Here is a 144,179-nt window from a genome sequence, read left to right as displayed (position 1 = left end):
AGAAAGGCCCTTCGCAGAGGGAAGCAGGGATTAAATCATGTGCTAGAGCTTTTCAAGTTTTGAAATCATATAGAGAGCATAAAGATAAAGTTTTGAGAGGTGTTTGTTGTTGTCAACGAATGGTAGTGGGCACTCTAACCCCCTTGTCAAACAGACTTTCAAAGAGCGGCTCCCATGAAGGACGTTATCTGTACCAACAAGGTAGATCATCCCTCTTCTCTTTTGTTTACACATGTACTTTAGTTTTATTTATGGATGACACTCCACCCAACCTTTTTCTTTCACAAGCCATGGCTAACCGAATCCTCGGGTGCCTTCCAACATTTCACATACCATGGAGGAGTGTCTATTTGCAAAATTAAGTTGCTTACTGATGAATCAGGGCAAAACATGTGAAGAGAATTATTAGTGAAGGTTAATTAATTGGGGCTGGGAACCCCGTTGCCAGCTCTTTTTGCAAAATTATTGGATAAGCGGATGTGCCACTGGTCCATTGGTGAAAGTCTGCCCAACAAGATTGAAAGATAAAACACCACATACTTCCTCATGAGCTATAAAACATTGACACAAATAAGAGATAATAACTTTTGAATTGTTTAAAGGTAGCACATAAAGTATTTACTTGGAATGGCAGAAAAAGACCACATAGTAGTTAGTTATGGTGGACACAAATGGCATAGGTTTTGGCTCAAGGTTTTGGATGCACGAGAAGCATTCCCTCTCAGTACAAGGCTTTGGCTAGCAAGGTTGTTTGAAGCAAACACAAGTATAAACCGGTACAACAAAACTTACATAAGAACATATTGCAAGCATTATAAGACTCTACACTGTCTTCCTTGTTGCTCAAACACTTTTACCAGAAAATATCTAGACCTTAGAGAGACCAATCATGCAACCAAATTCCAACAAGCTCTACGGTAGTTCTCCATTAATAGGTTTAAACTACATGATGCAAGAGCTTAAACATGATCTACTTGAAAGCTCAAAACAATTTCCAAGTATCAAATTATTCAAGACAATATGAAGCATTTTCGGTTTCCTACCAAATATCAATAAGTGCTGCGTCTTTCAGCTTTCGCTATGAACATGAAAGTAAAACGAAGAACACAAGTGTTCTAATGAAAAAGCGGAGCGTGTCTCTCTCCCACACAAGGATTGCTAGGATCCGAATTAATTCAAACACAAACAAAAATAAAAACACAGACGCTCCAAGTAAAGCACATAAGATGTGAAGAATTAAAATATAGCTTCACTAGAGATGACCTGATAAGTTGCTGATGAAGAAGGGGATGCCTTGGGCATCTCCAAGCTTAGACGCTTGAGTCTTCTTGAAATATGCTTGGGTGACCCACGGGGGCATCCCCAAGCTTAGGCTCTTCACTCTACTAGATCACATTATATCACCCTTCTCTCTTGACCCTTGAAAACTTATGCCACACCAAACTTCTCATAAACTTCATTAGAGGGGTTAGTACTCAAAAAAATTAATCCACTTTAGTTATGTAGTGACACATTGCAATAACTCAATAAAACATTAGCTACAGCTCTCCACGTCTAGAAAGTCTTACTTAAAGTCCACAAGAGACAATGCAAAAAAACAGAGACATAATCTGTCAAAACAGAACAGTCCGTAAAGATGAATTTTTTTAGAGGCACTTAACTTGCTCAGATGGAAAAACTCAAAACTAATGAAAGTTGCGTACATATCTGAGTATCACGCATGAATTTTCGCAGATTTTTTTGATTCTTCTACAGAGAGAAAAACGCGAATTCGTGACAGCTAAGAAATATGTTTCTGCGCAGAAATCTAAATCTAGTATCAACTTCATATTAGAGACTTTACTTGGCACAAAAACAAAATAAACATGATAAGGAGAGGTTGCTATAGTAGTAACAACTTCCAAGACACAAAAAAATAGTATCAAAATAAAAACATGGGTTATCTCCCAAGAAGTGCTTTCTTTATAGCCATTCAGATGGGCTCAGTAATTTTAATGATGTTCTCGCAAGAAATAAGAGTTGAAGCAAAAGAGAGCATCAAGAAGCAAATTCAAAACACATTTAAGTCTAACCCGCTTCCTATGCATAGGAATCTTGTACACAAATAAATTCATGAAGAACAAAGTGACAAGCATAGGAAGATGAAACACGAGTAACTTCAAAATTTTCAGCATATAGAGAGGTGTTTTAGTACCATGAAAATTTCTACAACCATATTTTCCTCTCTCATAATAATTTCCAGTAGCATCATGAACAAACTCAACAATATAACTATCACATACAACATGCTTTTCATGATCTACGAACACATAATTTTTATCAAGCTCAAAAATAGTGGGATCAAAACTTTCAAACCCACTTTTTAAAAATCTATAACAAGATGATTGATTATTCTCAAGAGATATGGGATTCCTAGATAAAGTCAAGACCTCTCCAATCCCATTTTCATTAGTAGTACAATTAATATTATCAAGTAACATAGGACCATCATTTAGAGCTTTATCATAAACATTTGCTAAGCAAAACTCTTTAGTACCATGCATTTCGATATCAGGAACAAACAAAGCATTATCATAAGATTTATCAAAATAGCATGGATTATCATAGATAACAGTAGCATAATTATTCTCACAAGTTTTACTCATAGGGAATATTTCAAGAGAATCCACAGGAACATAACATTCATCCTCCTTTGGTAAGCATGGAGGACAATCAAATAGTGTAAGAGATAAAGAGTTACTCTCATTAGAAGGTTGGCATGGGTAGCTAATCCATTCTTCCTCCTTTTGTTCATCACTCTCCTCCTCTTTTTCATCCAATGAGCTTTCAGGTTCATCAATTTCTTCTTTCACAGGTTCCTGCAAATTGTGAGTGCATTCTTGTGCATGAATGAGTCTCTCATTATAATCAATGATATAAGGATTATTGTTGTAATGTTCTATGCAACAATCAAGGATAGAAGAGACATAATCTTTAAGGTCCTTACAAGCAACACAGGTTTCATAATTTTTTAGACATGAAGGATTCTATTTCAGAAGCTCCCATAAATAAAACAAATTGTTCTACTTCTTCGAACCCAAGATGAATATAGTTATTCCAATGATAGTTCACAATTAAAACTTCTTCACTAAAACCACATTGGAATTTGAGATGTTTAGTATCCTGTTTAGAGCAACAGTTTATATCATGGCGTTTAAGCAAGATTTTAGCAATTGTATTCAATTTTTCTAACACGGCACTCATGACTTTACCCTTTCTTGATTCTCTATAATTCATATATAATTCTATAAGCTCCATACAGGTAGTAGGTTCTTCCATAACAATAGTTTTTAATTTATCGATTTTCAAATTTTTATAGATTTTCGGGTAAATAAGAAAAATAAAACAAGACAAAAACAAACTAGACAAAAGTAAACTAAGCAAAATAATACTAGACAGAAATAAACTAAGCACAAATAAACTAGACAAAAGTAAACTGAGCAAAACAAAATAAAATAAAAACAGAGAGAGAGAGGTAGAGTGTACTCCCCAGGTGAACTTATGAGTAGAGCTATGCTCCCCGGCAACGGCGCCAGAAAATAGTCTTGATAACCCACAAGTATAGGGGATCGCAACAGTCTTCGAGGGAAGAAAAACCCAAATTTATTGATTCGACACAAGGGGAAACAAAGAATACTTATAAGCCTTAACAACTGAGTTGTCAATTCAGCTGCACCTGGAAAAGCACTAGTAACAGGGGTGATGTGAAAGCAGCAGTAATATGAGAGCAATAGTAACAGTAACACAGCAACAGTAGCAGTAACACAGAGGCAATGGCACCAAAAAATAGTTGATACTACTTCTAATGGCATATAGGAACGAGTGAGTATTTGATGATGAAAGATGGACCGGGGTTCCCAGCTAGCTACACTAGTGGTAACTCTCCAATAACAAGTGTTGGGTGAACAAATTACAGTTGGGCAATTGATAGGATTGAAATAGCATTAAGACAGAACATCAAGTCTATTAATCATGTAGGCATGTTTTCCATATATAGTCATACGTGCTCGCAATGAGAAACTTGCATAACATCTTTTGTCCTACCAGCCGTTGGCAGCCGGGCCTCAAGGGAAACTACTGGTAATTAAGGTACTCCTTTTAATAGAGCACCGGAGCAAAGCATTAACACTTGGTGAAAACATGTGATCCTCATATCTAAGCCATCCCCTCCAGTTATCCCCGTTGCTGTCACTCTGGGGCCTCGGGTTCCGGACATAGACATGTGCAAACAACTTGTAGATACAATCTAAGCAATAATTATAGAGCTTAAATCTAAGATCATGCCACTCGTGCACTAGTGACAAGCATTAAACACAACAAGATTGCAGCAACAATAACTTCACAAACTTTATAGATAGACTGATCATAATGTAACAATTCATCGGATCCCAACAAACACAACACCGATTACATCAGATGGATCTCAATCATGTAAGGCAGCTCATGAGATCATTGTATTGAAGTACATGGGAGAGAGAGTACCAACTAGCTACTTCTAGAACCTGTATTCCATAGGGGAACTACTCACGGAGCATCATGGAGGCGGTGGCGTCGATGGAGAAGGCTCCGGGGGTCGATCCCCGTCCCGGCAGGGTGCCGAAACAGGAAGTTCTGACCCCCGAAACTAGGTTTCGCGATGGCGGCGGCGCCCCGGGAGTCTTTCTGGAGTATGATTGATTGATGTAGGGTTTTCGCGTCGCGAGGGAATATATAGGCGAAAGGACGGCGCGAGGGGGTGCCAGGGGGCCCACCCCATAGGGCGGTGCACCCCCCTCCTTGGTCGCGCCCCAGTGTGGTCTGGAGGCCGTGGGCCTCCGCCAGGCTTCCCCTTCTGGCTCCATGTGTCCCTCGGAAAAATAAGATGTTTGGCTTTTGTTTCGTCGAATTCCGAGAATATTGCCCGAACAGGTTTTCTGGAACCAAAAACGGCAGAAAACAGGAACTGGCACTGTGGCATCTTGTTAATAAGTTAGTCCCGGAAAATGCATAAAAACATTATAAAGTGTGAGCAAAACATGTAGGTATTGTCATAAAACTAGCATGGAACATCAGAAATTATAGATACGTTGGAGACGTATCATGTCACAAAGGGGTACCTCTATGCCACCTGTACAAAGGTCCAAGGAGATAGATCGCATTTGATTTCTATGTTTTGATAGATCTCAACTTGAGGACATCCATACCGGGACAACATAGAAAACAGATAATGGACTCCTCTTTAATGCTTAAGCATTCAACAACAAATAATATTCTCATAAGAGATTGAGGATTAATGTCCAAACTGAAAACTTCCACCATGATACATGGCTTTGGTTGGCGGCCCAATGTTCTTCTCTAACAATATGCATACTCAAACCATTTAATCATGATAAATCACCCTTACTTCAGACAAGACGAACATGCATAGCAACTCACATGATATTCAACAAAGGTGTAAAAAGTTGATGGCGTCCCCAGAAACATGGTTACCGCTCAACAAGCAACTTATAAGAACTTAGATACATAGCAACATATTCATCACCACAATAGTTTTTAAGATATTTTCCCATTATCTATGTATTGTAAAGACAAAGGAATGAAATTTTTAAAGGTAGCAAGCAAGCAATTTACTTTGGAATGGCAGAAAATACCACATATAGGTAGTTATGGTGGACACAAATGGCATGAGTTTTGGCTCAAGGTATTTGGATGCACGAGAAGCATTCCCTCTCAGTACAAGGCTTTGGCTAGCAAGGTTGTTTGAAGCAAACACAAGTATGAACCGGTACAGCAAAACTTACACAAGAACTACACTGTCTTCCTTGTTGTTCAAACACTTTTACCAGAAAATATCTAGACCTTAGAGAGACCAATCATGCAAACCAAATTTCAACAAGCTCTAGGTAGTTCTCCACTAATAGATTTAAACTACATGATGCAAGAGCTTAAAGATGATCTATGAGAGCTCAAAACAATTGCCAAGTACCAAATTATTCAAGATAGTATACCATTTACCACATGAAGCATTTTCTGTTTCCAAACAAATAGCAATCAACGAAGCGGTTTTCAGCCTTCGCCATGAACATTAAAGTAAAGCTAAGAACACCAGTGTTCAATATGAAAAAGCGGAGCGTGTCTCTCTCCAATACAAGGATTGTTGGGATCCGATTTTATTCAAACATAAACAAAAATAAAAACAAACAGACGCTCCAAGTAAAGAACATAAGATGTGACGGAATAAAAATATAGTTTCACTAGAGGTGACCTGATAAGTTGTCGATGAAGAAGGGGATGCCTTGGGCATCCCCAAGCTTAGATGCTTGAGTCTTCTTGAAATATGCAGGGATGAACCACGGGGGCATCCCCAAGCTTAGACTTTTCACTCTTCTTGATCATATTATATCATCCTCCTCTCTTGACCCTTGAAAACTTCCTCCGCACCAAACTTAAAGCAAACTCATTAGAGGGTTAGTGCATAATTAAAAATTCACATGTTCAGAAAGGACACGATCATTCTTAACACTTCTGGACATTACCCGAGGCTACTGAAAGTTAATGGAACAAAGAAATCCACTCAACACAGTAAAAGAGGCAATGCAAAATAAAAAGGCAGAATCTGTCAAAATAGAACAGTCCGTAAAGACGAATTTTTCTGAGGAACTTAACTTGCTCAGATGGAAAAACTCAAAACTAATGAAAGTTGCGTACATATCTGAGAATTATGCATGAATTTTCGCTGATTTTTTTGATTCTTCTACAAAGAGAAAAACGTGAATTCGTGACAGACAGCAAATCTGTTTCTGCGCAGAAATCCAAATCTAGTATCAACCTTCTATTAGAGACTTTACTTGGCACAACAACATGATAAGTAGAGGTTGCGACAGTAGTAACAACTTCCAAGACTCAACAAAACAGTATTAAAAATAAAAACAACATGGGTTATCTCCCAAGAAGTGCTTTTCTTTAACGCCTTTCAGCTAGGCGCAGAAAGTGCAAATCAAGTAACATCAAGAGAAGAAGCATCAACATCATAATTTGTTCTAATAATAGAATCAAAAGGCAACTTCATTCTCTTTCTAGGGAAGTGTTCCATACCTTTCTTAAGAGGCAATTGATATTTAATATTTCATTCTTTCATATCAATAATAGCACCAACAGTTCGAAGAAAGGGTCTTCCCAAGACAATAGGACAAGATGCATTGCATTCAATATCCAAGACAACAAAATCAACGGGGACAAGGTTATTGTTAACCGTAATGTGAACATTATCAATTCTCCCCAAAGGTCTCTTTATAGAATTATCAGCAAGATTAACATCCAAATAATAATTTTTCAATGGTGGCAAGTCAAGCATATCATAAAGTTTCTTAGGCATAACAGAAATACTTGCACCAAGATCACCTAAAGCATTACAATAAAAAATCATTAACTTTCATCTTAATGATGGGCTCCCAACCATCTTCCAACTTCCTAGGAATAGAAGCTTCAAATTTTAATTTCTCTTCCCTATCTTTAATGAGAGCATTTGTAATATGTTTTGTAAAGGCTAAATTTATAGCACTAGCATTAGGACTTGTAGCAAGTTTTTGTAAGAACTTAATAACTTCAGAAATATGACAACTATCAAAATCTAAACCATTATGATCTACTGCATTCTGAAAAATTTCAGCACTTTTATCACAAACAGTTTCAGCAGTTTCAGACAATTTTGCACGCTTTGTACTAGGAGTAGAAACATTGCCAACACTAATTATTTTACCATTGATAGTAGAAGGTTTAGCAACATGTGAAGCATCAACATTACTAGTGGTGGTAATAGTCCAAACTTTAGCTATATTATTCTCTTTAGCAAGTTTTTCTTTTTCTTCTCTTTCCCACCTAGCATGCAATTCAGCCATCATTCTAATATTATCATTAATTCGAACTTGGATAGCATTTGTTTTAGCAAACTTAGTATCTTTAACTTCATCAGGCATAACTTTCAGTTTCAAAAGATCAACATCAAGAGCAAGACTATCAACCTTAGAAGCAAGAACATCAATTTTACCAAGCTTTTCTTCAACAGATTTATTAAAAGCAGTTTGTGTACTAATAAATTCTTTAAGCATGACTTCAAGACCAGAGGGTACACTCTTATTATTGTTGTAAGAATTACCATAAGATTACGATAACCATTACCACTATTAGAAGGATATGGCCTATAGTTGTTGTTACCATAATTATTCCTATAAGCATTGTTGTTGAAATTATTATTCTTAATGAAATTCACATCAACATGCTCTTCTTGAGCAACCAATGAAGCTAAAGGAACATTATTAGGATCAACATGAGATCTACCATTAACAAGCATAGACATAATAACATCAATCTTATCACTCAAAGAAGAGGTTTCTTCAACATAATTTACCTTCTTACCTTGAGGAGTTCTTTCAGTATGCCATTCAGAGTAATTGATCATCATATCATCAAGAAGCTTTGTTGCAGCACCCAAAATGATGGACATAAAAGTACCTCCAGCAGCTGAATCCAATAGGTTCCTCGAAGAAAAATTCAATCCTGCATAAAAGGTTTGGATGATCATCCAAGTAGTTAGTCCATGGGTAGGGCAATTCTTTACCAAAGATTTTATTCTCTCCCATGCTTGGGCAACATGTTCATTATCCAATTGCTTAAAATTCATAATGCTACTTCTCAAAGATATAATCTTAGCAGGAGGATATATTTACCAATGAAAGCATCTTTACATTTAGTCCATGAATCAATACTATTTTTAGGCAAAGATAGCAACCAATCTTTAGCTCTTCCTCTTAAGGAGAAAGGAAACAATTTCAGTTTTATAATATCACCATCTATATCCTTATACTTTTGCATTTCACAAAGTTCAACAAAATTATTAAGATGGGCAGCAGCATCATCAGTACTAACACCAGAAAATTGCTCTCTCATAACAAGATTTAGTAAAGCAGGTTTAATTTCATAAAATTCTGCTGTAGTAGCAGGTGGAGCAATAGGAGTACATATAAAATCATTATTATTTGTGCTAGTGAAATCACACAACTTAGTATTTTCAGGAGTATTAATTTTAGCAGTAATAAAAATAAACTAAGCAAATAGAATAAAATAAAGTAAAACAAGTAACTAATTTTTTTGTGTTTTTGATATAAGAAAGCAAACAAGACAGAAAATAAAATAAAGTAAAGCAAGACAATAAACAAAGTAAAGAGATTGGATGTGGGAGACTCCCCTTGCAGCGTGTCTTGATCTCCCCAGCAACGGCGCCAGAAAACAGTCTTGATGGCGCATGATGCACACGTCCGTTGGGAACCCCAAGAGGAAGGTGTGATGCGCACAGCAGTAAGTTTTTCCTCGGAAAAAAACCAAGGTTATCGAACCAGTAGGAGATGAAGGCCACGTGAAGGTTGTTGGTGGAGGAGTGTAGTGCGGCGCAACACCAGGGATTCTGGCGCCAACGTGGAACCTGCACAACACAATCAAAATACTTTGCCCCAACTTAACAGTGAGGTTGTCAATCTCACCGGCTTGCTGAAAACAAAGGATTAAACGTATGGTGTGGAGAATGATGTTTGTTTGCGAAGAGCAACAGAGAACAGAGATTGCAGTAGATTGTATTTCAGATGTAAAAGAAAGGACCGGGGTCCACAGTTCACTAGTGGTGTCTCTCCAATAAGATAAATAGCATGCTGGGTGAACAAATTACAGGTGGGCAATTTACAGAATAGAGATTCATATACATATCATGCTGACTACTATGAGATTTAATCAGGGCATTACGACAAAGAACATAGACCACCATCCAGCATGCATCTATGCCTAAAAAGTCCACCTTCAGGTTAGCATCCGCACCCCCTCCAGTATTAAGTTGCAAATAAGAGACAATTGCATTAAGTATGGTGCGTAATGTAGTCAACACAAATATCCTTAGACAAAGCATCGATGTTTTATTCCTAGTGGCAACAACACATCCACAACCTTAGAACTTTCTGTCACTGTCCCAGATTCAATGGAGGCATGAACCCACTATCGAGCATAAATACTCCCTCTTGGAGTTACAAGTATCAACTTGGCCAGAGCCTCTACTAGCAACGGAGAGCATGCAAGAACATAAACAACACATATATGATAGATCAATTAATCAACTTGATATAGTATTCAATATTCATCGGATCCCACCAAACACAACATGTAGCATTACAAATATATGATCTTGATCATGATAGGCAGCTCACAAGATCTAAACATGATAGCACAAGAGGAGAAGACAACCATCTAGCTACTGCTATGGACCCATAGTCCAAGGATGAACTACTCACGCATCATTCAGAAGGCGGGCATGGTGATGTAGAGCCCTCCGGTGATGATTCCCCTCTCCGGCAGGGTGCCGGAGGCGATCTCCTGAATCCCCTGAGATGGGATTGACGGCGGCGGCGTCTCTGGAACTTTTTCCGTATCGTGGCTCTCGGTACTAGGGTTTTCGCGACAGAGGGATTAAGTAGGCGAAGGGGCAGCGCAGGGGGCACCCGAGGGGCCCACCCCACATGGCGGCGCGACCAGAGGTGGGGCCGCGCCGCCCTATGGGGTGGCCGCCTCGTGGCCCCTCTCCGTCTCCTCTTCGGTGTTCTGGAAGGCTCCATGGAAAATAAGACCGTGGGCTTTTGTTTCGTCCAATTCCGAGAATATTTCCTGTGTAGGATTTCTGAAACCAAAAACAGCAGAAAACAGGAACTGGTGCTTCGGCATCTTGTTAATAGGTTAGTGCCGGAAAATGCATCAAAACATCATAAAGTGTGAACAAAACATGTAGGTATTGTCATAAAACTAGCATGGAACATAAGAAATTATAGATACGTTGGAGACGTATCAGTTTGTTTCACACTAGCCATAGCGTGCAACAAAGAGCGTCCAAAGTAAACGTCTAGGTTGACACGAATAACTAGCCAGGATATCATGGAATTGGGGAAAGTTAGCTGAGCACCAGGTGCGCCCAAGAAACTGGTGTAGCACACTCTAGAAAAATTTAGCGATAGGTTGCTCCCCAAAGGGCAGAATTATGAGCCATTTGACACCACCTGCTGCCTCGACAGAAGACGGCCCAGGCCCAAGTGCCACGAGACAATACATATTTTGAGCGGAACTTTTTGATGATGGAAAAATGGGCGACAAAATACCCATCGGCGTCATTGATAACCCACAAGTATAGGGGATCGCAACAGTCTTCGAGGGAAGTAAAACCCAAATTTATTGATTCGACACAAGGGGAGACAAAGAATACTTATAAGCCTTAACAACTGAGATGTCAATTCAGCTGCACCTGGAAAAGCACTAGTAACAGGGGTGATGTGAAAGCAGCAGTAGTATGAGAGCAATAATAACAGTAACACAGCAGCAGTATAGGACCGAGTGAGTATTTGATGATGAAAGATGGACCGGGGTTCCCAGCTATCTACACTAGTGGTAACTCTCCAATAACAAGTTGATGCGCGTAGATGTACACGTCCGTTGGGAACCCCAAGAGGAAGGTGTGATGCGCACAACAGCAAGTTTCCCCTCAGTAAGAAACCAAGGTTATCAAACCAGTAGGAGCCAAGAAGCACATGAAGGTTGTTGGTGGAGGAATGTAGTGCGGCGCAACACCAGTGAAACCGGCGCCAACGTGGAACCTGCACAACACAATCAAAGTATTTTGCCCCAACGTAACAGTGAGGTTGTCAATCTCTCCGGCTTGCTGAAAACAAAGGATTAAGCGTATCGAGTGGAAGATGGTGTTTGTTTGCAAAGAATATAAAAACAGTAGAATGTATTCAGATGTAAAAGAATGGACCGGGGTCCACAGTTCACTAGAGGTGTCTCTCCAATAAGATAACTAGCATGCTGGGTGAACAAATTACAGGCGGGCAATTGACAAATAAAGATTCAATACATATCAACGATGATTACTATGTGATTTAATCAGGGCATTACGACAAAGTACATAGACCGCTATCCAGCATGCATCTATGTCTAAATAATCCACCTTCAGGTTATCATCCGAACCCCTTCCGGTATTAAGTTGTAAACAACAGATAATTGCATTGAGTATGGTGTGTAATGTAATCAACACAAATATCCTTAGATAAAGCATCAATGTTTTATCCCTAGTAGCAACATCACATCCACAACCTTAGAACTTTCTGTCACTGTCCCAGATTAAATGGAGGCATGAACCCACTATCGAGCATAAATACTCCCTCTTGGAGTTACAAGTATCAACTTGGCCAGAGGCTCTACTAGCAACGGAGAGCATGCAAGAACATAAACAACACATATATGATAGATTGATAATCAACTTAACATAATATTCTATATTCATCGGATCCCGCCAAACACAACATGTAGCATTACAAATAGATGATCTTGATCATGTTAGGCAGCTCACAAGATCTAAACAATGATAGCACAAGCGGAGAAGACAACCATCTAGCTACTGCTATGGACCCATAGTCCAAGGATGAACTACTCACGCATCAATCCGTAGGCGGGCATGATGATGTAGAGCCCCTCCGGTGATGATTCCCCTCTCCGGCAGGGTGCCGGAGGCGATCTCCTGAATCCCCCGAGATGGGATTCGCGACAGCGGCGTCTCTGGAAGGTTTTCCGTATCGTGGCTCTCGGTACAGGGGGTTTCGCGACGAAGGCTATTTGTAGGCGGAAGGGTAGGTCAAGTGGCGGCACGAGGGCCCCACACACCAGGGCCGCGCGGCCAGGGGCCAGGCCGCGTCGCCCTGTTGTGTCGGTGCCTCGTGGCCCCACTTCGTACCTCCCTCGGTCTTCTGGAAGCTTCGTGTAAAAATAGGCCCCTGGGCGTTGATTTCGTCCAATTCCAAGAATATTTCCTTACTAGGATTTCTGAAACCAAAAACAGCAGAAAACAGCAACTGGCACTTCGGCATCTTGTTAATAGGTTAGTGCCGGAAAATGTATAATAATGATGTAAAGTATGTATAAAACATTCAAGTATTGTAATAAAAGTAGCATGGAACATAAGAAATTATAGATACGTTTGAGACGTATCAAGCATCCCCAAGCTTAGTTCCTACTCGTCCTCGAGTAGGTAAACGATAACACAAATAATTTCTGAAGTGACATGCTACCAACATAATCTTGATCAACATTATTGTAAAGTATATGAGATGAATGGAATGATCTGAACAAAAGATTGCTAACAAAGATAATGACTAAACAAATGAATCATATAGCAAAACTTTTCATGAATAGTACTTTCAAACAAGTATCAATAAGAGTTGCATAAGAGCTAACTCATAAGCAATAAATTCAAAGTAGAATGCCTTGAAGCAACACAAAGGATGATTAAGTTTCAGCAATTGCTTTCAACTTGTAACATGTATATCTCATGGATATTTGTCAACATAGAGTAATATAACAGGTGCAATAAGTAAACATGTAAGAATCAATGCACACAGTTAACACAAGTGTTTGCTTCTAAGATAGAAGGGAATGGGTAAACTGACTAAACATAAAGTAAAAGAATGGCCCTTCGCAGAGGGAAGCATGGATTACTATTTTTGTGCTAGAGCTTTTGTTTTGAAAACATAGAAACAATTTTGTCAACGGTAGTAATAATTCATATGTGCTATGCATAATACTTCCTACAAGTTGCATGTCTCATGCATAGAGTACTAATAGTGCTCGCACCTTGTCCTACTTAGCTCGGAAGACACGGATTATCATCGCATAACATATGTTTCAACCAAGTGTCACAAAGGGGTACCTCTATGCCGCCTGTACAAGTGTCTAAGGAAAATCACGCATTGGATTTCTCGCTTTTGATTATTCTCAACTTAGACATCCATACCGGGACAACATAGACAACAGATAATGGACTCCTCTTTTAATGCTTAAGCATTCAACAACAGTTAATATTCTCATAAGAGATTGAGGTTGTACGTCCAAACTGAAACTTCCACCATGATACATGGCTTTAGTTAGCGGCCCAATGTTCTTCTCTAACATATGCATACTCAAACCATTTGATCATGAAATCGCACTTACTTCAGACAAGACGAACATGCATAGCATCTCACATGATATCCAACAAAGATAAAGTTGATGGCGTCCCCAGAAACATGGTTACCGCTCAACAAGCAACTTATAAGAATTAAGACACATAACTACATATTCATCACCACAATAGTTTTTAAGCTATTTGTCCCATGAGCTATATATTGTAAAGGTAGAGGAATGAAATTTTAAAGGTAGCACTCAAGTAATTTACTTTGGAATGGCAGAAAAATACCACATAGTAGGTAGATATGGTGGACACAAATGGCATGGGTTTTGGCTCAAGGTGTTTGGATGCACGAGAAGCATTTCCTCTCAGTACAAGGTTTGGGCTAGCAAGGTTGTTTGAAGCAAACACAAGTATGAACAGGTATAGCAAAACTCACACAAGAACATATTGCAAGCATTATAAGGCTCTACACTGTCTTCCTTGTTGTTCAAACACTTTACCCGAAAATATCTAGACTTAGAGAGAACAATCATGCAAACCAAATTAAACAAGCTCTACAGTAGTTCTTCATTAATAGATTAAACTACATGATGCAAGAGCTTAAACATGATCTATGAGAGCTCAAACAATTGCCAAATTTACCAAACCATATGCACCATTTTCCGATTCCAACCAAATAGCAATTTAACGAAGCAATCAGACTTCGCCATGAACATTAAAGCACAAATAAGAACACAAGTGTTCCATATGAAAAAGCGGAGCTTAATATCTCCAATATAAGAATGGTGGGATCCAACTTTATTCAAACCAAAACAAAAATAAAAACAAACCGACGCTCTAAGTAAAGAACATAGGATGTGATGGAATAAAAATATAGTTTCACTAGAAGTGACCTGATAATGTTGTCGATGAAGAAGGGGATGCCTTGGGCATCCCCAAGCTTAGATGCTTGAGTCTTCTTAAAATATGCAGGGATGAACCACCGGGGCATCCCCAAGCTTAGACCTTTCACTCTTCTTGATCATAGTATATCATCCTCTTCTCTTGACCCTTGAAAACTTCCTTCACACAAACTTCAAGCAAACTCATTAGAGGGTTAGTGCATAACCAAAATTCACACATTCAGAGGTGACACAATCATTCTAAACACTTCTGGACATTGCACAAAGCTTCTGAAAGTTAATGGAACAAAGAAACTCATTCAACATAGCAAAAGCGGCAATGCGAAATAAAAGACAGAATCTGTCAAAAACAGAACAGTCCGTAAAGATGAATCTGGCAGGGGCACTTAACTTGCTCAAATGGAAAAACTAAAAACTAATGAAAGTTGCGTACATATCTGAGGATCACGCTCGTAAATTTGCAGATTTTTTCGATTTTTTTACAGAGACTTCTGCGAGAATTCGTGACAGACAGCAATGCTGTTTCTCGCAGCGATCCCAAATATAGCATCAACTTTAACATAAAAACTTTAATTGGCACAAAAACATGATAAGGAGAGGTTGCTACAGTAGTAAACAACTTCCAAGACTCAACAATACAGTAAATAAAATAAAACATGGGTTATCTCCCAAGAAGTGCTTTTCTTTAACGCCTTTCAGCTAGGCGCAGAAAGTGCAAATCAAGTAACATCAAAAGAAGAAGCATCAATATTATTATTTTTCTTGCAAACACAACTTGTTGCAGAGGGTACCTTAGATGCTCCATTATCTAAATTTCCTATGGTGGTGCTAGTGGTTTTATCAATTTTAGGCCTATAGTAATTCTTTTGTTTAGACACCTTAGAGGCATACATGAATTTTTGCTCTTTACCCACATAAGCTTTCTCCTTATACTTAAGAGAAGAAAAAAGTTGAACCCAAGGTTCCCATAGCTTTTTCAAGTTCATCAATCCTATTGGTTTGATTATCATGGACAACACAAGTTCCTAGGACACTAATTCTTTCGTTAATTCCTCCTAGGGATTTATCAAGTTCATCAGTTTTATCAAATAACATTTCCAATTTAGTTTCAACACTTGGAAATTTTTTCTCTATGGTTTCTTTTTTCATAACATCCTCAAGAGAGATTTCAATTTTAACTTCATTAACAGGTGGTATCCCAACTAGACTCTCAATGATGCAACTAGCTTCTAAAGCGGGAGTACCTAGGAAATTACCTCCCGAAAGAGTATCAAGAACATACCTATTCCAACTAGATAAGCCAACATAAAAGTTCCTAAGAAGGATAGTAGTGGAGTGTTTCTTAATGCACCTATGATGAGCATTACTAATTCTGTACCAAGCATCTTTAAAACTTTCTCCACCTTGTTGCTTAAAAGAACGAACTTCAACTTCAGGATTACTCATTATAGCAGTAAAGTAAACTAAGCAAATAAAGTAAAGACAAGTAACTAATTTTTGTGTGTTTTGATATAGAGAACAAGATAGTAAATAAAGTAAAGCTAGCAACTAATTTTTTTGTGTTTTGTTTAAGTGCAGCAAACAAAGTAGTAAATAAAATAAAGCAAGACAAAAACAAAGTAAAGAGATTGGAAGTGGAGACTCCCCTTGCAGCGTGTCTTGATCTCCCCGGCAACGGCGCCAGAAAATAGCCTTGATGCGCGTAGATGTACACGTCCGTTGGGAACCCCAAGAGGAAGGTGTGATGCGCACAGCAGCAAGTTTTCCCTCAGTAAGAAACCAAGGTTATCGAACCAGTAGGAGCCAAGAAGCACGTGAAGGTTGTTGGTGGAGGAATGTAGTGCGGCGCAACACCAGTGAAACCGGCGCCAACGTGGAACCTGCACAACACAATCAAAGTACTTTGCCCCAACGTAACAGTGAGGTTGTCAATCTCACCGGCTTGCTGAAAACAAAGGATTAAGCGTATCGAGTGGAAGATGGTGTTTGTTTGCAAAGAACAGTAAAAACAGTAGAATGTATTCAGCTGTAAAAGAATGGACCGGGGTCTACAGTTCACTAGAGGTGTCTCTCCAATAAGATAACTAGCATGCTGGGTGAACAAATTACAGGCGGGCAATTGACAAATAAAGATTCAATACATATAAACGATGATTACTATGTGATTTAATCAGGGCATTACGACAAAGTACATAGACCGCTATCCAGCATGCATCTATGCCTAAATAATCCACCTTCAGGTTATCATCCGAACCCCTTCCGGTATTAAGTTGTAAACAACAGATAATTGCATTAAGTATGGTGCGTAATGTAATCAACACAAATATCCTTAGATAAAGCATCAATGTTTTATCCCTAGTAGCAACAGCACATCCACAACCTTAGAACTTTCTGTCACTGTCCCAGATTAAATGGAGGCATGAACCCACTATCGAGCATAAATACTCCCTCTTGGAGTTACAAGTATCAACTTGGCCAGAGCCTCTACTAGCAACGGAGAGCATGCAAGAACATAAACAACACATATATGATAGATTGATAATCAACTTAACATAATATTCTATATTCATCGGATCCCGCCAAACACAACATGTAGCATTACAAATAGATGATCTTGATCATGTTAGGCAGCTCACAAGATCTAAACAATGATAGCACAAGCGGAGAAGACAACCATCTAGCTACTGCTATGGACCCATAGTCCAAGGATGAACTACTCACGCATCAATCCGGAGGCGGGCATGATGATGTAGAGCCCCTCCGGTGATGATTCCCCTCTCCGGCAGGGAGCCGGAGGCGATCTCCTGAATCCCCCGAGATGGGATTCGCGACGGCGGCGTCTCTGGAAGGTTTTCCGTATCGTGGCTCTCAGTACAGGGGGTTTCGCGACGAAGGCTATTTGTAGGCGGAAGGGTAGGTCAAGTGGCGGCACGAGGGCCCCACTCACCAGGGCCGCGCGGCCAGGGGCCAGGCCGCGCTGCCCTGTTGTGTCGGCGCCTCGTGGCCCCACTTCGTACCTCCCTCGGTCTTCTGGAAGCTTCGTGTAAAAATAGGCCCCTGGGCGTTGATTTCGTCCAATTCCGAGAATATTTCCTTACTAGGATTTCTGAAACCAAAAACAGCAGAAAAGAGCAACTGGCACTTCGGCATCTTGTTAATAGGTTAGTGCCGGAAAATGTATAATAATGCTGTAAAGTATGTATAAAACATTCAAGTATTGTAATAAAAGTAGCATGGAACATAAGAAATTATAGATACGTTTGAGACGTATCACAAGTGTTGGGTGAACAAATTACAGTTGGGCAATTGATAGGATTGAAATAACATTAAGACAGAACATCAAGTCTATTAATCATGTAGGCATGTTTTCCATATATAGTCATACGTGCTCGCAATGAGAAACTTGCATAACATCTTTTGTCCTACCAGCCGGTGGCAGCCAGGCCTCAAGGGAATCTACTGGTAATTAAGGTACTCCTTTTAATAGAGCACCGGAGCAAAGCATTAACACTTGGTGAAAACATGTGATCCTCATATCTAAGCCATCCCCTCCAGTTATCCCAGTTGCTGTCACTCTGGGGCCTCGGGTTCCGGACATAGACATGTGCAAACAACTTGTAGATACAATCTAAGCAATAATTATAGAGCTTAAATCTAAGATCATGCCACTCGGGCCCTAGTGACAAGCATTAAACACAACAAGATTACAACAACAATAACTTCACAAACTTTATAGATAGACTAATCATAATGTAACAATTCATCGGATCCCAACAAACACAACACCGATTACATCAGATGGATCTCAATCATGTAAGGCAGCTCATGAGATCATTGTATTGAAGTACATGGGAGAGAGAGTACCAACTAGCTACTGCTAGAACCCGTAGTCCATGGGGGAACTACTCACGGAGCATGATGGAGGCGGTGGCGTCGATGGAGAAGGCTTCAGGGGGTCAATCCCCGTCCCGGCAGGGTGCCGAAACAGGAACTTCTGACCCCCGAAACTATGTTTCGCGATGGCGGCGGCGCCCCTGGAGTCTTTCTGGAATATGATTGATTGATTCAGGGTTTTCGCGTCGTGGGGGAATAAATAGGCAAAGGGGCGATGTCGGTGGAGTCCCGAGGTGGGCTCCCCACACCCCGGCGCGGCCAGGGGTCCACCCGCCCAGGCCTATGGTCTGGAGGCCGTGAGCTTCCCCCAGGCTTGCCCTTCTGGCTCCGTGTGTCCCTCGGAAAAATAAGATGTTTGGCTTTTGTTTCGTCGAATTCCGAGAATATTGGCCGAACAGCTTTTCTGGAACCAAAAATAGCAGAAAACAGGAACTGACACTTCGGCATCTTGTTAATAGGTTAGTCCCGGAAAATGCATAAAAACATTATAAAGTGTGAGCAAAACATGTAGGTATTGTCATAAAACTAGCATGGAACATCAGAAATTATAGATACGTTGGAGACGTATCAAGCATCCCCAAGCTTAGTTCCTACTCGCCCTCGAGTAGGTAAACGATAAAAAAAAAATTCTGAAGTGACATGGTACCAACATAATCTTAATCATACTATTGTAAAGCATATGAGATGAATGAAGTGACTCAAGGCAATGATCTATAGTTTGCTAACAAATAGATAATGACTAAACATATAGCAAAAACTTTTCATGAATAGTACTTTCAAGACAAGCATCAAAAAGTCTTGCATAAGAGTTAACTCATAAAGGAATAAATTCTTAATAAGAGGTTTGAAGCAACACAAAGGAAGATTTAAGTTTCAGCAATTGCTTTCCACTTCAACATGCATATCTCATGGATAATTGTCAACACAAAGTAAAATAATAAGTGCAATAAGCAAGCATGTAAGAATCAATGCACAGTTGACACAAGTGTTTGCTTCTAAGATAGAAAGAAGTAGGTAAACTGACTCAACATAAAGTAAAAGAAAGGCCCTTCGCAGAGGGAAGCAAGGATTAAATCATGTGCTGGAGCTTTTTAAGTTTTGAAGTCATATAGAGAGCATAAAAGTAAAGTTTTGAGCGGTGTTTGTTGTTGTCAACGAATGGTAGTGGGTACTCTAACTACCTCATCAACCAGACTTTCAAGAGCGGCTCCCATGAAGGAAGTTATCCCTACCAGCAAGGTAGATCATCCCTCTTCTCTTTTGTTTACACATGTATTTTAGTTTCATTATTTATAGATGACACTCCTCCCAACCTTTTGCTTTCACAAGTCATGGCTAACCGAATCCTTGGTTGCCTTCCAACATTCACATACCATGGAGGAGTGTCTATTTGCAAAATTAAGTTGCTTACTGATAGATCAGGGCAAAACATGTGAAGAGAATTATTAATGAAAGTTAATTAATTGGGGCTGGGAACCCCGTTGCCAGCTCTTTTTGCAAAATTATTGGATAAGCGGACGTGCCACTAGTCCATTGGTGAAAGTCTGTCAGAAGTAAATGACAAGGTTGAAAGATAAACACCACATACTTCCTCATGAGCTATAAAACATTGACACAAATAAGAGATAATAGCTTTTGAATTGTTTAAAGGTAGCACATGAAGTATTTACTTGGAATGACAGAAAGATACCACATAGTAGGTAGATATGGTGGACACAAATGGCATAGGTTTTGGCTCAAGGTTTTGGATGCACGAGAAGCATTCCCTCTCAGTACAAGGCTTTGGCTAGCAAGGTTGTTTGAAGCAAACACAAGTATGAACCGGTACAACAAAACTTACATAAGAACATATTGCAAGCATTATAAGACTCTACACTGTCTTCCTTGTTGCTCAAACACTTTTACCAGAAAATATCTAGACCTTAGAGAGACCAACCATGCAAACCAACTTTCAACAAGCTCTACGGTAGTTCTCCACTAATAGGTTTAAACCACATGATGCAAGAGCTTAAACATGATCTACTCGAGAGCTCAAAACAATTGCCAAGTATCAAATTATTCAAGACAATATGAAGCATTTTCTGTAACCAAATAACCATAAGTGTTGCGGCTTTCAGCTTCCGCCATGAACATGAATAATAAAACGAAGAACACCGGTGTTCATATGAAAAGGCGGAGCGTGTCTCTCTCCCACACAAGGATTGCTAGGATCCGAATTTATTCAAACACAAACAAAAATAAAAGCACACAGACGCTCCAAGTAAAGAAAATATGATGTGGAAGAATAAAAATATAGTTTCACTAGAGATGACCTGATTAGTTGATGAAGAAGGGGATGCCTTGGGCATCCCCAACGAGGGCATCCCCAAGCTTAGGCTCTTCACTCTTCTTGATCACATTATATCACCCTTCTCTCTTGACCCTTGAAAACTTCCGCCACACCAAACTTCTCATAAACTTCATTAGAGGGGTTAGTACTCAAAAAACTTTAATCCACTTTAGTCCTGTAGTGACACATTGCAAGAACTCAATAAAACATTAGCTACAGCTCTCCATGTCTAGAAAGCCTTACTTAAAGTCCACAAGAGACAATGCAAAAAAACAGAGACAAAATCTGTCAAAACAGAACAGCCAGTAAACACGAATTTTTTCGACGTACTTCCGTTGCTCAAATCAGAAAACTCAAAACTAATGAACTTGCGTACATATCTGAGGATCATGCATGAATTTTCGCTGATTTTTTTGATTCTTCTACAGAGAGAAAAACGCGAATTCGTGACAGACAGCAAATCTGTTTCTGCGCAGAAATCCAAATCTAGCATCAACTTTCTATTAGAGACTTTACTTGGTGATACGTCTCCAACGTATCTATAATTTCTTATGTTCCATGCTAGTTTTATGACAATACCTACATGTTTTGTTCAGACTTTATGATGTTTTGATGCATTTTCCGGCACTAACCTATTAACAAGATGCCGAAGCGCTAGTTGCTGTTTTCTGCTGTTTTTGGTTTCAGAAATCCTACAAAGGAAATATTCTCGGAATTGGACGAAATCAACGCCCAGGGTCTTATTTTTCCACGGAGCTTCCACAAGACCGAAGAGCATACGAGGTGGGGCGACGAGGCGCCCACACCACAGGGCCGCGCGGCCAGGGTGGGGCCCGCGCCGCCCTATGGTGTGGGGCCCTCGTGCCTCCACCGACCCTGCCCTTTCGCCTACTTAAACTCTCCGTCGCGAAAACCCTATTACCGAGAGCCACGATACGGAAAAATTTCCTGAGCCGCCGCCGCCGCCAATCCCATCTCGAGGGATTCAGGAGATCGCCTCCGGCACCCTGCCGGAGAGGGGAATCATCACCGGAGGGCTCTACATCACCATGCCCTCCTCCGGATTGATGCGTGAGTAGTTCATCCTTGGACTATGGGTCCATAGCAGTAGCTAGATGGTTGTCTTCTCCTCTTGTGCTATCATGTTTAGATCTTGTGAGCTGCCTAACATGATCAAGATCATCTATTTGTAATGCTACATGTTGTGTTTGGTGGGATCCGATGAATATAGAATACTATGTCAAGTTGATTATTGATCTATCATATATGTGTTGTTTATGTTCTTGCATGCTCTCCGTTGCTAGTAGAGGCTCTGGCCAAGTTGATACTTATAACTCCAAGAGTGAGTATTTATGCTCGATAGTGGGTTCATGCCTCCATTGTATCTGGGACAGTGACAGAAAGTTCTAAGGTTGTGGATGTGCTGTTGCCACTAGGGATAAAACATCGATGCTTTGTCTAAGGATATTTGTGTTGACTACATTACGCACCATACTTAATGCAATTGTCTGTTGTTTGCAACTTAATACTGGAAGGGGTGCGGATGCTAACCTGAAGGTGGACTTTTAAGGCATAGATGCATACTGGATGGAGGTCTATGTTCTTTGTCGTAATGCCCTGATTAAATCTCATAGTGATCATCATGATATGTATATGAATCTTTATTTGTCAATTGCCCACCTGTAATTTGTTCACCCAACATGTTATTTATCTTATTGGAGAGACACCACTAGTGAATCCATTCTTTTACATCTGAAATACAATCTACTGCAATCTCTGTTCTCTGTTGTTCTTCGCAAACAAACATCATTCTCCACACCATACGTTTAATCCTTTGTTTTCAGCAAGCCGGTGAGATTGACAACCTCACTGTTAAGTTGGGGCAGAAATCTTTGTGATTGTGTTGTGCAGGTTCCACGTTGGCGCCGGAATCACTGGTGTTGCGCCGCACTACACTCCTCCACCAACAACCTTCACGTGGCCTTCATCTCCTACTGGTTCGATAACCTTGGTTTCTTACTGAGGGAAAACTTGCTGCTGTATGCATCACACCTTCCTCTTGGGGTTCCCAACGGACGTGTGCTTCACGCGTTATCACTTGGCACAATAACATGATAAGGAGAGGTTGCTACAGTAGTAACAACTTCCAAGACTCAAATATAAAACAAAAATTGCAGAAATAAAATAATGGGTTGTCTCCCATAAGCGCTTTTATTTAACGCATTTTAGCTAGGCGCAAAAGAATTTAATGATGCTCACATGAAAATAGAAAATGAAGCAAAAGGAGCATCAAGAAGCAAATTCGAAACACTTTTAAGTCTAACCCACTTCCTATGCATAGGAATCTTGTACACAAATAAATTCATGAAGAACAAAGTGACAAGCATAGGAAGATAAAACACGAGTAACTTCAAAATTTTCAGCATGTAGAGAGGTGTTTTAGTACCATGAAAATTTCTACAACCATATTTTCCTCTCTCATAATAATTTCCAGTAGCATCATGAACAAACTCAACAATATAACTATCACATACAACATGCTTTTCATGATTCACAAACACATAATTTTATCAAGCTCAAAAATAATGGGATAAAAACTTTCAAACCCACTTTTATCAATAATATAACAAGATGATTGATCAATCTAAAGAGATATGGGACTCCTAGATAAAGTCAAGACCTCTCCAATCCCATTTTCATTAGTAGTACAATTAATATTATCAACTAACATAGAACCATCATCTAGTGCTTTATCATAAACATTTGCTAAGCAAAACTCTTTAGTACCATGCATTTCAATATCAGGCACAAACAAAGCATTATCATAAGATTTATCAAAATAGCATGGATTATCATAGATAACAGTAGCATAATTATTCTCACAAGTTTTACTCATTGGGAATATTTTAAGAGAATCCACAGAAACATAACATTCATCCTCATTCGGTAAGCATGGAGGACAATCAAATAGTGTAAGAGATAAAGAGTTACTCTCATTAGAAGGTTGGCATGGGTAGCTAATCCATTCTTCCTCCTTTTGTTCATCACTCTCCTCCTCTTTTTCATCCAATGAGCTTTCAGATTCATCAATTTCTTCTTCCACAGGCTCCTGCAAATTGTGAGTGCATTCTTGTGCATGAATGAGTATCTCTTTATAATCAATGATATAAGGATTATTGATGTAATGTTCTACGCAAAAATCAAGGATAGAAGAGACATAATCTTTAAGGTCCTTACAAGCAACACAGGTTTCATAGTTTTTAGACATGAAGGATTCTATTTCAGAATCTCCCATAAATAAAACAAATTGTTCTAGTTCTTCGAACCCTAGATGAATATAGTTATTCCAATGATAGTTCACAATTAAAACTTCTTCACTAAAGCCACATTGGAATTTAAGATGTTTAGTATCCTGTTTAGAGCAACAATTTATATCATGGCGTTTAAGCAAGATTTTAACAATTGTATTCAATTTTTCTATAACGGCGCTCATGACTTTACCCTTTCTTGATTCTCTATAATTCATATATAATTCTATAAGCTCCATACAGGTTATGGATTCTTCCATAACAACAATTTTTAATTTTTTGGTTTTTCAAAATTTTATGGATTTTCGGGTATATAAGAAAAATAAAACAAGACAAAAATAAACTAGACAAAAGTAAACTAAGCAAAATAATACTAGATAGAAATAAACTAAGCACAAATAAACTAGACAAAAGTAAACTAAGCAAAACAAAATAAAATAAAAACAGAGAGAGAGAGGTAGAGTGTACTCCCCAGGTGAACTTATGAGTAGAGCTATGCCTCCCCGGCAACGGCGCCAGAAAATAATCTTGATAGCCCACAAGTATAGGGGATCGCAACAGTCTTCGAGGGAAGTAAAACCCAAATTTATTGATTCGACACAAGGGGAGACAGAGAATACTTATAAGCCTTAACAACTGAGTTGTCAATTCAGCTGCACCTGGAAAAGCACTAGTAACAAGGGTGATGTGAAAGCAGCAATAGTATGAGAGCAATAATAACAATAACACATCAGCAGTACGAGTAACACAGAGGCAATGGCACCAGAAAATAGTTGATACTACTTCTAATGGCATATATGACCGAGTGAGTATTTGATGATGAAAGATGGACCGGGGTTCCCAGCTATCTACACTAGTGGTAACTCTCCAATAACAAGTGTTGGGTGAACAAATTACAGTTGGGCAATTGATAGGATTGAAATAGCATTAAGACAGAACATCAAGTCTATTAATCATGTAGGCATGTTTTCCATATATAGTCATACGTGCTCGCAATGAGAAACTTGCATAACATCTTTTGTCCTACCAGCCGGTGGCTGCCGGGCCTCAAGGGAAACTACTGGTAATTAAGGTACTCCTTTTAATAGAGCACCGGAGCAAAGCATTAACACTTGGTGAAAACATGTGATCCTCATATCTAAGCCATCCCCTCCAGTTATCCCAGTTGCTGTCACTCTGGGGCCTCGGGTTCCGGACATAGACATGTGCAAACAACTTGTAGATACAATCTAAGCAATAATTATAGAGCTTAAATCTAAGATCATGCCACTCGGGCCCTAGTGACAAGCATTAAACACAACTGTCGTCGTGGTGAACAAACAGATGCCATAGGATGGCTTATGTTGGGGCCGAATGGACGCTAGAGGATTCGAGGGAGGGTTTGTGATTAGACGGGATGAACTTCTGGATGGTTTCCTCAAGAACTTGGCCAGGGCCAGAGGTTGAAGAAGAAAGACACAAGGAAGAACTCGCTCTAGATCATCTTCTCTATTGATATCCACAGGTTACAAGTTTGTGCTTAGAAGATCTTTCTCTCTCTCTCTCTCTATCTTCCGCTATCCCGCGCCCGTGAAGGAGGCTGCCCCCTCTCCTTATATAGGGGAGAGGGTGGCTTACAGGGCAAGAAACCCTAATGGCATCTTTGACTAGACAAGCTACTTTACAAAGATACTTTATAAAGCTACTTTAATCATAGATGACGCCGGGGTCTTCTTTAAACAGAGAGGGTGACGTCTTCCGGCCTCTTTGATCGTCATCCTCCTCTTTATCGTCAGGCCTTCGTTTAAAGCCACTTTGCTTAGCTCATCCTTGTCCTCTAGCTCTGGAGAGAATCTTTGACCAGTCCTGCCGACATGCTCTTCCTTCCGGTGTCCCGGTATCTTTTCCATCCGGTCCCGGTATACCCCTCTTGGGGATACCGGCTTAGCTTTACTCAGCCAAACTCTTATCATTGTGCTCCGGTATGAACATTAAACCGGTATCTTGATGGACAAGACCATCCGGTTTGGCATGCCTTTGGCATACCGGGGGTCATCCCCCCAACATTAGTCCCCGAAGCTGGTATAGTCTGGCGGATTCTATCCAACAGACCATGCCAGGTTCTCACGTCCCTGGATACCGGTTTAATTTATCCGGCACTTAGCTTAGCTCCGGCATCTTTGCCCGGAGTCATGTTTTCTCTTTTTGCAAGGCATTTTTCGGTATCTTATCCTCCGGCATCTTACTCATTAAACACTTCCTCGGCGAAGTCGAGAATATATCGGGTCCCGCGCTTGTCAGTGACATGCACACTGTGACTGACGCGCCAGTGTCAGGGGTCACTTCCCTTCGACTGCCGCGCGCGTATTAACTGCTCCACAGCGGATCCCAACCACTCTGCTAGATCCGTGTGTACCTCCCTGTGGTTTTTTGATTTCTCGCGTGTATCGCCGCGCCATGTGGCGGCCCGTGGAGTGAACCGTCGCGGCCCAGCGGTTTTCGGCCCACTTCTCTCTCTTCCTTTATAAGGGAAAATCGCCCCTTCTTCTTCCTCTTCTCGCATTCCCCACTTCTTCGCGCACAGTGCCCTTTGCTCTCTGCGCCTCCGCCGCTCCGTTCGCCGCTCGAACTCCGCCGCCCGGCGAATCTCTGCTTCTGCTCCTCCGAACGTCGCCGAACTTCGCCGCGGGAAGAACCTCTGTCGTGCTTCTCTCGCGGTCGCGGCATTGGAATTTCTTCAAGCTCTTCTCCGCCTCGCCGTCGACGGACCTCCTCGCCAACTGCAGGCCCGCCAAACCACCGTCGAGCCACCTCCCGCGCCACTCCGCCGCCTCAGGTTAGGCTCAATCTGCGATTCCCCCTCTTTTGCTTGCTTTCCAGATCTTGAGTTGGTAGTGTATTTACTTCTCCTTTTCTTCTGCTTTTTCTTTCTCTCGTAGATCTTCGCGCGGGGGTAGATTGTGGGATTCTTGTTTCTCTGCACCAAAACTCATGTCTAGCGAGGAGTCTTCATCTGCTTCTTCTTCTATCTATTCCTCCGATAACCGGCATAGTCAATCCTCCGACGGGTTAACCGCAGATCTTGTTCAGATGGACGTTGACGTGGGCATAACCCTTCGGGTACTCGACATTGCCATACCCGGTGCAAACTATGAAGCTGGACCAGCACAAGGACTCGACAAGCTGGACCCGCAAGGAAAATCAACTTGGACAACAAGGAAAGAAGACCCCAATATGAATCCTACTAGGACTCTTGTAAACCCTCGCTTGGCTGATATATAAAGCCAGGCAGGGGCACCCCTTAGGGACACACAATCAGAAACATAATTTTAGAGGCAACACGCCTAGACACCGCAACCCGCGGATTAGAACTAGACTAGATCCAACAACTCCGGCTATGGCGGCCCCCTGTATACATATATTCATATAGTGGATTGCTAGCAGGACGTAGCGACCCTCCACCGCGGGGGCGTGAACCTGGGTACGTCGTGTACCGCCTCGCTCCCGGAACTTCCGTCGTCGCCTTTCTCTAAAACCCAAGCCCCTCATGGTGGGCATTGCTGAGGAACCGCCTCGTCAATTGGCGCCGTCTGTGGGAAGTGCGGCGATTGGATTTTTGTCATCCGGGCGGGATCCTTCATCGACATCTACGACAACAACAACAGTTTCAATCCGCTGCGGCTTGATCTTATGGTCGCAGGATCCGTGCATCATCAACAACGCGCAGATTGAGGTCATATCATATACTGGAGCCAGTTTAATTTCGCCAAGAAGCCGAAGCCATCGACGATGGTCAGATCAGTAGCTACGCTGACTTCATGAAGAAACGCATCGGGTTCTACGCCAACTCTACCCACGCGTACGCAGAAAATCAAATCGAGGATCACGTATTTATTATGACTGTCATGTATGCGGCCTCGGCCGATCAGGTCCGCGCGGCACATGTGATGGCCAAATAATCCTTTTGGAATCAATACGTTGGGAGATGCATGAGGTGCAGATGAGTAGCAGCAGCGAGAGAAAATATATTAATCAATCCACCATGCAACCTTGTCCCCTACAACGGAAAGAAAAGACTTCAAGATTATTTCAGTTCGATTGCTACTAGCTGGATTCTCTCGCACGCACCGGAAAGAGAAAAGGAGAGAAGAAGAACATATGAGGATTACTGTCGGCTGCGCACGTCTGGGAGTCATGGACTCGTCCTATTCGAAAATTCGCCGTCACAACTTCGACACCGGGATTATCAGCTTTGACTACTTCACCACGTACAATCCCTACGTTTGGGGGTTCTCCTGTCGTAGACCCGACATTACGGGCTTGTTATACTCGGGTGCTCAGCCATCGCGGATCCACCACATCGGCTGCGCCCTCTTCATCGACTGCAACTTCCCTGCATGGATCAAGTCAACCAAGTTGATCAGCGACAACCATCCGATACAAAAATATAAGATGGAAACAAAGCTTAGACTACTCCGCTCGGACGACCGCGCCCGCCATCGCGCACTCTTCTTACTCGGGGGCTCGCCTGCCGCGGACCCGACATTACGGACCCGATATATTCGGATGCTCACCCGCAGCGGATCGGCTATGTCGATCGCGTCCTCGTCATCCGCGTGGACTCTCTTGAATGGCGGAATTATTTCGGCTGCGCCTGCGGCATGGACTATCTTGGATGGCGGGATTATTTCGGCTGCGCCCGCCGGCATGAATTATCTTGGATGGCGCAATTATTTCGGCTGCGCCCGCCGCACGGACTATCTTTGGCCGTGCAACTATTTCGACTGTGCCTGCAGAACTAAGTGTTCCTCTTCCCTTCACCACACCCGGTGATCGGGGAGGCCATTACATCATTACCTCCGGTACTCTCGATTACTCGGTGGATTTATTTTCCCTGACTGAGTGGATTTATTTTCTCCATCATCTATGATTACTCGATGGACTTATCTTCTTCGGCTCTGGATATATCTCCTCCCGATGCACTCTCGGGTTGGTGGATTCATCATCTGGAATATTCAATGGATATCATCTTATTTAATATCGACCCGATGCGATCCCATCGGGAGCGCTGGAATTACTCGGGGGCTCCTGGAATATTTTCGAGCTATTTCGATTACTCCCATCGGGAGCGCCGGTGTGCTGGAATTATTACTCCCATCGGGAGCGCCGGTGTATTGGAATTCAAGAAGATATGAAGACTATTACTCCCATCGGGAGCGCCGGTGTGTTGGAATTATTACTCCCATCGGGAGCGCCGGTGTATTGGAATTCAAGAAGATATGAAGACTATTACTCCCATCGGGAACGCCGGTGTGTTGGAATTATTACTCCCATCGGGAGCGCCGGTGTATTGGAATTTAAGAAGATATGAAGACTATTACTCCCATCGGGAGCGCCGGTGTGCTGGAATTATTACTCCCATCGGGAGCGCCGGTGTATTGGAATTCAAGAAGATATGAAGACTCAAGTTTTGAAGAATTGCAGTAATTCGGGACACCCGAGCTACATCGTGCGGAACCTTGTTCGTATGTTTCAACGAACATCGGCGCGATGGAAAATACGCCTAGAGATTGTACTCTAAAAAAGCCTCTGAAACTACGAGTGCTATGATGCATAATCAACGGGGACATTGCTCTTTTCCTTTGCTATAGATGCCTCAAAGAGTGCCGCAGATAGCAAGGATAATAAAAAAGCCTCTGAAATTACGGGTGCTATGATGCAAAATCAACGAAGACCTTGTTCTTTTCCTTTGCTATAGATGCCTCAAAGAGTGCCGCAAATAGCAAGGATCATGAAACAACGGGGACCTTGCTCTTTTCCTTTGCTATAGATGCCTCAAAGAGTGCCGAAAATAGCAAGGATCATGAAGCAACGGGGACATTGCTCTTTTCCTTTGCTATAGATGCCTCAAAGAGTGCCGCAGATAGCAAGGATCATGAAACACGTACGAAAACGACCCACGGTCAAGACATGCATCGGTTGAAAGCAAAGTTGCACATACAACGGGTTTAGCAAGACCTGCATCACGAGCTGATCACTCAAACAATTTGCTGACCAACGAATACACATACGCTTAAACGGGCAATTAAGATTTGCTCCTTCAAAATTTGCCAACGGCATTGACACGGTAAAAGTGCATATACATGTATCTACCGAAAAACTTACAAACAATGGCATCAACAATGCTCAAGGTGCATTGACGATTGCCCCTTGAAATATACGACAATGTGTCAACGGCACCTGAAGAAAACTGTAAACATCGGGATTGCTCGACTTGAGTCTACTCACGGTTGCAAGCATCAGTGCCCAGACTCGGGGGCTAGTTCCATCGGGAGCGCTGGACGCGCACCCGATAAAATCATCGGCTCCCCTCAGGGCCATCATCTCAATCATCGGCTCCTCCTAGGTGTCATCCGAATCATCGGCTCCCCTCAGGGCCATCGTCTCAATCATCGGCTCCCCTCAGGGCCATCATCTTAATCATCGGCTCCCCTCAGGGCCATCATCCGAATCATCGGCTTCTCCTGGGTATCATCCGAATCATCGGCTCCCCTCAGGGCCGTCATCTCAATCATCGACTCCTCCTGGGTGTCATCTGAATCATCAACTCCTCTATCTATGGCATCATCAGAGTCATTGGCATCAAGTTCTCGGAACTTGAAAAAGTTTACGGTGTTTGACTTAGCATTTTTTACACCCTATACATAACTATTTCATATTTATCTACAGGCTCGGGCGCTACTCCCATCGGGAGCGCTAGTCGCGCACCTGATAAAAAAATATGGCAATCTCGCCAACAAAGAAGAATAAAGTTGAAGACATCGGCATCAACAATCAAGATCTTCGAGTAGTACAACTTGAGTCTATGCGTGGCTGCAAGCACCCGCCCATAGACTCGGGGGCTACTCCCATCGGGAGCGCTTCGCGCACCCGACAGAAAGCAACTTCGACTCTACATCAAGTACAAGATTCAACAGATGATCAAGACATTCAGCGAAGACAACTTTAGTCTCTGCCCGAAGCTTCACTTCGGCCAGACACTCGGGGGCTACTGACGTGGGCATAACCCTTCGGGTACTCGACATTGCCATACCCGGTGCAAACTATGAAGCTGGACCAGCACAAGGACTCGACAAGCTGGACCCGCAAGGAAAATCAACTTGGACAACAAGGAAAGAAGACTCCAATATGAATCCTACTAGGACTCTTGTAAACCCTCGCTTGGCTGATATATAAAGCCAGGCAGGGGCACCCCTTAGGGACACACAATCAGAAACATAATTTTAGAGGCAACACGCCTAGACACCGCAACCCGCGGATTAGAACTAGACTAGATCCAACATCTCCGCCTATGGCGGCCCCCTGTATACATATATTCATATAGTGGATTGCTAGCAGGACGTAGCGACCCTCCACCGCGGGGGCGTGAACCTGGGTACGTCGTGTACCGCCTCGCTCCCGGAACTTCCGTCGTCGCCTTTCTCTAAAACCCAAGCCCCTCATGGTGGGCATTGCCGAGGAACCGCCTCGTCAGACGTTGATTCCGGTAGCGACCAAGAAGCCGGTAGCTCTAGCCAAGCTTCCGGCTTAGATTCTGCCGGTATCACACGCGGGGCCTGGATGGGCTCCAACGTCAGCCAGTACGAAATCGACTGGCTTTACCGGTCCCGGAGGATTCCGGAGGGAGTAACCTGCCGGCTTCCTGGCGACGAGATTGAACCGGTGGTTAATCCGGGTGAACACGTTGTTTTTCTTGCTCACTTTGAGCGTGGCTTCGGCCTCCCTGCCTTGGCTTTCTTCCGGAGTTTTCTTGATTTTTACAAACTCCAACCTCATCATCTCCCCGGCAACGCCGTTTTCTACCTCTCGTGCTATGCCACCTTCATGGAGGCTTATATCGGCATTCGTCCCACCCGCGAGACGTTTGCCCGTTTCTTTGCTCTTCGGATCAATTCCGTTCAGGGCAAGGAAATTCCTAAACCCAAACCTCCCGTACAGTGCGGGTCCTGCATCATCCTATCCCGTCAAGGGAGCCCTTTTTTCAAGTTTTCTGGTCTGGAGTCTTGCCGGTTGTGGCAAGGGACCTTCTTCTATGTGAGGAACAACGGCGCCGCAGATCTCATTAATCTGCCACCCTTTAACCCGGCGCGGCCCACGAGGGCCAACTGGACCTACAATCTGAAGGAATCTCATAACGAGACCAACCGGATTATACGCTTCATGAAGCAACGGATGAAGGACACCAACATCTGCTCCGACGATATTATTCGCACCTTTATCTCGTGCCGGGTGCTTCCTCTTGCACGCCGCGCTCACAAGATGAGCGAGATGTACGGTCCCGGTGATCCTACTAAGATCACCGGACTCCCTCTCAGCAAGAAGGACGTTGTCCGCAAGGCTAGGCAGATCTGCCAGACTGCCATGCCGGAAGACTGGGAATGGGGCCTCCGGCCCTTTAGTTCCACTAACCCTCCGACCCAAGCAGTAAGAAATTACGCAAATCGGGTCGGCTTACCGGTAACCTTTATACCGTGACTAACACATTTTCCTCTTTTGTTTTTCAGGCCAAGGACCGCTTCCCCGGCATTGACTCTGACCGGCGAGGCCCTTGCCGGAAACGCGGTCTGGACAAGTTTGACCCGGACCCCGTCGTTCACTGGCAAGATTTGAAGATGGGCCGGACTCCTGCTTCACGCCTCGGCAAGGCTCCACCGGAACCATCCGGTTCGTCTGATGAATTGACCCTGCTAGAGGTAGCTCTTCTTTTATACCTCTCATATTTCTCTGTTACTGTTCCTCTGTAGATGTTCGCTCAGCCAACATCAACACACAGGTCCACGAGCATGTTGCCCCCTTGCAGGCCGAGGCAGGCCAAGAGTTTGTGGATAAACTCATGGCCCAGGGCAAGAAGAACAAAGCCCCGGCTTCTGACGCCGGCTCGAGCCAAGCCCCTGCATCCAAGCGCTTCCGGACCAAACCTTTCGCAGGTAAGGTCGCAGCTGTGAGGCGCTACAAGAGCAAGCAGATGCCGACCTCTTCTGGGTAAGGCCCCGTTTCTCTGCTTGTTTCGTTTTTACCAAGGTCCTTTCCGGTTGCTTTTTTCCAACTTGTTCTTTTTCTCTTTTTCAGCCCCGCGCTCAAGCTCGGCCCCAGGCCTGAGGGCTCCGCCGGATCCGCAAGGACCTCAACTCCTCCTCCTCACGCAAGCCCGGCACCTTCTGGTGCCGGCACTGCTTCTGCCTCCCCTCTGGGAGGCACCACAAGTTCGGGGTGCGCGGCCCCTACACCGCCAGATCACCGCGCAGAGGAGGACCATGTCTCCCCTCCTGAGACCCATGATGCCGGTGCCAGCAACATCGGTGCCGGAAAAGAAACTGCCGGGCGGGCGGAACCTCTGGTTCCTCCCGTCCTAGAAAAGAAGAAAAAGAAGAAGACCAAGATGTCTTCCCCCTCCAAAGCCGCGCCGGCAAGCTCCAACCCGGGTGACGCGCCTGACGCTCCCCCTTCTCCGAGGACCACGCCAACGCCACCACTGGAAGCTCCCCACGCCGAGCCAGCCGGTGCCACTCTCACGGCATCGCCGCCCAAGACCTTGACGCTTGTCAAGGGGAAGGAAACGGCCCCTAGCGCCTCCTCCGGCGGCCAGCAGCCCTTGGCGCTGCACGTCTCCCGCGCCGCTAGCGCAGCAGGCGAAAAGGCCACCGGCCTGCTTGGCCGGATCACCAAGTTCCAGCGCGAAGGCCGGGAGCTAGGGCATCTGCTTCCCTACGCGGAGAAGTGGAACACCGCGGACCTGTCCAAGGCGACCCGCGGCCTAGGCAAGGACCGGCTACCGGTGCCTGACCCTGCTGGCGAGCGGAGCTCCGAGGAGCACTTCATGCGGCTGCGCCGTGCCGTCAAGGAGCTGGACAGCGCATGGTTCGACGCCACGAACAATCTGATGGTAAGTTTCACAAAGCCTGTTCCATCTTTCGATTTATCTCGGCTTTTCTTCTTCCGGCTCTTTTCTATCTTTCCTTGAACATTCAACTTTATGCCGGTTTCTCTTTTTGCTGAGTGTTGTCTATTCTCCCAGTCCCCGAGTTTCGTGTTGAGAGCGTAGCTCTTAGCGCGAAACTTAACTAGAAACACGCGAAACCGGCATAGCCAGTCCCCGAGTTTCGGGTTAAGATCTTTGCTCTTAGCGCGAAACTTAGCTAGAAAACACGCAAAACCGGCATAGCCAGTCCCCGAGTTTCGGGTTAAGATCTTTGCTCTTAGCGCGAAACTTAACTAGAAACGCGCGAAACCGGCATAGCCAGTCCCCGAGTTTCGGGTTAAGATCTTTGCTCTTAGCGCGAAACTTAACTAGAAACGCGCGAAACCGGCATAGCCAGTCCCGAGTTTCGGGTTAAGATCTTTGCTCTTAACTAACATCATTTCTTTGAACAGAGCACGGCTGACGCTCCGAAGGTCCTCTTTGAGGAGCTTCTCTGGGAGCACCGGGACCTCGTTGAGGCACACAGCAAGTGCCAAGGTAAATCTTGCACCTCCGGCATCTTTTACCGGAATGTTTTCTTTCTCTCAATTCTTAACACTTGTGATCCTCTTGTTCAACAGCCATCCCGGAAGCTTCTCTTGAGGCCCTCAGGACGCAGCTTGCTGCCGCCAAAGGTACGACTATCTGTTTGCCAGTTAACTTGCTTTCTCTAGATTGTGTTAGTACAACTTTGCTAACGCTTTCTTTCCGGTTCTCGGAGGAGAAGGACAAACTTGTCCGGCAGCACCAGGAGGAGTTGGGCGCCCAGAAAACCAGCTACCAGAAGCTCAAGGAGCAGCTTATCCATCTTAGTCTTGACCATGCCAAGGCGCTGGAGACCGCTGAATCCGCTGCAGAGGCCAGGCTGAACGAGGCGCTGGAGGATGCCGGCAACGCCAACGTGGTGTTGCAGGCTGAGCTGGAAGAGGCCGCCAAGGCGCGGAAAGCAGCCGAGGACAAGGCCGCGCAGCTGGAGGCGGAACAGAAGGAGTACGACCTTCTGGTTACGCAAACTGACGCGCTTGCCCTCCGTAAGTTTCTCTTTTTTCTTTTTCGATTATTGCTTATAAGCTTATCTGTTCCGGTATCATATGCTTAGCTTCTTTTCTTTGTCTTGTAGGACTCTTTCCGGATTCCCAGACTTATGCTGTAAAGAAGGTCGGAGAGCGCCGGGTGCTGCAGGCACACAAGAACCTGGGTGCGCCCTGGGATCCCTATGACCACCTGGTTGCGCTGAACGCGCGTGTGTCCCACATGCGCTGCGTGGACCGGAACCTTTCTGATATCCCGGATGTGGCCAGCCAGCTCTACAGGACTCTTTGGCCTGGGGAACAAGTGCCAGACACCTTCTCCCTTATCAGCGACCGCCTCAAGGGTGCCGGCCGAAGAATCCGGGAGTGGCAGTGCTCTGCTGCCCGTGCCGGAGCAGACTCAGCGCTTCGCGTTGCCTGCTCCTGGTACCCGGAGCTGGACCTGGACGCTCTCACCGGTGTGCGCGAAGGGGCCGAAACCGATCTGGACCCGGTCCTCACCGCTAAGCGGCAGGATCGCGCGTACCACATTGCGGAGTACGCCGACATGCGCACCTTCATCCCTCCTCCTGAAGACGTCAAAGACTATCTGAGCGACGAGGAGGAAGGTGAAGGCGCTGATGACGCGCCTCCAGAAGGTCCTGATGCCCAAGACGCTCCTCCTGAAGCTCCTGTTGCTTGAACTTGGCCTGAATGGTGCCTATGACATGCTTGCCCTGTTAAACTTGGAAACATTGCCCGTTAAATTCTACCCCGGTATGCCGGGGTCTATGATGTAAGATAATACTTTAACCGCTATTTTGGTTGTGGTACAACAGTTTATGCCGGTACGCTATACCGGTAGCTAATTAACTTATGTTTGCCTTAGCATATCTGCTTGTTGATTTGCTTCCTCTTGCATTGCAATGATTCCGAAATTGTTTCCGCATCCAATTGATGCATACTTGGTTCTTTCGCCTTGGCTCTGCCTACCTTCTCTGGGCGTTTTTTGGCGTATGAGCACAAAGTTCTTTTACCAAGCAAGCACTTTCTTGAACTTAGAAATAACTCGAAATTTTTGCAAAAAACCGGTACAACCGGGGTTAGTTAAATTTTTCCGGATTGTTCTTTCCTGCTCTTCCTCTTCGCGATTCATGTGCTTATCCCCTACCGGTTTATCTTGCTTGCCATGAAGCCAAGTTATGGACAACAGCAAAGTCGAAGACTCCGGTAGGGTCTAGCACACTACTAAACCGGAAAGAAAAAACGTTCAATAAGCAACCGGTAAACTGAAAAAATAAACATGTTACATGCAACTTTAATAATGATAGTCCCCGAGATTCATTCGAGGTTCCGACATCTCTTATTCATAGCAAATAAGGTACAAAAAGGAACTTCTTACATCACAACTTTAAGAGTTGAAAGGACGCAACAAAGCTACATTCCATGGGCGTTTGGTCTCCTCTCCTGACTTGTCCGCCTTTCCTTTCTTCCATTCCTGTGCATCAATCATGTAATAGGCATCATTGTGGAGAGCTCTGCTCACAATGAAAGGTCCTTCCCACGGGGGGGGAGGGGGGGGGGGAAGCTTGTGCCGGCCTTCAGTGCGCTGCACCAGGCGTAGCACGAGGTCTCCTTCTCGGAATACCCTCGGGTTAACCTTCCGGCTGTGATAGCGTCTGAGGTTTTGCTGGTAAATGGCTGTTTTTGCCAAAGCTAACTCTCTTGCTTCTTCTAGCAAGTCCACATCGTTTTCTCGGGCCTCTTTTACCTCTTCTTCGCTATAGAGCTGCACCCTTGGTGAATCATGGAGAATGTCGGTTGGTATGACCGCTTCTGCTCCATAAACCATAAAGAATGGCGTGTATCCGGTAGACCGGTTCGGAGTTGTTCTTATACTCCACAGTACTGATGGTAGCTCATCGATCCAACACCCCGGCGATTTTTCCATCGCATCAATGAGTCTTGGCTTGATACCGGAAAGTACCAAAGCGTTTGTTCTTTCAACTTGGCCGTTGCCTTGTGGATGCGCCACTGAGCATAAATCCAGCCGGATGTTTTTGTCTTCGCAGAATCGCTTGAATTCTCCTTGAGCGAAGTTCGAGCCATTGTCAGTTATGATACTGTGTGGGTATCCATATCGCAGGATTACATATTTTAGGAACTTCACCGCTGTGTGGCCATCACACTTTGCGATAGGCTTCACTTTCAGCCACTTGGTGAATTTATCCACCATCACCAAGATGTGGGTCATGTTTCCCCTTGCGGTTTTGAACGGTCCAACCATGTCCAGGCACCAAACGGCAAATGGCCAAGTTAGCGGTATGGTCGTTAAACCGGATGCTGGGGTATGGTTTTGCTTGGCGTACCTCTGGCACCCATTGCATTTTCTTACCAGATCCTCCGCATTCTCCAAAGCCATTGGCCAATAGAACCCATGCCGGAACACTTTTGCCACCAGCGCCCTTGATGAAGCGTGGTGCCCGCATTCTCCTCGGTGAATTTCCTCAAGCATTTCTTTTCCCTCTTCCGGTTCCACACACCTTTGGAGGACACCGGTAACACTTCTCTTGTACACCTCGCCATTGATGATGGTGTAAGCTTTGGACCTCCTTTGTATCCTCCTGGATTCATTTTCGTCAACCGGCAAGGTGCCGTTGATCAGGAACTCCTTAATAGGTTTAACCCAAGATGGCGCTTCTCTAACCACAAACACCGGCATGTCTATGTCCATGCAGTCCACAAGCGTTACCTCTTCTGGTATGGGCGTCGCAGTCCCCGAGCTTACCGGTGGAGTCCCCGGGTTCGCTGGAGCAGTCCCCGAGTGTGCCAGAACAGTCCCCGGGTTTCCTTCGTCAATGCCCATTGGCACCACATGTGATTCCGGTACGAAAATTGATTCCGATTCCGGACTTGGTTTGATCGATGGAACTCTTAAGTGTGCCAAAGCTATTCCGGGAGGAATTTCCTGCCTTGATGAGCCTAGCTTAGATAAAGCATCTGCGGCTTCATTTTCAGCACGCGGCACATGGTGAAACTCACACCCTTCGAAGAAACCGGCAATCTTTTGCACATGAAACCGGTATGAGGCCATGTTGGCATCTTTTGCATCCCAATCTCCGGAACACTGCTGTACCACCAGATCTGAATCGCCGTAGCAAATGATCCGGAGCGCTCCGATTTCTTTTGCGACCTTAAGCCCATGTATCAGAGCTTCGTACTCAGCGACATTGTTTGATGCCCTGAAGTGCACTTGTAGAACATACCGGAGATGATCTCCCTTTGGTGAGGTGAGTACCACACCGTCACCCAGACCCTCCTTGAGCTTGGATCCGTCAAAGTGCATCTTCCAGTATTCTATCTTGTGTTCTGGCGGCTTGTATTGTATCTCCGCCCAATCGACCAAGAAATCAGCTAAAGCTTGCGATTTTATGGCATCTCTCCTCTCATACACCGGTACATATGGTGATAACTGAATTGCCCATTTTGCAATCCGGCCACTGGCGTCCTTGTTGCCCATGATATCGGAGATGGGTGCCTCACTCACCACCTTCATGGGGTGCTCCTCAAAGTAATGCTTGAGCTTCGTGGCGGCCATGAACACGCCATAAGTCATCTTCTGGAAGTGCGGGTAGTTCTGCTTTGAGGAGGAGAGCACTTCGCTCAGGTAGTATACCGGTCTCTGCACGGTTTTTCCTTCCTCTTCTTGTTCTACTACCACAACAACACTCACAACCCGGTTAGTTGCTGCTATGTAGAGCAGCATAGGTTCCCTTTTCAAAGGTGAGGCCAAGATTGGTGTTGTAGCTAGCATTGTTTTTAGCTCTTTAAACGCTGCGTCTGCCTGAGGGGTCCAGACGAAAGTATCGGATTTTTTCATTAAGGCATAAAGCGGCAAGGCCTTTTCTCCTAACCTGCTTATGAACCTGCTTAGCGATGCCAAGCTTCCGGTAAACTTTTGTACATCTTTGAGTTCTCGCGGTATTGTCATTCTTTCTATCGCCAGGATTTTTACCGGATTCACCTCAATGCCCCGGCTTGATACAAGGAAACCAAGCAGCTTACCGGCAGGGACACCAAAGGTGCATTTTGCCGGATTGAGTTTCATCCAGAACCGTCTTAGGTTATCAAATGTTTGCCGGATGTCATCGATTAAGGTGTCTTTTACCTTGGTCTTTATCACGATATCGTCCACATAGACTTGCACATTTTTCCGATTTGATCAAATAAACATTTTTGCATACAGCGCTGGTACGTTGCACCAGCGTTGCGCAAACCAAAAGGCATAGTAACATAGCAATAAGCCCCGTGCGGGGTAATGAACGCAATTTTTATTTGATCTTCCTTTTTCAGGGGGATTTGGTGGAAACCGGAATACGCATCCAGAAAAGACAACAACTCACACCCAGCTGTAGAATCAATCACTTGATCGATCCGAGGTAGAGGAAAAGGATCTCTTGGGCAAGCCTTGTTGAGGTTTGTGTAGTCGATGCACATGTGCCACACCTTTGGAGCTTTTGCCTCCAGGTTCTCATCTTTTTTCTTTTCGACCATCACCGGATTAGCCAGCCACTCTGTGTGCGTGACCTCCACGATGAAACCGGCAACCAATAGTTTTGTCACCTCCTCTCCAATGATTTTCCTCCTGTCTTCAGCGAACCGGCGCAAAGGTTGTCGCACCGGCTTGGCATCCTTCCGGACATTTAGAGAGTGCTCAGCCAGCTCCCTCGGAACTCCTACCAAGTCATCAGTTGACCAGGCAAAGATGTTCCGATTCTCACGGAGGAAGCTGACGAGCGCGCTTTCCTATGCTTGACTGAGGCCGGCACCGATACGGACGGTGCGCTCTGGGTAAGCCGGATCCAGCACAATATCCTTTGTTTCATTTGTCGGCTTGAATGCCGGTGAGGCCAAGTTTCCACTCATTGCCGCTAAGCTCAACTTTGAGGACTGAGCCAGCGCAACAGCAGTTTGCATTCTTTTCTTCTCCTCCGCGATCACCAGCGATTCAGCCAGGTTTGATCCGGCGGAAGCGGTTTCCATTGAGACTTTATAGTTCCCCACCACAGTTAAGGGTCCGCGAGGTGCCGGCCTCTTCATCTTGAGGTAAGCTGTATGGGTTGAGGCCATGAAAGCTGCCAATGCCGGCCTTCCCAGCAACGCATGGTAGGGACTGTCCAGGTCCACCACCTCAAACTCAATGTTTTCAACACGACAATTGTCACGTCCTCCAAACGATACGTCCACCCGAACTTTTCCTATCGGGGCGCAAGACAAACCCGGGACGATTCCGTGGAACGTCGTGCGAGTTGTTTGCAGCATATTCTCTGTTATGCCCAATGTACGCATGGTATGCTTGTACATGATGTTTATGCTGCTGCCGTTGTCTATCAGCACCTTGCTGAATTTTACTCGAGTTTCTGGCCCCTTCATGATCGGGTCCACAACAAGAGCGTATCCGCCCGGATTCGGCATGATTTTGGGGTGGTCCTTGAACGACCAGGTGATTTCCTGATCTGACCATAACATGTCACTACAAGAAAAGTTGCCATGGCCGACGAAGTTGAAGTCGCGCCGTGGTTGGTGGTGCACCAAGGCCGACGATTTTTGGTCCCTCCGTGGTTCATGTCAAAACTTTTTTTTTCTCGTTTTTGAGGCCACCTAGCCCGACGAAAGCGGCCAAAACGTCGCGTATGGTGGCCCGGGACGTGGTGCATCGCGAATTCTCGGGTTCGCCGGCCGAGTCAACGCAAATCCGCACCGCCCAGGGATGTAGGGCCCACATGGCAGCCTCTCTAGCATTATTTTTTTCTCGATCGCGCCATCTCGTTCAACGCTCTCCGATCGAGCCGTTTACGATGCAGGATCATGGGTCCCGCTTGTCATCCTCTATGAACCAAAATTCCTTCTTTTCTTGGATTTTTTTTGACCCCCTGATTTCTGGCTACTTCCTTTTTCTTGTGATCCCTTGCCGCCTTGGAACCGTTGAGACCGCTGCAGCTAAATGGGACCCGCATGTCATCCTCTATGAGCTATCAACTTTCTTTTCTTGGAGTTATTTTTGGCACCTCATATTTGGTCACTTGCCTTTTTCTTTCGATCCCCTGCCGCCTCTCAAACGGTGATACCGCTGATGCTAAATGGGACCCGCATGTCATCCTCTATGTACTATAAAACTTTCTTTTCCTGGATTATTTTTGGCACCTCATATTTGGTCACTTGCCTTTTTCTTTCGATCCCCTGCCGCCTCTCAAACGGTGATACCGCTGCTGCTAAATGGGACCCGCATGTCATCCTCTATGTACTATAAAATTTTCTTTTCTTGGATTTTTTTTGGCACCTCATATTTGGTCACTTGACTTTTTCTTTCGATCCCCTGCTGCCTCTCAAACAGTGATACCGCTGCTGCTAAATGGGACCCGCATGTCATCCTCTATGTACTATAAAACTTTCTTTTCTTGGATTTTTTTTTGGCACCTCATATTTGGTCACTTGACTTTTTCTTTCGATCCCCTGCTGCCTCTCAAACAGTGATACCGCTGCTGCTAAATGGGACCCGCATGTCATCCTCTATGTACTATAAAACTTTCTTTTCTTGGATTTTTTTGGCACCTCATATTTGGTCACTTGACTTTTTCTTTCGATCCTCTCTGCTGCCTCTCAAATGTTGATACCGCTTCTTGCTAAATGGGACCCGCATGTCATCCTCTATGTACTATAAAACTTTCTTTTCTTGGATTTTTTTTGGCACCTCATATTTGGTCACTTGACTTTTTCTTTCGATACCCGGCGGACTCTCAAACGGTGATACCGCTGATGCTAAATGGGACCCGCATGTCATCCTCTATGTACTATAAAACTTTCTTTTCTTGGATTATTTTTGGCACCTCATATTTGGTAACTTGACTTTTTCTTTCGATCCCCTGCTGCCTCTCAAACAGTGATACCGCTGCTGCTAAATGGGACCCGCATGTCATCCTCTATGTACTATAAAACTTTCTTTTCTTGGATTTTTTTGGCACCTCATATTTGGTCACTTGACTTTTTCTTTCGATCCCCTGCTGCCTCTCAAACAGTGATACCGCTGCTGCTAAATGGGACCCGCATGTCATCCTCTATGTACTATAAAACTTTCTTTTCTTGGATTATTTTTGGCACCTCATATTTGGTAACTTGACTTTTTCTTTCGATCCCCACGCCTCTCAAATGTTGATACCGCCGCTAAATGGGACCCGCATGTCATCCTCTATGTACTATAAAACTTTCTTTTTTTGGATTATTTTTGGCACCTCATATTTGGTCACTTGACTTTTTCTTTCGATCACCTGCTGCCTCAAACGGTGATACCGCTGCTGCTAAATGGGACCCGCATGTCATCCTCTATGTACTATAAAACTTTCTTTTCTTGGATTATTTTTGGCTCCTGATATTTGGTAACTTGCCTTTTTCTTTCGATCTCATGCCGCCTTTGAAACGTTGAGTAAGCTGCTGGCTCATGGGTCCCGCATGTCATCCTCTACGAACAATAAAAGTTTCCTTTATTGGAGTTATTTTTGACCCCTAATTTCTGGCTATTTGCCTTTTTCTTTTGATCCCCTGTCCCCTTTGAAACGATGAGGACGCTGTTGGCAGGTCGGTCCCACATGTCATCCTCTATGAACAATAAAAGTTTCCTTTGGTGGATTTATTTTTGACCCCTAAATAATTTCTGGCTATTTCCTTATTTTTTCTTTTGATCCCCTGCCGCCTTGGAAACGTTTGAGGATGCTGCTGCCTCATGGGTCCCGCATGTCATCCTCTCAGAACGATAAATGTTTTCTTTTCTTGGATTTTGTTACCAACTGACTTTTGGTTTTTTATTTTATTTTCGATCCCCTGCCGCCTTTGAAACGTTGACGACGCTGCTGGCTCATGGGTCCCCGATGTCAGCCTCCCCGTACAAGAAACATGTGATATCTTGATTATTTTGCAGAGCTATTGCAAACGGATAAATTAAATCTTTATTTTTACATAAACAAACTTATATGTTGAGTGTCCTTGTTTTTTGTTTTTGCGAAGCATAGGACTTTCCTGTTTTTTTTAGAAAAATCCGAACTTTCCTGTTTTGGAGTGGACTGAAATTGTACGAGACAAAAGGCCCAGCAGGATAGTTCGAAGGCCCAGATGTCCAGATACAACCCAATTGAAATCTTTCTTTTCTTGGATTTTTTTCACCCCCTGATTTCTGGCTACTTCATTTTTCTTTTGGTCCTGTGCCGCCTTGGAAACGTTGAGACCGCTGCTGCAAAATGGGACCCGCATGTCATCCTCTATGTACAATAAAGTTTCTTTTCTTGGATTATTTTTGGCTCTTGATATTTGGTCACTTTCCTTTTTCTTTCGATCTCATGCCACGTTTGAAACGTTGAGGAACCTGCTGGCTCATGGGACCCGCATGTCATCCTCTATGTACAATAAAGTTTCTTTTCTTGGATTATTTTTGGCTCTTGATATTTGGTCACTTTCCTTTTTCTTTCGATCTCATGCCACGTTTGAAACGTTGAGGAACCTGCTGGCTCATGGGACCCGCATGTCATCCTCTATGTACAATAAAGTTTCTTTTCTTGGATTATTTTTGGCTCTTGATATTTGGTCACTTTCCTTTTACTTTCGATCTCATGCCACGTTTGAAACGTTGAGGAACCTGCTGGCTCATGGGACCCGCATGTCATCCTCTATGTACAATAAAGTTTCTTTTCTTGGATTATTTTTGGCTCTTGATATTTGGTCACTTTCCTTTTTCTTTCGATCTCATGCCACGTTTGAAACGTTGAGGAACCTGCTGGCTCATGGGACCCGCATGTCATCCTCTATGTACAATAAAAGTTTCTTTTCTTGGATTTTTTTTCACCATCTGATTTTTGGCTATTTCCTTTTTCTTTTGATCCTCGCCGCCTGCCGCCTTTGAAACGCTGAGTAAGTCGCAGTGCTCATAGGTCCCACATGTCACCTGTATGAAGGATAAAGCTTTCCTTTCTTGGAGTTTTTTTACCCCTAATTTCTGGCTATTTTCTTTTTCTTTTGATCTCAAGCCACATTTGAAACGTTGAGACCGCCGCTAAATGGGACCCGCATGTCATCGTCTATGTACAATTAAGTTTCTCTTGTTGGATTATCTTTGGCTCCTGATATTTTGTCACTTGCGTTTTTCTTTCGATCTCATGCCGCCTTTGAAACGTTGAGTAAGCTGCTGAATCATGGGTCCCGCATGTCATCCTATACGAACAATAAAAGTTTCCTTTTTTGGAGTTATTTTGGACCCCTAATGTCTGACTATTTGCCTTTTTCTTTTGATCTCCTGCCCCCTTTGAAACGATGAGGATGCTGTTGGCACGTCGGTCCCACATGTCATCCTCTATGAACAATAAAAGTTTCTTTTGATGGATTTATTTTGAACCCCTAATTAATTTCTGGATATTTCCTTTTTTTTCTTTTGATCCCCTGCCGCCTTGGAATCGTTGAGGATGCTGCTGCCTCATGGGTCCCGCATGTCATCCTCTCAGAACGGTAAATGTTTCTTTTCTTGGATTTTGTTTACCAAATGATTTTTGGCTTATTTTATCTTTCGATCTCGTGCCGCCATTAAAACGTTGAGGACGCTGCTGGCTCAGAGGTCCCACATGTCAGCCTTTATGAACAATAAACCTTTCCTTTGTTTGATTTATTATTGACCCATAATTTCTGGCTATTTGCCTTTTTCTTTCGATCTCATGCCGCCTCTGAAACGTTGAGACGCTGCTGGCTCATGGGTCCCACATGTCAGCCTCTATGAACAGTCAAAGTTTCCTTTGTTTGATTTTTTTTACCCTAATTACTGGCTATTTGCCTTTTTTTATCCCCTGCCGCCTTTGAAACTAAGAGGACGCTGCTAGCCCATGGGTCCCACATCTCAGCCTCTCTGAACGATAAACCTTTCCTTTCTTTTTTTTGATCCCGTGCCGCCTTGGAAACGGTGAGACGGCTCCTGCAAAACGGGACCCATATGTCATCCTCTATGTACAATAAAATTTCTTTCCTTGGATTATTTTTGGCACCTGATATATGGTCACTTGCCTTTTTTTCGATCCCCTGCCGCCTTTGAAACGTTGAGGACGCTGCTCGCTCGTGGGTCCCATATGTCAGCCTCTAGGAACAATAAACATTTCGTTTCTTGGATTTATTTTTGACCGCTGATTTCTGGCAACTTTGCTTTTTCTTTCGATCCCCTGCCGCCTTTGTTAAAGTTGAGGACGCTGCTGCAAAATGCGTCCCACATGTCAGCTTCTCTGTACGATAATTGTTTCCTCTCTTTGATTTTTTTCCACTGCTGGCCAATGGGTCCCCGATGTCAGCCTCTATGTACAAGAAATATGTGATTTCTCGATATATTTTAACCCGAGATATGTAGGATGCTTTTTTTCGATCCTTCGTTTGTTTTTACCTTCAAATGTTGAGGGACGCTATCGGCAAATGGGTCCTGCTCTAGCATTCTCAATCAAGGAAAAACTGAAATATTGCCTATTCATTTGTTTTTCGTACTCCATGCATCTAATCCATACTAATTGTTGATCCGGGTTTTAGTTCAACTTAATTAGATCAAATTTGATCTACGAGGGAGTATGTAATATATTTTGGGTTCACAACACTGCACTTGTTAACAACAATCTGATGAAGAGGTTTGTCATTTTTTTTAAACTACAAATACACTCTAAGATCTTGCACACTAATAGAATAAATCTTGGAACTTTATATAATTAATGACAATTTTGAAATCGACTATATGAATATATCAAAATATAGAGCCCATGTAGATGCGCATACTGGCTATGCGCATTTAAAAAGAATCATAATCATAATTGATACGAAATAAAAATAACTTTATATGTAGAATCTCGGTTTCTAGAGGGCCAATCATAGGATCTCCGTGTTTAAATTAGGAAGGGCCCCAATGGCATGAGTCGGAGGCCCATTAAGTGTTTTTGGATTGTTATCAGCGAAGTAAGCAGGCTGACAGCAATCACCATGTACATGGCCGGCGGCAGCCCAAAAGTACAAACAATTGGCCCATGCAGGGAAGGTAGTACTTTTTTTTATTGGGAAGGTTGTCTGGCTAACCCAAAAAAAAAAGTGGTGCTACATGGGGTAATACTTGAACCCGGAATGAGATCGAGTGCCTTGATGAAGGCGAGGCACACATAAATAGTACTCCGTACCATGCCTTGCCCCTCCCTTTCAACCGTTGGATAAAAAATAATTAGACAGATGACTATTAACTAGTAACTGCTACAGTACCAACCAATGTACAGGACATGTGCTACAGTACGTCGTCCACAGTGCATGTGCTTTAGAACCATGAACAGTACATATGCTACATGCTACAGTACTTAGATCTTAGCTATCTATTTTCAATCCAACGGCCAAATCTACAAGTCACCGTACTGTTCATCTGTGCCTTGCTTATGTCAAGGCACTGGATCCTGGACACTTGAACCCATGATCGTTGCTGAGGGTTGCCTATTTGCGCATAATATGTTTTGTCAGCGGGCACTTCACTAGTTTGTGCAAAACATATCCAGCGCAGGATTCAAAAAAACATCACGTTTTTTCTTTACGTAAACAACAAAACATCTCATGTTCATCACAATCCAGCCAACATAAGCACATAATAATTAATAGTACAACTAGAGAGCTGTACACATAAATAAGGTTTGTCAAGCTTCATGCACTAGCCAACGCAACCAAAAGTCCGAACTAATGGAAAGGGCTAGGCAATCCAATTATACATTTCAACATCCCCCCTCACATGTGACCACAATCCAGTAATGGTACCATCATGTTCACCACAATGCATCATTAAAGAGAGCAGTATACTATTATAGACCAGCTCTCTCTACAGAACATTTGTAAGACAACTTAATACAGCTGTGATTCATATTGTTGCCCCAGCGATGGGTGATAACCTGAACACCATATAACCTTCTCACAGCAATTGTAACCAAATATGAGCACCTGCAATGATTTGGTGTCAAGCTTCTTGAAGGTCAGGAGGTATCCTACCTTCAAGTCATGTGCTTTGACAAACTCTGGCCATCCTTCGTCCATTAAAACATTGTCATCTTGTTGCTTCAGGTCCACAATCCAGGTGCATGCAGTGGACATCTTCAGGTTGATGGACTCTGGACACCCACCGTAAAACCAAGGTAGAACACGACTGGGGATGGAAATCACCTCTAACTCCGATGTACATAGTACCTTGCAGAAGCTGTCAGGGGTATTCTCCTCATCGATGCGCCCAAACACCTTGCACACTGGGGCTGGCTCTACAGATGTCTCCTTCCATGATAAGCTCTCTCCAAGCTTGAGCTTCTTGTTTGAACACTGCAAAAAAGAGGCCTCAATTAGATAATGCCTCTAGCTTCTGACCGTAATTCCAAGCAAATACATAATCAAAGGCACCTAGCAAACTCAGCGGATCATTGTTCTTATCAAACACACAGTTTGAACAATAAGCTTCTGAATCTAGCTAGGCTGATATGTACAACCTTGTATCATCAAATTATTCAGCATAGTGTATCATTGTATCGCAGAAGCCAAATCGATATAAATAGTAGCTATGAGAATAGAAATCAAGCTAGCATGAGCCATGCATGCTTGCTGGCTATGTCTAGCATCAGAGTAATGCATCTGCAGTTCATCATCCACCAGTACAGATTTACCAAGCAAACAAAAAAAAATCAGCGTCGGCCTAAAGAGTCCACAAGCCAGACATGCATGCTCGGTGTCCTCATATGTGATCATCGGCCGTGGATTGACCAATATCATATTTGAACGATTATTACTGCACACATTAGATCCAGTCCCAACATAGCTAGCATGCGTGCATGTGTAACCCGAGTCTTTACCAGAGGATTAATATATACACTGGCTGAGAGAAGTATTGTATATCAAACAATGCTAAGCAACCGGCAATACAGCTTAGATATAATAAAGATGTGACCGGCAACGCTAGTGATTCGGGGGAAACATACCGCCATTGCAGCCATGGACCGAGAGAATCGGGGATGCCGCGCCGCCTTAGTGGAGTTTTTAGATGCGACGTCGCCGCATCCGTAGAGGACGGAGTCCAAGCCGCGTAGTCCGAGCGGTGGTGGACGCCGGTGGTGTAGAGAGAGGACTCAGGGGAGATGGACGGCGAGGGATCTGGGGAGATCTGAAGTTCTGAACATGAGGGGGTTGTGAGAAACTTAGAATGATACATCAGCAATCAGCAAGGGAATAAATGCGCGTGTCCCCCGGTCAAAAAAAATGCGCGTGTCTAGGAGGAACGAAGCCAGGTACGCAGGAATCCACACACAAAACTTCACCCGGCGGGTCACTGGGCTTTATCAGTATCTGGTGGGGTCCGGACCTATAGACCAGTGAGACATGTCGTGTGGGTTATGATCCGTTCAGTGTGCACACAGAAATTGCATTCAGAGCTCAGGGCTTCAGGCTACGTTGTACTATACAGTAATATATCCATTTCTTTTGGTAAAATGAAAACAATACTCCATCTGATCCTCATTACATGATGATAAAAGGGATGTCTTTACAACTAATATGTGTCTAGATACATCTATATGAGAGCGTCTGTGTTTGTACTGTGTATCTAAAAAAAATATGGATCGGAGGGAGCAATAAGAGGTGTCAAAAAAAAAACTGCAAACAAACATGGATGTAAGCAGTTGAGTATTAAACCAGTGCGTGAAATACCTTTATATCTCGACCATGTAACAATGAATATGAGAAGTTTTTGGGGTTTGACCATCTGCACTTGTGTTTGCTACAATCAGATCAAAAAATTGGTCACTTTTACACTTTCTAAAATAAAATGTATTTTTCCCTGAGATTTTACAAGTTCGTACAAGATAGCATTGACTACATCTGGGATATATCACATTTACACTTACAAATCTATGAATATTTCAAAATATTGAGCTCCGTGTACCTACATATAATACAAATCATCAGACCGCACATTGAAACTACCGCAGCATATCACAGTAAATTAAAATAAAATAAAACAAGTCTAACATATACTATATTAGCTAATTAACAAAGTCTCATCACAGTGTATCTGATCCCCAGTTCAGCTTAATACAAAAACCAAGTTCAGCTTGAACATCAGCAGGGGAGTAACCCAGGTCCAAAAGCAGCATCTAGTTAATTCAATAAAATATTGAGGTTATTCTGATCCCCTCTTCCTAAAAACACTGCGGATCATGCATGCAACTAAGGGTGATCAGCACAAAATATTATCCTCTGGGTGGAGTTGTTACTGTCGTAGATCAACATATTCATCAAGGAAGTGTCTTTCACCTCGAAGACGAGAAGGTCATCAAGTTGCAGTTCATGCGCCTCTGCAAACCCGAACCAACCATCCTTCAAGACCAGTTCACCCTGGTACTCATCGATGTGCACATACCAGGCGCAGCCTACGCTGGTCTTGAGCTTGATAGGCCTGGGAAGAATCCCTTTCAGACATTGCTTGAATTCTCTTGGGATGACCAACATATACATGTCATCGTTGCGGTCCAGTTGCACATAGAAGCGCGAGGGCTGAGGAGGGTCCGCCGAGTGACCAACCCGTTTAGGGCGGCCTTTCCCTCGCCCTTTTAATATACAACGTTGAATTGCTGCATCACGCCTGCCCGTCACCTTTGGCTTTTTGGCTAGTGAATTTCTTTGAATTCTGAACTCGGGGCGGTGCAGAGGACATGTACAATCGACAGTCCTAAGACGTAGTTGCTCATTGACGTTGGAGCGAGTTTGCTTCTGCATCTAGTTAAGCACGGTATATATCAATCAACAGCATATAAATCAGAACGTAGCATACATGGAGAAAATGCATCTAGCTATCTCTTTAATTAGTTTGCACAAAATCTAGCAGCAGCAAGACAATTTGATTTTACAGGTACTGAGCAAGCTTTCAGACTTTCTGAAACAGGTAACATGGAGCATATATTTGTATGTTCAGACTGCGAAACCCTGCTCTGTGATGGATACTATTACTAAACATCTTTTTTTGCCAGAACTAGTACTTAACATCTACTGTTTCCCGTCATTAAAAAAAACATTTGCAGAAGAATACTACGGTTTCCCGTCATTAAATTTTAAAGAAAAAAGAACTTGTTTAAGATCCCAACTATCATTGACTACTTACACCTGCATCCTAGTGAGTTCAGGACAACTTACAGCCACTTTTGGTGGTGCCGCCACCGGAGAAGACCGTGCCGCGGGGGTTGGGGTCGGCGCAGCCGGAGAAGCTGGTGCCGCCGCCAGGGAAATCAGTGCCGAGCCAGATGGTGCTTCCAGCGGAGAAGAAAGTACCGCGAGAGATGGAACCGACGCTGCCAAAGGGTAAGAAACGGATGTACTCGTAGATCCTTCTCTAGTCACGATCTGGATAGAAGAGACTGGACGTCCATCAATCTGCTGGAGGATGCGGTGGATCAAATCGGCTGAGTTCAGGAAATATCGGTGATGTTCATCTGTGTCGGCGAAGCAGCTGCCGGTGGAAGGAGGAGGCAAGCCGTTCATGGCAGTCATTAGTGTAAAAGAGGTGAAGTGGGTGGGAGAGAGAGGGTTCGGGACTGAAGTAATTGTAGTCTGCTCTCTCTTTTTTACAAGCATGCGTCCTCAGGCTGATATTTTTTTTAGATACGTACTCAGGCTGCTTTGTCAAACCAGGGCCTCAATGAAGCTAATAGCGCGCTATAGCATATCTAGAGGGTCCACGCTTAGTAATTTTGCTCGCTGTGGCGCTATTTGCGAAACAGCATGCTATATCGCCCTAAAACTTCATAGCGTTAGCGTGCTATTTTTTTCAGGCAAGTTGCTTTCACTTTTTCGTGGTGATGAACTACAATCTGTTGGTTCCACTTCTAAATCAGAAGATAATATCGCTAATGCTAATATTTTTTAATAAATAATTTATACTATGTTGTTGCCTTGTGAAATGTTGATGTTAGCCTTCTAATATACTTGAGATCTATTTCTATATGTGGTTATGTATGTATGATTCAGTCACTTTTGGACTATATATATCTATTCGTTCTAGTAAAATTATTTATTTTTAGGCTATATTTAGTATTATTTTGAAAATGCTATTTAAAATATACCACACTATTACCACGATATAGCATTCATATCGTTTGAAGGTGGCTGCCGCTAATTCATTTAGCACGCTATTTTAAACCTTGGTTAAGACGCTTTTGGCGGCCTGCATCCAGGCTGGTGGGGAAATACCGTACCCAAGTGCTTAAAAGATTGCATCTTTTAGCTGGAAAACATTAGGGCATGTCCAACACAGGCGCTACTGCAAGGGCGCTAGGAATTATTTCCTCGTCGTTTGGCGGTTGGAGAGGCTAATCCCAGCGGTAGTCCTAGCGTCGACGCAAAAGAAAGCAGGGGCGTGAAACTCTTTTCACCTGTCCTAGCTAAAGCACCGGAACCAACAGAAGTCGATCATTATCGCAATTAGCGCTGCAAGGAGAGTACCTGGAGGATTTTACAATCTTTTGACATTCATTTGTTCTCTATTAGCGCCATATAGTATATAGCATTGTAATGCCCTTATACTCCTCTCAACATTAAAAAAAAGGTGTGCATATACAAATAACAGTTGCTGAAATGAAACTAAAAATAAACAGACATGCACGGTTTACGAAGGATGGAAATACAGAGTTCATCACCATCCGTTTTAAATTATAAGATTAGATTACTTCAATGTGGGCTTACATACGCACTAAAATGAGTAAACAGACACACTGAAATGGGTCCAGGTATATAAGATTCAGAAAAAAGGAAGAGCATCTTAAGATACAGAACAGGTTACTAAATTGTTCAAACATATCATACAAAAAAGATTATTTGCTCCAGAAAGATTCATGGCTCAGTTTAGGGTTGCATCAACATGCGGATATTTTTCAGACTAGGCTTAAACCACATTCTCGCCTGTCGGGGAAATCCCCAACCATCTTCTGGAAGGGTGATAACTCCCATGAGCTCATTTTCCCCTTGCTGCAGGTTACAACGACAAATACAACTAAATGCTGGTTCCCGAAATGCATAGTACGCGATGTACACACAATTTGACCTCATGAATGGAGTCAATGTTCCATCAGGAGCATTGCCATCATTTATCTTCAGGTTCAATGGATAATTCAGTCCAATGAACAGAGAGTGTGTGCCAAGGCTGTCAACTCGACTCCAATTGGGTCCAATCAGGGATAGATCTTTCTCAAAAACATGTATGACAGGGGCAGGACACTCCCGCAGGATAAGGCCATTACCATGATGCAGAACTTCTGCAGGCTCAAGGTGATCATTGCTACGTATATACCGATCTTCATGGATGATCATCAAGCGCTTGCCATCGGCTGATCGAGCAAAAAACCATCTGCCAGATGGTTCCTTCATCGGTGATGGGATCACGAATGGCGGGGCAAGGTGTGCATCTGCATTGTAAACGGAGACAACAAAAAATAGTGTTTGAATGGCTCGGGAAGACAATAATACCAGTAGCTGCAACTTCACATTTGTAGGATCAAATGGAGGATGCAGTCATTATACTTGTATAAAATCTCGAAGAAATAAAATTGTTCCCATTTGAGATGTATGTTAATTACACTCATATTCATTGATGGTAGATACATGTCTCAACCTTTTCTGATCCATGATTGTAATGCTTTGAGTACATCGAATATTGAAATAAATTGAAAGTTTGCATGCATCAATTGATGAAGAGGCCAGGGCTAAGCTCCTTATTCATATTCTGACAAGAGCATGCAGTAACTAATTCAGGAATGCATTCATATACTGCAATAATCTGGTTTGGGTTGACAGATTAGTGCACAGCATATACTACTGTAATTCGTTTGTAGCAATGGTTCAGTCAGGTTAGGATAATTTAATGGTGCACAGTCATTTGAAAGGTGAAAAAAAGTCTTAGTGAGCAATTAGTTATTTCAGTTACAATATATCATGAATGGGCTTGATATTAAAATTTATTGCGAAGTATATCATATGGATTGAAGAATTACCAGCCTGTGATTGATCCCAGCAATACGTGGTGCCGGTCCACCCATCCACCGCAACAATAAAGCCGTTGTGATCGATGGCGTCACTGTAATCTACACCCCAACTAGCAAGAGAGAATAACCTCCACTCCTGGCTACCATTAGCCAGGTAAGCGAGTCCAGAATTGAATAGAGCGATGAGCTTGTAATCTGAGTAATGTCCAGCTTTTGTGGGCACTTCGCAAATTACAATCTTCAACAAAAACATGGCACGCCCATACGTCATGTACCTTTCAGGAGGCAAGTCGGGGAAGCCAATCCATTCCTCCCGAAAAATGTTGCAAGTTTCCGACGATGGTAGGGATATTTCTTGGTGCGTGTAGATGTTCACGAGGAACCAGTTCCCACCACTGTCCACGCCGGTGATCCAGTCGCCATTCATGCCAACCCAGAATCTATTGTCCATGAACGGCAGGATGGCTGTGCGCCGAGGATGGTCTAGGGGCACAACGTGGTACACCGTGTGGTGCGCACTACTATCATCATAGTGCCAATGGGCAGAATCGGGCATCAGCAAGCAGGGTCCATCCCAATGGTGTAGATTCATGTTGTCGGCGACATGGCGGCACAGCGTTTTGGAGCATGCGGCCAGCCGGACGTCGACTGTAACGTCCAGACTCTGGGCAATGAGATTGAACAGCTCGGCGGGGAGCTTCCCCCAGTCGCCATCCAGCTGGTCGTCGTTCGATGCCGCCATGGAGACGAGATGGATTTAAAAGGGCGGATGCAAGTATGTGTGATTGGAGTTTTGTAGGAGAGTCGAGCGGGAAGGAGGAGTGCTGCGGTTCTGCGGAGGGGTGAGGAGAGAAAGCTATGCAAATGGGAGATCTAGAGGATGAAAAAACTTGCTAGCAGCGGTTGGCGAGTGGAGAACGACGATGGAAGTGGAGAGCCAAGGATGGAAACGATGGACATGAAGAGTAGGAGTGGATATGACTTTTTTTATTCTTCAGCAGCTGCATCGAGGCGCCGAGTAAAACTTCGGCTAGGATAGCACGCCACTACGTCCTGGTGCAGTTACTGTCCCGTCAAATCAGTTTGACCACAGAAATGGTTTCTTTATTACAGTATAACTTGATTTTTTCGAACAATATATACTACTCCATTTAATATACTCACTCCGATTCATATTACTTGTCAAATGATATGGATGAATCTAGAACTAATATGTGTCTAGATATATCTATATTATAGTCAACTAATATGAATCCGAGTTTGTTTGGTTCAAAGGATTTCTAAAGGTATCTTGTACGGAGTAGGATTTTTACACATAGGGATTTTTCCTATAGAGCTTGCTTGATTCAAAGGATTGAGAACCCTCCAAAATACCTATGGATTGCTTTCTCTACAATCCTCTCTCTCGGTAATATTGCTATGTGTCTATAACAACTATGAAATGAACTCAATCTCAATAGAAATTTCCTTTGTCTTTCCTAATCAAACAACTAGTTATTTTATGTCTTCGTTTACAAATTAAGATAATTTTTAGGTTATAGGTAATCGTCGAGCTTATGTGATCATCTTTTATGATCAAACTTACTTGATCAGCCGCGGAGGCGCAAAGGAGCAGTGGTGTGCATTAATACGGCCGCATGGGGAAGGCACAGCTAGCGACGATGAGACATATCGCCAGCATTGGCCTAGGGAACCGTCGCCACCATTAATAAAAGCTATCCCTTTGGGCACCATGTCTCCCACTACTCGTGTCACGCGCGCATGTGGGTTACGGATGGATGGGCTGGGGAAGCCGGACAGAAAACATGACAACCAGGGGGAAAATGAATAAAAATAATACAAAGTCGAAAATATTTCGAAAAATAAACTTTGTAAGAAACTCCATGCGTTTAGCAAATGCGAAGGCAATATGTTGAAACACGTCTAGACCACGTCTAGAACCACCGTCCCAAAGCTTAAGGATTATATTGATTTTTAGAAAGTCAAACTATGTTAAGTTTGACTAAGTTTTTACCAAAAGCATTAATATGCAAGATACAAAATCAATATTATTAGATAGAAAATAAATTATATTTTCATATGGTGTCTACAAAATATTATATGTGCTGATAGATTCTTCTAAGAGTTTGGTCGAACTTTACTTGGTTTGACTTTTCAAGAAAAATATACAAAGCTTTAAGCATTGGAACGGAGGTATTTTTCGAAGCACCTACTTGTCTTTAGAAGACAAAAGAAAACATGGAGTAAGGTTGTTTTTTGTGCAAAAGTTTACGTCAAAATCTGGTTATTTGTGTAAAAAGAATCTCAAATTGTGTTATGTGCAAAAACTGCACCAAGAAGTGGTGGTATGTGCAATTTCCTCCGTCACACAAAAGGCAAGCCATTGATACATACATAATTGTGAATAATTACAAAAGTAGTAGGCAGCTAATAAGCGCACATGATTAAACTGCTATGCGAGATCTTCAGCCACCAGAAGTCGTTCCCGCGCCTCTCTAGCATTGAAAATCACGCGTTCTGCGACTTCCATCAAAGAGACAAGCTGAGCTTTGATCCGTTCTCCCAGATGAATGGCCTCGTCACAACTCCTACGAGCACAGGCCGTGATCTCATCCACTTCTAGGAAAGACACCGCCTGCCTGTACCGAAATATCTTGATCCCTAACTCTCTGTTCTCCTCTCGCATGCTGGCAAGATCCAACTTCATCCTCCGACAAGATAAGCAAGGGGAGTGATCCTGCCAAAGGTAACAACAAACATATCGAGCGTTACCGGCAAACGAAGGGCACAAATTGGCTGATTAACGAATATGGTCACTAACATGTAGGACAGACTTAAGTGGTGTCTACATGTCAGTGACTCGAAGTACCCAAAAACCAGCAACCCAAAGTCAGGTAGTAATATTAACCTCCGTCTTCAGCTCCTTCATCCTCTTGAACGGCGGGGAAGCTGGCAACTTATCTTCTTCTACGACCTCTCGCTGGAACCTGACGTCGAAGGATGAGAGATCCTGCGAACGGATGTGCTGCGCCTGCGCGTGCGATTCCCCAGGGCGCTTCTGGCGTAACTCGGAGTTCTCTGCGCCGAGATGCGGAAGTTCCGCTCCCGGGGCCTTGTTGACCCTAAGCCGAGATAGCTCCTGTGTAAGCCGATGAAAAATGTTCAAAATGTTACAGATCAGGCATATCATTACCAGTGCAAACGAGGTAAGTGAATCTCCGGGATCTCGCCCAACGACCGCGGTTGGTCCAATGCCACCACATCTTCTCCGAGATTGACTAACTCCTTTACATCATCTTCTCCGACATTGACTATCTCCTTTACATCATCTTCTGCTCCGAGCTTGACCATCTCCTTTACATCATCTTCTCCTGCGAGCTTGATCATCTGCCTCACATCATCTTCTCCGGCGATATCGACCCTCTCCTGCGGAAGATAACAGATATAAGTCCGAGTATTACCAGCAAAACAAAGGTAATTAAAAGAGGCGTAGTAACCCTTGTGTCCTGGCTAATCAACGGCGGGGACGCTGAGCCCGCATCGTCTCCTCCGAGATCTCCCTTCACAGGCAGGATTGTTAGAGACAGTGTACTTCTGGTAGTAGTATTTATGCGTGGGCGCTGTGGGGTCGAGAAGCTAGGACTGCATCTTCTCCTCTGAGCTCTTCCTTGGTAGACATGACAAATGAAACGAGGTGTGGGGGGGGCGTAAAAGGTATAAAATGGCGGACGGCCGCCCCGCCTCGGCCCTCCAAGGCTTAATTTTTTGCCTTACTAAACTAAAAACCCTATTTTGCGTCTCACACGGACTGCCCTCAGAGGGCTGCAGGGTTCCATATGCGTGCAGGTCCCACACTTTAGTGAGCAAAAATCATATGCGGTAGGTAGGCAAACTTCCAACAATCTTCTTTGTCAAGTGAAGACACGTCGTCAAGACTCTCTCTCTCTCTCCCCCCTTTTGTCATTGAAAAAAAAAGAATATTAGACGGGCGCGTAGCCTGCACTGCAGGGGGGCGATTTTGACAAAAGTAATCCTTTTGGCGAAGAAAAACACAGAAAGCCACACAAAAAGGTTAGTCCAGTGAAATAGATTGCTCGTGAGGGTCAGGCCGTGCTCTTCGTGGCCAAAAGGGTTATTTCTCTGTCAAAATCGCCGCATACCGCAGTTTGCAGATCGAAAAACCTTGCGTGCCAGTCAACATCACTTCCCGGATAGGTTGAAGCATTTCGAGGCCGTGACTGCTCTCCCTTCCTCTTCTCCTTCCGTGTGATGCCGCTTCCACCTTTTATCCTTTGCAACATTTGCAAAAAATTGTCCGTGACTTGTGCTCACTGAAGTGTGGGACCTCACGCATGGGAACCACACGTAAGTGACAGACATGTTGGTGTAATAATTCGGGTGATCATTATACTGTATTAGAACTCCGTACAAAGTTTCGTATGGATTCAAGGGTAGGAAAGCCAAGTTAACTTATTTACATGACATTATTTTTTCCATGAAGCCAAGTTAACTCATCTAACACTTGGTACATTTTGGTTATATATTCGAAATTTTACTTGAAACTTGTTGGTCATGCCATTTTACTACTCGCCTAACACTTTTTCCGCGCGTGAAGGGATGGGGTGGGCGTGATGCTACCCTAAATTTGTGGGACCCCAAAAAACTTGCAAATACGAGCGCTTCATCCAAAAGAAACACACTCTTGTCCCCTACCCCCCCATGATTTTGACCTAAATTTGAAATCAAGCCAAAGGTGGTTCAAAAACGGCAATCGGAAATCATGGATTGTTCATCATTTTTCTATATAGCTAGGGAAAATAGCAGACATGCCATACCAATGTTTTAGAAAAGAGCCCTTCAAAAAAGTGTGGCAACATGTTGGAATTCGACCATCTTAATTTCTTCCCACGTGTGAGCTTTGGTACTACTACTACACAAGAACCATGTCAAACTTTTGAATCATGGCCCATTTTATGTATATATTTGCAACTTTTCATGCACGCATGAAAACTTTGCAAAATATGTGCATTTTGGGTTGTCGCACATAAATGTGTGTTTACTTGTCTGCCACCAATTAATCCAATTCTCATTTGTGGGGAAACATGACACGAGATGGCCATTTCCAAAGTTTCATGAATTATCTCAATGTGAATCCATATATGTACAATTTTTGGGGGCTAAATTTCATGTTTTAAACCTAGCTAGTATTTGACCAAGATTCAAATGGGCATAAAATTCAAAAAAAAAACAGAAAAATGAAAAACCAAAGCACATAGCCTTCTTATGTCATATAGTAAGAATTCAAGTTGATAAATGATACGTCTCCAACGTATCGATAATTTCTTATGTTCCATGCTACTTTATTGATGATACCTACATGTTTTATGCACATTATATGTCGTATTTACGCATTTTCTGGAACTAACCTATTAACAAGATGCCGAAGAGCCAGTTGTTGTTTTCTGCTGTTTTTGGTTTCAGAAATCCTAGTAACGAAATATTCTCGGAATTGGACGAAATCAACGCCCAGGGTCCTATTTTGCCACGAAGCTTCCAGAAGACCGAAGGAGAGTCGAAGTGGGGCCACGAGGTGGCCACACCATAGGGCGGCGCGGCCCAGGCCCTGGCCGCGCGGCCCTGTGGCGTGGGCCCCTCGTGCCGCCTCTTGACCTGCCCTTCCGTCTACTTATACACTACAAGAAAAGTTGCCATGGCCGACGAAGTTGAAGTCGCGCCGTGGTTGCTGGTGTACCATGGCCGACGATTTTGGTCCCTCCGTGGTGCATGTCAAAACTTTTTTTTTTCTCGTTTTTGAGGCCACCTAGCCCGACGAAAGCGGCCAAAACGTGGCGTATGGTGGCCCGGGACGTGGTGCATCTCGAAATCTCGGGTTCGCCCGCCGAGTCAACGCAAATCCGCACCGCCGAGGGATGTAGGGCCCAGATGGCAGCCTCTCTGGCATTGTTTTTTTTCTACATCGCGCCATCTCGTTCAACGTTCTCCGATCGAGCCGTTTACGATGCAGGATCATGGGTCCCGCATGTCATCCTCTATGAACCAAAATTCTTTCTATTCTTGGATTTTTTTTTGACCCCCTGATTTCTGGCTACTTCCTTTTTCTTTTGATCCCTTGCCGCCTTGGAAACGTTGAGACCGCTGCTGCTAAATGGGACCCGCATGTCATCCTCTATGTGCAATCAACTTTCTTTTCTTGGAGTTTTTTTTGGCACCTCAAATTTGGTCACTTGCCTTTTTCTTTCGATCCCCTGCCGCCTCTCAAACGGTGATACCGCTGCTGCTAACTGGGACCCGCATGTCATCCTCTATGTACTATAAAACTTTCTTTTCCTGGATTATTTTTGGCACCTCAAATTTGGTCACTTGCCTTTTTCTTTCGATCCTCACGCCTCTCAAACGGTGATACCGCTGCTGCTAACTGGGACCCGCATGTCATCCTCTATGTACTATAAAACTTTCTTTTCTTGAATTATTTTTGGCTCCTCATATTTTTTCACTTGCCTTTTTCTTTCGATCCCCTGCCGCCTCTCAAACGGTGATACCGCTGCTGCTAAATGGGACCCGCATGTCATCCTCTATGTACTATAAAACTTTCTTTTCTTGAATTATTTTTGGCACCTCATATTTGGTCACTTGCCTTTTTCTTTCGATCACCTGCTGCCTCTCAAACAGTGATACACTCTTGCTAAATGGGACCCGCATGTCATCCTCTATGTACTATAAAACTTTCTTTTCTTTTATTTTTTTGGCACCTCATATTTGGTAACTTGAATTTTTCTTTAGATCCCCTGCCGCCTCTCAAACGTTGATACCGCTGCTGCTAAATGGGACCCGCATGTCATCCTCTATGTACTATAAAACTTTCTTTTCTTGGATTTTTTTGGCACCTCATATTTGGTCACTTGCCTTTTTCTTTCGATCCCCTGCCGCCTCTCAAACGGTGATACCGCTGCTGCTAAATGGGACCCGCATGTCATCCTCTATGTACTATAAAACTTTCTTTTCTTGAATTATTTTTGGCTCCTGATATTTTTTCACTTGCCTTTTTCTTTCGATCTCATGCCACGTTTGAAACGTTGAGGAACCTGCAGGCTCATGGGACCCGCATGTCATCCTCTATGTACTATAAAAGTTCTTTTTCTTGGTTTTTTTTCACCATCTGATTTTTGGCAATTTCTTTTTTTCTTTTGATCCCCTGCCACCTCTCAAACGCTGATACCGCTGCTGCTAAATGGGACCCGCATGTCATCCTCTATGTACTATAAAACTTTCTTTTCTTGAATTATTTTTGGCTCCTCATATTTGGGCACTTGCCTTTTTCTTTCGATCTCATGCCACGTTTGAAACGTTGAGGAACCTCTTTGGCTCATGGGACCCGCATGTCATCCTCTATGTGCTATAAAAGTTTCCTTTGTTGGATTTTTTTTCACCCTCTGATTTTTGGCTTGCCTTTTTCTTTTGATCCCCTGCCCCCTTTGAAACGTTGAGTAAGCTGTTGGCTCAAGGGACCCGCATGTCATCCTCTATGTCCATCAACTTTCCTTTCTTGGATTTTTTTTCACCCCCTAATTACTAGCTACTTTCTTTTTCTTTTGATCTCAAGCCGCATTACAAACATTGAGACCGCTGCTGCAAAATGGGACCCACATGTCATCCTCTATGTACAATAAAGTTTCTTTTCTTGGATTATCTTTTGCTCCTGATATTTTGTCACTTGCCTTTTTCTTTTGATCTCATGCCGCCTTTGAAACGTTGAGTAAGCTGCTGGCTCATGGGTCCCGCATGTCATCCTCTACGAACAATAAAAGTTTCCTTTCTTGGAGTTATTTTTGACCCCTAATTTCTGGCTATTTGCCTTTTTCTTTGGATCTCCGCCCCTTTGAAACGATGAGGACGTTGGCAGGTCGGTCCCACAAGTCATCCTCTATGAACAATAAAAGTTTCCTTTGATGGATTTTTTGAACCCCTAATTAATTTCTGGATATTTCCTTTTTTTTCTTTGATCCCCTGCCGCCTTGGAATCGTTGAGGATGCTGCTGCCTCATGGGTCCCGCATGTCATCCTCTCAGAACGGTAAATGTTTCTTTTCTTGGATATTGTTTACCAAATGATTTTTGGCTTATTTTTTCTTTCGATCTCCTGCCGCCTTTAAAACGTTGAGGACGCTGCTGGCTCACGGGTCCCACATGTCAGCCTCTATGAACAATAAGCGCTGAGGACGCCGTCGCCTCATGGGTCCCGCATGTCATCCTCTCAGAACGAAAATGTTTCTTTTCTTGGATTTTTTACCAACAGATTTTTGGTTTATTTTTTCTTTCCATCCCCTGCCGCCTTTAAAACGACGCTGCTGGCTCATGGGTCCACGATGTCAGCCTCCCCGTACAAGAAACATGTGATATCTTGATTATTTTGCAGACAATAAACAGTGTATTGCGCTCTGAGCTATTGCAAACGGATAAATTAAATCTTTATTTTTACAACATATATCTTGAATCTCCTTGTTTTTTGTTTTGGCGAAGCATAGGACTTTCCTGTTTTTTTTTTTTTTGAGAAAAATCCGAACTATCATGTTCTGGAGTGGGCTGAAATTGTACGTGTCAAAAGGCCCGTAGGATAGTTCAAGGCCCGTATGTCTAGATGCAGCCCAATTGAAATCTTTCTTTTCTTGGATTTTTTCACCCCCTGATTTCTCGGCTACTTCATTTTTCTTTTGGTCCCGTGTCGCCTTGGAAACGTTCGTATCACTGCCGCAAAATGGGACCCGCATGTCATCCTCTATGTACAATAAAGTTTCTTTTCTTGGATTATTTTTGGCTCCTGATATTTGGTCACTTGCCTTTTTCTTTCGATCTCATGCCACGTTTGAAACGTTGAGGAATCTCGCTCATGGGACCCGCATGTCATCCTCTATGTACAATAAAAGTTTGATTTCTTGGATTTTTTTTCACCCTCTGATTTTTGGCTATTTCCTTTTTCTTTTGATCCTCGCCGCCTTTGAAACGTCCGATAAGCTGCTGGCTCATAGGTCCCACATGTCAGCCGTATGAACGATAAAGCTTTCCTTTCTTGGAGTTTTTTTGACCCTAATTTCTGGCTACTTTCTTTTTCTTTTGATCTCAAGCCGCATTTGAAACGTTGGGACCGCTGCTGCAAAATGGGACCCGCATGTCATCCTCTATGTACAATAAAGTTTCTTTTCTTGGATTATTTTTGGCTCCTGATATTTGGTCACTTGCCTTTTTCCTTCGATCCCATGCCACGTTTGAAACGTTGAGGAACCTGTCGGCTCATGGGACCCGCATGTCATCCTCTATGTACTACAAAAGTTTATTTTCTTGGGTTTTTTTTCACTCTCTGATTTTTGGCTATTTCCTTTTTCTTTTGATCCCCTGCCGCCTTGGAAACGTTGAGTAAGCTGCAAACTCGTGGGACCCGCATGTCATCCTCTATGTACAATCAATTTTCTTTTCTTGGAGTTTTTTTTACCCCCTAATTTCTGGCTACTTTCTTTTTCTTTTGATCTCAAACCGCATTTGAAACGTTGGGACAGCATGTCATCCTCTATGTACAATAAAAGTTTCTTTTTTTGGATTATTTTTCACCCTCTGATTTTTGGTCACTTGCCTTTTTCTTTCGATCTCATGCCGCCCTTGAAAACGTTGAGGAACCTGCTGGCCCATGGGACCCACATGTCATCCTCTATGTACTATAAAAGTTTCTTTTCTTTGATTTTTTTCACCCTCTGATCTTTGGCTATTTCCTTTTTCTTTTCATCCCCTGCCGCCTTGGAAACGTTAGTAAGTCTTGGCCCGGTGGGACCCGCATGTCATCCTCTATGTACAATCAAGTCTCTTTTCTTGGATTTTTTTTACCCCCTTATTTTTGGTCACTTGCCTTTTTCTTTCGATCTCATGCAGCCTCTGAAACGTTGAGAAGCTGCTGGCTCATGGGACCCACATGTCATCCTCGATACTATAAAAGTTTCTTTTCTTGGATTTTTTTCACCCTCTTATTTTTGGCTGTTTCCTTTTTCTTTTGATCCCCTGCCGCCTTGGAAACATTGATTAAGCTGCTGACACAAGGGGCCCGCATGTCATCCTCTATGTACAATCAACTTGCAAGATCTTGGGGCGGAAGAGCTTGTATAAGTGGGACCCATATGTCATCCTCTATGTACAATAAAAGTTTCTTTTTCTTGGATTATTTTTTGCTCCTGGTATTTGGTCTCTTTCCTTTTTCTTTCGATCTCATGCCGCCTCTGAAACGTTGAGTAAGGTGCTGGGTCATGGGACCCGCATGCCATCCTCTATGTACAATCAACTTTTTTTTTCTGGGAGTTTTTTTTTACCCCTAATTTCTGGCTACTCTTTTTCTTTTGATCTCAAGCCGCATTTGAAACGTTGACACCGCTGCTGCAAAATGGGACCCGCATGTCATCTTTTATGTACAATAAAGTTTCTTTTCTTGGATTATTTTTTGCTCCTGATATTTGGTCACTTGTCTTTTTCTTTCGATCTCATGCCCCCTTTGAAACGTTGAGGAAGCTGCTAGCGCATGGGTCCCGCATGTCATACTCTATGAACAATAAAAGTTTCCTTCCTTGGAGTTATTGTTTACCGCTAATTTCTGGCTACTTCCTTTTTTCTTTTGATCCCCTGCCGCCTTGGAAACGTTGAGTAAGCTGCTGACACAAGGGGCCCGCATGTCATCCTCTATGTACAATCAACTTGCAAGATCTTCGAGCGAAAGAGCTTGTATAAGTGGGACCCATATGTCATCATCTATGTACAATAAAAGTTTCTTTTCTTGGATTATTTTTTGCTCCTGATATTTGGTCACTTTCCTTTTTCTTTCTATCTCATGCCGCCACTGAAACGTTGAGTAAGGTGCTGGCTCATGGGACTGTACAATAAAGTTTCATTTCTTAGATTTTTTTTACCCACTGATTTTTGCTAACTTGCCTTTTTCTTTTCGATCATATGCCGCCTTTGAAATTGAGGTCGCCGCTGGCTCATGGGTCCCACAAGTCAGCCTCTATGAACAATAAACCTTTCCTTTGTTGTATTTTTTTTACCCCTAATTTCTCTGCTATTTGCCTTTTTCTTTTGATCCTCGCGGCCTTTGAAACGATGAGGACGCTCTTTGGCAGGTCGGTCCCACATGTCATCCTCTATGAAGAATATAAGTTTCCTTTTGGATTTATTTTTGACCCCTAATTTCTCGGCTATTTGCCTTTTTCTTCGATCCCTGCCGACTTCGAAATGATGAGGATGCACCGCAGATCGGTCCCACATGTCAGCCTCTATGAACAATAAATGTTTCCTTTGTAGGATTTATTTTTTACCCCTATTTTCGGGCTACTTGCCTTTTTCTTTGAAACGTTGAGGACGGTACTGTCTCATGGGTCCCACATGGCATCCTTCTACGAACGATAAACCTTCATTTCTTGTTAACGACAGTTTATCGCATTATTTTCGCAGACTAATACAAGCTCTTTGGCTCCAAGATCTTGCAAGTTGATAGATTAAATCAAGGAATTATTAGGATATGTTTTAAATTTCAAATCCACTTTATGAATTTTTAAAAATACCGTTATCCATGTGGGTATGGAGCGATCAAGGATTTTCATATTGGGCATGAGCAGTTTCAAAAATTGGAACCCTATAATTCAAAATAAATAAAAACAACTTTTATGTAGAATCTCCGTGTATTTTTTTTTTTTTTGCCAATCATAGGATCTGTGTTTCATTAGAAAAGGGCCGAAATTGCATGAGCAGAAAGGCCCATTTGAAGTTATTGGGCTTCGACGGCCGGAGCAAGTAGACCGATAACAATTACCATGTAGATGTTCCTTGGCAACCCAAAAGTGAAATATTGGGCCCAACAGGGGAAGGTTGAACAATACTTTTTCTATTGGGAAGGTGGTACATGGGGTTATCTTGACAAAAAAAATGGAACATGGGTTACTGAAGGTTGCCCATTTGTGCCTAATATGTTTGTCGCCAGGAGCTTTACCTTCCGCTGCCGCCGCTTGCTTCGCCGCCGCCGCCATGCCTCGTCGCGGGTCGAGCTACCGGTACGGCGGCGTCTCGAGCTCGGGGTACAGCAGCGTCGCGCGCGCCCCAAATTAAGGTACTTCCTCCTCGGGACGGCACCTACGATAGGCTCGGCTGGCCTTGGGGCATTTACCTAGCCTCTTCCATGCTCAAGTTTTTGAAATGTTTCTGGCTCTGTTCAACACTGGATCAAATTTGTCAACATGACCATTCTTATGGAGTAGCAACGAGTTGAATCTCTCAAAACTCTTTAAGTTCTGCAATATAACGACTAATTGGTACTACCTTATACAAAATGATTACATATCCTTATTTTGGAAGCAAGCAATCACACACTTATAGTTTGCTAGTCAGCTGCACGTAACGTTAAAAATCGGCAATTATAATGAATAAACCTGTAATTTTCACTTAAAATGCATTAAGGAGCATCAAATTTGACAAATCAAACCATGTCGTACTGAAAATTGACATGTCTTTCTCATGCAGAAATGTAAAATTATCCATGCATGTGCGTTTATACAGGTTAAGTTTTGCACGTATTATTTTTTGTAACTTTTCTGACTACCTTCAAAGCTCCAATCCTTCTTCATCATCTTTGTTGTACCGCACTGATGCAAGTGAATGCGAGCTGCTCGCCAGACGCGACTTCGTGTCCGATATGTGTACTATGCCTTCTCCATCTAGTGCTAGTTACGCCTCTGTGCTAATTAATTCAGCACAAACCTCTGTCATTGCAGCTGTGACTCACCTCGACCATTGGAGCCCAATCACAAGAGCGAGCTCAGTCTCAACCAGAGAGGCATGTGTCTCATGGTTAGCTATCTACAACTTGCTGTCTTACTAAAACCGTGCCTATCATATAGAGATCACCTCGCTGGTGTAGTGTAGCAATGGCTGCAAGTAGCTGCTAGCATGAGCGAAGGGGATAAGGAAGAAAAGATTAAAAAAATGGGGTGGGGCCAACAAGCAGGAAAGCTATCTACTGTACTAGCTTTATGGATGTTTCTGGAATTGGGTAGAAAATAGTACTCGATGACACTGTAGCAGCGAATCCCAGAGACCAAAGGCCGTTGGATGATGTCTAATGAACGGCAGAACAAAATCGGCGAAATTAGCTTGAATTTTGATAATAAATCTTGGGCATTTTCCCTCGAACATGATTTATCAACTTTGGGTAGTCTCTGGACTAGTCTCCCTCGTCCACCAATTATTATCATAAACTACTGCGGAAAGTTGAGGGCAGTCCCTAGTCCCGAGCACTTCGCCCACTTCCCCAGCCTCATCCCGGAGATCTCACACCAACCACCTCACCGTCGACTAGCCGCCGCCTACAGCCCTCCGAAGAATCCCCAATGGCGGCGACGCCCCTACTAGAGCGCTCCTCACGCGAGCGCATCATCGAGTCTGGCCCACATGTCTTCCGTGCCTGCCGTGTGTCGGCAAGCACGACCGACTTCTCCGTCGGCGAGCCGCCGGCCGTGGGCGAGGGCGAGGCGTCCCGTACACTATGACAGTGCACATCTTCTTCTCGAGGACGTACGAGCTCAGGAGGATGGCCGGCCCTCCCCGCCCCCACTGGATGAGGACGATATCACCACTACACCCTGCGAAGAGGTGGTGCTGGATCTTAGCTTGCCTCCGAGGAAGCTGCGTAGTGGGGGCAATGTCGTGCGAACTATGCGCGAGATTCTTGCCCGTGTATGGCTGCTCAAGAACCTGAACCTCACGGAGGAGGAGTGGGACATCATCATGCCTTACGATGTTATGCACCTGATGTGGCAGCAGGCGTGTCGTCGGCTCGGTGGCCTCCACTTCGACCTCACCCTTAGGGTGGACCACCGCTCATCGTCAACTTGCCGTGGCTGCAGGGACAGCTTGGGTCCTAGTTGCGCCGGAGGACGGCCACCGCAGCATATGCATGCTGGGGCTGTCGCATGCGCACAACGGTGCGTCTCCGGGGATGCAAACACCCGTTCCATAGGAAGTGCATCTTCTCCTGGTTTGTAACGAACGCCAGCTGCCCTATCTGCCGCGATAAAGTGCTGACCCATCTTATTTTCGATTTGTAGCATAGTATGAATAAAAACCCTGTATGATAGGGATGCCATGCCAACTTGAATCCTATGTCAAGAGAAATTCTATTTGATTGTGGTTATAAGATATTCTGCATTAGTTTGATCTATTATCATTCTATTTTCCTATGGGATATGACCCTATGAATCAAACAGCATGTGATTACTTCCACACAATTAAGTTTGACCAACTTTTAGTAGGACAACAAACATAAATAATTAGTCATCATGGGATTACAATCCAACAGATAATTGTCTTCAGGACTCATACATTTTCCAAATAGAAAAATCAAAACAAATCATGGTTCTTCATCTCACAGCATGATACAGAGACAAGAGTCTAATCATCATCATCATCATCATCATCATCATCATCATCATCATCATCACCTCCGTCTTCATTCTGATATTCGTGCATGGTCTCATCCTGCTCGTCCTGTCCATTCTCCTCCTGAGATTCACCAGGTAGCTTCAGTTTATCCATCTCTTTGTCGACTATGCTAACCTCAACGATTGAAATCTACTTCTCCATCATGTGCAGGGATACCTGTATCCAACGAGGTTTCATCAATGTCAGCAACTTTAGTTTGCATACAACCAGCGAAATCATCTTGCTGGGCACCAATTATTGGATCCGCATTCTCATCCAAATCATATATGTTCCTTGCCACAAAATTTTGCACATACTGCCATCCTTTTCTAGATCTGTCTTCCAAGAAAAGTACCTTGGCCGCTTGAGGTACCAAAATATAAGGATCATCCTTGTACCATCGAGCGATAGTATCGATCGATATGAAATACCCATCATTTCGGCACCTTTGCCCTTGTTTGGATCTTGGTTGTACCAATAACACTTAAATAGAACCACAGATCGGACAGTAACCTTATCACTATAGAACAACTGAATAACCTCTTCTATGTGACCATAATGGTCAAATGACTCTGATCTCTTTTTTCTGGTTGTCAAGTGATCTCCACTGGTTGTGATGCCACTATTTCGTGTCTTCAAATGTTGTTCACGCTCATAGGAGCTGTAATGGACACCATTGGCATTGCAAGCTGCAGCTACCAACACCCTCTTATCTGGACCACGTGATAGGACAAGGAGATCAGCACTAACAGCGCCTGGATTCTCCGCATGGAGTTTCGAGATCTACGATTACAAAATAGACAAGAGGTCATCTCATGTGAAAACACATAGACAAGTCAGAGTGCAATTGAACATCTTACATATTTCTCAAACCAGTCCTGAAACCCACTCCCACGTGCCGATAGCTTTCCATTCGTTTCCATGTACAACCTGCAAAACATAGCCAAGTCAGCTGAATATATTTCATTTTGATACAAGTTCATAGTATATGCGAGGAACTGAGTAGTTCGTGTGCATAGTACTCACTTAACATATTCATCAGCCTCTGTAGCATTATTCAGCACATACCAAGACAGTTTGTTCAAATTCAGACTGCTCTAATGTTTTTTCGGTCCTCTTTCCTATTAGCTCAACACCATGTTTAAAAACAGATCCTCCAACTTCCAAAATTCTGCGACCCCGATTGAATCTGGTCTCAATATCAGGAATATATCTTGAGGCAAATGTATATGCTTCAGCAGCAATATACGCCCTTTCCAATGCAAGCCTCCGGTCTAGCTTTGTTCCTAATCAGTATTCTTGAAAGTGCACGATCGACGTTCTATAGGGTACATCCATCCATACTGCACCGGACCTCTTAAAAGTGCCTCATCAGGTAGATGAACAGCCAAATGCACCATCACATCAAAGAAGGCTGGAGGATATATCAGCTCCAGTTGCACAGATTACTGCTATGTCCACCTTAAGACGTTCTACAACAGCTCTGCTTAGAGTTTTACTACATATTTCCCTAAAGAACCTTCCCAACTCTGCAATCACGTTGTACATATTTGGCTTCACTAAATCTTTAATGCCAATAGCTAAAAGCCTTTGCAGCAGGATGTGACAATCGTGAGTTTTCAACCCTTGGAGCTTGTTTCCTTCAAGCATTGAGACAATTTGCAATGTTGGAAGCAAATCCGAACGGGAACATCACACCTCGGAGGTACTCACAAAATAATCTCCTTTTAGGCATCGGCAATGTGAATTCCGCGCCTCGAAATTTATAATGTTTTTCCTTGCCTTTGTTCACTTTGTCATTACGATCCAGTTGCAAGTGCTGTTAACATTCAATGTTGCACAATCAATCCTAGCATTTGAGCTATCTTTTGTCTTGGATGGAATGTTGAGTAATGTGCCGACAATGTCGTCACATATATTCTTCTCCATGTGCATGATATCAATATTATGCCGAAGCTTCTTACCAGCCCAATACGGCAAGTCCCAAAGAGTGGTCCTGCGCTTATAAAATATTCTCGGTCTATCATTTTCCATTTCCTTCCTCTTGGTACGTGCTGCTATTTCACCTCCCATCTTCCTTTTGGTAGCTGCTAGACTCAGTTCATCTCGTCTCTTCTTCCTTTTTCTATCTGCTACTACTGCTGCTGCATCTTCTGTATTCTTCTCTGCTGTACTGCTGTGGCGGCTGGTGGTTTTCCTGGTTTAACATTTCGACCGCTTCTAGGTGCGCCTCCAACTCGTGACTCTTAAAGTGCTGCGGTTTAGTCTTTTTACAGGCACGATCACCAATAAATTGCAATTTTTTCTATTTTTTCGAAACTGTGATCTAATGGAAGGAAACGGCGATGGCCCATATAGCATATCTTGTTTATTATCCTCACCGCCATTGATCAAGATCACGGTGAACACATGCATTATAACCTGATGTTACTCTGCCTGACATAGTGCCCAAAGCTGGATAATCATGGGTGCAATACAGTACAGCAACACGTAATAGAAAATTTTGTTCTTTAGGTTGACACACATCCCGTGTAGGGACACCCTCCCATAATGTTTGCAAGTCTCTAATAAGAGGCTGCATGAACACATCAAAATCCTTCCCGGGAGATTTGGGACTGGGATGAGTAAGGCCATCATACGATTCACCGATCGGTGCATGTCCAGGAGCCTGGTTGTAAGGTGTAACTAGTACTGGCCACATGCTATAAGAGTTGCTCATGTTGCCAAATGGGTTGAATCCATCTGTAGCAAGGCCAAGTCTCAGGTTCCTTGGATCTGCAGCAAAATCTGGATGATCCAGGTCGAAGTGCTTCCATTCATCGCCATCGCCAGGATGCCTCGATAAATCAGGGTCGGGCGTGAGAATCTCTTTGTGCCATCTTGTTTCGAGATGTTTGTTCTCAAGCAAACAACCTCTGCAATCTTTGTACAAGTGGAAAGTATCTCAGAACCTTCCAAGGAATCTTTTTCTTACCACCAGCTCCATCATGTTTCCATCTTGATTCCTTACATACGGACATTCATCGAGGTCATTATACTCCATCCAAAACAAAGGTACGCTATTTTTGCAAAAATCAATCTTCTCATATCCAAGTCCCAGTACCTTGATGTACTGCTTCACCTCATAAAAGGATTTTGGCAGTCCAGCCCTGTGAGTGCATCGTTGTATGTCTTCGCAATCGCATTGAACGCTTTATTGGTAATCCTGGTATGACTTGTCATGAAGTAATTTCACAATTAATTCGAATCTTGACACAACAGAACCAGGGCCACTAAGCGCTTAGCATCTTCTATCGTGTCATGGAAAAGAGGCTTTTTGTGATAACCATGGGGCTGTTGGCTTGCATATGGATACAGATCCCGTAACAAATTAGCAGTAGCCTCATCACGGACGAGATCTTCAGCTGATAACCATCAGAATAAAGAGGATCAATAATGTCGCTGCTGATCATAGTGTTCACCATGGTTAATCCACCTGATATATGTCTGGTCCATCCCATAAACGAATAAATGATCTCGAGACTACATGTTGAGGCTTGGACCCAATATTCAAACATACGCGGCATGGACAAATCACTTCCTTTGTCTTGTCGTCATCAAGAAATCACTAACGTGCTTCATGAAGTCTTCAATACCACTCAAATATGTTGGTGTGGTTAATGAGTCAAATAATATCCAAGTTCTGTCCATCTCGTTGAGGAGATAGATGGTCGAGAAGCGATAAGCTATTTCAACAAACAGGTCACCTACGAATGTAAGCAAGCATACCCGAGCAAACAGGTCGAATATAAAACTATAAATGCTACATTATTTGAGCCGATTTCAGCAAACAAACCGAGTGCAAAACTACGGCTACCTAGCTTAACAGATTTTTTTAGGCTGACCACTGGGTTTCCCCACTTATTATTTTTTTATTAATAAAAAGAGGGAAATATGTACAAAAGTTGCTGGAGAGCAGCAACTAAAAGGATCATAGATCCCAAGCAGCAAAATATATATATAATGTTCTACCCATGATATGATTTCCTCTTTGCCTTATGAACAAGGAGAGCAATTTCATCCTTGAATCTCTTGTGCCATCTATAAATGCTTGGGGGAGGGGCGAACAGATCTATCGAAAGCAATACAATACCAACACATTCTTTCTTCTTTTTGCCGTAATTCCGCCGATCTATTAGCAGTGCAAAGAAGCCAAAAGTAATAAGATTACATACAGGTTCATAGACCACCAGGGCCGTACCTGAGAATACGGAGGGCCCTAGCAAAACAAGAAATAGAGGCCCTCAACATGATCATTGGCAACTAAAATGATTTTATATATACTACTCACTCCATTTCAATAAACAATGCACCCTTGTTTTTCGTATTTTATCTTCGAAAAAATATTAATCTATATTTCTCTATTTAAAAATGATGTTTCAATTTTATGTAGATATACATGTATTTAGATGAGTTTAGTTTGCAGATACATGCAAGTTTTGATGAAGTTGAATCATATTTTTCAGATGAAGTATATAAAAAAATTGATATAAAACTGGTATCATTAGAAAGTATTTTCCAACACGATTCTAACAATGCTGCTTATGTATTATATGATCGTGATATTGTTGTCCTATTTATTTGGTCAAGGTTCACATTGAAATGTGGTAAAATAAATTAAAAGAAGTGCATCGTGTGAAAAGGCAATCTAAGAATTCAAAAGTGCTAATTGTTAGTCGAAACATGACATCATTGAGACAAAATATTAATATTCATTGGAAGACTAACTGAATTAGCTGCACTCGCGATGAAAGAGAAAGAGAAGATACGGGTAAGAGCAAGTACAATAAGGTACACAGTCTTTTTTTTGTTTGTTTGGGTTGCTCATCAAGCTTATCGCTCGATACAATAAGGTACAATGTCGGGAGTGGTGTTTGGAACATGGGTGCATAGTGGGTGGTATCATAGAGTACTATCATAGATATGCTATATTTATTATAGTGGAGTATTGAGGGAAAATCGGCTAAATCAATTTGAAGAAAATCGACAAAGTCAAATTAGAGGAAATTCTTCATCGATGATCAGATTTCTTACATAGAAGAGCTGATTGCCCTCAAAAGGAAGAATCTATCCATCTTCATTGATTTAAAAGGGGATTTCTTACAAGGAGAAGCTGATTGCTCAACAAAAGGGGAACAGATTGCTACGGCTAGTCTTATGCTAGTAAATCCCTACTCTAAGGGTCATTCCGTCTTCGTAAATGCCGCTGTAGCTGCCGTCATTGCTACTGTCGACGAATTCCTCGTCGCTGCTACTGTGACCTTCAGCGGAGGCCTCTTCCTCTTCATCATCATCCTCCTCATCGGACCAGGCCCAACCACGGATGCGCTTTGGTGGCGGTTCATCGGAGGAGGTGTCGTCCTCTGGTTCCTTCTTCGTGTCGGAGGAGATGTCTTCGTCTTCGTCGTCCTCTTCTTCTTCTTCTTCTTCTTTGGTGGAGGAAGTGAATTTACCCCGGAAGAGAGGGTCGTCGTCGTCGCTCTCCGCCTCCAGTTCTCCGTCAATCAGGAATCGGAGGTCATCTTCCCCGTCAGTCAGGGGCATGTCGCCATCCGACCAGACGAGGTCCTCGGGTCGACCCTCTGGTACGAAGTCGAAGTCGAACTCTTGCTCGTCCCAATGCTTGGGAGCGCGCCTATTGTACGCTTCCATCCGGCTGACCTGCAGCTCCAGCTCACTCGAGGAAAAGGATTGGGAGGAGGAAGAGGAAGACATGGTTACAGAGGAGGAGGGTTTTTGGGCCGATGGCTGGTTTGAAGCAGGAGGATGAATAAGTGAACTGTTCGATGCGGTTAAATAAAAAGAGACATGTGGTGGTCATGTGGCAAATAATAGACACTTTTAAGAAAAGTGTGGCAAATCATAAAATATTCAAAACTGTCAAATCGTGCAGAGAAGTTGAGAAGGCAAGGCGTCATGATGAAGAATACTGCGACGGTTCTGCTCTGCCACGACATGACCCCTCGAAGGAAAAACAGATGGTTTTGATATTATCATTACCAAAACCAGGGGGGCATGTGTTATCACCGGATTTTGGCCAAATCAATCGGATGTCTAATCAATCGGTTACATGCACTAGCTCAGTGTTCGCATGGCTGCACCGCCACATGTATTAGCACCGCATGTATACATATACATCACTCATCTTGATTAATTGCTCAGCTCATTAAACTATCAAAGATCTTGCACGGCTTGGACGCAGGGTATGCCGTGGCATATACTTGACATACCCAGTAGATCCGCCACCGCAAACAAGGAGAGCCATTTCATCCTTGAATCTCTTGCGGCTTCTGTAAAAGCTTGGGGGCGAACAGATCAATCGAAAGCAATATAATACCAACAAATTCTTTCTTCTTTTTGGCCGTAAATCCACCGATGTATTAGCAGTGCAAAGAACCCAGAAGTAATAAGATTACAAACAGGTCCATAGAGGACTGGCACCAAGCGACGACTACAGACATTGGGCAATGGTGAGCAGTACAGTGTACAGTACGAACGAATTCGAGCAAATAGGTAAAGCGGAAAACAATGTCAAACAAACACATCGAGAGGAAAACAATATCAACCGATCGATTCGAACGAACTAACGAACTTATAAGGGCTGGGCGACGGCGATCGACTTCGATTGAGCTATAATGAATCGTACTTGCCCGTGCCTGAAGATAGCATGCATACCGTGAGGATCTACCAGGTGACCGCGCTGCCGGTGCGGCTGGAGAAGAACGGCGCCACCAGCAGCCGCCGTCGACGCGGCTGATAGACAGCGTGGGGAAGTTTTGGTGCGCGGCCTGGTTCACCGAGGGTGTGTCTAGAGAAGAACAGGGCGCCGAAGGAGGTGTCTAGAGAAGAACAAGGTGGGCTGGGTGCTGAGTTAAAGGCGAGCGTTCGAAATATTGGGCGCGCGTTCGAAAGTTTAGGTGCGCGAGGGAGGTGTCTGCTGTGCTGAGTTAAAGGCGAGCGTTCGAAATTTCCCCGTCCTCTTCTTTTTTGGGCTAATCTATCTATACCTCTATTCTATCTACATGTTTTTTATTTTTTTTTCTATTCTATACATGAGTTTTTGAAATTGAATTTTTCACTCTGTTTTCGGCCAATGCTCATTTGAAGTAATTGAAGTCATTGATTTGCAGCTTAGAGGTGCTATCTACCGCTCATCATACAAGGACTCTTCAGATCTAAACGGCTGTGAATGCACGGATTCGTCACCCATCCTTCCCTTGACTCGGCGATGCTGAAAGCCTGAAACACTAGAACCCTCTAGATACTTCTCGGGATACCTCACCGCCCCACATTATTAGACAGGCCTTTTCCGACACGGAAGTCAAAAGTTGGGGGCTCCATGCAAGACATATGAATACTCGCTAGCCGCATGGTCTAGAAGCAGACTAGAGTAAATCATCAATTCACAAATCAATTGGTGTATAATTTTTTTTAGGAGCTAAGACGCCTGCATGAACCATTTTATCAACTTGAATGCTTACTACATGACATAAGAAGACTATGTACTTTGGTTTTTCATTTTTCTGATTTTTTAAATTTTGTGCCCACTTGAATCTTGGTCAAATCCTAGGTTTGACCAAGATTAAACAAGTTTAAAACATGAAAATGAAAAGGTAATCATGGATCCTTCTTAGTCACTCTAAAATGAAGCTTTTGGGATGTTCTTGAAATTTCCATGTTTGAAACCCAAAACGACTGCTCGTCCTGCTTGACTTCATAAGGCAGAGTTTAGGGTTAGGGGTAGATACATGATTTGTCTAGTTTGCATATGTCTAGACCTTTTTTGTCAACTTTAATGCTTACTATATGACATAAGAAGATTATGTGCTTTGGTTTTTCATTTTTCTATTTTTTTTGAATTTTATGCCCATATATTTGAATCTTTGTCAAATCCTAGGTTTGACCAGGATTTAAACAAGTTTAAAACATGAAAATGAAAAGGTAAGCCTGGATCCTTCTTAGTCACTCTAAAATGAAGCTTTTGGGAGATTCTTGAAATTTCCATGTTTGAAACCCAAAACTCAAGCTAGTTGATAAACAAAGTCTAGACATATTCAAACCAGAAAAATCATGTATCTACCCCTAACCCTAAACTTTGTCTTAATTATGAAGTCAAGCACGAAGAGAAGTCGCTTTTGGGTTTCAAACATGGACATTTCAAAAACCCTCCCAAAAGCATTGTGGTGTGACGTACTAAGAAGGATACATGCTTACATTTTCAACAACCCCTAAAAGCTTCATTATAGAGTGACTAAGAAGGATCCAAATCAAGGGCTTACCTTTTATTTTCTTGTTTTAAACTTGTTCAAATCTCGGTCAAACCTAGGATTTGACCAAGATTCAAAATGTGCATAAAATTTAAAAAAAATAAAAACCAAATTAAAGCACATAGTGTTCTTATGTCATATAGTAAGCATTAAAGTTGATAAACAAGGTCTAGACACATATTCAAACAAGACAAATCATGTATCTATACCCCTAACCCCTAAACTCTATCTTATGAAGTCAACAACATGAAGAGAAGTGGTTTTGGGTTTCAAACATGGAAATTTCAAAAACCTCCCAAAAGCTTCATTTTAGAGTGACTAATATATATAAGAAGGATCCATGCCTGCTACCACCTTTTCATTTTCATATTTTAAACTTGTTTAAATCCGTGTCAAATTAAACCAAGGATTTGACCAAAAGATTCAAATGGGCATAAAATTTTAAAAAAAATCAGAAAAATGAAAAACAAAAGCATATAGTCTTCTTATGTCATATAGTAAGCATTCAAGTTGATAAACAAGGTTTGGACATGCATATTCAAACCTAGGCAAATCATGTATCTATCCCCTAGCCCCTAAACTCTATCTTATGAAGTCAAGCATGAAGAGAAGTGGTTTTGGGTTTCAAACATGAAAATTTCAAGAACATCCCAAAAACTTCATTTTAGAGTGACTAAGAAAGGATACAGGCTTCCCCTTTTCATTTTCATGTTTTATACTTGTTTAAATCTTGGTCAAACCTAGGATTTGACAAAGATTCAAATGTGCATCAAAATAAAAAAATCAGAAAAATTAAAAACCAAAGCACATAGTTTTCTTATGTCATATAGTTAGCATTAAAGTTGATATAAACAAGGTCTAGATATATTCAAACAAGAAAAATCATGTATCTACCCCTAACCCTAAACTCTGTCTTATGTAGTCAAGCATGAAGAAAAGTGGTTTTGGGTTTCAAACTTGGAAATTTCAAGAACCCCCAAAAGCTTCATTTTAGAGTGACTAAAGGATCCAGGTTGGGCTTACCTTTTATTTTCATGTTTTAAAATTGTTCAAATCTTGGTCAAACTGCACCTAAGATTTGATCAAGATTCAAATGGGCATAAAATTTCAAAAAAAAATGAAAAACCAAAGCATATAGCCTTCTTATGTCATATAGTAAGCACTCAAGTTGGTAAACAAGGTCTAGACATATTCAAACCAGAAAAATCATGTTTCTACCCCTAGCCCTAAACTTTGTCTTATGAAGTCAAGCACGAAGAGAAGTCGTTTTGGATTTCAAACATGGAAATTTCAAAAACCTTCCCAAAAGCTTCATTTTGGAGTGACTAAGAAGGATACAGGCTTACCTTTTCATTTTCATGTTTTAAACTTGTTTAAATATTGGTTAAGCCTAGGATTTGACCAAGATCAAATGGGCATAAAAATTCAGAAAAATCAAAAAAAATGAAAACCAAAGCACATAGTATTATTATGTCATATAGTAAGCATTATATTCAAGTTGATAAACAAGGTCTAAACAACAAACTAGACAAATCATGTATCTACCCCCTAACCCTAAACTCTGTCTTATGAAGTCAAGCATGAAGAGAAGTGGTTTTGGGTTTGAAACATGGAAATTTCAAAACTCCCAAAAGCTTCTCATTTTTGAGTGACTAAGAAGGATTCAGGCTTACCTTTTCATTTTCATGTTTTAAACTTGTTCAAATCTTGGTCAAACTTAGGATTTGACCAAGATTCAAATGGGCATAAAAATTGGGAGGAAGGGTATGAATTACAATTCAAAAAAACAAGGTAACTTAAATACTTGGATGCCCCAAAGATGTGTGGAAGCCCAGAACAATGGCAAAACATGTGCGCACGCTGCATCCAATTCAAGTAGAACACATAGTAGGCATCGATAGTTTGACCTAAATTTGAAATCAAAGAGAAGGTGGTTAGAAAAATCGAAATTGGCAAAGCAAAGCATGAAATCATAAATTTGTGATGCACTATAGCTATGAAAAGTATCAAACAATGCATACCAAAATGATTTTTTAGAGGAATACTAGTTCAACTTATTTTAATTTTATATTAGTAGCCCAAAATCGAACTAGTAGTTGGATATTTTTGAACTTGATCTGTAGTAGTGGGCAAAACCCTAGTTTAACCTATTTAATCATAGATTCGTAGGTCGATTTTTCTACTTTTTTATTATTACTATGCAGCACATGTGTGTTTCTGCCCGCGAGTGAAACTCGGAGGAAGAGGGATCACTCGGAAGGAGAGAAGAAGGGAGAGAATTATGGTGTCTCCCCTTTTCGGGTGATGATGTTGACTTTTGTGCAGTGGTTTGTCAAAGGAGCAGGAGGTGCGAGCGCGCGCGCGAGCGAGCGAGTCGAGCGAGGCCGAGAATGAGAGAGATTTGTTTTTTTTTTTTTTTTGAGAGGGACGACCGAAGGATCCAGAAGGACCCACATACTTCCAATACGCATCCTGATGCGTCTTTTCTTGACAAAGAAAATGGCTGGGAGTTTGCGTACCTATTGCACGTGACTTGTGCTCACTGAAGTGTGGGACCTCACGCATGGGCACCACACGTAAGTGACAGACCTGTTGATGTAAAAACTCGGTTGATTATTATACTACTACATTTATACAAAGTTTCCTATGGATTCAAGGGTACGAAAGCCAAGTTAAATCATTTACATGACATTATTTTTTCCATGAAGCCAAGTTAACTCATTTATCAATTGGTACATTTTGGAGTGACTAAGAAGGATCCAGGCTTACCTTTTCATTTTCATGTTTTAAACATGTTTAAATCTTGGTCAAACCTATGACTTGACCAAGATTCAAATGGGCATAAAAATTCAAAAAAAAGAAAAACAAAAGCACACCGTCTTCCTCTGTCATATATCAAGGTGATAAACAAGGTCTGACATATTCAAACCACAAAAATCATGTATCTACCCCCTAACCCTAAACAAGGATCCAGGCTTACCCTTTTCATTTTCATGTTTTTAAACTTGTTCAAATCTTGGTCAAACTTAGGATTTGACGAAGATTCAAATGGGCGTAAAAATACTTAGAAAAATCATGTATGTATCTACCCCAAACCCTAAACTCTATCTTACGAAGCCAAGCATGAAGAGAAGTGGTTTTGGGTTTCAAACATGGAAATTTCAAAACCTCAAACTATAGGCCGGTTAGCATCTAGTGCAAGATGTGTGAGAATGTATGCACTATGTGTGCTATAACTTAGGTGTCGTTCAAATGTGAACCAAATTTGAATAAGTTTGAAATATTTGAAATGGGGCTTTTGGCTTAAACATTTGAAACCCAAAACGACTTCTCCTCATGCTAGACTTCATAAGACCGAGTTTAGGGTTAGGGGGTAGATACATGATTTGTCTGGTTTGAATATGTCTAAACCTTGTTTATCAACTTGAATGCTTACTATATGACATAAGAAGACCATGTGCTTTTGTTTTTCATTTTTCTATTTTTTTTAAGAATTTTATGCACATTTGATTCTGGTCAAATCCTAGGTTCAACCAAGATTTAAACAAGTTTCAAGCATGAAAATGAAAACGTAAGCCAAGATCCTTCTTAATTAGTCACTCTAAAATATATGAAGCTTTTGGGACGTACTTGAAATTTCCATGTTTGAAACCCAAAACCAATTCTCTTCATGATTGACTTCATAAGACAGAGTTTAGGGTTAGGGGTAGATATACACATGATTTTTCTGGTTTGAATATGTCTAGACCTAGCTTGTTTATCAACTTGAGTGTTTACTTATATGACATAATTAAGAAGGCTATGTGCTTTGGTTTTTCATTCTTTAGATTTTTTGTCTGAATTTTTATGCCCATTTGAATCTTGGTCAAATCCTAGCTAGGTTTGACCAAGATTTAAATAAGTTTAAAACATGGAAATGAAAAGGTAAGCATCGATCCTTCTTAGTCGCTCTAAAATGAAGCTGAATTTTGGGAGGTTTTTGAAATTTCCATGTTTGAAACCCAAAACCACTTCTTCATGCTTGACTTCATAAGACGAAGTTTAGGGTCGATAGGGGGTACGTAGATACATGATTTGTCTTGTTTGAATATGTCTAGACCTTGTTTATCAACTTGAATGCTTACTTTATGACTTATAAGAGGACTATGTGCATTGGTATTTCATTTTTTGATTTTTATGCCCATTTGAGAATCTTGGTAAAATCCTAGGTTTGTTGAGCAAGATTTAAACAAGTTTAACATGTGAAAATGATAAGGTAATTAAGTCTGGATCTTTCTCTTAGTAACTCTAAAATGAAGCTTTTGGGAGGTTCTTGAATTTACCATGTTTGAAACCCAAAACCACCGTACTTCTCGTTCATGCTTGACTTCATAAGACAGAGTTTAGGGTTAGGGGTAGATACATGATTTTTCTGGTTTGAATATGTCTAGACCATGTTTATCAATTTGAATGGTTACTATATGACATAAGAAGGCTATGTGCTTTTTGTTTTTCATTCTTTCGATTTTTTTCTGAATTGTTATGCCCATTTGAATCTTGGTCAAATCCTAGGTTCGACCAAGATTTAAACAAGTTTAAAACATGACAATGAAAAGGTAATTAATCATGGATCCTTCTTAATTAACCAGCCGGTCTAATTAAAATGAAGCTTTTTGGGAGGTTTTTGAAATTTCCATGTTTGAAACCCAAAACCACACTTCTCTGCTTCATGCTTGACTTCATATATAATTAAGACAAAGTTTAGGGTTAGGGGTACATGATTTGTCCTGGTTTGAATATGTCTAGACCTTGTTTATGAACTTTTGAATGCTTACTATATGACATAAGAAGAATATGTGCTTTGGTTTTTTATTTTATCTATTTTTTTATTTTATGCCCATTTGAATATTGGTCAAATCCTAGGTTTGACCAAGATTTAAACAAGTTTAAAACATGAAAATGAAAAGGTAAGCCTGGATCCTTCTTAACTAGTCACTCTAAAACGAAGCTTTAATTTTGGGAGGTTTTTGAAATTTCCATGTTTGAAACCAAAAACCACTTCTCTTCATGCTTGACTTCATAAGACAGAGTTATTTATGGTTTTAGAGGGGTAGATACATGATTTGTCTTATTTGAATATGTCTAGCTAGACCTTGTTTATCAACTTTTGAATGCTTACTATATATATGTATGTGACATAAGAAAACTATGTGCTTTGGTTTTTCGTTTTTCTCGATTTTTTATGGAATTTTGATGCACATTTGAATCTTGGTCAAATCCTAGGTTTGACCAAGATTTAAACAAGTATAGATCATGAAAATGAAAATGGAAGCCTGTATCCTTCTTAGTCACCCTAAAATGAAGTTTTTGGGAGGTTTTTGAAATTTCCATGTTTGAAACCCAAAACCACTTATCTTCATGCTTGACTTCGTCATAAGACAGAAGTTTAGGGGTTAGGGGGTAGATACATGATTTGTCTAGCTAGTTTGAATATGTCCAGACCTTGTTTATCAACTTTAATGCTTACTATATGACATATAAGAAGACTATGTGCGCTTTGGTTTTTCATTTTTCTGCTTTTTTTGAATTTTCTCGCCAATTTTGTTTGACCAAGATTTAGACAAGTTTTACACGTGAAAACGAATAAGTAAGCCTGGATCCTTCTTAGTCACTCCAAAATGTACCAATTGATAGGTGCGTTAACTTTGCTTCATGGAAAAAATAATGTCATGTAAATGAGTTAACTTGGATTTCCTACCCTTGAATCCATAGGAAACTTTGTTCTAATGCACTATAATAATCAACCGAGTTTTTACACCAACAGGTCTGTCACTTACGTGTGGTGCCCATGCGTGAGGTCCCACACTTCAGTGAGCACAAGTCACGTGCAATAGGGACGCAAACTCCCGTACATTTTCTTTGTCAAGAGAAGACGCATCAGATGCGTATTGGAAGTCTCTGTGGGTCCTTGGATCCTTCCGGTCGTCCCTCTCAAAAAAAAAAAAAAAAAAAACAAATCTCTCTCATTCTCGGCCTCGCTCGACTCGCCGCTCGCTCGCTCGCACCTCCCGCTCACCGACAAACCCTGCACAAAAGTCAACATCATCACCCGAAAAAGGGGAGACACCATAATTCTCTCCCTTCTTCTCTCCTTCCGAGTGATCCCTCTTCCTCCGAAGTTTCACTCGACGGCAAACACACATGTGCTGCATAGTAATAATAAAAAGGTAGAAAAATCGACCTACGAATCTATAATTAAATAGGTTAAACTAGGGCTTTGCCCAAGATTACAGATCAAGGTTCAAAAAATCCAACTACGGGGTTCGAACAACCCCATTTCTAATCCAAGATTTTTTTCGACCTCATCCAATGGCCTCAAACTATAGGCCGGTTAGCATCTAGTGCAAGATGTGTGAGAATGTATGCACTATGTGTGCTATAACTTGTGTGTCTTTCAAATTTGAATAAGTTTGAAATATTTGAAATGGGGCTTTTGGTTTAACGTTTGAAACCCAAAACGACTTCTCCTCATGCTAGACTTCATAAGACAGAGTTTAGGGTTAGGGGTAGATACATGATTTGTCTGGTTTGAATATGTCTAAACCTTGTTTATCAACTTGAATGCTTACTATATGACATAAGAAGACCATGTGCTTTTGTTTTTCATTTTTCTATTTTTTTTTAAGAATTTTATGCACATTTGATTCTGGTCAAATCCTAGGTTCAACCAAGATTTAAACAAGTTTCAAGCATGAAAATGAAAACGTAAGCCAAGATCCTTCTTAATTAGTCACTCTAAAATATATGAAGCTTTTGGGACGTACTTGAAATTTCCATGTTTGAAACCCAAAACCAATTCTCTTCATGATTGACTTCATAAGACAGAGTTTAGGGTTAGGGGTAGATATACACATGATTTTTCTGGTTTGAATATGTCTAGACCTAGCTTGTTTATCAACTTGAGTGTTTACTATATGACATAATTAAGAAGGCTATGTGCTTTGGTTTTTCATTCTTTAGATTTTTTGTCTGAATTTTTATGCCCATTTGAATCTTGGTCAAATCCTAGCTAGGTTTGACCAAGATTTAAATAAGTTTAAAACATGGAAATGAAAAGGTAAGCATCGATCCTTCTTAGTCGCTCTAAAATGAAGTCTGAATTTTGGGAGGTTTTTGAAATTTCCATGTTTGAAACCCAAAACCACTTCTCTTCATGCTTGACTTCATAAGACGAAGTTTAGGGTCGATAGGGGGTAGATACATGATTTGTCTTGTTTGAATATGTCTAGACCTTGTTTATCAACTTGAATGCTTACTTTATGACTTATAAGAGGACTATGTGCATTGGTATTTCATTTTTTGATTTTTATGCCCATTTGAGAATCTTGGTAAAATCCTAGGTTTGTTGAGCAATATTTAAACAAGTTTAACATGTGAAAATGATAAGGTAATTAAGTCTGGATCTTTCTCTTAGTAACTCTAAAATGAAGCTTTTGGGAGGTTCTTGAATTTACCATGTTTGAAACCCAAAACCACCGTACTTCTGTTCATGCTTGACTTCATAAGACAGAGTTTAGGGTTAGGGGTAGATACATGATTTTTCTGGTTTGAATATGTCTAGACCATGTTTATCAATTTGAATGCTTACTATATGACATAAGAAGGCTATGTGCTTTTGTTTTTCATTCTTTCGATTTTTTTCTGAATTGTTATGCCCATTTTGAATCTTGGTCAAATCCTAGGTTCGACCAAGATTTAAACAAGTTTAAAACATGACAATGAAAAGGTAATTAATCATGGATCCTTCTTAATTAACCAGCCGGTCTAATTAAAATGAAGCTTTTTGGGAGGTTTTTGAAATTTCCATGTTTGAAACCCAAAACCACACTTCTTTGCTTCATGCTTGACTTCATATATAATTAAGACAAAGTTTAGGGTTAGGGGGTACATGATTTGTCTGGTTTGAATATGTCTAGACCTTGTTTATGAACTTTTGAATGCTTACTATATGACATAAGAAGAATATGTGCTTTGGTTTTTTATTTTATCTATTTTTTTATTTTATGCCCATTTGAATATTGGTCAAATCCTAGGTTTGACCAAGATTTAAACAAGTTTAAAACATGAAAATGAAAAGGTAAGCCTGGATCCTTCTTAACTAGTCACTCTAAAACGAAGCTTTAATTTTGGGAGGTTTTTGAAATTTCCATGTTTGAAACCAAAAACCACTTCTCTTCATGCTTGACTTCATAAGACAGAGTTATTTATGGTTTTAGAGGGGTAGATACATGATTTGTCTTATTTGAATATGTCTAGCTAGACCTTGTTTATCAACTTTTGAATGCTTACTATATATATGTATGTGACATAAGAAAACTATGTGCTTTGGTTTTTCATTTTTCTGATTTTTTTGGAATTTTGATGCACATTTGAATCTTGGTCAAATCCTAGGTTTGACCAAGATTTAAACAAGTATAGATCATGAAAATGAAAATGGAAGCCTCAGATCCTTCTTAGTCACCCTAAAATGAAGTTTTTGGGAGGTTTTTGAAATTTCCATGTTTGAAACCCAAAACCACTTATATATATCTTCATGCTTGACTTCGTCATAAGACAGAGTTTAGGGGTTAGGGGGTAGATACATGATTTGTCTAGCTAGTTTGAATATGTCCAGACCTTGTTTATCAACTTTAATGCTTACTATATGACATATAAGAAGACTATGTGCGCTTTGGTTTTTCATTTTTCTGTTTTTTTTTTGAATTTTCTGCCAATTTTGTTTGACCAAGATTTAGACAAGTTTTACACGTGAAAACGAATAAGTAAGCTCCGGATCCTTCTTAGTCACTCCAAAATGTACCAATTGATAGGTGCGTTAACTTTGCTTCATGGAAAAAATAATGTCATGTAAATGAGTTAACTTGGATTTCCTACCCTTGAATCCATAGGAAACTTTGTTCTAATGCACTATAATAATCAACCGAGTTTTTACACCAACAATCTGTCACTTACGTGTGGTGCCCATGCGTGAGGTCCCACACTTCAGTGAGCACAAGTCACGTGCAATAGGTACGCAAACTCCCAGACATTTTCTTTGTCAAGAGAAGACGCATCAGGATGCGTATTGGAAGTCTGTGGGTCCTTCTGGATCCTTCGGTCGTCCCTCTCAAAAAACAAATCTCTCTCATTCTCGGCCTCGACTCGCCCTCGCTGCTCGCCGTCGCACCTCCGCTGCTCACCGACAAACCCCTGCACAAAAGTCAACATCATCACCCGAAAAAGGGAGACACCATAATTCTCTCCCTTCTTCTCTCCTTCCGAGTGATCCCTCTTCCTCCGAGTTTCACTCGACGGCAAACACACATGTGCTGCATAGTAATAATAAAAAGGTAGAAAAATCGACCTACTTAATCTATAATTAAATAGGTTAAACTAGGGCTTTGCCCAGTATTACAGATCAAGGTTCAAAAAATCCAACTACGGGTTCGAACAACCCCATTTCTAATCCAAGATTTTTTTCGACCTCATCCAATGGCCTCAAACTATAGGCCGGGTTAGCATCTAGTGCAGGATGTGTGTGAATGTATGCACTATGTGTGCTATAACTTGGGTGTCTTTCAAATTTGAATAAGTTTGAAATATTTGAAATGGGGCTTTTGGCTTAACGTTTGAAACCCAAAACGACTTCTCCTCATGCTAGACTTCATAAGACCGAGTTTAGGGTTAGGGTAGATACATGATTTGTCTGGTTTGAATATGTCTAAACCTTGTTTATCAACTTGAATGCTTACTATATGACATAAGAAGACCATGTGCTTTTGTTTTTCATTTTTCTATTTTTTTTTAAGAATTTTATGCACATTTGATTCTGGTCAAATCCTAGGTTCAACCAAGATTTAAACAAGTTTCAAGCATGAAAATGAAAACGTAAGCCAAGATCCTTCTTAATTAGTCACTCTAAAATATATGAAGCTTTTGGGACGACTTGAAATTTCCATGTTTGAAACCCAAAACCAATTCTCTTCATGATTGACTTCATAAGACAGAGTTTAGGGTTAGGGTAGATATACACATGATTTTTCTGGTTTGAATATGTCTAGACCTAGCTTGTTTATCAACTTGAGTGTTTACTATATGACATAATTAAGAAGGCTATGTGCTTTGGTTTTTCATTCTTTAGATTTTTTGTCTGAATTTTTATGCCCATTTGAATCTTGGTCAAATCCTAGCTAGGTTTGACCAAGATTTAAATAAGTTTAAAACATGGAAATGAAAAGGTAAGCATCGATCCTTCTTAGTCGCTCTAAAATGAAGCTGAATTTTGGGAGGTTTTTGAAATTTCCATGTTTGAAACCCAAAACCACTTCTCTTCATGCTTGACTTCATAAGACGAAGTTTAGGGTCGATAGGGGGTACGTAGATACATGATTTGTCTTGTTTGAATATGTCTAGACCTTGTTTATCAACTTGAATGCTTACTTTATGACTTATAAGAGGACTATGTGCATTGGTATTTCATTTTTTGATTTTTATGCCCATTTGAGAATCTTGGTAAAATCCTAGGTTTGTTGAGCAAGATTTAAACAAGTTTAACATGTGAAAATGATAAGGTAATTAAGTCTGGATCTTTCTCTTAGTAACTCTAAAATGAAGCTTTTGGGAGGTTCTTGAATTTACCATGTTTGAAACCCAAAACCACCGTACTTCTGTTCATGCTTGACTTCATAAGACAAGAGTTTAGGGTTAGGGGTAGATACATGATTTTTCTGGTTTGAATATGTCTAGACCATGTTTATCAATTTGAATGCTTACTATATGACATAAGAAGGCTATGTGCTTTTGTTTTTCATTCTTTCGATTTTTTTCTGAATTGTTATGCCCATTTGAATCTTGGTCAAATCCTAGGTTCGACCAAGATTTAAACATGTTTAAAACATGACAATGAAAAGGTAATTAATCATGGATCCTTCTTAATTAACCAGCCCGTCTAATTAAAATGAAGCTTTTTGGGAGGTTTTTGAAATTTCCATGTTTGAAACCCAAAACCACACTTCTCTCTGCTTCATGCTTGACTTCATATATAATTAAGACAAAGTTTAGGGTTAGGGGGTACATGATTTGTCTGGTTTGAATATGTCTAGACCTTGTTCATGAACTTGAATGCTTACTATATGACATAAGAAGACTATGTGCTTTGGTTTTTTATTTTATTTATTTTTTATTTTATGCCCATTTGAATATTGGTCAAATCCTAGGTTTGAACAAGATTTAAACAAGTTTAAAACATGAAAATGAAAAGGTAAGCCTGGATCCTTCTTAACTAGTCACTCTAAAATGAAGCTTTAATTTTGGGAGGTTTTTGAAATTTCCATGTTATTTGAAACCCAAAACCACTTCTCTTCATGCTTGACTTCATAAGACGAAGTTTAGGGTCGATAGGGGTAGATACATGATTTGTCTGGTTTGAATATGTCTAGACCATGTTTATCAAATCCTAGGTTTGACCAAGATTTAAACAAGTTTAAAACATGAAAATGAAAAGGGAAGCATGTATCCTTCTTAGTCACTCTAAAATGAAGTTTTTGGGCGGTTTTTGAAATTTTCATGTTTGAAACCCAAAACCACTTCTCTTCATGCTTGACTTCATAAGACATAGTTTAGGGGTTAGGGGTAGATACATGATTTGTATGGTTTGAATATGTCTAGACCATGTTTATCAACTTTAATGCTTACTATATGACATAAGAAGACTATGTGCTTTTGTTTTTCATTCTTTCGATTTTTTTCTGAATTGTTATGCCCATTTGAATCTTGGTCAAATCCTAGGTTCGACCAAGATTTAAACAAGTTTAAAACATGACAATGAAAAGGTAATTAATCATGGATCCTTCTTAATTAACCAAATTCTAGGTCTAATTAAAATGAAGCTTTTTGGGAGGTTTTTGAAATTTCCATGGTATTTGAAACCCAAAACCACTTCTCTGCTTCATGCTTGACTTCATATATAATTAAGACAAAGTTTAGGGTTAGGGGGTACATGATTTGTCCTGGTTTGAATATGTCTAGACCTTGTTTATGAACTTTTGAATGCTTACTATATGACATAAGAAGAATATGTGCTTTGGTTTTTTATTTTATCTATTTTTTTATTTTATGCCCATTTGAATATTGGTCAAATCCTAGGTTTGACCAAGATTTAAACAAGTTTAAAACATGAAAATGAAAAGGTAAGCCTGGATCCTTCTTAACTAGTCACTCTAAAACGAAGCTTTAATTTTGGGAGGTTTTTGAAATTTCCATGTTTGAAACCAAAAACCACTTCTCTTCATGCTTGACTTCATAAGACAGAGTTATTTATGGTTTTAGAGGGGTAGATACATGATTTGTCTTATTTGAATATGTCTAGCTAGACCTTGTTTATCAACTTTTGAATGCTTACTATATATATGTATGTGACATAAGAAAACTATGTGCTTTGGTTTTTGCTTTTCTGATTTTTTATGGAATTTTGATGCCCATTTGAATCTTCGACAAATCCTAGGATTGACCAAGATTTAAACAAGTATAGATCATGAAAATGAAAATGGAAGCCTCAGATCCTTCTTAGTCACCCTAAAATGAAGTTTTTGGGAGGTTTTTGAAATTTCCATGTTTGAAACCCAAAACCACTTATCTTCATGCTTGACTTCGTCATAAGACAGAGTTTAGGGGTTAGGGGGTAGATACATGATTTGTCTAGCTAGTTTGAATATGTCCAGACCTTGTTTATCAACTTTAATGCTTACTATATGACATATAAGAAGACTATGTGCTTTGGTTTTTCATTTTTCTGTTTTTTTTTTGAATTTTCTGACAATTTTGTTTGACCAAGATTTAGACAAGTTTTACACGTGAAAACGAATAAGTAAGCCTGGATCCTTCTTAGTCACTCCAAAATGTACCAATTGATAGGTGCGTTAACTTTGCTTCATGGAAAAAATAATGTCATGTAAATGAGTTAACTTGGATTTCCTACCCTTGAATCCATAGGAAACTTTGTTCTAATGCACTATAATAATCAACCGAGTTTTTACACCAACAGTCTGTCACTTACGTGTGGTGCCCATGCGTGAGGTCCCACACTTCAGTTGAGCACAAGTCATGTGCAATAGGTACGCAAACTCCCGGACATTTTCTTTGTCAAGAGAAGACGCATCAGGATGCGATTGGAAAGTCTGTGGGTCCTTCTGGATCCTTCGGTCGTCCCTCTCAAAAAAAAAAAAAACAAATCTCTCTCACTCTCGGCCTCGCTCGACTCGCTCGCTCGCTCGCTCGCTCGCACCTCCTGCTCACTGACAAACCCTGCACAAAAGTCAACATCATCACCCGAAAAAGGGGAGACACCATAATTCTCTCCCTTCTTCTCTCCTTCCGAGTGATCCCTCTTCCTCCGAGTTTCACTCGACGGGCAAACACACATGTGCTGCATAGTAATAATAAAAAGGTAGAAAAATCGACCTACGAATCTATAATTAAATAGGTTAAACTAGGGCTTTGCCCAGTACTACAGATCAAGGTTCAAAAAATCCAACTACGGGGTTCGAACAACCCCATTTCTAATCCAAGATTTTTTTCGACCTCATCCAATGGCCTCAAACTATAGGCCGGGTTAGCATCTAGTGCAGTATGTGTGAGAATGTATGCACTATGTGTGCTATAACTTGTGTGTCTTTCAAATTTGAATAAGTTTGAAATATTTGAAATGGGGCTTTTGGCTTAAACGTTTGAAACCCAAAACGACTTCTCCTCATGCTAGACTTCATAAGACCGAGTTTAGGGTTAGGGGGTAGATACATGATTTGTCTGGTCTGTCACTTACGTGTGGTGCCCATGCGTGAGGTCCCACACTTCAGTGAGCACAAGTCACGTGCAATAGGTACGCAAACTCCCAGACATTTTCTTTGTCAAGAGAAGACGCATCAGGATGCGTATTGGAAGTCTGTGGGTCCTTCCGATCCTTCTGTCGTCCCTCTCAAAAAAAAACAAATCTCTCTCATTCTCGGCCTCGCTCGACTCGCTCTCGCTCGTCGCTCGCACCTCCTGCTCACTGACAAACCCTGCACAAAAGTCAACATCATCACCCGAAAAAGGGGAGACACCATAATTCTCTCCCTTCTTCTCTCCTTCCGAGTGATCCCTCTTCCTCCGAGTTTCACTCGACGGGCAAACACACATGTGCTGCATAGTAATAATAAAAAGGTAGAAAAATCGACCTACGAATCTATAATTAAATAGGTTAAACTAGGGCTTTGCCCAGTACTACAGATCAAGGTTCAAAAAATCCAACTACGGGGTTCGAACAACCCCATTTCTAATCCAAGATTTTTTTCGACCTCATCCAATGGCCTCAAACTATAGGCCGGGTTAGCATCTAGTGCAGTATGTGTGAGAATGTATGCACTATGTGTGCTATAACTTGTGTGTCTTTCAAATTTGAATAAGTTTGAAATATTTGAAATGGGGCTTTTGGCTTAAACGTTTGAAACCCAAAACGACTTCTCCTCATGCTAGACTTCATAAGACCGAGTTTAGGGTTAGGGGTAGATACATGATTTGTCTGGTTTGAATATGTCTAAACCTTGTTTATCAACTTGAATGCTTACTATATGACATAAGAAGACCATGTGCTTTTGTTTTTCATTTTTCTATTTTTTTTTAAGAATTTTATGCACATTTGATTCTGGTCAAATCCTAGGTTCAACCAAGATTTAAACAAGTTTCAAGCATGAAAATGAAAACGTAAGCCAAGATCCTTCTTAATTAGTCACTCTAAAATATATGAAGCTTTTGGGACGTACTTGAAATTTCCATGTTTGAAACCCAAAACCAATTCTCTTCATGATTGACTTCATAAGACAGAGTTTAGGGTTAGGGGTAGATATACACATGATTTTTCTGGTTTGAATATGTCTAGACCTAGCTTGTTTATCAACTTGAGTGTTTACTATATGACATAATTAAGAAGGCTATGTGCTTTGGTTTTTCATTCTTTAGATTTTTTGTCTGAATTTTTATGCCCATTTGAATCTTGGTCAAATCCTAGCTAGGTTTGGACCAAGATTTAAATAAGTTTAAAACATGGAAATGAAAAGGTAAGCATCGATCCTTCTTAGTCGCTTCTAAAATGAAGCTGAATTTTGGGAGGTTTTTGAAATTTCCATGTTTGAAACCCAAAACCACTTCTCTTCATGCTTGACTTCATAAGACGAAGTTTAGGGTCGATAGGGGGTAGATACATGATTTGTCTTGTTTGAATATGTCTAGACCTTGTTTATCAACTTGAATGCTTACTTTATGACTTATAAGAGGACTATGTGCATTGGTATTTCATTTTTTGATTTTTATGCCCATTTGAGAATCTTGGTAAAATCCTAGGTTTGTTGAGCAATATTTAAACAAGTTTAACATGTGAAAATGATAAGGTAATTAAGTCTGGATCTTTCTCTTAGTAACTCTAAAATGAAGCTTTTGGGAGGTTCTTGAATTTACCATGTTTGAAACCCAAAACCACCGTACTTGCTTCATGCTTGACTTCATAAGACAGTAGTTTAGGGTTAGGGGTAGATACATGATTTTTCTGGTTTGAATATGTCTAGACCATGTTTATCAATTTGAATGCTTACTATATGACATAAGAAGGCTATGTGCTTTTGTTTTTCATTCTTTCGATTTTTTTCTGAATTGTTATGCCCATTTTGAATCTTGGTCAAATCCTAGGTTCGACCAAGATTTAAACAAGTTTAAAACATGACAATGAAAAGGTAATTAATCATGGATCCTTCTTAATTAACCAGCCGGGCTAATTAAAATGAAGCTTTTTGGGAGGTTTTTGAAATTTCCATGTTTGAAACCCAAAACCACACTTCTTTGCTTCATGCTTGACTTCATATATAATTAAGACAAAGTTTAGGGTTAGGGGGTACATGATTTGTCTGGTTTGAATATGTCTAGACCTTGTTTATGAACTTTTGAATGCTTACTATATGACATAAGAAGAATATGTGCTTTGGTTTTTTATTTTATCTATTTTTTTATTTTATGCCCATTTGAATATTGGTCAAATCCTAGGTTTGACCAAGATTTAAACAAGTTTAAAACATGAAAATGAAAAGGTAAGCCTGGATCCTTCTTAACTAGTCACTCTAAAACGAAGCTTTAATTTTGGGAGGTTTTTGAAATTTCCATGTTTGAAACCAAAAACCACTTCTCTTCATGCTTGACTTCATAAGACAGAGTTATTTATGGTTTTAGAGGGGTAGATACATGATTTGTCTTATTTGAATATGTCTAGCTAGACCTTGTTTATCAACTTTTGAATGCTTACTATATATATGTATGTGACATAAGAAAACTATGTGCTTTGGTTTTTCATTTTTCTGATTTTTTTTGGAATTTTGATGCACATTTGAATCTTGGTCAAATCCTAGGTTTGACCAAGATTTAAACAAGTATAGATCATGAAAATGAAAATGGAAGCCTGTATCCTTCTTAGTCACCCTAAAATGAAGTTTTTGGGAGGTTTTTGAAATTTCCATGTTTGAAACCCAAAACCACTTATATATATCTTCATGCTTGACTTCGTCATAAGACAGAGTTTAGGGGTTAGGGGGTAGATACATGATTTGTCTAGCTAGTTTGAATATGTCCAGACCTTGTTTATCAACTTTAATGCTTACTATATGACATATAAGAAGACTATGTGCGCTTTGGTTTTTCATTTTTCTGTTTTTTTTTTGAATTTTCTGCCAATTTTGTTTGACCAAGATTTAGACAAGTTTTACACGTGAAAACGAATAAGTAAGCCTGGATCCTTCTTAGTCACTCCAAAATGTACCAATTGATAGGTGCGTTAACTTTGCTTCATGGAAAAAATAATGTCATGTAAATGAGTTAACTTGGATTTCCTACCCTTGAATCCATAGGAAACTTTGTTCTAATGCACTATAATAATCAACCGAGTTTTTACACCAACAGGTCTGTCACTTACGTGTGGTGCCCATGCGTGAGGTCCCACACTTCAGTGAGCACAAGTCACGTGCAATAGGTACGCAAACTCCCAGACATTTTCTTTGTCAAGAGAAGACGCATCAGATGCGTATTGGAAGTCTCGTGGGTCCTTCTCGATCCTTCTGGCCGTCCCTCTCAAAAAAAAAAACAAATCTCTCTCATTCTCGGCCTCGCTCGACTCGCCGCTCGCCGCTCGCTCGCACCTCCCGCTCACCGACAAACCCTGCACAAAAGTCAACATCATCACCCGAAAAGGGGAGACACCATAATTCTCTCCCTTCTTCTCTCCTTCCGAGTGATCCTCTTCCTCCGAGTTTCACTCGACGGCAAACACACATGTGCCGCATAGTAATAATAAAAAGGTAGAAAAATCGACCTACGAATCTATAATTAAATAGGTTAAACTAGGGCTTTGCCCAAGACTACAGATCAAGGTTCAAAAATCCAACTACGGGGTTCGAACAACCCCATTTCTAATCCAAGATTTTTTCGACCTCATCCAATGGCCTCAAACTATAGGCCGGGTTAGCATCTAGTGCAGTATGTGTGAGAATGTATGCACTATGTGTGCTATAACTTGTGTGTCTTTCAAATTTGAATAAGTTTGAAATATTTGAAATGGGGCTTTTGGCTTAAACGTTTGAAACCCAAAACGACTTCTCCTCATGCTAGACTTCATAAGACCGAGTTTAGGGTTAGGGGGTAGATACATGATTTGTCTGGTTTGAATATGTCTAAACCTTGTTTATCAACTTGAATGCTTACTATATGACATAAGAAGACCATGTGCTTTTGTTTTTCATTTTTCTATTTTTTTAAGAATTTTATGCACATTTGATTCTGGTCAAATCCTAGGTTCAACCAAGATTTAAACAAGTTTCAAGCATGAAAATGAAAACGTAAGCCAAGATCCTTCTTAATTAGTCACTCTAAAATATATGAAGCTTTTGGGACGTACTTGAAATTTCCATGTTTGAAACCCAAAACCAATTCTCTTCATGATTGACTTCATAAGACAGAGTTTAGGGTTAGGGGTAGATATACACATGATTTTTCTGGTTTGAATATGTCTAGACCTAGCTTGTTTATCAACTTGAGTGTTTACTATATGACATAATTAAGAAGGCTATGTGCTTTGGTTTTTCATTCTTTAGATTTTTTGTCTGAATTTTTATGCCCATTTGAATCTTGGTCAAATCCTAGCTAGGTTTGACCAAGATTTAAATAAGTTTAAAACATGGAAATGAAAAGGTAAGCATCGATCCTTCTTAGTCGCTCTAAAATGAAGCTGAATTTTGGGAGGTTTTTGAAATTTCCATGTTTGAAACCCAAAACCACTTCTCTTCATGCTTGACTTCATAAGACGAAGTTTAGGGTCGATAGGGGGTACGTAGATACATGATTTGTCTTGTTTGAATATGTCTAGACCTTGTTTATCAACTTGAATGCTTACTTTATGACTTATAAGAGGACTATGTGCATTGGTATTTCATTTTTTGATTTTTATGCCCATTTGAGAATCTTGGTAAAATCCTAGGTTTGTTGAGCAAGATTTAAACAAGTTTAACATGTGAAAATGATAAGGTAATTAAGTCCTGGATCTTTCTCTTAGTAACTCTAAAATGAAGCTTTTGGGAGGTTCTTGAATTTACCATGTTTGAAACCCAAAACCACCGTACTTCGCTCATGCTTGACTTCATAAGACAGAGTTTAGGGTTAGGGGTAGATACATGATTTTTCTGGTTTGAATATGTCTAGACCATGTTTATCAATTTGAATGGTTACTATATGACATAAGAAGGCTATGTGCTTTTGTTTTTCATTCTTTCGATTTTTTTCTGAATTGTTATGCCCATTTGAATCTTGGTCAAATCCTAGGTTCGACCAAGATTTAAACATGTTTAAAACATGACAATGAAAAGGTAATTAATCATGGATCCTTCTTAATTAACCAGCCCGTCTAATTAAAATGAAGCTTTTTGGGAGGTTTTTGAAATTTCCATGTTTGAAACCCAAAACCACACTTCTCTCGCTTCATGCTTGACTTCATATATAATTAAGACAAAGTTTAGGGTTAGGGGTAGATACATGATTTGTCTGGTTTGAATATGTCTAGACCTTGTTCATGAACTTGAATGCTTACTATATGACATAAGAAGACTATGTGCTTTGGTTTTTTATTTTATTTATTTTTTATTTTATGCCCATTTGAATATTGGTCAAATCCTAGGTTTGAACAAGATTTAAACAAGTTTAAAACATGAAAATGAAAAGGTAAGCCTGGATCCTTCTTAACTAGTCACTCTAAAATGAAGCTTTAATTTTGGGAGGTTTTTGAAATTTCCATGTTATTTGAAACCCAAAACCACTTCTCTTCATGCTTGACTTCATAAGACGAAGTTTAGGGTCGATAGGGGTAGATACATGATTTGTCCGGTTTGAATATGTCTAGACCATGTTTATCAAATCCTAGGTTTGACCAAGATTTAAACAAGTTTAAAACATGAAAATGAAAAGGGAAGCATGTATCCTTCTTAGTCACTCTAAAATGAAGTTTTTGGGCGGTTTTTGAAATTTTCATGTTTGAAACCCAAAACCACTTCTCTTCATGCTTGACTTCATAAGACAGAGTTTAGGGTTAGGGGTAGATACATGATTTGTATGGTTTGAATATGTCTAGACCATGTTTATCAACTTTAATGCTTACTATATGACATAAGAAGACTATGTGCTTTTGTTTTTCATTCTTTCGATTTTTTTCGAATTGTTATGCCCATTTGAATATTGGTCAAATCCTAGGTTAGAACAAGATTTAAACAAGTTTAAAACATGACAATGAAAAGGTAATTAATCATGGATCCTTCTTAATTAACCAGCCGTCTAATTAAAATGAAGCTTTTTGGGAGGTTTTTGAAATTTCCATGTTTGAAACCCAAAACCACACTTCTCTCGCTTCATGCTTGACTTCATATATAATTAAGACAAAGTTTAGGGTTAGGGGGTACATGATTTGTCTGGTTTGAATATGTCTAGACCTTGTTTATGAACTTTTGAATGCTTACTATATGACATAAGAAGAATATGTGCTTTGGTTTTTTATTTTATCTATTTTTTTATTTTATGCCCATTTGAATATTGGTCAAATCCTAGGTTTGACCAAGATTTAAACAAGTTTAAAACATGAAAATGAAAAGGTAAGCCTGGATCCTTCTTAACTAGTCACTCTAAAACGAAGCTTTAATTTTGGGAGGTTTTTGAAATTTCCATGTTTGAAACCAAAAACCACTTCTCTTCATGCTTGACTTCATAAGACAGAGTTATTTATGGTTTTAGAGGGGTAGATACATGATTTGTCTTATTTGAATATGTCTAGCTAGACCTTGTTTATCAACTTTTGAATGCTTACTATATATATGTATGTGACATAAGAAAACTATGTGCTTTGGTTTTTCGTTTTTCTCGATTTTTATCGAATTTGGATGCACATTTGAATCTTGGTCAAATCCTAGGTTTGACCAAGATTTAAACAAGTATAGATCATGAAAATGAAAATGGAAGCCTGTATCCTTCTTAGTCACCCTAAAATGAAGTTTTTGGGAGGTTTTTGAAATTTCCATGTTTGAAACCCAAAACCACTTATCTTCATGCTTGACTTCGTCATAAGACAAGTAGTTTAGGGGTTAGGGGGTAGATACATGATTTGTCTAGCTAGTTTGAATATGTCCAGACCTTGTTTATCAACTTTAATGCTTACTATATGACATATAAGAAGACTATGTGCGCTTTGGTTTTTCATTTTTCTGTTTTTTTTTTTGAATTTTCTGCCAATTTTGTTTGACCAAGATTTAGACAAGTTTTACACGTGAAAACGAATAAGTAAGCTCCTGGATCCTTCTTAGTCACTCCAAAATGTACCAATTGATAGGTGCGTTAACTTTGCTTCATGGAAAAAATAATGTCATGTAAATGAGTTAACTTGGATTTCCTACCCTTGAATCCATAGGAAACTTTGTTCTAATGCACTATAATAATCAACCGAGTTTTTACACCAACAGTCTGTCACTTACGTGTGGTGCCCATGCGTGAGGTCCCACACTTCAGTGAGCACAAGTCATGTGCAATAGGTACGCAAACTCCCGTACATTTTCTTTGTCAAGAGAAGACGCATCAGATGCGTATTGGAAGTCCGTGGGTCCTTCGGATCCTTCGGCCGTCCCTCTCAAAAAAAAAAAACAAATCTCTCTCATTCTCGGCCTCGCTCGACTCGCCGCCGCTCGCCGCTCGCACCTCCCGCTCACCGACAAACCCCGCACAAAAGTCAACATCATCACCCGAAAAAGGGGAGACACCATAATTCTCTCCCTTCTTCTCTCCTTCCGAGTGATCCCTCTTCCTCCGAGTTTCACTCGACGGGCAAACACACATGTGCTGCATAGTAATAATAAAAAGGTAGAAAAATCGACCTACGAATCTATAATTAAATAGGTTAAACTAGGGCTTTGCCCAAGATTACAGATCAAGGTTCAAAAAATCCAACTACGGGTTCGAACAACCCCATTTCTAATCCAAGATTTTTTTCGACCTCATCCAATGGCCTCAAACTATAGGCCGGGTTAGCATCTAGTGCGGATGTGTGAGAATGTATGCACTATGTGTGCTATAACTTGTGTGTCTTTCAAATTTGAATAAGTTTGAAATATTTGAAATGGGGCTTTTGGCTTAAACGTTTGAAACCCAAAACCACTTCTCTTCATGCTTGACTTCATAAGACGAAGTTTAGGGTCGATAGGGGGTAGATACATGATTTGTCTTGTTTGAATATGTCTAGACCTTGTTTATCAACTTGAATGCTTACTATATGACATAAGAAGACCATGTGCTTTTGTTTTTCATTTTTCTATTTTTTTTAAGAATTTTATGCACATTTGATTCTGGTCAAATCCTAGGTTCAACCAAGATTTAAACAAGTTTCAAGCATGAAAATGAAAACGTAAGCCAAGATCCTTCTTAATTAGTCACTCTAAAATATATGAAGCTTTTGGGACGTACTTGAAATTTCCATGTTTGAAACCCAAAACCAATTCTCTTCATGATTGACTTCATAAGACAGAGTTTAGGGTTAGGGGTAGATATACACATGATTTTTCTGGTTTGAATATGTCTAGACCTAGCTTGTTTATCAACTTGAGTGTTTACTATATGACATAATTAAGAAGGCTATGTGCTTTGGTTTTTCATTCTTTAGATTTTTTGTCTGAATTTTTATGCCCATTTGAATCTTGGTCAAATCCTAGCTAGGTTTGACCAAGATTTAAATAAGTTTAAAACATGGAAATGAAAAGGTAAGCATCGATCCTTCTTAGTCGCTCTAAAATGAAGCTGAATTTTGGGAGGTTTTTGAAATTTCCATGTTTGAAACCCAAAACCACTTCTCTTCATGCTTGACTTCATAAGACGAAGTTTAGGGTCGATAGGGGGTAGATACATGATTTGTCTTGTTTGAATATGTCTAGACCTTGTTTATCGACTTGAATGCTTACTTTATGACTTATAAGAGGACTATGTGCATTGGTATTTCATTTTTTGATTTTTATGCCCATTTGAGAATCTTGGTAAAATCCTAGGTTTGTTGAGCAAGATTTAAACAAGTTTAACATGTGAAAATGATAAGGTAATTAAGTCTGGATCTTTCTCTTAGTAACTCTAAAATGAAGCTTTTGGGAGGTTCTTGAATTTACCATGTTTGAAACCCAAAACCACCGTACTTCGTTCATGCTTGACTTCATAAGACAGAGTTTAGGGTTAGGGTAGATACATGATTTTTCTGGTTTGAATATGTCTAGACCATGTTTATCAATTTGAATGCTTACTATATGACATAAGAAGGCTATGTGCTTTTGTTTTTCATTCTTTCGATTTTTTTCTGAATTGTTATGCCCATTTGAATCTTGGTCAAATCCTAGGTTCGACCAAGATTTAAACATGTTTAAAACATGACAATGAAAAGGTAATTAATCATGGATCCTTCTTAATTAACCAGCCCGTCTAATTAAAATGAAGCTTTTTGGGAGGTTTTTGAAATTTCCATGTTTGAAACCCAAAACCACACTTCTCTCTGCTTCATGCTTGACTTCATATATAATTAAGACAAAGTTTAGGGTTAGGGGGTACATGATTTGTCTGGTTTGAATATGTCTAGACCTTGTTCATGAACTTGAATGCTTACTATATGACATAAGAAGACTATGTGCTTTGGTTTTTTATTTTATTTATTTTTTATTTTATGCCCATTTGAATATTGGTCAAATCCTAGGTTTGAACAAGATTTAAACAAGTTTAAAACATGAAAATGAAAAGGTAAGCCTGGATCCTTCTTAACTAGTCACTCTAAAATGAAGCTTTAATTTTGGGAGGTTTTTGAAATTTCCATGTTATTTGAAACCCAAAACCACTTCTCTTCATGCTTGACTTCATAAGACGGTTTAGGGTCGATAGGGGGTAGATACATGATTTGTCTGGTTTGAATATGTCTAGACCATGTTTATCAAATCCTAGGTTTGACCAAGATTTAAACAAGTTTAAAACATGAAAATGAAAAGGGAAGCATGTATCCTTCTTAGTCACTCTAAAATGAAGTTTTTGGGCGGTTTTTGAAATTTTCATGTTTGAAACCCAAAACCACTTCTCTTCATGCTTGACTTCATAAGACATAGTTTAGGGGTTAGGGTAGATACATGATTTGTATGGTTTGAATATGTCTAGACCATGTTTATCAACTTTAATGCTTACTATATGACATAAGAAGACTATGTGCTTTTGTTTTTCATTCTTTCGATTTTTTTCTGAATTGTTATGCCCATTTGAATCTTGGTCAAATCCTAGGTTCGACCAAGATTTAAACAAGTTTAAAACATGACAATGAAAAGGTAATTAATCATGGATCCTTCTTAATTAACCAGCCGGTCTAATTAAAATGAAGCTTTTTGGGAGGTTTTTGAAATTTCCATGTTTGAAACCCAAAACCACACTTCTCTGCTTCATGCTTGACTTCATATATAATTAAGACAAAGTTTAGGGTTAGGGGGTACATGATTTGTCTGGTTTGAATATGTCTAGACCTTGTTTATGAACTTTTGAATGCTTACTATATGACATAAGAAGAATATGTGCTTTGGTTTTTTATTTTATCTATTTTTTTATTTTATGCCCATTTGAATATTGGTCAAATCCTAGGTTTGACCAAGATTTAAACAAGTTTAAAACATGAAAATGAAAAGGTAAGCCTGGATCCTTCTTAACTAGTCACTCTAAAACGAAGCTTTAATTTTGGGAGGTTTTTGAAATTTCCATGTTTGAAACCAAAAACCACTTCTCTTCATGCTTGACTTCATAAGACAGAGTTATTTATGGTTTTAGAGGGGTAGATACATGATTTGTCTTATTTGAATATGTCTAGCTAGACCTTGTTTATCAACTTTTGAATGCTTACTATATATATGTATGTGACATAAGAAAACTATGTGCTTTGGTTTTTCGTTTTTCTGATTTTTTATGGAATTTTGATGCACATTTGAATCTTGGTCAAATCCTAGGTTTGACCAAGATTTAAACAAGTATAGATCATGAAAATGAAAATGGAAGCCTCAGTATCCTTCTTAGTCACCCTAAAATGAAGTTTTTGGGAGGTTTTGAAATTTCCATGTTTGAAACCCAAAACCACTTATCTTCATGCTTGACTTCGTCATAAGACAGAGTTTAGGGGTTAGGGGGTAGATTCATGATTTGTCTAGCTAGTTTGAATATGTCCAGACCTTGTTTATCAACTTTAATGCTTACTATATGACATATAAGAAGACTATGTGCTTTGGTTTTTCATTTTTCTGTTTTTTTTTGAATTTTCTGCCAATTTTGTTTGACCAAGATTTAGACAAGTTTTACACGTGAAAACGAATAAGTAAGCTCCTGGATCCTTCTTAGTCACTCCAAAATGTACCAATTGATAGGTGCGTTAACTTTGCTTCATGGAAAAATAATGTCATGTAAATGAGTTAACTTGGATTTCCTACCCTTGAATCCATAGGAAACTTTGTTCTAATGCACTATAATAATCAACCGAGTTTTTACACCAACAGGTCTGTCACTTACGTGTGGTGCCCATGCGTGAGGTCCCACACTTCAGTGAGCACAAGTCACGTGCAATAGGTACGCAAACTCCCAGACATTTTCTTTGTCAAGAGAAGACGCATCAGGATGCGTATTGGAAGTCTCGTGGGTCCTTCCGGATCCTTCTGTCGTCCCTCTCAAAAAAAAAAAAACAAATCTCTCTCATTCTCGGCCTCGCTCGACTCGCTGCTCGCTGCTCGCTCAGCTCGCACCTCCTGCTCACTGACAAACCCTGCACAAAAGTCAACATCATCACCCGAAAAAGGGGAGACACCATAATTCTCTCCCTTCTTCTCTCCTTCCGAGTGATCCCTCTTCCTCCGAGTTTCACTCGACGGGCAAACACACATGTGCTGCATAGTAATAATAAAAAGGTAGAAAAATCGACCTACGAATCTATAATTAAATAGGTTAAACTAGGGCTTTGCCCAAGACTACAGATCAAGGTTCAAAAAATCCAACTACGGGGTTCGAACAACCCCATTTCTAATCCAAGATTTTTTCGACCTCATCCAATGGCCTCAAACTATAGGCCAAGTTAGCATCTAGTGCAAGATGTGTGAGAATGTATGCACTATGTGTGCTATAACTTGTGTGTCTTTCAAATTTGAATAAGTTTGAAATATTTGAAATGGGGCTTTTGGCTTAAACGTTTGAAACCCAAAACGACTTCTCCTCATGCTAGACTTCATAAGACCGAGTTTAGGGTTAGGGGGTAGATACATGATTTGTCTGGTTTGAATATGTCTAAACCTTGTTTATCAACTTGAATGCTTACTATATGACATAAGAAGACCATGTGCTTTTGTTTTTCATTTTTCTATTTTTTTTAAGAATTTTATGCACATTTGATTCTCGTCAAATCCTAGGTTCAACCAAGATTTAAACAAGTTTCAAGCATGAAAATGAAAACGTAAGCCAAGATCCTTCTTAATTAGTCACTCTAAAATATATGAAGCTTTTGGGACGTACTTGAAATTTCCATGTTTGAAACCCAAAACCACTTCTCTTCATGCTTGACTTCATAAGACGAAGTTTAGGGTCGATAGGGGGTAGATATACACATGATTTTTCTGGTTTGAATATGTCTAGACCTAGCTTGTTTATCAACTTGAGTGTTTACTATATGACATAATTAAGAAGGCTATGTGCTTTGGTTTTTCATTCTTTAGATTTTTTGTCTGAATTTTTATGCCCATTTGAATCTTGGTCAAATCCTAGCTAGGTTTGACCAAGATTTAAATAAGTTTAAAACATGGAAATGAAAAGGTAAGCATCGATCCTTCTTAGTCGCTCTAAAATGAAGCTGAATTTTGGGAGGTTTTTGAAATTTCCATGTTTGAAACCCAAAACCACTTCTCTTCATGCTTGACTTCATAAGACGAAGTTTAGGGTCGCTAGGGGTAGATACATGAGTTGTCTTGTTTGAATATGTCTAGACCTTGTTTATCGACTTGAATGCTTACTTTATGACTTATAAGAGGACTATGTGCATTGGTATTTCATTTTTTGATTTTTATGCCCATTTGAGAATCTTGGTAAAATCCTAGGTTTGTTGAGCAAGATTTAAACAAGTTTAACATGTGAAAATGATAAGGTAATTAAGTCTGGATCTTTCTCTTAGTAACTCTAAAATGAAGCTTTTGGGAGGTTCTTGAATTTACCATGTTTGAAACCCAAAACCACCGTACTTCGCTCATGCTTGACTTCATAAGACAGAGTTTAGGGTTAGGGGTAGATACATGATTTTTCTGGTTTGAATATGTCTAGACCATGTTTATCAATTTGAATGCTTACTATATGACATAAGAAGGCTATGTGCTTTTGTTTTTCATTCTTTCGATTTTTTTCTGAATTGTTATGCCCATTTGAATCTTGGTCAAATCCTAGGTTCGACCAAGATTTAAACATGTTTAAAACATGACAATGAAAAGGTAATTAATCATGGATCCTTCTTAATTAACCAGCCCGTCTAATTAAAATGAAGCTTTTTGGGAGGTTTTTGAAATTTCCATGTTTGAAACCCAAAACCACACTTCTCTCTGCTTCATGCTTGACTTCATATATAATTAAGACAAAGTTTAGGGTTAGGGGGTACATGATTTGTCCTGGTTTGAATATGTCTAGACCTTGTTCATGAACTTGAATGCTTACTATATGACATAAGAAGACTATGTGCTTTGGTTTTTTATTTTATTTATTTTTTATTTTATGCCCATTTGAATATTGGTCAAATCCTAGGTTTGAACAAGATTTAAACAAGTTTAAAACATGAAAATGAAAAGGTAAGCCTGGATCCTTCTTAACTAGTCACTCTAAAATGAAGCTTTAATTTTGGGAGGTTTTTGAAATTTCCATGTTATTTGAAACCCAAAACCACTTCTCTTCATGCTTGACTTCATAAGACGAAGTTTAGGGTCGATAGGGGGTAGATACATGATTTGTCCTGGTTTGAATATGTCTAGACCATGTTTATCAAATCCTAGGTTTGACCAAGATTTAAACAAGTTTAAAACATGAAAATGAAAAGGGAAGCATGTATCCTTCTTAGTCACTCTAAAATGAAGTTTTTGGGCGGTTTTTGAAATTTTCATGTTTGAAACCCAAAACCACTTCTCTTCATGCTTGACTTCATAAGACATAGTTTAGGGGTTAGGGGTAGATACATGATTTGTATGGTTTGAATATGTCTAGACCATGTTTATCAACTTTAATGCTTACTATATGACATAAGAAGACTATGTGCTTTTGTTTTTCATTCTTTCGATTTTTTTTCTGAATTGTTATGCCCATTTGAATCTTGGTCAAATCCTAGGTTCGACCAAGATTTAAACAAGTTTAAAACATGACAATGAAAAGGTAATTAATCATGGATCCTTCTTAATTAACCAAATTCTGGTCTAATTAAAATGAAGCTTTTTGGGAGGTTTTTGAAATTTCCATCTTTGAAACCCAAAACCACACTTCTCTCGCTTCATGCTTGACTTCATATATAATTAAGACAAAGTTTAGGGTTAGGGGGTACATGATTTGTCTGGTTTGAATATGTCTAGACCTTGTTTATGAACTTTTGAATGCTTACTATATGACATAAGAAGAATATGTGCTTTGGTTTTTTATTTTATCTATTTTTTTATTTTATGCCCATTTGAATATTGGTCAAATCCTAGGTTTGACCAAGATTTAAACAAGTTTAAAACATGAAAATGAAAAGGTAAGCCTGGATCCTTCTTAACTAGTCACTCTAAAACGAAGCTTTAATTTTGGGAGGTTTTTGAAATTTCCATGTTTGAAACCAAAACCACTTCTCTTCATGCTTGACTTCATAAGACAGAGTTATTTATGGTTTTAGAGGGGTAGATACATGATTTGTCTTATTTGAATATGTCTAGCTAGACCTTGTTTATCAACTTTTGAATGCTTACTATATATATGTATGTGACATAAGAAAACTATGTGCTTTGGTTTTTCGTTTTTTCCGATTTTTTATGGAATTTTGATGCACATTTGAATCTTGGTCAAATCCTAGGTTTGACCAAGATTTAAACAAGTATAGATCATGAAAATGAAAATGGAAGCCTGTATCCTTCTTAGTCACCCTAAAATGAAGTTTTTGGGAGGTTTTTGAAATTTCCATGTTTGAAACCCAAAACCACTTATCTTCATGCTTGACTTCGTCATAAGACAGAGTTTAGGGGTTAGGGGGTAGATTCATGATTTGTCTAGCTAGTTTGAATATGTCCAGACCTTGTTTATCAACTTTAATGCTTACTATATGACATATAAGAAGACTATGTGCGCTTTGGTTTTTCATTTTTCTGTTTTTTTTTTGAATTTTCTGCCAATTTTGTTTGACCAAGATTTAGACAAGTTTTACACGTGAAAACGAATAAGTAAGCCTGGATCCTTCTTAGTCACTCCAAAATGTACCAATTGATAGGTGCGTTAACTTTGCTTCATGGAAAAATAATGTCATGTAAATGAGTTAACTTGGATTTCCTACCCTTGAATCCATAGGAAACTTTGTTCTAATGCACTATAATAATCAACCGAGTTTTTACACCAACAGTCTGTCACTTACGTGTGGTGCCCATGCGTGAGGTCCCACACTTCAGTGCGCACCAGTCACGTGCAATAGGTACGCAAACTCCCATACTTTTTATTTTTCAATAGAAGACGCATCAGGATGCGTATTGGAAGTCTGTGGGTCCTTCTGGATCCTTCGGTCGTCCCTCTCAAAAAAAAAAAAAAAAAACAAATCTCTCTCATTCTCGGCCTCGCTCGACTCGCTCGCTCGCTCGCTCGCTCGCACCTCCTGCTCACTGACAAACCCTGCACAAAAGTCAACATCATCACCCGAAAAAGGGGAGACACCATAATTCTCTCCCTTCTTCTCTCCTTCCGAGTGATCCCTCTTCCTCCGAGTTTCACTCGACGGCAAACACACATGTGCTGCATAGTAATAATAAAAGGTAGAAAAATCGACCTACGAATCTATAATTAAATAGGTTAAACTAGGGCTTTGCCCAAGACTACAGATCAAGGTTCAAAAAATCCAACTACGGGGTTCGAACAACCCCATTTCTAATCCAAGATTTTTTTCGACCTCATCCAATGGCCTCAAACTATAGGCCGGGTTAGCATCTAGTGCAGTATGTGTGAGAATGTATGCACTATGTGTGCTATAACTTGTGTGTCTTTCAAATTTGAATAAGTTTGAAATATTTGAAATGGGGCTTTTGGCTTAAACGTTTGAAACCCAAAACGACTTCTCCTCATGCTAGACTTCATAAGACCGAGTTTAGGGTTAGGGGGTAGATACATGATTTGTCTGGTTTGAATATGTCTAAACCTTGTTTATCAACTTGAATGCTTACTATATGACATAAGAAGACCATGTGCTTTTGTTTTTCATTTTTCTATTTTTTTTAAGAATTTTATGCACATTTGATTCTGGTCAAATCCTAGGTTCAACCAAGATTTAAACAAGTTTCAAGCATGAAAATGAAAACGTAAGCCAAGATCCTTCTTAATTAGTCACTCTAAAATATATGAAGCTTTTGGGACGTACTTGAAATTTCCATGTTTGAAACCCAAAACCAATTCTCTTCATGATTGACTTCATAAGACAGAGTTTAGGGTTAGGGGTAGATATACACATGATTTTTCTGGTTTGAATATGTCTAGACCTAGCTTGTTTATCAACTTGAGTGTTTACTATATGACATAATTAAGAAGGCTATGTGCTTTGGTTTTTCATTCTTTAGATTTTTTGTCTGAATTTTTATGCCCATTTGAATCTTGGTCAAATCCTAGCTAGGTTTGACCAAGATTTAAATAAGTTTAAAACATGGAAATGAAAAGGTAAGCATCGATCCTTCTTAGTCGCTCTAAAATGAAGCTGAATTTTGGGAGGTTTTTGAAATTTCCATGTTTGAAACCCAAAACCACTTCTCTTCATGCTTGACTTCATAAGACGAAGTTTAGGGTCGATAGGGGGTAGATACATGATTTGTCTTGTTTGAATATGTCTAGACCTTGTTTATCGACTTGAATGCTTACTTTATGACTTATAAGAGGACTATGTGCATTGGTATTTCATTTTTTGATTTTTATGCCCATTTGAGAATCTTGGTAAAATCCTAGGTTTGTTGAGCAAGATTTAAACAAGTTTAACATGTGAAAATGATAAGGTAATTAAGTCTGGATCTTTCTCTTAGTAACTCTAAAATGAAGCTTTTGGGAGGTTCTTGAATTTACCATGTTTGAAACCCAAAACCACCGTACTTCTGTTCATGCTTGACTTCATAAGACAGAGTTTAGGGTTAGGGGTAGATACATGATTTTTCTGGTTTGAATATGTCTAGACCATGTTTATCAATTTGAATGCTTACTATATGACACTAGTACTTATGCACGTGCACTGCACGTTGGCCAAAGAAAGACGGATATAAATGTAGAGCTGAATCATGAATTTGAATATCTCATAGCATATCATACAAAATAGTTTGTTGTCAAATGTACTCTCAAATGTATTCTTTGTTTTAACGTACATACAACTGAATTTTTTTCAACAGACCATATATATATGTGCCCTGGTGTTAAGAAGTTTGCTACTATGTAGCCAACAAATCATTAGCAGTCCACAAATATTTTGATCTAAACTGGTGAGTTCCATAAGAAAAAGAACCTGAGATAAAAGGCTTTCTTGAGCACGCACGTCTGTATTACCATAGTCTTACTCAAGCCCTTCCATTGATTCAAGAAACTCTATAATTGTTGCAGCACTGGACTTAATTTATTCTTGTGATCGGGAATATCAACTTGATATCTCAATGTTTGTCGATGGAGAAAATAAAAGATAACATAGAGATAGTAAGCTCCTTCAGTTATAAAAAGTCTCAGATACTTTTGAACATGTCGGAGGACATCATGATTAACCCGACCGTCATCCGCCACCATACCTCTAAGCAACGGAATTTTGCTAATTGCTAATCACCTTACCTGATTGGTCATGTCGTCATACATGTGGCAAGAAAACTGAAATAGCGCAGCCAGAAATATAGATTATATGAATTAAATGATCTATTACATGGGAAATATTGCCTAATGTCTAAGTGAACTGTAGGGCATAGTTATAGTCATGTCTTCAAATGAAAATAGATAATATATATCTGTGAGATATGAAGTCTTTTTTCATGGTAAGGCACAACATCGACCTCATAAAAAATAAGGTTAATCACGGAATAACTAAATTTCTTAATTGAGTGTAATCATCTAAACAAATCAAAGTATTATATACTGGTGTTCATGTTTTATAGAAGAAATAGAAAACAAATTAATTCCCAAATAGTTTTATGTACGATACAAACTAAGAAAATTAACAAAAGTATGGCTATACCCATCCGATTCTGTTATGCAAATTGACAACCACACACTCTAATCCCTTTGCCTGATACTGGTGTATCACTGATTAAGTGATTATCAATTTGGACAAAAAAACGAACACCTTGTGTGCGAAAAGGACACAGCCTCCACAAGATCGCAACAACACGTGCCTTAATATGATGAGAATAGATAGCTGCTAACAAGAAGCATCAGCTTGTATGGTACTCTCACGTGAGAGAAGATCAAGAAAATGGGATCCAACAGAAAAAAAAGAGGTGATAGACGCGCTCACTTGTGGTGGCTGGCTATGACACTTCCGCTCCCTCCCAGTGTATATCTCACGGGCTGGAAGCAATCGAAAGTGAATCAGGGAGATGCAAATCATAGCAGGGTGTAGACACAGCAGGTGGAGGCGTCCGGGTGTGGAGGCCTGGAGGGGATAGAGATGCTGGTGTGTACTGGTATTCTGCAAGCTGCCTCGTGTGTATTTTGCGTGCGGACTGCCAGACTGTACTCAATATTGGAGGCAGCACATGAGTCACGCGTAGATCTATCGCGAAGGCGCTAGCACGTTCGAGCACTGGTGCACAACGGCCGAGCGAATCCAGTCAACATAAGCCGTTGGATCTAGTAGATTCGTGTCAGATGGAGGGTGGATATCAATGCAAGAGAGGACATCAACGGCTAGAATCCTTCTAGTTTTGCTCTGGCGGGAAAACTGGAGCTGGGATTGGTAAATCCAAATTCAAAACTGCCACACTATAGTAGTAGAGATAAGAAGGCTATGTGCTTTTGTTTTTCATTCTTTCGATTTTTTTCTGAATTGTTATGCCCATTTGAATCTTGGTCAAATCCTAGGTTCGACCAAGATTTAAACATGTTTAAAACATGACAATGAAAAGGTAATTAATCATGGATCCTTCTTAATTAACCAGCCCGTCTAATTAAAATGAAGCTTTTTGGGAGGTTTTTGAAATTTCCATGTTTGAAACCCAAAACCACACTTCTCTCTGCTTCATGCTTGACTTCATATATAATTAAGACAAAGTTTAGGGTTAGGGGGTACATGATTTGTCTGGTTTGAATATGTCTAGACCTTGTTCATGAACTTGAATGCTTACTATATGACATAAGAAGACTATGTGCTTTGGTTTTTTATTTTATTTATTTTTTATTTTATGCCCATTTGAATATTGGTCAAATCCTAGGTTTGAACAAGATTTAAACAAGTTTAAAACATGAAAATGAAAAGGTAAGCCTAGATCCTTCTTAACTAGTCACTCTAAAATGAAGCTTTAATTTTGGGAGGTTTTTGAAATTTCCATGTTATTTGAAACCCAAAACCACTTCTCTTCATGCTTGACTTCATAAGACGAAGTTTAGGGTCGGTAGGGGGTAGATACATGATTTGTCTGGTTTGAATATGTCTAGACCATGTTTATCAAATCCTAGGTTTGACCAAGATTTAAACAAGTTTAAAACATGAAAATGAAAAGGGAAGCATGTATCCTTCTTAGTCACTCTAAAATGAAGTTTTTGGGCGGTTTTTGAAATTTTCATGTTTGAAACCCAAAACCACTTCTCTTCATGCTTGACTTCATAAGACATAGTTTAGGGGTTAGGGGTAGATACATGATTTGTATGGTTTGAATATGTCTAGACCATGTTTATCAACTTTAATGCTTACTATATGACATAAGAAGACTATGTGCTTTTGTTTTTCATTCTTTCGATTTTTTTCTGAATTGTTATGCCCATTTGAATCTTGGTCAAATCCTAGGTTCGACCAAGATTTAAACAAGTTTAAAACATGACAATGAAAAGGTAATTAATCATGGATCCTTCTTAATTAACCAGCCGGTCTAATTAAAATGAAGCTTTTTGGGAGGTTTTTGAAATTTCCATGTTTGAAACCCAAAACCACACTTCTCTCGCTTCATGCTTGACTTCATATATAATTAAGACAAAGTTTAGGGTTAGGGGGTACATGATTTGTCTGGTTTGAATATGTCTAGACCTTGTTTATGAACTTTTGAATGCTTACTATATGACATAAGAAGAATATGTGCTTTGGTTTTTTATTTTATCTATTTTTTTATTTTATGCCCATTTGAATATTGGTCAAATCCTAGGTTTGACCAAGATTTAAACAAGTTTAAAACATGAAAATGAAAAGGTAAGCCTGGATCCTTCTTAACTAGTCACTCTAAAACGAAGCTTTAATTTTGGGAGGTTTTTGAAATTTCCATGTTTGAAACCAAAAACCACTTCTCTTCATGCTTGACTTCATAAGACAGAGTTATTTATGGTTTTAGAGGGGTAGATACATGATTTTTCTTATTTGAATATGTCTAGCTAGACCTTGTTTATCAACTTTTGAATGCTTACTATATATATGTATGTGACATAAGAAAACTATGTGCTTTGGTTTTTCGTTTTTCTGATTTTTTATGGAATTTTGATGCACATTTGAATCTTGGTCAAATCCTAGGTTTGACCAAGATTTAAACAAGTATAGATCATGAAAATGAAAATGGAAGCTCGTATCCTTCTTAGTCACCCTAAAATGAAGTTTTTGGGAGGTTTTTGAAATTTCCATGTTTGAAACCCAAAAACACATAACAACAGGCTTGACTTCGACATAAGCCAGAGTTAAGGGGTTAGGGGTAGATACATGATTTGTCTAGCTAGTTTGAATATGTCCAGACCTTGTTTATCAACTTTAATGCTTACTATATGACATATAAGAAGACTATGTGCGCTTTGGTTTTTCATTTTTCTGTTTTTTTTTTGAATTTTCTGCCAATTTTGTTTGACCAAGATTTAGACAAGTTTTACACGTGAAAACGAATAAGTAAGCCTGGATCCTTCTTAGTCACTCCAAAATGTACCAATTGATAGGTGCGTTAACTTTGCTTCATGGAAAAAATAATGTCATGTAAATGAGTTAACTTGGATTTCCTACCCTTGAATCCATAGGAAACTTTGTTCTAATGCACTATAATAATCAACCGAGTTTTTACACCAACAGGTCTGTCACTTACGTGTGGTGCCCATGCGTGAGGTCCCACACTTCAAAGTGAGCACAAGTCACGTGCAATAGGTACGCAAACTCCCAGACATTTTCTTTGTCAAGAGAAGACGCATCGGGATGCGTATTGGAAGTCTCGTGGGTCCTTCCTGGATCCTTCCGGTCGTCCCTCTCAAAAAAAAAACAAATCTCTCTCATTCTCGGCCTGCGACTCGCTCGCTCGCTCGCTTTCGCACCTCCTGCTCACCGACAAACCCCGCACAAAAGTCAACATCATCACCCGAAAAAGGGAGACACCATAATTCTCTCCCTTCTTCTCTCCTTCCGAGTGATCCCTCTTCCTCCGAGTTTCACTCGACGGCAAACACACATGTGCTGCATAGTAATAATAAAAAGGTAGAAAAATCGACCTACGAATCTATAATTAAATAGGTTAAACTAGGGCTTTGCCCGATTGCTGGATCAAGGTTCAAAAAATCCAACTACGGGGTTCGAACAACCCCATTTCTAATCCAAGATTTTTTTCGACCTCATCCAATGGCCTCAAACTATAGGCCGGGTTAGCATCTAGTGCAGTATGTGTGAGAATGTATGCACTATGTGTGCTATAACTTGTGTGTCTTTCAAATTTGAATAAGTTTGAAATATTTGAAATGGGGCTTTTGGCTTAAACGTTTGAAACCCAAAACGACTTCTCCTCATGCTAGACTTCATAAGACCGAGTTTAGGGTTAGGGGGTAGATACATGATTTGTCTGGTTTGAATATGTCTAAACCTTGTTTATCAACTTGAATGCTTACTATATGACATAAGAAGACCATGTGCTTTTGTTTTTCATTTTTCTATTTTTTTAAGAATTTTATGCACATTTGATTCTGGTCAAATCCTAGGTTCAACCAAGATTTAAACAAGTTTCAAGCATGAAAATGAAAACGTAAGCCAAGATCCTTCTTAATTAGTCACTCTAAAATATATGAAGCTTTTGGGACGTACTTGAAATTTCCATGTTTGAAACCCAAAACCAATTCTCTTCATGATTGACTTCATAAGACAGAGTTTAGGGTTAGGGGTAGATATACACATGATTTTTCTGGTTTGAATATGTCTAGACCTAGCTTGTTTATCAACTTGAGTGTTTACTATATGACATAATTAAGAAGGCTATGTGCTTTGGTTTTTCATTCTTTAGATTTTTTGTCTGAATTTTTATGCCCATTTGAATCTTGGTCAAATCCTAGCTAGGTTTGACCAAGATTTAAATAAGTTTAAAACATGGAAATGAAAAGGTAAGCATCGATCCTTCTTAGTCGCTCTAAAATGAAGCTGAATTTTGGGAGGTTTTTGAAATTTCCATGTTTGAAACCCAAAACCACTTCTCTTCATGCTTGACTTCATAAGACGAAGTTTAGGGTCGATAGGGGGTAGATACATGATTTGTCTTGTTTGAATATGTCTATAGCTTGTTTATCAACTTGAATGCTTACTTTATGACTTAAGAGGACTATGTGCATTGGTATTTCATTTTTTGATTTTTATGCCCATTTGAGAATCTTGGTAAAATCCTAGGTTTGTTGAGCAAGATTTAAACAAGTTTAACATGTGAAAATGATAAGGTAATTAAGTCCGGATCTTTCTCTTAGTAACTCTAAAATGAAGCTTTTGGGAGGTTCTTGAATTTACCATGTTTGAAACCCAAAACCACCGTACTTCTGTTCATGCTTGACTTCATAAGACAGAGTTTAGGGTTAGGGGTAGATACATGATTTTTCTGGTTTGAATATGTCTAGACCATGTTTATCAATTTGAATGCTTACTATATGACATAAGAAGGCTATGTGCTTTGGTTTTTCATTCTTTCGATTTTTTTCTGAATTTTTATGCCCATTTGAATCTTGGTCAAATCCTAGGTTCGACCAAGATTTAAACAAGTTTAAAACATGACAATGAAAAGGTAATTAATCATGGATCCTTCTTAATTAACCAGCCAGTCTAATTAAAATGAAGCTTTTTGGGAGGTTTTTGAAATTTCCATGTTTGAAACCCAAAACCACACTTCTCTGCTTCATGCTTGACTTCATATATAATTAAGACAAAGTTTAGGGTTAGGGGGTACATGATTTGTCTGGTTTGAATATGTCTAGACCTTGTTCATGAACTTGAATGCTTACTATATGACATAAGAAGACTATGTGCTTTGGTTTTTTATTTTATTTATTTTTTATTTTATGCCCATTTGAATATTGGTCAAATCCTAGGTTTGAACAAGATTTAAACAAGTTTAAAACATGAAAATGAAAAGGTAAGCCTGGATCCTTCTTAACTAGTCACTCTAAAATGAAGCTTTAATTTTGGGAGGTTTTTGAAATTTCCATGTTTGAAACCCAAAACCACTTCTCTTCATGCTTGACTTCATAAGACGAAGTTTAGGGTCGATAGGGGGTAGATACATGATTTGTCTGGTTTGAATATGTCTAGACCATGTTTATCAAATCCTAGGTTTGACCAAGATTTAAACAAGTTTAAAACATGAAAATGAAAAGGGAAGCATGTATCCTTCTTAGTCACTCTAAAATGAAGTTTTTGGCTATTTTTGAAATTTTCATGTTTGAAACCCAAAACCACTTCTCTTCATGCTTGACTTCATAAGACATAGTTTAGGGGTTAGGGGTAGATACATGATTTGTATGGTTTGAATATGTCTAGACCATGTTTATCAACTTTAATGCTTACTATATGACATAAGAAGACTATGTGCTTTGGTTTTTCATTTTTCTGATTTTTTTTAGAATTTTGATGCACATTTGAATCTTGGTCAAATCCTAGGTTTGACCAAGATTTAAACAAGTATATATAGAACATGAAAATGAAAAGGGAAGCCTCAGATCCTTCTTAGTCACCCTAAAATGAAGTTTTTGGGAGGTTTTTGAAATTTCCATGTTTGAAACCCAAAACCACTTATCTTCATGCTTGAGCAAGATTTGACCAAGATTTAAACAAGTTTAAATCATGAAAATGGAAAGGTAAGCCTCGATCCTTCTTAGTCGCTCTAAAATGAAGCTTTTGGGATGTTCTTGAAATTTCCATGTTTGAAACCCTTCCAAAACGACTTTTCTTCATGCTAGACTTCATAAGATCGACACGGGGTACATATATACATGATTTGTCTGGTTTGGATATATCTAGACCTTGTTTATCAACTTGAATGCTTACGATATGACATAAGAACACTATGTGCTTTTTATTTTTTATTTTTTGTGCCTATTTGTATCTTGGTCAAATCCTAGGTTTGACCAAGATTTAAACAAGTTTAAAACATGAAAATGAAAAGGGAAACATGTATCCTTCTTAGTCACTCTAAAATGAAGTTTTTGGGAGGTTTTTGAAATTTCCATGTTTGAAACCTAAAACCACTTCTCTTCATGCTTGACTTCATAAGACAGAGTTTAGGGTTAGAGGGGTAGATACATGATTTGTCTTATTTGAATATGTCTAGCTAGACCTTGTTTATCAACTTTTGAATGCTTACTATATATATATGTGACATAAGAAGACTATGTGCTTTTGTTTTTCATTTTTCCGATTTTTTAATTTTATGCCCATTTAAATCTTGGTCAAATCCTAGGTTTGACAATGATTTAAACAAGTTTCAAATATGAAAATGAAAAGGCAAGCATGGATCCTTCTTAGTCACTCTAAAATGAAGCTTTTGATAGGTTTTTGAAATTTCCATATTTGAAACCCAAAACCACTTCTCTTCATGCTTGACTACATAAGACAAAGTTTAGGGTTAGGGGGTAGATACATGATTTTTCTTGTTTGAATATGTCTAGACCCTTGTTTATCAACTTTAATGCTTACTATATGACATAAGAAAACTATGTGCTTTGGTTTTTCATTTTTCTGATTTTTTTGGAATTTTGATGCACATTTGAATCTTGGTCAAATCCTAGGTTTGACCAAGATTTAAACAAGTATAGAACATGAAAATGAAAAGGGAAGCCTGTATCCTTCTTAGTCACCCTAAAATGAAGTTTTTGGGAGGTTTTCAAAATTTCCATGTTTGAAACCCAAAACCACTTAATCTTCATGCTTGACTTCGTCATAAGATAGAGTTTAGGGGTTAGGGGGTATATACATGATTTGTCTAGTTTGAATATGTCTAGACCTTGTTTACCAACTTTAATGCTTACTATATGACATATAAGAAGACTATGTGCGCTTTGGTTTTTCATTTTTTCATTTTTTTATTTTATGCCCATTTGAATCTTGGTCAAATCTAGGATTTGACCAAGATTTAAACAAGTTTAAAACATGAAAATGGAAAGGTAAGCCTGGATCCTTCTTAGTCGCTCTAAAATGAAGCTTTTGGGATGATTTTGAAATTTCCATGTTTGAAACCCAAAACCAATTCTCTTCATGCATGCTTGACTTCATAAGACAGAGTTTAGGGTTAGGGGTTAGATACATTATTTGTCTAGTTTGAATATGTCTAGACTTTGTATATCAACTTGAATATATTATTGTACCATGTCTCCACACAGCCCAAAATGCACATATTTTCAAAAGTTTTCATGCATGAGTACTTGTAACTAGTAAAAATAGAAAGTAAAAATAGGAACCCCATGTATGAAGGATACTAAAAAGAACTCTTTCACATTTTTTTGGTATAGATTATGAGTTTGCTTGGCTTCATACACAAGTGAGTACATGTCATGCAAAAATTAACACGAAATTTAGTTATCATGACCCATTTTTGGCATGGGCATTGTGCATATCGCCTTGAGAAACATCTTTGCGAGCTAGTGTATTAAACGTTTATTCACATATAATGGATTTTTTTACTTTATTAGTGCACACAATGAAAGAATCGGCCAAATGTGTATGATTTTTGTGAAGGTGCTAGAAAAACAAGATGCACTACGATGAAGCATGAAAGGAGGCAAGGGGAGGGATAGTGAAGAGGTGGGAGAGACCGAGAGATGAACCGCAAGGTAATTAAAAATTGGGGCCAAAACGATTCCAACTTCCTAGGCATTGACCAACTTTGCCCCTCTTAACCCAACGTGGCGCTGAACCCGTATAAGCAACAACTTCCTCTTACTCCGCTTCTCCGAAATGGTAAGAGAACCTCTCTCCGGCCTTAAGTGACCAATCGACATATCTATGGCCTTCCGACTTGGCTCTCGTCGCGCGCGCGTAGTCCTACCACCGACGAGGAAGCGGAGCATCGCCGCCGCCCGCTTCGTCCATCGCGCACCAAGGCATAACCCGCCCGCTCCGCACCGGCCGGTTGTTCAGCCCGCGGCGGCGGCGCTGGCCGTGGAGCCCTCGCCGCCCGCTTCCCGTGCGGGCCGATGGATGCGCAGGCAGGGATCTCCCACGCAACCCCGCATGCGACGCCCGCTCGGCCCCCGCCGGCTTTTCCGCCCGCGCATGCCGCATGGTTTTCTTTGCCGCCAGTGAGATCCCCTTCCCGGCCGGCGCGAACGATGCGGAGGCAGGAGCTCCCGTGGCCAGCGGCCTAAACCGACGGCACTTCAGGCGGTGCCGCCGTGGAGCCGTGCCGTTCTTTCAAGCGCATCACGGCGACGCCCTTTGCAGGAGCAACACCGCCAAGGAGCTCGTGAGGATAATGTGATGTTCCCGGCACTCTATAGATGCCGGATGCTCTGCAAGCTTTCGTGCAGGCTAAGAATGCGGCGGTTGCAAATCCTGTGGACGCAGCATTGCGCTGCCGCGCCGATGAGGCTAAGGTGGCGCACGCTTTCCACTGTGCGTGCCTCGACAAGCTTAACATCCAGCACGGCTTGGTGCAACCGCCAAACGCCGCTCCAAATAAGATCCAAAAATACTCCGGTGAGCATATCACTCCGGAGTAGAACAATCCAATTTCTAGTACCGTAGGAGTACTTTATTAGTGCACAAACCTGGCGAAATTAAAGGTGTGTTCTTTGTGTGTGATGTAAATCTAAAATTTGAAGGTTCTAGCAAAAACATTTCTTCGTAAATATTCGATGTGTTTGCTTGGCCTTATCTATATATCCTATGAGCATATATGGATGCCAAATCCTTTACAAACTTTATATTTTTTAAGTGATCGATGTGCATGCATCTATCTCGCCATGGTAAATTAATGAAACAAGTTGCATATTTGCCGTAATTCCAAACTTCGTGAGCAGATAGAGATCGAGACCTTAATTAATTATTATGAGTAGGATGCATGCATGCATGTCCATTTTCTAGGGTTTTAAAGGATACTAGAGCTTTTCTAGGTTAATTTGCAACTATATGTATATTTGTTTTCTAGTTCTGGGCTGATCATTAAACTCGACGTTGAGTTGTAGATTATGTGAAATTAGTACATGCCATAAAATATAGTATAATTTTTTATGTACCCTACGAGGCAAAGACGTGTGGTGGACCCTTAATTATTAATTGGTAGACATGTACCGTTGGCATGTTTGAAGAAAATTTGAATTTGAAAGAAGTTTTTAAAGTAAAATTAACGCAAGCACAAAATCATGTGTGATGGTGAAATTTCTTGAACAAATTAATACAAACCTAGTAATATGAGTTTGTTTGGCTTTCTGCCCACAAGTGAGTATTGTGCGCATGTACTTTGATGCAAAATCCCGCCATACAAAACTTTTTAGTTATCATATGACCTCAAGTTTGGAAGAGATCGTATTTTAAGCAACTTCACAAACAAGAGATTCTAACAATTATATGCATGCATGAAAGAATGATTTCCCTTTTTTATTACTGTACAAAAATGGCTAGATGTGTGTTAATTGTGAAGGAGGGCTACCAAATTTTAACAGTTGCACATTATTGTCATAATTCCACCTTTTGGAAGCAAAGAGGTAGACATGCTTTCCGCTTGGTAGGATGTGTTAGTGCCATCAATTTTGTAGATATAGGTTCAAGGATTTGTTCATCTTAATCCTGAACTATATATGGATTTTTAAGCTTTTGCCTAGTAATTAAACTCATAATTGAAATAATGTAGGTTATTTAACTACATACATGCCATAAATTTCGACAGAAATACTTGGACGTGCCTTGCGAGGGTGGTAACAAACAAGAACACAATGACCAAACTTCAAATGCCAATCCACCCACCAAGCTATACGATTGGCATGTACAATCGATCGACTCCTTCTAATCAAATTTGAATACAATAGAAGAAGTTTTAAAAAATTTCAAAATGAGATCAACTTGTGCATTGAGTCATCCTTTGTTATTTATTTGCTTGTAAAAATAGAAACATAGGCATATGAATGTATTCGAAACACTTCACTTTTCAACGGGGAAGGGACCCGAAGGTCCCAGAAAAACAAAAAAAAAGATTACAATAGTAGTACTCCTTTGAGAAGGCAGTAGAAGAAGGATCCTCGAAGAGCCAAATGCTTTTATTATCCACAGCTGTTCGGCTCTTTTCCTTCTCGTGTAAGCTATCGCGCAATGATTATACTAGGCTGCTCGATTATACTAATGGTCGGATGGTAGTACAAACATTTTCGCAAACTTCTGCGCCCTTCGTCATGTCAGCATCGTATCCCAGTGTGCAAGCAGTCTGCTCGAATGAAATACTCCTAAGTACGTACGGTATTCCCTCCAAAGACACACCACACGGTATTCCCTCCAAAGACGCACCGTCGCCCGATCTCGCTCGAATGAAATACTCCAAAATACTTCTCGCGCCCTTCGTCATGTCGCATCGTATCCCAAAGGTGCAGTCTCCTATGAAATGGAGACGACATTTTGTTGAAAAGTGTCGGTGCATGCTATATATACCACAGTAGTATGAGAGTTTTTACAGCATTATTCCGATTTCCACAGAATGCATTAAATTTGGAAGCGATGCCACACTGACAAGAGTGGTTTAAACAAGGCCATTATTTTTATTATGTTATATTACTACAATACTCCAAGGTAGCACTAGTAGCCTTCTGCGTTGTACTCTACGGTCGCGCTGCCTCATTCGACCAGACTTTATTCTTCTTCTCATATATATATACAAAATACGTCTCGCCGAGGTTCGATGACCGCACCGTCGCCCTCTCCGCGCCGCCGTCTTGGGCCGCGCCACCATTCTCCCCGCCGAGTTCTCCCCGTCCCCGACGCACCACCGCTAAGCACCACCGGACCGATCTTCGCAGTATGTACATCTCCAACCTCCGCGAGTACAGAGGTTCATCGGTCATTGTGTTCGATATAACCTTAATTTGGGGATTGCAATGTGAGTAACTTACCTGGTTTTCTAGGAAATGAAAACGGCGTCGCTCGATGCCTACACTGCGTCGGCGGATACATGGAAAGCGGAGACGGATGCTCTGCATGCATCGGCGGAGACATGTAAAGCGGATGCGGAGGCAAAGGCGAAGGCGGTGGCTAGGACGGGCCCGGCGCGCCGTGGCGCCGGCAAATGCTCGTATCGAAGCCGCATTTTGTTGGAAAGTCTTGGCGCGTGCTTCGAGAGTTTTGGCGGCGCAGCCGGGAGAACCGTTTCTGAGGCTTCGAAGCTGGCTGCTTTGAACGCGTCGAGAGCTTGGATGGTGACTTCATCTAAGGCGGCGCTTGTTGCATATGATCGTGACTCGTCAACCCCTTTGTAAGTTCTACCTTCCCCAACCGCAATGAGGTTAGATCTCGGTGGATTGGGGTTTTTTGCCCAAACCAGACGTGATGATGCATTGAGATGTTTTTGTATTTTTGATGATGCATTCTCGCTTCTTTTGTAATTTGGGTGATTCATTATGCTTTTTAGGTAGTAATTTTTCTCGATGCACTCACCTCTTCAGAATTTTTCATGGTTTTTTTTTTGTTTTTGTTTTTCTCACAACCTAGCTAATGCTCTCTCATTGTTTAGCCAAAAGTTGGATGATGCATTGTACTTGTTTACATATATTTTACTCGATGATGCATTTTGCTCTTTAGCCTTTTAGGTAATTTTTCTGATTCCTTGAACAGTGTGGGAAATTTCGATGAAGAATTTTGCTGTCAACTTAGATGATGTATTGTGTCGTTTACATTTTATTACCTATATCAAAGCTAACCCCATCTGATGTTACCACAGCGTTTTGGGTCCTGTAGAGGTCTCTTTTTCCTCCAATCGTGTTGACACGTTAGCAATTATTACTGTATATGCGAGATTGCCTTCCGTTGGTGCGTCCTATTTTTGTGGTGTTTTTTTTTTTTTTTTTGCAAATTAAGGGCTTCATTGATTATGCAACAGATTACAATTGCATTGTCCGTTTACAATATTTTGATTTTGTCGATGCATTGTGCTGTTCACATTATTTTGATTTTGCTGATGCATTGTCCTGTTTACATTATTTTGATTTTGTTGATGCATTGTGCTGTTTACACTATTTTGATTTTGCCGATGCACCGTGCTTTAGGAAACTTTGATGATGAATTAGATGATGCATTTTGCTGCTTAGTCAAATTAGATGTTGCATTTTGTTTTAAAAAATAGATGATGCAGTGTGCTGTTTACATAATTTTGACGATGCATCGTGCGATTTGCATAATCCTACCAGCTTCAGTCGAAGGACACCCACAACAATCAACGATCTCGCCTGGAGATGTAGTCTCTCGTATTCTTGTCGTGCTTCCTCCCCATCCAACCTCGCTTACTAGCTGCATCGGGCACCAAGAAAGCATGGAGGCAATGTATGGGAAGCAATTATTTCAGAAAGCTAATCGTGTCACACAACGGAGGAAACCCGTTGCTAGGGTTTTTCACCAACAACTCCGAGGACAATCGATTCATCACAGAGCATGATCTTCACCCGGCCATCTTGAAGATGCTGGCAATCCCGTCTCAAGTGAACGGTCCCAAAATCTATGTCCTGGGATGCCGCGATGGTATGGTGCTACTCCATTCTAATGTATCCAGGAGGGTATATATCGATGGGATCCAATTAGGCAAGTTCTCACAAAGCGATACCAGAACCACCATTGTGGCGCAATCACACAATTGAAAGCAATGCTCAATTCTCCTGTTCGAGAAACAACTCTCAACCGTTTACACATTGTGGCAAGTTCTCGGTTGTTTGGATAACAACTAAACGTTACGATGCACAGCTCATATCTACTCACCGTATTCAAAAGAATGGGAGTTTCTAGCTCGATCAACTACGATGTCTTTGTGAGATTGACCGTAGACCCCAAGAACTCTCATAGGGGGTATTTTGTACTGGCCAACGAAGTCTAGATATATCATTGAGCTTGACCATGCAAAGAAGACTCTGAAATATATTCGTGCCCTCATGAGACGCATGATATATTCATGCTTAACATTCACATCTTCAAGGGACATAATGGAGATGTTGCCCTTGTTGTTATAAGAGACTTCACCCTACAAACATGGACCAAGACAAGATCATCAACAAAGCGATCACGAGTCATGGACATGTCATATAAATTTTGAGTTGGATACTTTTTTTGGCCTTGACACATCATTTCCATACAATTGGAAACATCCAAGAAGGTTACTCGCGTATTTGAGGACAAAAATGAGCTGGTTGTACGGGCAAAGGAGGGAGTATTCCAATTAGATATGAGCAACCTGGCAAAGTGGAGAAAGTACAATTCTGCTAGACGTTGGTGCACTTTACATCCCTACTCGCTAGACCGGGTTCGTCATTCATATGTAACCTTTGCATTCATTTACATATGACTTTTGCTGATCAATTTGTTCATTTCTGACAAGAACCGACCTGATCCAGAGTGCAACATCAAGGACACGAAAAAGAACGCGCTGTCGGGAACCCATCTAATTCAAAGTTCAACATCCATAAGAGAAAAGGAAGTCGCATATGAAGGAGCAAGGCTTGTTTGGGCAAGAAGTGATAGCCCAGCTTTTGTTTGGTCTCGATGTCTTTTAGTTTTCGTTCTCGGTGGAAATGTCGCTGCACCATTTGTTTGTACCGCAGCTCCATAGTGCTAGCTGCTAGTACGTTGGCGCCGTCTCACGTCTCGCTTGTTTTGGGGGCATAAATATGCCACGAAACCTTTGTTTTATGTGATCAAACGGTCATTTCGCATGTATATGTTCGGGTTACGATGAAACCTTTTTTGTGATCTGTACATATATTTGAGTCGATCTGTGTTTTGTTTTATGATGGGCAGGAGTATTTGTTTTACTACACCATTGTTTATCCGAATTGTATTACTCACTCTATTCAAAAAGTTAGCGGCTCACCTTTTTCCTTCAAGATACGGATGTATCTACACACTAAAAACATATATAGATGAAACATCTTGAGACAAAGTTTAGTCACTTATGTATGGACGGGGTAGTATTATTTATGTTGTGCTCCCAAACAAGGGACATCGGACAGTCACTGTTTAAAGTTCATATGTGTAATCTTATTCCCTTTGGAAGTTAAGCATTAAACTCTACTAGTACAACCGTGGTGGTCTTGTGATGTAGTACTCTTTTGATGCATTTGTGATGTAGTAGTACAAAGACTTTTTTTGAACCGGTATAGTACTATCTAAGAAGAGTACTCCCTCCGATTCACATTCATTTTACACCAATAAATATGGATCTGAGCGAGGGAGTAAATTAAACATGGCATCTCGTGCATGAAGCTTGACAAGATCGATCAAAGGTTGGCTAGAATGGCAATACAATGCTCCTCATTAGGCAAATGCATGCCATGTACGATAGTATACATCCAAAGAAAGAAGTCTATACCGACATAAAAAAGACTACATTGGGGATGAGAGTCAATTGGGGAATCTACAATACATAAAATCTTGCTCGTAGCTGATTTTGGCTAAGAGGGTTTTACTCACATTACACGTGCCACTTTCCTTGTCTCGCAAAACAAGTTCCAATAAAGGAAGAGGAAAGAAGAGGACATTGTGGGCGAGATTGAACACCTTTTTATGTGTTAAGTCGAGGCCTTGTTTAGCTGAGGATTTCGACTTAGGCCTAACAGCTCAGACACCCGTAAATAAATTTCCTTATGCGCACCACCACAGAAAAATAACAAAATTGGCACGCAAGATTAAGAACGAAGTGAATTTAAGTAACTTGGTTAGCTTTTCAAGCAATATATTCAGAGAAAGAGCACACATGTCCGGCAAATAATCGTAAGAGAAGAACAATAAATCTAAGGCATTCCACTTCATATGCGTATGGGACGCGATGCCGCATGGATTCATACCTTGAGTCGACTCTCGCTCGTAGAAGGGCGGTCGCGCCTCGAGGATGCCGGCGACGTCTCCACCTCGATCTCACATATGACTGCTTCTCGGTGGGCGGTGCGCCACGCCATGTAGAAGATCTATCAAAAGAGGAGAGCCCGATGACGCTACCGACGCCTCAACCTTGATAGCACCGGCTTGTTGCTCCGCACCGAGATGCGCCACGTGCAAGATTTAGCGGATGCGCCAATTTTAGAGATATGTCATGATCGTTGTAACAAAATTTCAACATGATGATGATTTGATCCCCGCACTCGGCCTTGAACATAAGTACTAGTACAGTCTCACAATTTTTATCATTATACTTTGCGAGATTTAGCGGATGCGCCAAATTCAGAGATAGATCATGATCATGGTAACACAATTTTCAATGTAATGATGATTTGATGTTGCACTAGACCTTGAACATAAGTACTAGTACGGTCTCACAATTTTGTATCATTATACTTTGCAAGTTTTAGCGGATGCGCCTATTTTCGTGAGGATCATGGTAACAAATTTTCAACGTGATGATGATTTGATGTTGCACTCGACCTTGAACAGAAGTACTACTACTGTCTTACAATTTCTTTATCATTATACTTTGCAAGATTTAGCAGATGCGCCAAATTCAGAGACAGATCATGATCATGGTAACAAATTTTCAACGTGATGATGATTTGATGTTGCACTCGAACTTGAATAGAAGTACTAGTACAATCTCACAATTTTTTTATCATTATACTTTGAGATTTAGCGGATGCGCCAAATTCAGAGATAGATCGTGATCATGGTAACACACTTTTCAATGTAATGATGATTTGATGTTGCACTCGACCTTGAACATAAGTACTAGTACGGTCTCACAATTTTGTATCATTATACTTTGCAAGTTTTAGCGGATGCGCCCATTTTCGCAGGTAGATCATGATCATGGTAACAAATTTTCAACGTGATGATGATTTAATGTTGCACTCGAACTTGAACAGAAGTACTAGTATGGTCTCACAATTTTTATTACTCGTATAATTATACTTTGAAAGATATAGCGGATGCGCCAATTTCAGAGATAGATCATGATCATGGTAACAAATTTTTTAACGTGATGATGATTTGATGTTGCACTCGGCCTAGAATAGAAGTACTAGTACGGTCTCACAATTTTTTTATCAATATACTTTGATATAGCGGATACGCTAATTTCGAGAGATAGATCATGACCATGGTAGTGACCAATATTCAAGATGATGATGATTTGATTTTGCACTCGGCCTTGGAACAAGAGGTACTAGTACGGTCTCACAATTTTTTATCATTATACTTGGACCTTAGCGAAATTCAAAATCTCATAGCGGCAAAACTTCCCGCCTACAAAATACAAAAATTTCGTACGCTTCCAAATTCCCATTCTACCCCTGTGGAGATGACAAAGCAAAGTCGGTTGGTGGGGTCTGCCCGATCATTTTTGGATCACCACCTCCCTAGCCCGGAAACCCTCCCAAAAAATTCATTTCCCTCAGACCACCCACCGGAACTTCCCAAGTCCCTCTCTCCCACCACCCCGACCACCGCACCGGCACATCCCCGCCGCACTTCCCGCGCCTACCCGAGCCCACGCGATCCTCGTCAGCCGGCAGCCTGCCGGACCCGCTACATCGACGCCCTCATCAACCGGAACGGATCAGCCCCCCCGAACCTCGAAACCATATGCTCATCCAATAGCTTATCTAGCTCGTCACCTGCGGTATCGTCCACCCCACCGGAGCCGCTTCGCCGGATCCGTCGTCCACCGCATCGTATCTTGCTCACCGACACCGCCGTGCATGAACCGGATCTGCTTCACCGGCGCCGTGCATGATCTAAACTCTTCTCATCGTCGCTTTTCTATTGCTTGCCTGCAAGTTCTTGTTTAATCTTGGGGAACCTGTGTGTGAAAACGATTTAAGATGAGATGTGTAACCATTAAGTGTAATGGCCGTCTCTCCAACCCCAAGTAGCACATGTAGCGTACTTCATCACCGGATCTATCAACCCTGTGAAGATCTGCCGTGACTCCCACAGAGTGCTTCTCCTAATGTAAGTCCCTTGTTTTAGCGCCATGTTACGGGTTCGGATGCTTGTTTGTCTGAAGCTCTTTTAGTTCATTCCTAGCTATGACCGTAACACGTTGCTATTTTCTACTTAATTGATAACTTTAAGCGATTGAACATTTAGGTTTGCATTCCTCGCTCTGTAGATGTAGCCATCATAACTTCTATCTTGCTCAGTCGTTGTTACAAAATTTATACAGTAGGAATTATAGTAACATCCTCGCTATTATTTAGTTCATGGCCAATTTTAAGTAATTGCACATGTTGGTTCGCATTCCCTGCTCTATAGCTTTTGGCATCGTAACTTCTATATTTGGTTTACATTCCCTCGCTCTCTGTAGATCTAGCCATCATAACTTTATCTTGCTCGATCGTTGTTACAAAAATTATGGCCTCGCTACTATGTTGTTTGTGCCAATTTTTTACTCCATGAACATGTTGGCTTGCATTCCCCGTACTACGTGTGATGCCATTGTTTTGTATCTAGTTCATTGTAAGCTAACAAAGTAAGGACTTAGTTTGGCATGCTATCAATCTGCTATCTAGCCCGTAGTACAAATAACCTTGTAATATTAGGCGATAATAATTTTGAGTGCCATATTGTGCTTCAAACGCTGCATTATTGACTTGTTTCTCTCGACTTGGCATGACGCTCACATATGGAAAGCTGAACATATTGGTTTGCATTCCCTCTTATACAAGTTCACAGGTGATCCCACTATATTCTCAGATCTGGTCCATCCTAAGCTCCAGCATTAACTATCCTCCATGTGTTGCTCATTACAAGTTTATATCCCGAAACATCTTGATTTGCATCCCCTTCACTATAAGTTCAGGAGTATTATTTAGTTCACGGCCAAAATGAAGTAATTGCACTTGGCACATGTTGGTTCACATTCCCTCCTCTTTAGCTTTTGCCATCGTAACTTCTATTTTTGGTTTACATTCCCTGCTCTGTAGATGTAGCCATCATAACTTCATCTTGCTCAGTCGTTGTTACAAAATTTATAGCCTGCTACTATGTTGTTCATGCCAATTTTGTACTCCCTGAACATGTTGGTTTGCATGGGACTCGACAGTAGTAAGTCTGCTGTTTCATTCTAACATGCTCTGTTATATTGGCTGTTGGTATGCGGCATGCACTCTTTGTTTGCTTATTGTGCGCATTACAATGATCTTGTTATAATGACGAAATGATGAGTTCCAAATTCTTTGCCAAACAATATTGTAGTGTCTTTGCCTTTCCATTGTTGCTGTCTTAACTTGTAATGTCTTTGTTTCAGATATAGGTGCTGCATGGACAACTTAAAAGATTGCCGGATCGCTTCATTGTATTGCTAGGTTTAATTACCATTCAATTTCTTTGGGTTCTGTAATATTTTTTTCAATGCCTTGCAGCTGATGTAATATTTAGTTAGTTTTTATAGTTCTTTCGCGCATTTTTTCTTTGGTGCTTGTGGTAAGTGAGGCTATCCGACAGAAATCAATGCTGCGTAAATATTCTCAGTATCTAAATCACGAATTCCCATCCCTTAAACGGCCCTATTAAGCGAAATCACATATGTGCCTGCCCGCAAAATCCTAAAGCGCATATTATGCCGGCATATAAACAGCAACTAAACGGGCTGGCCCACTTACTTCTTGGGCCAGCCCATTTGATTTACGGTGGACCCCACACTAATTGGGCTGGCCCACTTGCTTTAAGGTGGACCCCACCAACTACTGGGCCGGCCCACTAATTAGTTGGGCCAGCCCATTTGCTTTTTGGTGGACCCCACAAAATAAATGGGCCGGCGCTTTAAGAGGAAAGTGGGACCCACCTGTGTTTTTGGCCCGCCCACTATCTTGTTGGGCCGCCCACTTGCTATATGGTGGACCCCACATACTAGTTGGGCCGGCCTCTTTAACAGAAAGTGGGACCCACATGTGTTTTTGGCCCGGCCCACGATCGTGTTGGGCCGGCCCACTTGCCTATATGGTGGTCCCACATACTAAATGGGCCGCCCTTTAAGAGGAAAGTGGGACCCACCTTCGTTTTTTGGCCCGGCCCACTGACTTGTTGGGCCGGCCCACCTGCTATATGGTGGACCCCACATACTAATTGGGCCGGCCCTTTAGCTGGAAAGTGGGACCCACCTGTGTTTTTGGCCCGGCCCACTATCTTGCTGGGCCAGCCCTCTTGGTTTATGGTGGACCCCACATACTAAATGGGCCGGCCCTTTAACAGAAAGTGGGACCCACTGTGTTTTTGGCCCGGCCCACTATTTTGTTGGGCCGGCCCACTTGCTGTATGGTGGACCCCACAAACGAAATGGGCCGACCCTTTACCTGGAAAGTGGGACCCACCTGTGTTTTTGGCCCGGCCCACTAGCTTGTTGGGCCGGCCCACTTGCTCTACGGTGGACCCCACACACTAAATGGGCCGGCCCTTTAACAGGAAAGTGGGACCCACCTGTGTTTTTGGCCCGGTCCACTTGCTTCTTGGGCCGGCCCGATTCTTGTCGTAAGGTGGACCCCACATGTTAAATGGGCCGGCCCATTTAAGTTTTGACCAGTCAACCTTAGAGGTTAGGCCCGGCCCACGTAACTAATGGACCAGCCCAGCTATATAGTTGACCGGTCAAACTATGTCATCTGGCCCGGCCCGCTTAAGACGTGGCAGGCCTCGTGTGGGCCTACCATCTACCACGGGGTTTCAGTTAACGCCGTTAATCGCGATTAACGGCGTCGCCACGTGTCAGTTTGCATGACGTCAGCAGTCAACGGGCTCCCGAAAACACTTCCGCAACGGTCCGATTTTCCGTGGCGGAAGGGCGCCCAAGCGCGACGGACCGAAAAAATCGTCGTTGGACTTTGCCTGACGCAGTTTCCACAACAGAACCCATATCGTCGGGTTAGGCCCATAGGCGACGAAAAATACCCCTTAGCGGACGATTTTGAGACGTTGTCTATCAGAACTTTTCTTGTAGTGATAGCCTCCGTCGCGAAACCCCCAGTACCGAGAGCCACGATACGGAAAACCTTACTGAGACGCCGCCGCCGCGAATTCCATCTCGGGGGATTCAGGAGATCGCCTCCGGCACCCTGCCGGAGAGGGGATTCATCTCCCGGAGGACTCTACACCGCCAAGGTCGCCTCCGGAGTGATGAGTGAGTAGTTCACCCCTGGACTATGGGTCCATAGCAGTAGCTAGATGGTTGTCTTCTCCTTGTTGTGCTTCATTGTTGGATCTTGTGAGCTGCCTAACATGATCAAGATCATCTATCTGTAATACTATATGTTGTGTTTGTCGGGATCCGATGGATAGAGAATACTATGTTATGGTGATTATCAATCTATTGTTTATGTGTTGTTTATGATCTTGCATGCTCTCTGTTATTAGTAGAGGCTCTGGCCAAGTTTTTGCTCTTAACTCCAAGAGGGAGTATTTATGCTCGATAGTGGGTTCATGCCTTCATTGACACCTGGGACAGTGCCAGAAAGTTCTAAGGTTGTGATGTGCTGTTGCCACTAGGGATAAAACATTGATTCTATGTCTAAGGATGTAGTTGTCGATTACATTACGCACCATACTTAATGCAATTGTCTGTTGCTTTGCAACTTAATACTGGAAGGGGTTCGGATGATAACCTGAAGGTGGACTTTTTAGGCATAGATGCAGTTGGATGGCGGTCTATGTACTTTGTCGTAATGCCCGGATTAAATCTCACTATATTTACCAGATCATGTACATGCATTGTTATGCCCTTCTCTATTTGTCAATTGCCCGACTGTAATTTGTTCACCCAACATGCTTTTATCTTATGGGAGAGACACCTCTAGTGAACTGTGGACCCCGGTCCTATTCTTTACATAGCATACAATCTACTGCAATACTTGTTTTACTGTTTTCTTGCAAACATCTTCCACACAATACGGTTAATCCTTTGTTACAGCAAGCCGGTGAGATTGACAACCTCACTGTTTCGTTGGGGCAAAGTACTTGGGTTGTGTTGTGCAGGTTCCACGTTGGCGCCGGAATCCCTGTTGTTGCGCCGCATCACATTTCGCCACCATCAACCTTCAACGTGCTTCTTGGCTCCTCCTGGTTCGATAAACCTTGGTTTCTTTCTGAGGGAAAACTTGCCACTGTGTGCATCATACCTTCCTCTTGGGGTTCCCAACGGACGTGTACATCTACGCGCATCAAGCCTGTTTTTCGCGCCGTTCTTGCGGGAGATCAAGACACGCTGCAAGGGGAGTCTCCACTTCTCAATCTCTTTACTTTGTTTTTGTCTTGCTTTATTTTATTTACTACTTTGTTTGCTACACCTAAACAAAACACACAAAAATTAGTTGCTAGTTTTACTTTATTTACTGTCTTGCTCTCTATATCAAAAACACACAAAAAAAAATTAGTTACTTGCCTTTACTTTATTTGCCTAGTTTACTTTATTGCTACTAAAATGAGTAATCCTGAAGTTGAAGTTCGTTCTTTTAAGCAACAAGGTGGAGAAAGTTTTAAAGATGCTTGGTATAGAATTAGTAATGCTCACCATAGGTGCACCAAGAAACACTCCACCACTATCCTTCTTAGGAACTTTTATGTTGGTTTATCTAGTTGGAATAGGTATGTTCTTGATACTCTTTCGGGAGGTAATTTCCTAGGTATTCCCGCTTTACAAGCTAGTTGCATCATTGAGAGTCTTGTCGGAATACCACCTGTTAATGAAGTTAAAATTGAAATCTCTCTTGAGGATGTTATGAAAAAATTGGAAACCATAGAGAAAAAATTTCCAAGTATTGAAACTAAATTGGAAATGCTATTGGATAAAACTGATGAACTTGATAAATCTCTAGGAGGAATTGATGAAAGAATTAGTGTCCTAGGAACTTGTGTTGTCCATGATAATCAAGCCAATAGGATTGATGAACTTGAAAAAGCTATGGGAACCTTGGGTTCAACCTTTTCTTCTCTCAAGTATAATGAGAAAGCTTATGTGGGTAAAGAGCAAAAATTCATGTATGCCTCTAAAGTGCCTAAACAAAAGAATTACTATAGGCCTAAAATTGCTAAAACCCCTAGCACCACCATAGAAAATTTAGATAATGGAGCACCTAAAGTACCCCCTGCAACAAGTTGTGTTTGCATGAAAAATAATAATGTTGATGCTTCATCTCTCGATGTTACTTGATTTGCACTTTCTGCGCCTAGCTGAAAGGCGTTAAAGAAAAGCGCTTATGGGAGACAACCCATGTTTTTACTACAGCAATTTTTGTTTTGTTGAGTCTTGGAAGTTTTTTACTACTGTAGCAACCTCTCCTTATCATGTTTTTGTGCCAAGTAAAGTTTCTATGTCAAAGTTGATGTTATATTTGGGATCGCTGCGCAGAAACAGCATTGCTGTCTGTCACGAATCTGGGCACAGGTCTCTGTAGAAAATTCGAAAAAATCTGCCAATTTACGAGCGTGATCCTCAGATATGTACGCAACTTTCATTAGTTTTGAGTTTTTCCATTTGAGCAAGTCTGGTGCCATTTTAAAATTCGTCTTTACGGACTGTTCTGTTTTTGACAGATTCTGCCTTTTATTTCGCATTGCCTCTTTTGCTATGTTGGATGAATTTCTTTGATCCATTAATGTCCAGTAGCTTTATGCAATGTCCAGAAGTGTAAAGAATGATTGTGTCACCTCTGAATATGTGAATTATTAATTGTGCACTAACCCTCTAATGAGTTTGCTTGAAGTTTGGTGTGAAGGAAGTTTTCAAGGGTCAAGAGAGGAGTATGATATACTATGATCAAGAGGAGTGAAAGCTCTAAGCTTGGGGATGCCCCCGTGGTTCGCCCCTGCATATTCTAAGAAGACTCAAGCGTCTAAGCTTGGGGATGCCCAAGGCATCCCCTTCTTCATCGACAACATCATCAGGTTCCTCCCCTGAAACTATATTTTTATTCAGTCACATCTTGTGTTCTTTACTTGGAGCGTCTGTTTGTTTTTGTTTTTGTTTTTGTTTGAATAAAATGGATCCTAGCATTCACTTTGTGGGAGAAAGACACGCTCCGCTGTTGCATATGGACAAATATGTCCTTAGGCTTTACTCATAATGTTCAAGGCGAAGTTTCTTCTTCGTTAAATTGTTATATGGTTGGAATTGGAAAATGCTACATGTAGTAATTCTAAAATGTCTTGGATAATGTGATACTTGGCAATTGTTGTGCTCATGTTTAAACTCTTGCATCATATGCTTTGCACCCATTAATGAAGAAATACATAGAGCTTGCTAAAATTTGATTTGCATATTTGGTCTCTCTAAGGTCTAGATAATATCTAGTATTGAGTTTTGAACAACAAGGAAGACGGTGTAGAGTCTTATAATGTTTACAATATGTCTTTTATGTGAGTTTTGCTGCACCGGTTCATCCTTGAGTTTGCTTCAAATAACCTTGCTAGCCTAAACCTTGTATCGAGAGGGAATACTTCTCATGCATCCAAAATCCTTGAGCCAACCACTATGCCATTTGTGTCCACCATACCTACCTACTACATGGTATTTCTCCGCCATTCCAAAGTAATTTGCTTGAGTGCTACCTTTAAAATTCCATCATTCACCTTTGCAATATATAGCTCATGGGACAAAATAGCCTTAAAAACTATCGTAGTATTGAATATGTACTTATGCACTTTATCTCTTATTAAGTTGCTTGTTGTGCGATAACCATGCTTCTGGGGAACGCCATCAATTACACTTTATTGAATATCATGTGAGTTGCTATGCATGTCCGTCTTGTCTGAAGGATCTATCACCTTAGTGGTTGGAGCATGCAAAATTGTTAGAGAAGAACATTGGGCCGCTAACTAAAGCCATGAATCATGGTTGAAGTTTCAGTTTTGGACATATATCCTCAATCTCATATGAGAATAATAATTGTTGCTACATGCTTATGCATTTAAGAGGAGTCCATTATCTGTTGTCCATGTTGTCCCGGTATGGATGTCTAAGTTGAGAATAATCAAAAGCGAGAAATCCAAAATGCGAGCATTCTCCTTAGACCTTTGTACAGGCGGCATGGAGGTACCCCTTTGTGACACTTGGTTGAAACATGGCATGCAAAGATCCGGTAGTCCAAGCTAAGTAGGACAAGGTGCGGGCACTATTAGTATACTATGCATGAGGCTTGCAACTTGTAAGATATAATTTACATAACTCATATGCTTTATTACTACCGTTGACAAAATTGTTTCATGTTTTCAAAATAAAAGCTCTAGCACAAATACAGCAATCGATGCTTTCCTCTTTGAAGGACCATTCTTTTACTTTTATTGTTGAGTCAGTTTACCTATCTCCCTCCACCTTAAGAAGCAAACACTTGTGTGAACTGTGCATTGATTCCTACATACTTGCATACTGCACTTGTTATATTACTTTATGTTGACAATATCCATGAGATATACATGTTATAAGTTGAAAGCAACCGCTGAAACTTAATCTTCCTTTGTGTTGCTTCAATACCTTTACTTTGATTTATTGCTTTATGAGTTAACTCTTATGCAAGACTTATTGATGCTTGTCTTGAAGTACTATTCATGAAAAGTCTTTGCTTTATGATTCAGTTGTTTACTCATGTCATTACCATTGTTTTGATCGCTGCATTCATTACATATGTTTACAAATAGTATGATCAAGATTATGCTGGCATGTCACTTCAGAAATTATCTTTGTTATCGTTTTACCTGCTCGGGACGAGCAGAACTAAGCTTGGGGATGCTGATACGTCTCCAACGTATCGATAATTTCTTATGTTCCATGCTACTTTATTGATGATACCTACATGTTTTATGCACATTATATGTCGTATTTACGCATTTTCTGGAACTAACCTATTAACAAGATGCCGAAGAGCCGATTCTTTGTTCTGCTGTTTTTGGTTTCAGAAATCCTAGTAACGAAATATTCTCGGAATTGGACGAAATCAACGCCCAGGGTCCTATTTTGCCACGAAGCTTCCAGAAGACCGAAGGAGAGTCGAAGTGGGGCCACGAGGTGGCCACACCATAGGGCGGCGCGGCCCAGGCCCTGGCCGCGCGGCCCTGTGGCGTGGGCCCCTCGTGCCGCCTCTTGACCTGCCCTTCCGCCTACTTATAGCCTCCGTCGCGAAACCCCCAGTACCGAGAGCCACGATACGGAAAACCTTACTGAGACGCCGCCGCCGCGAATCCCATCTCGGGGGATTCAGGAGATCGCCTCCGGCACCCTGCCGGAGAGGGGATTCATCTCCCGGAGGACTCTACACCGCCATGGTCGCCTCCGGAGTGATGAGTGAGTAGTTCACCCCTGGACTATGGGTCCATAGCAGTAGCTAGATGGTTGTCTTCTCCTTGTGGTGCTTCATTGTTGGATCTTGTGAGCTGCCTAACATGATCAAGATCATCTATCTGTAATACTATATGTTGTGTTTGTCGGGATCCGATGGATAGAGAATACTATGTTATGGTGATTATCAATCTATTGTTTATGTGTTGTTTATGATCTTGCATGCTCTCCATTGTTAGTAGAGGCTCTGGCCAAGTTTTTGCTCTTAACTCCAAGAGGGAGTATTTATGCTCGATAGTGGGTTCATGCCTTCATTGACACCTGGGACAGTGACAGAAAGTTCTAAGGTTGTGATGTGTTGTTGCCACTAGGGATAAAACATTGATTCTATGTCTAAGGATGTAGTTGTCGATTACATTACGCACCATACTTAATGCAATTGTCTGTTGCTTTGCAACTTAATACTGGAAGGGGTTCGGATGATAACCTGAAGGTGGACTTTTTAGGCATAGATGCAGTTGGATGGCGGTCTATGTACTTTGTCGTAATGCCCGGATTAAATCTCACTATATTTACCATATCATGTACATGCATTGTTATGCCCTTCTCTATTTGTCAATTGCCCGACTGTAATTTGTTCACCCAACATGCTTTTATCTTATGGGAGAGACACCTCTAGTGAACTGTGGACCCCGGTCCTATTCTTTACATAGCATACAATCTACTGCAATACTTGTTTTACTGTTTTCTTGCAAACATCTTCCACACAATACGGTTAATCCTTTGTTACAGCAAGCCGGTGAGATTGACAACCTCACTGTTTCGTTGGGGCAAAGTACTTGGGTTGTGTTGTGCAGGTTCCACGTTGGCGCCGGAATCCCTGTTGTTGCGCCGCATCACATTTCGCCACCATCAACCTTCAACGTGCTTCTTGGCTCCTCCTGGTTCGATAAACCTTGGTTTCTTTCTGAGGGAAAACTTGCCACTGTGCGCATCATACCTTCCTCTTGGGGTTCCCAATGGACGTGTACATCTACGCGCATCAATAAACAAGGTCTAGACATATTCAAACTAGAAAAATCATGTATCTACCCCTAACACTCTAAACTCTGTCTTATGAAGTCAAGCATGAAGAGAAGTGGTTTTGGGTTTCAAACATGGAAATTTCAAAAACCTCCCAAAAGCTTCATTTTAGAGTGACTAAGAAGGATCCATGCTTACCTTTTAATTTTTAGATTTTAAACTTGTTTAAATCTTTGTGAAACCTAGGATTTGACCAAGATTCAAATGGGCATAAAAATTCAGGAAAAAGCCAAAAGAATGATAAACCAAAGCACATAGCATTCTTATGTCATACAGTAAGCATTCAAGTTGATTAACAAGGTCTAGACATATTCAAACTAGAAAATCATGTATATATCTGTCCCTAACCTTAAACTCTGTCTTATATATGAAGTCAATCATGAAGAGAAGTGGTTTGGGTTTCAAACATGAAAAATTCAAGAACATCCCAAAAGTCGCTTCATTTTAGAGTGACTAAGAAGGATCCAGGCTTACCTTTTCGTTTTCATATTATATACTTGTTTAAATCCAGGTCAAACATAGGATTTGACCAAGATTCAAATGGGCATAAAATAAAAAAAATAGAAGAATGAAAAACAAAAGCACATAGTCTTCGTATGTCATATAGTAAGCTTTCAAGTTGATAAACAAGGTTTAGACATGTTCAAACCAGACAAATCATGTATCTAGCCCCTAACCATAAACTCGGTCGATCTTATGAAGTCTAGCATGAAGAGAAGTCGTATTGGTTTCAAACATGAAAATTTCAAGAACCACCCAAAATCTTCAAATGGGCATAAAATTCAAAAAAACCAGAAAAATGAAAAACCAAAGCACATAGCCTTCTTATGTCATATAGTAAGAATTCAAGTTGATAAACAAGGTCTAGACATATTCAAACTAGACAAATCATGTATCTACCCCTAACACTCTAAACTCTGTCTTATGAAGTCAAGCATGAAGAGAAGTGGTTTTTGGGTTTCAAACATGGAAATTTCAAAAACCTCCCAAAAGCTTCATTTTAGAGTGACTAAGCAGGATCCATGCTTACCTTTTAATTTTCAGATTTTAAACTTGTTTAAATCTTTGTGAAACCTAGGATTTGACCAAGATTCAAATGGGCATAAAAATTCAGGAAAAAACCAAAAGAATGATAAACCAAAGCACATAGCATTCTTATGTCATAGAGTAAACATTCAAGTTGATTAACAAGGTCTAGATATATTCAAACTAGAAAATCATGTATATATCTATTCCTAACCTTAAACTCTGTCTTATGAAGCAATCATGAAGAGAAGTGGTTTTGGGTTTCAAACATGAAAATTTCAAGAACATCCCAAAAGTCGCTTCATTTTAGAGTGACTAAGAAGGATCCAGGCTTACCTTTTCGTTTTCATATTTTATACTTGTTTAAATCCAGGTCAAACATAGGATTTGACCAAGATTCAAATGGGCATAAAATAAAAAAAATAGAAGAATGAAAAACAAAAGCACATAGTCTTCTTATGTCATATAGTAAGCTTTCAAGTTGATAAACAAGGTTTAGACATGTTGAAACCAGGCAAATCATGTATCTAGCCCCTAACCATAAACTCGGTCGATCTTATGAAGTCTATCATGAAGAGAAGTCGTATTGGTTTCAAACATGAAAATTTCAAGAACCACCCAAAATCTTCAAATGGGCATAACATTCAAAAAACCAGAAAAATGAAAAACCAAAGCACATAGCCTTCTTATGTCATATAGTAAGCATTCAAGTTGATAAACAAGCATGTCTAGACATATTCAAACCCGACAAATCATGTATCTACCCCCTAACCCTAAACTCTGCATGTCTTATGAAGTCAACCATGAAGAGAAGTGGTTTTGGGTTTCAAACATTGAGATTTCAAGAACCCCCCAAAAGCTTCATTTTAGAATGACTAGCTAGGAAGGATCCAGGCTTACCTTTTCATTTTCATGTTATAGACTTGTTTAAATCTTGGTCAAACCTAGGATTTGACCAAGATTCAAATGGGCATAAACATTCAAAAAAATCAAAAAATCAAAAACCAAAGCACATATAGTCTTCTTATGTCATATAGTAAGAATTGAAGTTGATAAACAAGGTCTAGACATATTCAAACTAGACAAATCATGTATCTACCCCCTAAAGCCCTAAACTAGCTTTGTCTTATGAAGTCAAGCATGAAGAGAAATGGTTTTGGGTTTCAAATTAAACATGGAAATTTCAAGAACCCACCCCCCCCCCCAAAGCTTCATTTTGGAGTGACTAAGAAGGATCCAGGTTTACCTTTTCATTTTCATGTTTTAAACTGCTTTAGATCTTGGTCAAACCTATGATTTCACCACGACTCAAATGGGCATAAAAATTAAAAAAAAATAAAAAAATGAAAAACCAAAGCACATAGCCTTCTTATGTCATATATAGTAAGCATTCAACTTGATGAACATGGCTGGTCTAGACATATTCATAATAGAAAAAACGTGTATCTACCCCCTAACGATTAACTCTGTCTTAATTATGAAGTCAAGCATGAAGAGAAGTGTTTTTGGGTTTCAGACATGGAAATTTTGAAAACCTCCCAAAAACTTCATCTTAGAGTGACAAAGAAGGATCCAAGCTTACCTTTTCATTTTCATGTTTTAAGCTTGTTTAAATATTGGTCAAGCCTAGGATTTGACCAAGATTCAAATGGGCATAAAAATTCTGGAAAAATAAAAAAATTAAAAACCAAAGCACATAGTCTTCTTACGTCATATATATCTATAGTAAGCATATTCAAGTAGATAAACAAGGTATAGACATATTCAAAACAGACAAATCATGTATCTACCCCCTAACCCTAAACTCGGTCTTATGATGCCTAGCATGAAGAGAAGTCGTTTTGGGTTTCAAACGTTTAAGCCAAAAGCCCCATTCATATATTTCAAACTTATTCAAATTTAGTTCAAATTTGAAAGACATACAAGTTATCGCACACATAGTGCATACATGTTCACACATATTGCACTAGATGCTAATTAACCCTATAGTTTGAGGCCATTTGGATGAGGTCGAAAAAATTCTTGGATTAGAAATGGGGTTGTTTGAACCCCGTAGTTGGATTTTTTATGAACTTGATCTGTAGTACTGGGAAAAACCCTAGTTTAACGTATTTAATTATAGATTCGTAGGTTGATTTTTCTACTTTTTTTATTATTACTATGCAGCACATGTGTGTTTGCCCGTCGAGTGAAACTCGGAGGAAGAGGGATCACTCGGAAGGAGAGAAGAAGGGAGAGAATTATGGTGTCTCCCCTTTTTCGGGTGATGATGTTGACTTTTGTGCAGGGTTTGTCAGTGAGCAGGAGGTGCGAGCGAGCGAGCGAGTCGAGCGAGGCCGAGAATGAGAGAGATTTGTTTTTTTTTGTGAGAGGGACAACCGAATGATCCAGAAGGACCCACAGACTTCCAAAACGCATCCTGATGCGTCTTCTCTTGACAAAGAAGATGGCTTGGAGTTTGCGTACCTACTGCACTTGACTTGTGCTCACTGAAGTGTGGGACCTCACGCATGGGCACCACACGTAAGTGACAGACCTGTTGGTGTAAAAACTCGGTTGATTATTATAGTGCATTAGAACAAAGTTTCCTATGGATTCAACGGTAGGAAATCCAAGTTAACTCATTTACATGACATTAATTTTTCCATGAAGCAAAGTTAACACATCTATCAATTGGTACATTTTGGAGTGACTAAGAAGGATCCATGCTTATTCGTTTTCACGTGTTAAATTTGTTTAAATCTTGCTCAAACCTAGGATTTCACCAAGATTGAAATGGGCATGAAAATTCAAAAAAAAAATTAAATACCAATGCACATAGTCTTCTTCTGTCATATAGTAAGCATTCAAGATGATAAACAAGGTCTAGACATATTCAAACCAGGCAAATCATGTATCTACTCCCTAACGACCCTAAACTTCGTCTTATGAAGTAAGGCATGAAGAGAAGTGGTTTTGGGTTTCAAACATGCAAATTTCAAAAACCTCCCAAAAGCTTCATTTTAGAGTGACTAAGAAGGATCGAGGCTTACCTTTTCATTTTCATGTTTTAAACTTGTTTAAATCTTGGTCAAACCTAGCTAGTATTTGACCAATATTCAAATGGGCATAAAATTCAAAAAAAATCAGAAAAATGAAAAACCAAAGCACATAGCCTTCTTATGTCATATAGTAAGAATTCAAGTTGATAAACAAGGTCTAGACATATTCAAACTAGACAAATCATGTATCTACCCCTAACACTCTAAACTCTATCTTATGAAGTCAATTAAGCATGAAGAGAAGTGGTTTTGGGTTTCAAACATGGAAATTTCAAAAACCTCCCAAAAGCTTCATTTTAGAGTGACTAAGAAGGATCCATGCTTACCTTTTAATTTTCAGATTTTAAACTTGTTTAAATCTTTGTGAAACCTAGGATTTGACCAAGATTCAAATGGGCATAAAAATTTAGGAAAAAACCAAAAGATTGATAAACCAAAGCACATAGCATTCTTATGTCATATAGTAAGCATTCAAGTTGATAAACAAGGTCTAGACATATTCAAACTAGAAAATCATGTATATATCTGCCCCTAACCTTAAGCTCTGTCTTATGAAGTCAATCATGAAGAGAAGTGGTTTTGGGTTTCAAACATGAAAATTTCAAGAACATCCCAAAAGCCGCTTCATTTTAGAGTGACTAAGAAGGATCCATGCTTACCTTTTCGTTTTCATATTTTATACTTGCTTAAATCTAGGTCAAACATAGGATTTGACCAAGATTCAAATGGGCATAAAATAAAAAAAATAGAAGAATGAAAAACAAAAGCACATAGTCTTCTTATGTCATATAGTAAGCTTTCAAGTTGATAAACAAGGTTTAGACATGTTCAAACCAGACAAATCATGTATCTACCCCCTAACCATAAACTCGGTCGATCTTATGAAGTCTAGCATGAAGAGAAGTCGTATTGGTTTCAAACATGAAAATTTCAAGAACCTCCCAAAATCTTCAAATGGGCATAAAATTCAAAAAAACCGGAAAAATGAAAAACCAAAACACATAGCCTTATTATGTCATATAGTAAGCATTCAAGTTGATAAACAAGCATGTCTAGACATATTCAAACCCGACAAATCATGTATCTACCCCTAACCCTAAACTCTGCATGTCTTATGAAGTCAACCATGAAGAGAAGTGGTTTTGGGTTTCAAACATTGAGATTTCAAGAACCCCCCAAAAGCTTCATTTTAGAATGACTAAGAAGGATCCAGGCTTACCTTTTCATTTTCATGTTATAGACTTGTTTAAATCTTGGTCAAACCTAGGATTTGACCAAGATTCAAATGGGCATAAACATTCAAAAAAATCAAAAAATCAAAAACCAAAGCACATATAGTCTTCTTATGTCATATAGTAAGAATTGAAGTTGATAAACAAGGTCTAGACATATTCAAACCAGACAAATCGTGTATCTACACCTAACCCTAAACTATATCTAATGAAGTCAAGCATGATGAGAAATGGTTTTGGGTTTCAAACATGGAAATTTCAAAAACCTCCCAAAAGCTTCATTTTAGAGTGACTAAGAAGGATCCAGGCTTACCTTTTCATTTTCATGTTTTAAACTTATTTAAATCCTGGTCAAAACTAGTATTTGATCAAGATTCAAATGGGTATAAAATAAAATAAAAAACGCACATAGCCTTTTTCTGTCATATAATGATCATTCAAGTTGATAAACATGGTCTAGACATATTCAAACTAGAAAATCGTGTATCTACCCTGTCCCTGGCTAACCCTAAACTCTGTCTTATGAAGTCAAGCATGAAGAGAAGTGGTTTTGGGTTTCAGACATGGAAATTTTGAAAACCTCCCAAAAACTTCATCTTAGAGTGACAAAGAAGGATCCAAGTTTACCTTTTCATTTTCATGTTTTAAGCTTGTTTAAATATTGGTCAAGCCTAGGATTTGACCAAGATTCAAATGGGCATAAAAAATCTGGAAAAAAAAATAAAAACCAAAGCACATAGTCTTCTTACGTCATATATATCTATAGTAAGCATATTCAAGTAGATAAACAAGGTATAGACATATTCAAAACAGACAAATCCTGTATCTACCCCCTAACCCTAAACTCGGTCTTATGATGCCTAGCATGAAGAGAAGTCGTTTTGGGTTTCAAACGTTTAAGCCAAAAGCCCCATTTCATATATTTCAAATTTGGTTCAAATTTGAAAGACATACAAGTTATAGCACACATAGTGCATACATGTTCACACATACTGCACTAGATGCTAATTAACCCTATAGTTTGAGGCCATTTGGATGAGGTCGAAAAAAATCTTGGATTAGAAATGGGGTTGTTCGAACCCCGTAGTTGGATTTTTTATGAACTTGATCTGTAGTACTGGGCAAAACCCTAGTTTAACGTATTTAGTTATAGATTCGTAGGTTGATTTTTCTACCTTTTTATTATTATTACTATGCAGCACATGTGTGTTTGCCCGTCGAGTGAAACTCAGAGGAAGAGGGATCACTCGGAAGGAGAGAAGAAGGGAGAGAATTATGGTGTCTCCCCTTTTTCGGGTGATGATGTTGACTTTTGTGCAGGGTTTGTCAGTGAGCAGGAGGTGCGAGCGAGCGAGCGAGCGAGCGAGTCGAGCGAGGCCGAGAATGAGAGAGATTTTTTTTTTGTGAGAGGGACAACCGAAGGATCCAGAAGGACCCACAGACTTCCAAAACGCATCCTGATGCGTCTTCTCTTGACAAAGAAGATGGCTTGGAGTTTGCGTACCTACTGCACTTGACTTGTGCTCACTGAAGTGTGGGACCTCACGCATGGGCACCACACGTAAGTGACAGACCTGTTGGTGTAAAAACTCGGTTGATTATTATAGTGCATTAGAACAAAGTTTCCTATGGATTCAACGGTAGGAAATCCAAGTTAACTCATTTACATGACATTAATTTTTCCATGAAGCAAAGTTAACAGATCTATCAATTGGTACATTTTGGAGTGACTAAGAAGGATCCATGCTTATTCGTTTTCACGTGTTAAATTTGTTTAAATCTTGCTCAAACCTAGGATTTCACCAAGATTGAAATGGGCATGAAAATTCAAAAAAAAAATGAAATACCAATGCACATAGTCTTCTTCTGTCATATAGTAAGCATTCAAGATGATAAACAAGGTCTAGACATATTCAAACCAGGCAAATCATGTATCTACTCCCTAACGACCCTAAACTCCGTCTTATGAAGTAAGGCATGAAGAGAAGTGGTTTTGGGTTTCAAACATGCAAATTTCAAAAACCTCCCAAAAGCTTCATTTTAGAGTCACTAAGAAGGATCGAGGCTTACCTTTTCATTTTCATGTTTTAAACTTGTTTAAATCTTGGTCAAACCTAGCTAGTATTTGACCAAGATTCAAATGGGCATAAAATTAAAAAAAAACAGAAAAATGAAAAACCAAAGCACATAGCCTTCTTATGTCATATAGTAAGAATTCAAGTTGATAAACAAGGTCTAGACATATTCAAACTAGACAAATCATGTATCTACCCCTAACACTCTAAACTCTGTCTTATGAAGTCAATTAAGCATGAAGAGAAGTGGTTTGGGTTTCAAACATGGAAATTTCAAAAACCTCCCAAAAGCTTCATTTTAGAGTGACTAAGAAGGATCCATGCTTACCTTTTAATTTTCAGATTTTAAACTTGTTTAAATCTTTGTGAAACCTAGGATTTGACCAAGATTCAAATGGGCATAAAAATTCAGGAAAAACCCAAAAGATTGATAAACCAAAGCACATAGCATTCTTATGTCATATAGTAAGCATTCAAGTTGATAAACAAGGTCTAGACATATTCAAACTAGAAAATCATGTATATATCTGCCCCTAACCTTAAACTCTGTCTTATGAAGTCAATCATGAAGAGAAGTGGTTTTGGGTTTCAAACATGAAAATTTCAAGAACATCCCAAAAGCCGCTTCATTTTAGAGTGACTAAGAAGGATCCATGCTTACCTTTTCGTTTTCATATTTTATACTTGTTTAAATCCAGGTCAAACATAGGAGTTGACCAAGATTCAAATGGGCATAAAATAAAAAAAATAGAAGAATGAAAAACAAAAGCACATAGTCTTCTTATGTCATATAGTAAGCTTTCAAGTTGATAAACAAGGTTTAGACATGTTCAAACCAGACAAATCATGTATCTACCCCCTAACCATAAACTCGGTCGATCTTATGAAGTCTAGCATGAACAGAAGTCGTATTGGTTTAAAACATGAAAATTTCAAGAACCTCCCAAAATCTTCAAATGGGCATAAAATTCAAAAAACCGGAAAAATGAAAAACCAAAGCACATAGCCTTCTTATGTCATATAGTAAGCATTCAAGTTGATAAACAAGCATGTCTAGACATATTCAAACCCAACAAATCATGTATCTACCCCTAACCCTAAACTCTGCATGTCTTATGAAGTCAACCATGAAGAGAAGTGGTTTTGGGTTTCAAACATTGAGATTTCAAGAACCCCCCAAAAGCTTCATTTTAGAATGACTAAGAAGGATCCAGGCTTACCTTTTCATTTTCATGTGATAGACTTGTTTAAATCTTGGTCAAACCTAGGATTTGACCAAGATTCAAATGGGCATAAACATTCAGAAAAAATCAAAAAATCAAAAACCAAAGCACATATAGTCTTCTTATGTCATATAGTAAGAATTGAAGTTGATAAACAAGGTCTAGACATATTCAAACCAGACAAATCGTGTATCTACACCTAACCCTAAACTATATCTAATGAAGTCAAGCATGATGAGAAATGGTTTTGGGTCTCAAACATGGAAATTTCAAAAACCTCCCAAAAGCTTCCTTTTAGAGTGACTAAGAAGGATCCAGGCTTACCTTTTCATTTTCATGTTTTAAACTTATTTAAATCCTGGTCAAAACTAGGATTTGATCAAGATTCAAATGGGTATAAAATAAA

Source organism: Lolium perenne, chromosome 2, assembly GCF_019359855.2.
Source record: "Lolium perenne isolate Kyuss_39 chromosome 2, Kyuss_2.0, whole genome shotgun sequence".
NCBI classification, from domain to species: domain Eukaryota; kingdom Viridiplantae; phylum Streptophyta; class Magnoliopsida; order Poales; family Poaceae; genus Lolium; species Lolium perenne.
Note: the sequence above shows the minus strand (reverse complement) of the source record.